This window comes from Hakea prostrata, chromosome 3 (genome assembly GCF_041222555.1).
Source record: "Hakea prostrata isolate BN-2017 chromosome 3, UWA_Hpros_2, whole genome shotgun sequence".
NCBI classification, from domain to species: Eukaryota; Viridiplantae; Streptophyta; class Magnoliopsida; order Proteales; family Proteaceae; genus Hakea; species Hakea prostrata.
In genome coordinates this window covers 19,579,616-19,723,794 of record NC_142602.1, presented here as the reverse complement: position 1 = coordinate 19,723,794, position 144,179 = coordinate 19,579,616, and the positions used below count along the sequence as shown (strand labels likewise).

At 38.3% G+C, this 144,179-nt stretch overlaps 7 protein-coding genes across 11 annotated transcripts in view; 1 reads left to right on the top strand and 6 right to left on the bottom strand.

The window, feature by feature from the left end:
* The window catches only part of PUM23 (pumilio 23), a 28,901-nt gene extending 12,795 nt beyond the window's left edge, over positions 1-16,106 (bottom strand). For both annotated transcript variants that reach the window (XM_089149668.1, XM_089149667.1), the window contains exons 1-6: positions 15,940-16,106; positions 7,776-8,063; positions 7,260-7,623; positions 5,715-6,020; positions 5,097-5,264; positions 593-736 (exon numbers count right to left, since the gene is read on the bottom strand). In XM_089149668.1, coding sequence (XP_089005794.1) covers positions 593-736; positions 5,097-5,264; positions 5,715-6,020; positions 7,260-7,623; positions 7,776-7,963 — 1,170 coding nt within the window. In that variant the 5' untranslated portion in view covers positions 7,964-8,063; positions 15,940-16,106. The remainder of the gene's footprint in view (positions 1-592; positions 737-5,096; positions 5,265-5,714; positions 6,021-7,259; positions 7,624-7,775; positions 8,064-15,939) is intronic.
* LOC149021429 (uncharacterized) lies at positions 10,230-10,838 on the top strand. The gene has a single exon (XM_089147451.1). It carries the CDS (start codon positions 10,230-10,232, stop codon positions 10,836-10,838), a length of 609 nt encoding a protein of 202 aa, XP_089003577.1.
* A 7,488-nt stretch (positions 16,107-23,594) lies between the features above and the next one.
* On the bottom strand, positions 23,595-25,242 carry ATL3 (RING/U-box superfamily protein). Its single transcript, XM_089147118.1, has one exon. It carries the CDS (start codon positions 25,095-25,097, stop codon positions 24,069-24,071), a length of 1,029 nt encoding a protein of 342 aa, XP_089003244.1. The 5' UTR covers positions 25,098-25,242; the 3' UTR covers positions 23,595-24,068.
* A 1,726-nt stretch (positions 25,243-26,968) lies between these two features.
* Positions 26,969-36,453, bottom strand: LOC149021426 (26S proteasome regulatory subunit 7-like). Its single transcript, XM_089149666.1, has 10 exons — positions 36,274-36,453; positions 33,885-33,966; positions 33,248-33,339; positions 33,059-33,136; positions 32,885-32,946; positions 30,310-30,454; positions 29,985-30,203; positions 29,657-29,838; positions 28,102-28,277; positions 26,969-27,626 (listed from the first exon to the last, which is right to left on the bottom strand). The coding sequence occupies exons 1-10, from the start codon at positions 36,355-36,357 to the stop codon at positions 27,469-27,471; spliced, it is 1,278 nt and encodes a 425-aa protein (XP_089005792.1). The 5' UTR covers positions 36,358-36,453; the 3' UTR covers positions 26,969-27,468.
* A 3,646-nt stretch (positions 36,454-40,099) lies between these two features.
* On the bottom strand, positions 40,100-57,447 carry LOC149021425 (protein STRUBBELIG-RECEPTOR FAMILY 6-like). Its single transcript, XM_089149665.1, has 16 exons — positions 57,140-57,447; positions 55,669-55,804; positions 55,496-55,567; positions 55,340-55,405; positions 55,145-55,216; positions 54,989-55,060; positions 52,747-52,818; positions 52,595-52,660; positions 52,413-52,478; positions 52,059-52,336; positions 45,372-45,649; positions 44,904-45,175; positions 43,023-43,155; positions 40,866-41,002; positions 40,592-40,748; positions 40,100-40,481 (listed from the first exon to the last, which is right to left on the bottom strand). The coding sequence occupies exons 1-16, from the start codon at positions 57,336-57,338 to the stop codon at positions 40,338-40,340; spliced, it is 2,220 nt and encodes a 739-aa protein (XP_089005791.1). The 5' UTR covers positions 57,339-57,447; the 3' UTR covers positions 40,100-40,337.
* A 4,472-nt stretch (positions 57,448-61,919) lies between these two features.
* On the bottom strand, positions 61,920-71,802 carry LOC149021424 (Leucine-rich repeat protein kinase family protein). Of its 2 annotated transcripts, XM_089149663.1 has the most exons (20): positions 71,249-71,802; positions 70,133-70,256; positions 69,829-69,903; positions 69,617-69,691; positions 69,451-69,522; positions 69,193-69,354; positions 68,895-68,969; positions 66,852-66,923; positions 66,661-66,732; positions 66,491-66,559; positions 66,301-66,375; positions 66,131-66,202; positions 65,879-66,013; positions 65,294-65,763; positions 65,054-65,206; positions 64,790-64,929; positions 64,491-64,707; positions 64,169-64,404; positions 62,529-63,028; positions 61,920-62,390 (listed from the first exon to the last, which is right to left on the bottom strand). In XM_089149663.1, exons 1-20 carry the CDS (start codon positions 71,346-71,348, stop codon positions 62,369-62,371), a joined length of 2,916 nt encoding a protein of 971 aa, XP_089005789.1. In that variant the 5' UTR covers positions 71,349-71,802; the 3' UTR covers positions 61,920-62,368. The 2 variants fall into 2 exon arrangements, with proteins under 2 accessions (XP_089005789.1, XP_089005790.1); XM_089149664.1 differs by having other exon boundaries at positions 61,921-63,028; positions 71,249-71,801.
* A 5,735-nt stretch (positions 71,803-77,537) lies between these two features.
* Positions 77,538-142,688, bottom strand: TPR9 (Tetratricopeptide repeat (TPR)-like superfamily protein). 3 transcript variants are annotated; one of them, XM_089149659.1, is made up of 15 exons: positions 142,092-142,688; positions 141,858-141,992; positions 132,665-132,751; positions 131,884-131,955; positions 126,944-127,154; positions 115,398-115,516; positions 114,862-115,263; positions 114,627-114,761; positions 103,074-103,199; positions 97,034-97,189; positions 86,987-87,226; positions 82,670-82,836; positions 82,149-82,263; positions 81,734-81,814; positions 77,538-79,161 (listed from the first exon to the last, which is right to left on the bottom strand). In XM_089149659.1, exons 1-15 carry the CDS (start codon positions 142,218-142,220, stop codon positions 78,943-78,945), a joined length of 2,394 nt encoding a protein of 797 aa, XP_089005785.1. In that variant the 5' UTR covers positions 142,221-142,688; the 3' UTR covers positions 77,538-78,942. The 3 variants fall into 3 exon arrangements, with proteins under 3 accessions (XP_089005785.1, XP_089005787.1, XP_089005786.1); XM_089149661.1 differs by lacking the exons at positions 77,538-79,161; positions 81,734-81,814; positions 82,670-82,836 and having other exon boundaries at positions 82,157-82,263; positions 87,025-87,226; positions 142,092-142,686; XM_089149660.1 differs by lacking the exons at positions 77,538-79,161; positions 81,734-81,814; positions 82,149-82,263 and having other exon boundaries at positions 82,719-82,836; positions 87,025-87,226; positions 142,092-142,686.
* Positions 142,689-144,179: the final 1,491 nt, after the last annotated feature.

The window sequence follows — 144,179 nt, the reverse complement described above, 5'->3', positions numbered from 1 at the left end:
TAAGGAAAAACTAACCCAAAAAAATATTTTAAACCAGTCGCACTTGTAAAGAGAAGGCCACAAGAAGCCAATACAACCAAGATTATGGATTTGGAATGTCTCTTTCACTGCAAGATACTAGATACCAATCCGAAATTAATGATAGTTTAAGCAAATTCCAATTTAATTTTTCATTTTCCATTTCACTTTTATTACATCATTGCTTCATTTTATTTTATTTTTATTCTTCTTACTTCTAGTTTCCTTTATGTGGATACTAATTTTCCCTATAGTTTGTTTTGCAAGGATTGATGAAGCCAAATCGACTTGGTTGGGACAAGGCAGCGATGTGTTGTTGGCAGTTGTTATAGTTTGGTAACATCCCACAGGACAATGTATGTATGCAGCATCAAACAATAATGACACAGCTCCATAATAACAGACACTCTCTCCTTTGGCAGAAAATTTCTAGCAAACTAAATAATTTATTTACAAAAGAAACAGTAGAATTCACCACCATACAAATGCTACTTACACATAGGAAGACACAGACATTATACACACAAAAATTACATGGAAGACTTAAAATGCACTAAAATGGCATGGCACCTACTTGATCTGGACATCGAGCAGAAGAAACTAATGCTTGAACAACAAAACTGCCACAATGATCACGTGCGATCTTGAATAGTGAATTTTTAAAAACTTTCATCAAAATTTCATTGTACAAGTTCTCTGGTGCCACTTCCAAAATTACCTGTCAAAGTCATGTAATATTCAATCAATAAGTAGCAAATATTATTCAATACTAGAACTTGTTAGTGCATAATATTATTCAACCCTTGAAATAGAGAACAGTAAGACTTAATTGAAAATTGGAAGCAAAGGGAAAGGGTATTCTGGAATCGGAATAAAGAATGGTAAGATGTAGTCCTCTTTCTTTCTTTTTTTTTTGGGGGGGGGGGGGGTGTCAAAATATAATCTAATCCAACTTAACTGCAGGGGCCATAACTCCGTAAGCGTAACTGCAACATACATACACTTAGACATGTAATTACAATTAACAAATAGAAGTCTACTACTTCCTCACAATGGAAGACTCCAACTTAAAAACAAAGATTGAACTCTTTTCCCTTGAGCCCAATATGTGGAGACTGCACGAATAAAGTCAGTTATCAACAAACTCCTCAATCTCTACCGTGGTAGTTCCATACTTGATAAATTATCCCATAATTACTTTGCTGAAACAGGAGAAGCAGCAGACAAGAAATACATCCAAGTTTGCAAGTTTCCAAGACAGAAGATGATAACTTATGTTTTGCCCTGAGGTCATGAATTAAAATCTCAAATCAATCATTGGAAACCGTGAGTTCAAACACACTCTTCCTAACCCTTCAATGTTGTATTTAACAATGAGGGAAAGCAGAATTCAACAAAGGAGGAAGGGAAAGCAGAATTCAACAAAGGAGGAAATATGGGATAGAAGGTGAGGGAGGACCCAAGAAGGAAGAATAGAAGGAGATCCATGATAAAAGAAGAAAAAGAACTAACAGAACTACCCCAGAAGAAAAGGGAGAGGATCAATCGCTGAGGAAACAGAAATAGGAGGGGAGCAGGATGATAATGCATAGTCAATTCTTGGCAACTACCAGTCAAACTTTCATTCTAGGATGATAATGCATAGTCAATTCTTGGAAACTACCCAATCAAACTTCCATTCTAACATTTATTGCCCCTGGCAATGAGGATAGAACCATAAGCGTAAAAATGATGATTCCTATAAAACAATAACTACACTCAACTAGGAACTAATTTCACAAGGAAACTAAAACACCTAGAGAACGTGCAAGGGGAAACTTTTCCTACATAATCTGCACAAAATAAAACACAATAATGACAATATAATTTGTGAGAGTAATACCCAACAATAAAAAAAAGGTAAATAAGATGTTGGGAGAAATCACTATCAGTCTATGATACATAGAAAACATAGTTTTGAACCTTAAAACACCTAATTATGAACTTTGTATCAGCTTAATGCATGGATTTGTATGTAGGGAGAGAAATCTACAAATTTTTACCACTTCTTTCCCAATTTGCTTGCAATCCATGATTTAAGAATTTTCAGTGCCAAAAACTTGTTGGATGGTGAAGATTACAGTCATTACAAAACCAATAAACTGGAAAAGGATGGATTGATTTGTGAAAGAATTTTTGGGCCCAACAAAAGTGGAAATTATTGAGTAATGGTAGATGAAAAACGAAGACCCGACCTTTTGTAAAGAATGTGGAGTCAAGTTTGTCGATTCTCAGGTACGAGGATATCAAACAGGATACCTCAAACAAACATGTTTAGTAACTCATGTGTATTTATATTGCGAATCTTTTAGATAAACCTCTTAATGAATCAAGAGGCCTAGTATATTGCAATGTGTGATTTGATCGAAATTATGGTTTTACAGGGACAATCTTCCAAATGGATCTTTTCTTGAGCATAGAAAATCTCATACGTGGTTCCATTTGAAAGTTGGCCCAATTCCCGCTGCATAAGCCCCATTTCGCTATCATCCTAGTTTTATAATATTCCTATAATCAGTTACATATTTACTGCTTTCGACTTGACTTTGACCTCTGTCCTAGATGATTTCCTCCAACTCATACCGAAGACAGAAACAATTCCCAAGGCCTTCAGCTGCTATTGGTCTCGATCTCAGTCACAGTTTCTATTATGTGGGTTTAAAGGAGGCATATCAAGTGTATCTTACCTGTAGTCAGTCCCACATTGGCCTTGCATCAGACTGGATTGACCACATGGGGAAAATAAGTACCATACTGATTCATATCAAAACTGATATCTAAAAGTCTGGTCATATGGCACTCTAGATCATAAATCCCATAAAGCATTCATTATGTGAACCATTATGATGCAGATGCCAGGCCGTCAGCAAGAAGTATGAGAGAAGAGCATAGTTTCCATGGCCTCGGCCCTCACCTCACCCAGCCCCTTCTCTCGGTCAAGGCATCCAGGTGTCACCCTGTCAACTTGCTTCGTGTTGCCTTGGTTTGCTTCACCCATCGGACACCTTGGCACTAAGAGACCACAGAATATGCAGAAAAGGAGCCAAAACACAGTGCAAATGAACAGTATTACAGGCTTACAACCCACATTTTGCCTTCAAGGTGCTCCATAGAATACAGATGGAATTTAGTAGACCTTTTGTGAAGACTGAAAACAAATTTTAGAAGTTTCTAATTATGTTATTTCCTTTGTTTTTCTTTTTCTTGTAGGCCTCCTATCCTTCTGAGCAAGCTTTGGCTCTATATATGTAATAGGCTGCACCTAGCTTCCCCATGGCTTTGGAGCTTTGGCAGCTCTCCTATCTCTTGTCCATACTTGACATGAAGTGCTAGAGCCTTGCTGTGAGAGCTAAACGCCTAAGGTTGAGGACCCTTGCTGAATGAGCTGAACTATCTGTATCCGTATTTTCTATTCATTTCCCTGCTTTTCCTCCCTTCTTCAGACCTTACTGGAATTGTGTACATGCTCCTGCTGATGATTGAAGAAGCTCATCAAGTTGAGACATTTCCTTTCCAGATTGGTGCCTAACACTGCTGCTGATCTTAATGGAGTGCAGGCCTAGGATAGGCCTGCTATGAAAGGCTATCAACAGAAGGGGAATTAGAAGAATAGAACGAGGAAGAAGAAATCGCATAATAGCAAAGTGGGGAAGGGGGAAAGGAGTGCTCACACTCACACACCAGGCACATACACTTCCACAAACATAATTCAATCCATTCTATTCAATCTGTCTCTACGATGGGGGATTACAACATGTAAAAAGGATTGTTGAATCCACGTAAAAAGGGTTTGACTGGGTTTTTTCCTGTGCTGGCTGCCAACCTGACGCATCAACCCTCCTCCTTTAACCGGGCTTGAGAGCAGCCGCAAACACTGGCAGAGTTGATGGGGGATTACATCATATATATAGAAAATAACAAGACTTCTAATCTAAGACCAACTTTCTAAGTAACTGACCAATTGAAACTACAAAACTAAAAGTAATTAGAAACTAAATATCCTAAGAACGCAAATTTTAAAATAAATAATATAAACAAAGACATTATTTCCCCAAATGATATATTTCCTAAAATCCTACCAGACCCATGACTCCAACCGAACCTGGTTCATCTAGGTCTAGAAACCCGGTTAGGTTCAGTGAAAGGCTGTGTTTCAACTTCAGGTTCTCTTATTCAAATAGGTATGTGACTAAAAACTTTTCCCGGTTGAACCCTCCCTCTCACCCATCTCACAAACCCTGCTGTGCTTACAAGCCATCCACTGAATCCACTCCATATCACTCCCATTTCATTCATCCATCTTTGATCCCCTTGATCATTAGACTTTTCCACAAACCACTTAGTTTCTCATTTCTGTCCACCTCCATTACTGAAGTTCAAAGCATCAAAATCATCTCAAACCTGCAGCAGCATCTTATCTTTACATGCAGACAACATTCTCTCCATATTTGGCTCATTCTACTGGGTATTTTAGCCTACACCAACCTAGTTATAATTTGGCATTCTGGGCCATAACTCCCAAACCCAACCATTGGAATTGGCTCAAATTATAAGCAGTGCTTTGCCATCATCCTACCATCATTCATTAAAAGTTTGATCAAGTGGTTTCGTTTGAACTTCTTAAGTGCTTTTAGAGAGGGATGCAACCAGCTGACCAACATCGTCTCATGGGTTCACCACACAGACAATCATGTTAAGATGGATGAGCATTTGTCACAATATTCACCAAAGAAGTATTCGTTCATCAGCAGATCTTTCCGCCTGAAATTTTAGTGGAATCACACTGCACACTAAATATATTTTTATCATCTTTTGGCACAACATAAAAATTGTGAATAGAGTTGAAAGGTATAACAAGACCCATTTTTCTGGGATAAGGCTTAGATGAGTTCAGTTGAGTTTAAACTGGGTTCATTTATTATATTAAAACTACACGTAGAAATCTATAGAATGCAAAGATATCCATCAAGACGAGCCAAATTGTCAAATTGAAGACGCATAAACACAATTACAAGTAACACATATGTTGAGTAGCCTACTTCCATTAGATGGCTATATGTTGTGTTGTTGAGCGTTGCTAAAATGTCTTGCACAACATTTGCTTCTACAAATTTTCCTTCAGCAATAGTTTCCTCAGAGCAGCCAAGAAGAATGGGAATCACACGCATCAATTCTTGATCCTCGCCTGACAATAACCTCAAGGTGGTCTGCAGAAAAATATTGTAAAAATATTACTAAATCACCAAAATAAAACATTGGTTCAGACAATCACCATCTCATGTGGATGAACAGATGATTGACAAAACTCATATTTTAGGAATGGTCAAATATTGGAAGTAAAAACCTTAGAGGTTTATTCAGGACTCCGAGAGAGTCCCACTATTGAAGGGAGTTAGCCAGTTAGGGAAGGTGATTTCTGTCAACTCCAGAAATTTTATTTACAATCCTCAAGGAAGTTTAAATCAGCCTAGACCTAGGTCCTCAATGGATGGGAATAATTCTTTAACCCTTCAGAATAATAAATCATCACTCAAACCTCAGGGCGTTGTACTGCATATAAAAGGAATCACACAGAGATACCAACCAAGAAATAATTAAATAAATACAATATAGCTGAGTCTCAACTAATAAAGCTCAAGAAAAGAAATACAGAATACCTGAAAAACATAACTGCTGTACTCATCAACTAGCAGAGTTTCAATGCCGCCTCTAACACATTTCAACAGTTCTGCAATAAGGTGTCTGAGCAAATCAGGGAAACCCTGATGAAGATGTGGTACTGCATTTCTGAATGATTTTGGTGACTTGAAATTCAACCTCTCTGCTAGAATGGAAGCTGATTTTGTAATGTGGAACTTCTCTCCAGAGTCTAATGGTAGTCCTTTACAGAGACAGAGAAGGCTACGAAGAACATGAGATCCATATTGGCTACACATCACACTGACTAGATTTGGCTCTATCTCCTGACAAGAGAAAACAAAGTCTAAATAAATGGAAGGCCAGGGACCAAACCAAGGTAAATACGGAACAGCCAGGGTATCTGTTAGGCATCAATGATGTCTACAATTGTCTAATAGTAGATGAGTGTATATTATGCATATGATGGCTCAAAACCACCAAAAAAACAAAGAATTAAGAACATAGTTGTTAAGGCGTTGCATAGGCACCAGCTAGGCTTCCAGGTGCTGCGATGGTTCTAGGCGTCCTGGTGTCACCTAGATTTCCTTCCCCCCTCAAAACACTTTGTTGCCTAGACAACGTGACAACTCTGATTAGGAGTTCTCCAATATAGAAATTAGAAAAACTGAGTACACAACTTTCACAAAATACAGCTCAGAGGGCTCTAGCCTGGTGCTAGTACTGCTTAGGCAAGGATTGGAGAGAATTGGATGCAATTTACAAATTTACCACTCCCTAGACTCATCCCAGCATCTTTACACCAGTAGCCTGGGATAACTCTTTTCATCCAACACTGTTCACTATCTTTCATTTAGTATCTCTGTGACTTCTGCCAGCTTATAGATACATACTATATCCTGGCCCTCCTTACCTTTCTGTTAATAAATTGACCTTTATTTGCTAGGCTCTGATTAAGGTGATGTCTGGTGCAACTTTTCTTGTAGAGTAGCTTTTTCACACATTTCTGCTTATTTATACACCTTTTTTCAAAAAGAAATGTTTATTATTAATTATTTGGTGAGTATAACAAAGAAATGCTTCGGGATATTTCAGGTATTTTAAAACTTTTTGTACCATAATTGTCCACGCATGCCTAGCAACTACCCAGGCCAAAAAAAAAAAATGAAACAGCTTTTGCATTTGCAACTTATGCTGATTGTTGTTTAAAAGCCATTTTTCCATTTGATTACCAAAAAACTTGTTTTTTAAAAATAATGCATTACATTTATGCAGCCACAAACAAAGACTCAAAAGCTCCTTCCAAGCTGTTAGTTAATTATTTATAAAGACCCAAAAATTATCACACGTGTATGGGTGTGTGTGTTAGAACATCACCTAGAAAGAAGTAAGAACCCATCTCACAGTGTGTGTGTGTGTGTTAGAACATCACCTAGTAAGAAGTAAGAACCCATCTCACAGTGAGCCTTACTTTTAGGCACTAGTTGACCATCCAGTGCAATCAACCAAACAGAAACAATAATCTCATATTCTCATCTAGGTCATAAACACCACATGCTTGTTACCTGGCATATTTTGTTTAAAGTTGATCCAATAACAGAGTCTTCTCCTTCATCCTGAATATGTACAGCTAAAGACCTGAGAGCTGTCTCAACCACGTGAGATCCTGACTTATCCATTGCTATATGAGAAAAATCCTTTGCACAGCTTTGGAGAAAACCACAGAGATGTTCTACATCACAGCCTTCAAGAAGAGTTTGTAAGGTGTGGCTTATAATATAATCAGTAGCAAGCTCTAACTCTTTTCCTCTAGTTTCCTCCAAAGCATTTCCACATATGGCTGACCGTTCATCTAAATCAACTGAAGTTCCCTCAAAAAGATTTGCAATTTCTGAGAAGTATTTTGTAGTTTCAGGATCAACTTGTTTCCTGCATGAGTTAATACAATAATGAACACACATTTTTATACTGATAGCGTTCCACAAAAACTAGAGAAAGCAGAACATAAAATCAATTAGTGTCTAAGCCATGTGGCAGATAAGGTAGTAAGTTGACAATAGAAAAGGTGAGTAAAAGATAACCTGACTATTAATGTATTTTCAGTGTGCTTCGATTTTGATGATTTTTTTGGTTTCCCATTTGTATCATTCCACTTTTCAGATGAAATTTTTGTTGTGTGATCCCCATTAAACTTGACATAATCTTTCTTTTGCCTCCTGTTTTTGCGATTTTTCCTTTCTCCCTGATCGGCAAAATTCTCGTCAGCCATCTGACAGTTTTCCACTAAATCACGACTTTATGTCTTCTCAAATGTAAGGATTTTGAACAAAAAACTGGCCACAGTAACCTTATGATTTCCCTACAAAAAACTGAGTATGCAAAAAGCGAGAGTGGATTAAGTTTAAATTTAAGACCAAAAAAGCATAGAAACAAGTAAGAGTAACTAAAAAAAGCGACATCTAACGGTACCAACCTAATAGTGGGATTAAGCTAAGAAAGCACGCAATACAATCATGTGGCATAGAACATTTTTTAACATAATAGTGGGAAATGGACTTCAACTATCTTTCATTCAAGCGAAATAGAAACTAAGCAGCACAAATGAGGGAAAACTAGATTTGTGACGATAAGCACAAAATAGCTAAAACACATAAGAAATATACAAAATGTGCAACAGAACGGATTACAGTTAATTCAAGAGCCATCAAACTGAAATGAAAGCCTTGAGCAAGGATGCTTCTTTTCTGATTCCACCCACAATTGGTTCAAATAAAAAGAATTCTGTCATTACGGATGACTTCACAAAACCTAGATAAGTTTACAAACAGTAGAGGATTAAAAAATGAGTTATTGTTTCTCGAATGTTACAAAAAAAAAAATTCCACTCCTTTTTATCAAATTAATAATTTTTGGGGATGTGTGGCTGGCATGTATTGTAAATAAGAAGGAATTTTCTTCCTGAATGCTTACAAAAAAAGTTCCACTCCTTAATAATTTGCTTCGTTCCTTCTTATTTACGTCACATATCAGCTAAACATCCCCAAAATTATTAATTTGATAGAAAGGAGTGGAACTTTTTTTGTAAGCATTCAGGAAAAAAATTCCTTCTTGTTTACAATACATGCCAGCCACACATCCCCAAAAATTATTAATTTGATAGAAAGGAGTGGAATTTTTTTTTTTTTTGTAACATTCGAGAAACAATAACTCCCCCTTCCCAACATCCCCCAACCCACCCACCCAAAAAAGGAAGAGAGGGGGGGGGGGTTTGGCAAAGACTTGCCACCAAGTGATTCTTCATAGACTAACTTAGAAACCAGGGGTGTCAATGAAGTATGAAACCCTATCTGAACGAACTGGCCCAAACCCACCCAGAGCCCAATGCCCAACTTTTCAACCCAAAGGGCGAGTTTGGTTACAAATTAACTAACCCTAACAAGGTCAAGTTCAGTTCGACCTTAGCCCTCAGGTCAACCCAACCCGGCCCTAACCAACCCTATGTCAGTTTAATTAAATTAGAATCATATATGAGTTTGAATAACTAAATTACCAAGTATCCCACTCACGGTAACAACCTAAACGTATTCCCTCTTCAATAGCCATATCAATCTCTTTGATTCCATCACTCCAAGACTCCAATTCCCATTGAAGAGAATCCAAGTCTCTCCAAGACTTCAACTGCCATTGAAGATAATTGGGAGATCATAGATCTTCACTTTATGCAAGGTTGTAATATAGTAATGCAATTCAAGTAAAGAAGATCTTAGCCAAGGTTTCTTTTGATGACTCCTCAAGAATTTTATATTTTTATACAAGAGTTTGGAGATTTTAGAAAGAAAAAAAAATGGATTTGAAGGTTGAAACTTAGAGCCAGACTATTCACTGAGTTGTGTAGATGGGAAGCTTAAAATCTATTTCCCATGAGGATCTCTCATTCTTCTCTAAAATTGATGTATCAATAGATAATTTTTCAGTAAACACATTTAGAGTTCTAGAGTATGCTTGCTGTTTTGTTTTCAGTAGAACACATCATGTAGGTTTGTTAGCAAGGATCAGGGCTGGGTTCAAGGTAAATCAAGGCTAGCCCAAACCTACCCAACCGTATCAGGGTAACTCAGGGCAGGTTAAGCTTAAAGGGGTAGAGTTTGTGTTCGGGATTGTTAAGCGCTAATAGGGTTGGATAGGGTACTGTGGAATTCCGTGATTGGTTAGGTATTTTAAGGAAGTTTAAATTGAGTAGGATGAGGGAATATTATTCCTAGAATAAAGGGAGTCGGTTACAGCTAAATTAACTCCTATTTAGGTTTAGTTTCTTTTCTTGAGAGTCCTAAATTATTATAGCCTTGTTTTTAGGGATTCCTAGTTTGTTGGGAAGAACATTTCTCCTTTCCTTGTATATGTAACTGGGACTTCTCTTGACAAAATAAGAGAGATTTTTCTTCCTAATTAACTGCATGGTATCAGAGCAATAGATCTGAACCATCGTCTCTCACTCTCCAAACTCTCAACCATCATCTCTCACTTACCAAAATCTCATGTCTACCGAAGAGAAAACCTGTTTTTCATCAGAAATCACATCGATTTCTAGAAATCATGCTGCCAACAATCATGGCAGCACAGACAGCGTGCAACTTCAAATTACTGGACACAAACTCAATGGCAACAATTACATACAGTGGTCACAATCAGTCATGATGTACATCTGTGGGAGAGGAAAAGATGAATATCTTACAGGAGGAGTCACTCCTCCAAAGGCTGATGATCCAAAATTCAGAAATTGGAAGATGGAAAACAACATGGTCATGTCTTGGCTGATCAACTCAATGACCAATGAAATTGATGAGAATTTCTTACTCTATGGCTCAGCCCATGAGATCTGGGAAGCAGCTAAAGAGTTCTACTCGAGCATGGAGAATACCTCAGAGATTTTCGAGATTGAATCAAAACTCCAAGATCTTCGGGAGGGAGATCTCTCAGTCACTCAATACTACAATACCCTCACTCGATATTGGCAAAGATTGGACGTGTTTGAAGAACATCAATGGTGCTGCTCAGATGATGCAAACAAATTCCGTGAGATTATTGAGAAAAAGCGGATATTCAAGTTTCTAATGGGACTCACTAAGAATCTTGATGAGGTTTGAGGACGAATTCTAGGAATGAAGCCTCTGCCTAACATTAGAGAAGTATTTTCAGAGGTTCGTAGAGAAGAAAGCAAAAAAAAGGTGATGCTTGGAGAATCCACCCTAGTTTCAGCCAATGAAAACTCTGCCCTAGCTGCACGTGGAACACACTCTCATAACAGCAACAATAGACAACGGAAGGGAAGACCATGGTGTGACTACTGCAAGAAACCAGGTCATTCACGTGACAGCTGCTGGAAAATCCATGGCAAACCAGCTGACTGGAAGCCTTCAAGACCTGCCATCGACAAAGAAAGCCGAGGAAACCATGTCTTTATAGATGATCAACCTCCTTCCACCGATGCCAATCCTTTTAGCAAAGACCAACTTGACATGCTGGAAAGGATGATTACTCAACAGAATTTTGCCATCAGAACAGGATCTTTAGCACAAAAAGGTAACTTCTCATGTGCCCTGATTGCAAATTCAGAAAAACAAGACTCCTGGATTGTAGACTCTGAGGCATCGGATCATATGACCGGAGATGCAAACCTCTTCCACGAGTACAGCCCAATAGCCCATGCTATGAGAATCTCATAGTAAAAATAGCAAATGGGTCTCTCTCCAAAGTGGCAAGAATAGGTTCAATCATTATCTCAAAGGAGCTCACTCTAAACTCTGTTCTTCATGTTCCGAAATTGGACTGCAATCTTTTATCAGTTAGTAGACTTACTCGAGATCTTCATTATGTTGCTAAATTCTTCCCTAATACTTGTGAATTTCAGGTTTTGGATACGGGGAGGACGATTGGCAGTGCTAGGATATGCTCAGGTCTTTTCCTTCTACAAGTCAAGGAAACTTCTAGAGGGCAAACTCACAATGCAGTGTGTGTTCAGTCTACAAGCCAGATCAATAAAAATTCTATTTCCCTTTCCAGTTCAAAAAAGGATGGTGATATAATGTTATGGCACTATCGTCTAGGACATCCTAACTTCATGTATCTTCAAAAGATGTTTCCCTCTTTGTTTAGCAATAAAAGTCCTAACTTTTTTCAATGTGAAGTGTGCCAATTCTCAAAACATACTCGTAGTTCCTATCCTAGCATTCCATATAAGGCATCGCATCCTTTTTCTATGATACACAGTGATGTATGGGGACCTTCTAGAGTCAAAAACCTCACTGGTAATAGATGGTTTATATCTTTTGTTGATGACCACACAAGAGTTACGTGGTTGTTTCTAATGAAAGAAAAATCTGAAGTCAGTTATATTTTTAAGCAATTTAACACTATGATTCAGACACAGTTTCAAACCAGAATTCAAGTGTTAAAAACTGACAATGCAAGAGAGTATTTTGACACCGTTTTGGGGGAATACTTTACAAGCCAAGGAATTATTCATATGAATTCTTGTGTTGATACACCCCAACAAAATGGGGTTGCCGAGAGAAAGAACAGACACCTTCTTGAAGTGGCTCAATCCCTAATGTTTACAACAAATGTTCCTAAATTTTTTTTGGGGGACGCCATTTTGACTGCTGCCTATCTCATAAATAGGATGCCTTCTAGAGTTTTGAAATTTCAAACACCGCGCCAAGTTCTTCTTCAATCCCATCCAAACACCCACATTCTCTCTACTCTTCCTACAAGAATATTTGATTGTACCGTATTTGTTCCCATTCATACACAACACAGGAGTAAACTTGATCCAAGAGCAATCAAATGCATTTCTGTTTGGTACTCCTCAAACCATATAAGTGTTATTCCCCAACCACTCGAAAATTTTACAATTCTATGGATGTCTCTTTCTTTGAACAAACACCTTTCTACAAAATTGATATTCGAGGGGAGAACCTTAATCAGGAATATCAGCTTTGGGATATTGAGTCCAGTGAGCCATCGTCCCTAAGAAATACAAGTCCATCTTATATCCATATCCAAACTGAATCTGACTCAAAAAATTCATTTCAACAAAAACCTGATCCACAACTTCATAACCCAAGTGTTCCAATGGTTCAAAGTGAATCTGAAACTGAGTCTAAAACACCCCAACAATCACAACCTGCAGCCATCAATGAGTTTCGTGCCTACTCGAGGAGAGACAAGACCAAAAAAGGGAAAGAGCTGCAGATATCTGATCAAGGTCATGAATCCAATCCGGTTCCAGAACCACAAAGCTCATCAGGTAACAATGGTACAGAATGTGTTCAAATCAATCCTCTTATTGATGATAGGCCTCTTGCTTTGAGAAAAGAAAAACGGTTGTGTACTAATCATCCTGTTCAGAATTTTGTTTCCTATGGAGGTCTGTCACATAGTTTCCATGCCTTTATCAGCAATCTTGACAAAATACAAATTCCAAGTTCTATTCATGAAGCTCTTAAAGTACCAGAATGGAAGGCAGCTATCTGGGAAGAAATTCGTGCATTAGAAAAGAATGGAACTAGGGAGATATCCGATTTACCATCAGGAAAAACCCCTATTGGTTGCAAGTGGATTTTCACAGTCAAACAAAATGCAGATGGGAGTATCAACAGATTTAAAGCGAGATTAGTCGCCAAAGGTTTCACTCAATCCTATGGGATCGACTACCATGAAACTTTCGCCCCTGTAGCCAAACTAAATACTGTCAAAATATCAACTAGATATAAAAAATGCATTTCTTAATGGAGATCTAGAGGAGGAAGTATACATGGAGATACCACCTGGTTTTGAAACTCAAGCAACCACCAACAAAGTCTGCAAACTCAGAAAGTCATTGTATGGGTTAAAGCAGTCACCAAAGGCTTGGTTTGATAGTTTCACAAGAGCAATGAAACAGTTTGGTTATGATCAATGTCAAACAGATCACACTACGTTTGTTAAGCACTCACCAGAGGGGAAAAAGGCAATACTTATTGTGTATGTGGATGATATTATACTAATTGGAGATCATGATAATGAACTACAACAACTCAAAAGTTTTTTGGCAAAAGAGTTTGAAATCAAAGATTTAGGCAATCTCAAGTACTTCCTTGGCATGGAGATAGCACGGTCAAGGAAAGGAATCTCAGTCTCACAATGCAAGTATGTACTAGATCTTTTAAAAGAAACAGGGATGCTTGGATGCAAGCCTGTCGATACTCCTATGGATTCCAATTCAAAACTGGGGAGCAAAGGTGAAAGTGCACTAATTGATAAAGGAAGGTACCAAAGATTGGTTGGAAAACACATTTATCTCACATACCAGGCCAGACATATGTTTCGCTGTAAGCATGGTAAGTCAATTCATGAACCAACCTATTGAGGAGCACATGGAAGCAGTTTACAAGATATTGAAGTACTTAAAGATGACACCTAGTCTTGGATTGTTTTTCAAGAAAACAGAAGACAAAGATGTCAAAATCTTTATTGATGCAGATTGGGCAGGATCTATAACTGATAGACGATCAACCTCAGGATATTGCACATATGTATGGGAAAATCTGATCACTTGGCGCAGCAAGAAGCAATCGGTTGTGTCTCGAAGTAGTGTAGAAGCAGAATTCAGAGCATTGGCTCATGGGATATGTGAAGGAATATGTCTTAAGAGGATATTAACTGAACTAAAAATCCAGATGGCCGAACCAATAAAAATGTTCTGTGACAATCAATCTACAATTAGCATAGCAAAGAATCCAGTGCTTCATGATAGGACAAAATATGTGGAGATCGATCGGCATTTTGTGAAAGAGAAGATAGAGACAGGCATGATATCACTCATATACATTCTAACCTATCAACAAGTTGCAGATATTCTAACTAAGGCTGTTCCCAAGAAGATATTTGGGATACTTAATTGCAAGCTAGGTTTACTTAACATCTACACCTAGCTTGACGGGGAATGTGGAATTCCGTGATTGGTTAGGTATTTTAAGGAAGTTTAAATTGAGTAGGATGAGGGAATATTATTCCTAGAATAAAGGGAGTCGGTTACAGAAAAATTAACTCCTATTTAGGTTTAGTTTCTTTTCTTGAGAGTCCTAAATTATTGTAACCTTGTTTTTAGGGATTCCTAGTTTGTGGGGAGAATATTTCTCCTTTCCTTGTATATGTACCTGGGACTTCTCTTGACAAAATAAGAGAGATTTTTCTTTCTAATTAACTGCAGGTTCAGATGTAGGTTTAGGTCCCTAATGTAAGGTTACAGTTTAGAATAACCCAAACTAACGTGGCTTATTGACACCCCCATTAGAAACCATAGTTGTTAAGGCATCACCTAGGCGTCTGGCCCCCTCAAAGGCCTTAAGCCACACGTCGCCTTATTTGCAGACCATAAGGCAGTCACATGGTTCAGCAGTGTGCATACATCCAAGGGGTAATCACAAAGCATGGGCAAATTTGAACGGCAACTACAGTCAGGGACCATGGACCACCTCCACCTGCTTCTGACGATGTACCCAGTTAGAATAGGGAAACCACCCACACTCTTTCACAACAACAATAACAACGTAAAACAGTAAATCGTTGTCATCTGTTGGGCATCAACTCAACATGGTATAAAAATGACCAAACAAGAATACTCGATCCCACATGGATATTAGCTGCAATAAACTACCGTACTGGCTCTGAATGATGTGAATGGACAGAAACCCCTTGAAACACTTCCAAACACACCAGGAGCCTCTCCCAGGCTCCAAGCACACCAAAGCCACAACATTGTTGGCAACGATGACAACACCATATACTCAACAAGGGGTTTCTTCACAAAAGGTGAGACTTTACATCTAAGCTTTCAGTTTCAGTGGTTAACGGGGAAGCCACTGCCGGGGATGTTTCTCTTTTAGCTCCATGACTTCCTGATTATCTAGCACTATAAAGAAATCACTTATACTAGGCATGGAGAATTGAGTTCCGTCTGATGTTTTACCCTCAAGCAGCTCATCGAAAGTTGCAAAATGACTTGGGTAGGACCATCCCGAAATCGGGTATTACTTATTCACCTAGCATCTCACGCGGATGACCATTCCAGTTTTGAGGAAATCTATGATTTGGGGCAACCTTCAATGGCTTTGGATTATTATCTTGTTCACAATTCTTGAGTCGAGTTCTGGAACAGAGAGAGATAGGGAGGGGGAAGGGACACATAATGGCCATGAAGCGTACCTGTCGATGGAGGAGTCACGTTTCAGTCTGCACCAGAACACAGGAGCTCAAAAATAGATGAAAAGAGTCCTCAAGTGTAAGCGACCGAGAAGAGAGCGCCTCTCTCGTGTTTTAGATTTTAGAAAACCTTTAGGGTTCAGGGTTTGTATTGAGGTTGTCTGCCGCAACTGAGGCGTCGGCTTTAAAAATTTTAAATTTATGACGATTTATATCCCATTTAAATTTATTATTTTTATTTTAATAATAAACGGACATTATTTTAAAGCAAGTTTGGTCACATGAATCTAAATATTTCAAATCTTTGAATTCATGAATGCTAGACTTATACCAATTTGATTGTAAAAATTCATGGATTCATTAAATCTAAAGATTTATCTTTTTATACTAAAAATATGAATTTATAGATTGGGTAATTTTCATCTGGTCCCCCTAAGGTTTGGTCCAGGTCACTTTTAGTCCATTTTAAGTTTCCTTTTGCATATGGCTCCCCTCTAGTTTCAATAAATGATTAAATAAGGACAAGTTTAACAGAAACTGTTAATCTAATAAATTTGGTGACAAAAATACCCTCATTTGAAATTTTTTATTTTTTATTTTTGCTTCGTCCCACAAAGACTTCTTCTTCAGAATCAAATTTTCAAGCGAGAAGGGAAACCCTAACAGCAATAACTTTAGTTCTTATCGTTCTGAATTCAGTTCAAATCACAACCTCTCAAACCCTAAAAAACATCAAAATGGAAGTCATGAGGAACAAATTTCAAACTTCAATTCCATTCAGATCCGAGATGAAAGATTATTCGTGAGATACCATACCAGTTCTCACCACTGGTTCTATGAGAAAAAAATAAAAAACGATGGATCCACAATCCAAAAAAAGGCAAAACAAGAGCACCTGCAAAACGAAAAAAGAAAGTCAAAAGCCAAAAAAACAAAAACTGATTTTTTTCTATCAAGACTGTAGAGTAACGTCAACTATCTATCGAATCCATCTAAAATAGAAGAAAAAAAATTGAAAAACAGAAAGCCCGTAAAGAAGAAAAAAGACCATCAAACAAAGTCAGAAACCTGGGTATATTCATGTATTCAATAATCCCACAGCAAAAGAACCGATTGTCAATGCTTACCTCTGCGATTCTACAGAATGAAGCAAAAGATCCACTTCCAAGAAAAAATAGCAACTAATCCAAGCTTGAAACATGAGAAAAGTAACACTTTTGCAGACGGAGACCAACAGTAGTAGTAGCAGAGAAGAGTAAGTTTTCCTCATTTTCTTTTTTGTGGAGTCGCAGGAGGATCCAAATGTGGCTCACTCTCAGATGTTCTTCGTGGACGACGAATGTATTCCGACTGTTCAAAGGGAATTGATGACTGTTTATTATTTATTTATTTGAGTAGATTAAAATTAAAATATAAAAAAATCCAAATGACACAAGGGTATTTTTGTCACAAAATTTATTAAACTAACAGTTTCTGTTAAGTTGTCCTTAATTAATCATTTCTTGAAACCATGGGGGAGCCATATGCAAAAGGAAACTTAAATTGGACTAAAAATGACCTGGACCAAACCTCAGGGGGTCCAGATGAAAATTACCCTTATAGATTTATAGGGGGATGTGAAATGTGAAATTCGAGTTTTCACCCCTACTATAAAAACACTAAATATTTGCATATTCACAAAAATTACGTTGACAAAACAGTTTTTCATAATAAAATTTATTTTCACAAGTTCAAGTTAACCAAACCGTTAATTATAAATGGAATGAACTTCATTAAAAGAGAAACAATACTTTCATACATAAATGGGAGAGGCTCATCATTATTCTATCATGGGAGAGGCACTGTAATCTCAGATGACAACCATCGATGTACTTCCTCTGCATCTGCTCATCATTATTCTGTCGTGGCAATCAACCACACATGTACTGACCAACAAAAGCTATTGACGACATTGCTCTAAGTGTCAATTATGAACTTTCGATTGTTGGTGATGTCACACCCCACCCAACGATATCGGATCCACCCCGACAACTTGTGGTTGTGATCTATAGTCATAAGATCACAGTTACACTATCAAAAATAAATAACACACACAAACCCATAATCAAAGGCAAAAGAATATTCTATCTCAAATCTCTTAATGAAAAAAAAAAAAAAATCATGAGAGGCCTCTTCGTCTCCTTGTCCAACTGGTGAGTGATCAAGCTCTCTTCCCGACAATTGGTGCCATAAAGAAGTAGATGTCTTGGTATGGGTTACAGGAGAGGATGAGCCTCAGCCTAAGATAAGGACATTGAAGTTCTGGTTGGTGGTTGATGAGCACAAGTGGCACTTATGTACTACGCACAGGTTGGTGGCAGTTGGTGGAGGACTACCACTTACAAACTGGCGATGAAGTCCAAATCTGGTGTTTCAGAAAACCAAAGAATGGGAGGGGATGAGAAGAAGCTTTGTTTTGCAATTGATGTTCATCGTGGTAGGAGAAATAATGGCCCTAGCTGATCTGTGAATTCCATAACTTTTTTTCTCTTTTTCATGTCATTTCCATTTTGGGGCTGTGTATTTGGTAGAGATGAGACCCAGAATTTGGGATCCAATGTTATTTTGTAGTGAACCACTGTGGAAAAAATGCATAGAATAACGTCAGATTTCAGTGGCCATTGTCACTATTTCTTATTTGTTGTTGAGATTCAAACTAGTTAAAGAGTTCTGTTTTTCCAATTTTGAATGGTGGTGCAAACACATTTTTCTTCAGATTTTTTCCATTGTCAACTAATTCTATTGTGGGTTTCACATGTTATTGCTACCTCATTTAACTGCAATTCGATGAAGCAAGAAGCTGACTTTTTTAAGTTGTAGTTGTTGAAAGTTGGAACTTATTCCAGTAAAGGTAGCAATTAAATTATAAAGAATGGCAATAGTTTTTGGATTTCACTGCTGCAGAAACCTCCACTGAGAATAAAAGCATATTGCCATTGGAACCAACTGTAAGTGATCGAATAAAAATTTTGGAAGAAAAGAGAGAAGACATCGTTGCCAGATCTTAAAATCTGTCTGTTATAAGTTTTAGTAAGTGAGATTTCTCTTTAATCTGCTTGTCAGCACAAGGTTTTTGGTGCATGTAAATTTTGTTCTCTAGAGGCTGCTATAAAAAATGGTGAATGGATGAAGAGATCACTATAATTCTTTTTTCCATGCACTAGCCCCTGACATTGCTGGTGAAAGCTTGAAGCCATACATAATCCCCTTCAGAGTGCTGCTTTACAGAGGATTTTTTTCTACACTCCATTGAAGAATGTCATAAATTGCAGCAGTCAGTGGAGAATGCAGCCAGAATGTTGTTTCTGTGTACAAATAAATCACTCCTCAGGCTTCTCATATTAAAATCTGCCTGCTCCTCCTGTCAACTTGACTGTCAAGACAACAACATGCCTATAGCTGGTGGTTGTCTGTTTTCTCTTCACTATTGGCCTTGCAATGGGCAAGGTATCTTGGCAGATGAGTCTTGTTACTCAATCCTTCTGTACCTCGATGATCAGGATCATGAAATTTAACAACAAAGAGTTTCTTTGTTCTTGAGGTCTCAAAATTTTAAAAGCAAATTCACACCCAAAATACTTACCCCCCCTTTTTTTTCCGTTACTGTTGTCCTTCCGTGACTTAACTCTTTTTGTTTTTTATCCAAATGCCCTTCACCGGAAGGTCTTCTTCCTCCTCCGTTTCCTTCCCTCCCCACCTTCGGTTCCGGCATGACTAAATGAATCGGCGGCAGTTGCAAAGCTAGGGTTCATAAAGATCAAATATATTCTCTCTCCTCATTCGGTTCTCCCTCCTTCTCCGCCTTCAATTCCGGCGCCCGCACCCGATTCGCCTCCGGACTAGAAGACCATAGCCTAAAGAGTTCAAAAGGCAAAAATATTAATGGGATTTTCAATCTCACTCGATTTGGTTCGACCCAACAACCTTTCTGCACGAAAGCCACCGATTAAATCTCTCTCATTCCCTCGTGCCCCGATGTCTTGCTGTCAAATATTATGGTCGAAGGTGTTCAAGCTTGGTGGCAAAGATGGCGGAGGACATAGGCAAGGTTGATGTAGCAACATCGAGATGGTCCTGGCCTTCCATTCTTCGCTGGATTCCTACCTCATCAAACCATATTATCGCCGAGCCCTCCTTTAACCCTAACATTCTAACTTACCTTTGGTTCTCTCCATGTTGGAATTCAGATTTCTACGCTTTTGGATGATAAGTCTACCATTGAATTGAATATTGATGTTATGCTTTGAATTCTTCGTTTTGTTTTCTCAGGTATTAGGTGTTACACCTCGCATCCCGATTATTGAAACTCTAGTTTCTTGAATGTTTCCTTCTAGTTTTATGAACCCTTGCAAAATTCTGCTTTCGTAGATGAAAATTCTGCTTTCCCGATTCATCTAATCCGAGGCGGTTCGTGGGCGCGTGGTGAAGGTGGGAGGTGGCGGATACCGAGTGAGGAAGAGAATGATTTGTCTCCTTTTTTTCTCAAGTTTTAATATGGGCATTTTTGGAATTAAAAAAAAAAATAATGAGTTAACGATTTCATTAACGGAATGGACTACCATGTTTAATGCTCGGTGTGTTTTTAAACAAAAAGTGGGGTGTCAGTACTTTAAAGCCTTCATTTTGGGGTGTCTGTGCAATTTGCTCAAATTTTAATGGGTTGACCCTCCAATCTTCTATCTTCATCATGATAATTTTTCTTGGATTTCATTAAGTGGTGAGGTTCAATTAAATGGAGTAAAGTGTATCATCTCGAGCACCTATTCTTTTCCTGCCCTTCCTCTAGCTCTCTATGGAGAAAAGCCCTTGCATCCATTCGGCCTCGCTCCAAGCCTTCCTTTGGTTTTGATCGTGACTGGTCTTGGGTTTTGAGGACTCTTTCAGGTACTTCTATTTGTGACCGCATCGGTAAGCTTGTCTTTAGTGCCATAGTTCATCATCTTTGGTGGGAGCGCAATCTTAGGCGATGGACCTCAAAACCCCGCTCTCTAGACACGATTTGGCATGCCATCCAGTTTGATGTTTCTGCTAAACTGTTCAATATTCCCCACCCCCGGTTGTTGATACCCCAAGGAACAGACTCATTGTTGTATCCTAGGGTCTCAACTCCACTCTCCAGCCCCCTATTTAGTGGCTGATTCCCCCCCCCCTTTTTCCTCTTGTACCATTCTTTATTTCTTCTTCGCTCTTTCTTTTTAATATATTATTTACTCATCCAAAAAAAAAAAAAGAGAGAGAGAGAGAGAAAAGGGGTGGTCCTAGGCTAAGTAGGAACTCTAACCTATGCAAATTTAGGCTGGCTCAACTTGGAATGTATTTAGGTTGCTTAGAAATGTCTCCATATGCATGTGAAAGTCAAATCTGGCAAGTATAACTTTTATCTCCTTATGCATTCTCATCTTCTGTTAATATCTTACAAGCCTTCCTCTACTCCTTCCTTCCTTCTGTGCCCTCCAAGCATGGCTGTCTCAAGTTTCAACCTTAACCTCTCCTTTTCCAGCAGTCACTTAGTTGAACTGCTAGATCTCCCACTCCAACAATCATCTAGTATGTGATCTCCCTCCTTTTTTTGTGTATGTGCATGTGTTGAAATAAACTAGGACATCCCTCAGGAAAAAAAAAATGTAGGACCTTCATATTCAGGGCTCCTTCATCAGAAATCAGATATGCAGCATGCCCCAATTTCCTCATCATACATCACTGGTCAGAAACTGCATAATCTTTCAACTCATATTGCAGAGTACATGCTTCCACCCCTGTTCATATTTGGTCCTTGGTATTCTTTTTGGCTTTTATTCTTTTCGATCATGTGAATGTAACTCTAATTTTGAAGAACATCATGAAGTCTACCATCTGTTCATTGTCTGAATTACTGTTGGCTTAAAGATGGTGCAAGCTGTTGGCTTCATCTCTTTGTATGATATCAATCTTGGAAATTTATTTGAATTTCTTTTGTATAATTGTGTGATGATAGAATTGTGAATCTGATACCATTTAATTACTTTCAAGATAAATTTATCTGTTTTTTTGGCTTTACTTGCTATTGTCCTCCCTGATTCGTACATAGTTCTCTAGATGCTAAAAGTAGAAGCTATCACTCTTGGGAACAATGTTTTTGGTACGACCTATCTCACCAAAGCATCTATTACTCATCCATGGACGTATCTTGAGATAAAAAAGTATTAGTCTAGTCTAATACCCATAACATCCCTTTCAAAATTGGTGGAGAATGGGAAGCTTATTCCAGTCAAAAAGATTGAAGTCAATGATCATAATTTCCGTCCAACATGGAGGCAGTGTCTTGAATTTCATGAAGTAGGGAGCAAGGCATGAGAAGATCTTCAAGAAGCTACGATTTTTCTCTTTTGAGGAATGAACGGAAATCAAGATTTGATTGGATAAAGAGAGCATTCAATTTTCTTGCTGTATTTTCAGAGTCTACAAATTGGGGTTCTAACTATGCAAATGTTGTCTGTTGTTAAGAGTATTCAACATACTAAGTAGATATATTAATCCCTACAGCTGACTAAATACATATCATAGAGTGAAAATGGTCACCATCAAAATTGACTACAAACAATCTCAATCATTATTGGCAGTAATAGTTAAACGTAATAGGTTGGGGCAGAGATAAACTTATAGATTGAAAGGAACAATATTGAGGAAGGGATTGTGGAAACATTATCAAGTGTTCTGTTTTTATTTTTAAGAAAGATTAAGTTGGACAAGTAAGAAAGATCGAAAACTCTTGAGTTAATGTGGTAAATTCGCATGCAAACTTCCTCATTTAGGGAGTCAGAATAGGGGAATAAGCTGGATATATGGATCTATAGATGCTCCGAATGGATAATAAAGGGATATAATATACTTTGGCCTATAATGAGTTTCTGGTGTGATGGGACTTGCAGATACTCTGAAAAGAAAAGCTGATGTTGGTGAAGAAACATGGGCTTTACCTAAAGAGGTATGTTTCCTCTCTGTTTACATCTACAACAGTCAAGAATTCAGCATGAGTGCATGTTGAATCACTGAGTTCTCTTTTCTTGAAGCACTGATTGAGATCTCTCTATCTGGCTCTCGATGAAGCACTGAACCAACTCCTGAACCAACTCCCCATATTTACTATGTTTTCCTTTTTATTTGGTCCCAGATTATGTATTGGATGGAACCAATAATCTATAATGCATCAGGACTTTATTGGATCTGGGCTCTTGAATCCTGTAACTAAAAGAGAACTTTTTAGAGGGTATCAGAAGGTGATAGAACACTCTTGCTGGACCTGCTTGTTTGCAGCTCTGGAGGATTTGTTTCTGCTGTGTCATCTAAATTGACTTTGTAATAGATCTTGGGTTTTGGCTTTCAAAACTTAATATTTCTGGGAACAAAGGCAAGGGTTCTCTGCCTGCAGGGGGAAAGAATTCCATCTCTCACATGATACTTTATTCATTTCTTTTGGTGAAAGTTTTCCACCCCCATGGAAAGAAGGTTTTAGAAGGTTTCCTAAATACTCCCATGTATTTGAAGCATTGCCGTAATTGGATTTCTATTCACCACGGCTCAAGGAAAACAACCCCTAGCTAATTTTTTCTTTCCCAACTTGGTGAACACAATAGTAATACCGCATGACAAGGCATTTGGGAAGGGAAGATGTGCTCTTTCAAATTGTTATGCAAAAAGTTTCCAAAAAAAAATAAAAGAACAATAAAAGAATGAGCATCTACAGAGAATGAAAAATCAACATTTCCAAGTTGAGAAGTTCAGTTTTCTTCGGGCAGTTCCTGGAAGAAGCATTGAACCATTTCCTCATCTGCTGAATATGAGATTCCTGAAACTCTGGGACCTGGGTAGGGTGTTATTGAGGTATTCACATTGGAACTCCAACTGGGATTGTGTACAAGGAAGATCCAATTCTGATCAGAATGAAAGACAACATGAATATCACAGAAGTCCATTTTCCTGAACTGAATTGCCAGAAATCAGAACTGTTCCTCTTCTGATTTAACTGGCCATCAGTTGGTGACGCAAAAATTTGGAATCTTATGCGTGGTTGGCTGTTTGCTGTTGTTTGGAAGCCATTGGCTCATGGAAAACGTTCATGAATCAGAAGCTGATGCTTTCTCAGTCTGACCCTGTTCGACATCAACAATCGATCTAGGACTGCAAGGAAAGACCTTTCTCTCTTTACTCAACATCCTCTTCAGCGATCTTAGCTGCCTTGTCATCGGCGATTTGTAGTCCCCCGTCGAAGGCGAAAGTGACGAGAAACCCTCGTTCAATCGCGGTGGTATATCAATCGCCAGAGTTTCCTTCCCCTGCCTACCAATAGCAGGCGGCGCAGTAGTAGTAGTAGTAGAAGAAGAAGAAGGTCCGTCTTCTGGGCTTGAACCACTGCTGCTTACCTGATTCCGGTTCCCCCAGAACAGGGTGCTAGTGGTGAAAGGAAAGGATTCCGTCGACGAAGAGTGATCACTAGTAGTGGAGATAGGAATTCGAATTTCTTCTCGTGGCAGAGTTGAGATTGGATTGGAAGATTCAGGTACAACTGGGTTTCTACAAAGAGGGCAAGTTGAGTGGGAATGGAACCACATATCAATGCAATCGACATGAAATCCATGGTTGCAGTTGGGAAGCAAGCGAGCCTTCTCGCCATCAGAGAGCTCAGAGAGGCAAACCGCACATTCGAGTCCATCCACGAATTTATCAGAAGTGAAAACAACAAGGGGGAGAGACTGAATCACCGATGGTTTCAGACCCAATTGTTGGTTCCGGCTTCTAACCTCTCTAGGACTGGAAGCAAACACAAAGCGTCGTCGCTGACTCCCAGACTCGATTCTTCTGGCCCAGTAGCTCTTGGCGAGAAAATGAAGCATAAAGACGAACACTACCACTAAGAAGAGGACGAGAATCGATCCAACCATTATCTTCCCGCTTATGGCAACTGCTGCAGAATCGTTGAACTGGAAATTCGGATTTTCATCTGACATGCTTGCTGAATTTTGATCTAATTGCACCACTTGTTCGAACCCAATTTCTATGCTGGGCTTTCTGAAACTTTGGTACATATATAATTCGTAGAAAGTAGTTGGAACTTGGAGGGGAGAGGCTTCGTTAAGCCGTGACATTTGATCATGAAATAACGAAATAAAGAAAAGACGAAAGAGGAGAGCTGGTTACAAACGTCAGCCGCCATAAGAACATAGAACCGAAACGACTTGGAACATCAAAATCTACCAGTTGCATAATAGTCAAATAGTCAAATAGACTCAAATTGCGTTTAGTTAATTCGTGGTTTGTATTCGGAAGTTGTTGGACTTTCAGTTTCGAATCGAATTCCTTCCCCTCTCCCCGTCTTTTACACTTTTGACTGGTATCCTATCGCGACGTCTATGAATAGGGATGGGATGGGGCCATGGAGGAATGCAGACAACGAAGGAACCATCTTGGAAGTTGGAAGGGAACCCGGAGGCTTGAATTCAAACAAAACAGCGGCTGTGTCTTGCACGTCAGGAAATTCATTTGGGGCTCTCGGTCCACCTTGGACTATAAGACCCCAATGGATGGATGAGGACGGGCGGTTAAGAAAAACCAGGTTCAAGGTTTCCAACCCAACCATGCTCCACGTCTTTTAATTTAATTCACAAGTCTGTTTTTTTAAAACATGTTCGGACTCAGGGGTTGCTTCCAGAGTTGGGCCATGGCTGCTCCCTACTCCCTACTCCCAACTCCCCCTCAATATTATATATATATCGGGAGAGTCCTCTCCTCTTCGTGATGGTTCGGTCACCATACCTACTAGTTTCTTTTTTCTCTCTCTTCTTCTTCGGGTTAAAAACTCTTCACCTCTTATTTCTGAGGTTTTAGTCACTTGTCAACCTGACACAATAAGATTCCATGTTTTTTTTCTTTTAAAACCTTAAACCTCATCTGTTTGGAGTTTATTAAGGGATGAGAACCTTTAAAGGAAATTAGACATTTTATAAGGTAGGGGAATCCTCGAGAGGTTGAGGTTGGTTGGTTTAGCAAGTTCGCAATACCCAACCCCACTATACTCTCTCCCACGCAACTTTTAAAGTATCCACAATACAATGCAATACTGGCTGATACATATCTATATTTGATACAACCGATACAATATGTATCTCTAATAAATTACACTAAAATATATTAGTCAGAATAATACAATACCAACGATACGTCTCTTAAAATCACCTAACACCCGATACCGATACTTTAAACCTTGTACTTAAGTATCCCGACCCTAATGTTCAGGCAATTAAAGAATTGGAGCTGGTCACAAAGTGCTTAAATTTATAATCCTGGGAATTTTCCCTGTAGAATTGGTTTCCAATTGAAAACAGGAAGAATTTAATTAACCCCTTGTTTTGGCATTATTGGTTACCCCCGATTTGAAGTTGAATCCCAACGCTATGACCCAAAAGAAACGGGAGAAAAATAAACATCTCCTGCTTAATCTGCTTGGCGAGATCTCCATTGGAAGAGAATGGCCTTTCGATGAATGCCAGTTGCCACAATACTCTTGTCAAATGGTACGATTGTGGATGGGGTTTCTGTACATAGAAAGAAACTAAAGAGTTCAGGTGGGAGTCCAAAAATGCCAGATATTATTCAAAGTTCAGGTCCTTCACATGATATTGTGGTGTGTTGGATAATCAACATGATGTAGGCAAGGGCGAAGATTTCCATTGCTGATATTGTGGTGAGAAATGATGCAAATCTTCTCCCCCCCCCCCCCCCCCCCCCCCGCAAGCCAAAAAAATGAAAACAGCTAGCGTTGCTGAGCTAGAAGCTCTAATGACAAATGGCAACACAAGAAGCGAAGTTCATGCACGTTTTCATCTGAGTTTTTCAGTCCTCGACAAGCTAAGACATTCAACGGTTTTCTCAAATGATGTTTTGTTTTGTATGTTCTTGAAGAACTCTATTTTTTCACCATCTAGAAGAGGGAAGTGTGCCGATAAAATAGCTGATTTATTTGTCCATTAAATCAGAAGAGAATTGCAGGATGAGGAGGATAGGTTCAAGAACAAGACGACACAGGGATTTCACCGTGAGGAATTTCCTCACCACGGCTGTTGGTACTATCAATTGAAAAGGGGAAACAGAGGGTGGTCAGCACCTTCATGGGCATTAAATGAAGGAAAATTTTGGGCAGCTGGAAATGTTCCATCTCATTTCTACTGAAGTAAATCCAGTGTCAAATATTTCCTTTTTGTCAGGGAAAATCAAATATAAGAGCACAAACCACGGAATGATCCAAAACAAAGCACATAAAATCAATTTCTCCGATATTGAAAGAATTTCCAATACCAAAAACTGTGAGACGCACAGGAGAAGAGACTACCCAGGTGGGAACTCTACAGTGTTTGCAACTCCCAACAATTGGCAACAGAATCTGGAACAGCAGTGTTGAGTGAAGCAGATGACTGTCAAGGTTGGTACTATCAATTGAAAATGCACATGTTAACAGCTCCATCAATTGTACACCATATACTTGGGTGTGGCACTGAACTTCTGATAGCCCTTGATCACTTTGTTCACCGCATCTAGAAAGTCTTTCTCGGTAACTGTTTTCCTTCGTGCCCGAATGGCATACATCCCCGCCTCAGTACAGACACTCCTTATGTCAGCACCTGAAAACAAGGTTGTGAACAAATATACTCTTCTGTCAGCAAGCATTAAGGAATGTGCTATGCTAAAATGCCATTTCAACGTTCGGTATGATAAACTTTCTTTTTTTCAGAATAAGGGGAAAATCACAATTCCAAGATGGTATGGCCCTTTCTCTTTAGCTGGCCTCTGGAAGGTGAATCTTTCTAATGGAATCAATTTTTCTCTAATGGTTTAGTCGTTTAGATGACAAAGGGTTGCTTTACATAATATTAAGAGTCTAAGACAGTAGTTTATTACTATGCAAAAAAATTATAATGGTAATTGTGTTGAAACACCAATCCCCCCCCCCCCCCCCCCACAAACCAAAACACAAACACACACAAAAAAAGAAAAGGCTATGGATCAGCAATTCCACAGATTATGTAGTTAATCCGACCACATCAGCAGTATTAACGGAGGTTAAACACGAATAAAGGTCAAGTAGCATTTGCTTACCGGTAGAGTTCGGGCAAAGACGAGCAAGAAGCTCGTACCGAATATCTCTTTCACAATTCATTGTCCGAGTGTGAATCTTGAAAATCTGTGTCCTACTCTCCAAATCAGGTAGCCCAAATTCTACCTTACGATCAAGCCGACCAGGACGTAGAAGTGCTGGATCTAGGGTATCAGGTCTGAAAACATTAAACAAAGATCAACAATAAAACCAATCTGCCAACACAAAAAGGCGAAAGCAAATAAACAAGCCAAAACAAGAACAACAATGCTAACGTCCAAACACCAATCCTCTTATTTTGATAACCTTTCCTTTCCGGAAACCATGCTCAACCTATATTAAGAATCGAAAACAACCCCTTGAATAAGTAGGACTCTAGGAAGGCACACTTAAGAACACCATTACTGATGTTTTATTTTTGGCACCAACCATGTCCACGATACAAGTGCCAGAGATACTGGATCTGACAACTATCTCCCTCGGCAAATACTACGACTGCAATGCTATCAACTTTAGAGCAATTTTCAGGTATCCACAGACGCAGATTGACAATGTAACCAAAATTTTCAAACTACCATATAGAAAGCACACGTGGGCCCATTACAAAGAAAGGTGCAGTCAAAGTTTCAGGGTACAAAACTGTAGATGTACATCAAGGAACTTAATTTTATAGTATACAGTACAAAGTTGACAGTCAAGTTCTTCTAGACTGGCACCTAGTCTTGCCACGTGGAAGGATAAGCAGCGATCTTGACTGTGCAGATATCAAAGAAATAGTCTACACAGCCCATATAAAATTCTAGACTCATTCAATCATAACCCTAGCATTTATTTACGTATATAATATTTATTACTCCACTTCTTCAGCGGATTTCTATATTATTTACCCCTTGGCCAACTCCACTTGGACTGAAATTTAACATGACAGATTGACATATTCAGTTATACTCAATCTGCCACCTGGCAAATATTTGTGACAGCCTAGAGTACCCTAACATGCTTTTCAAACCCCCTTTCCTTTCATTGCAATATCTATGCATTATATCTATGCATTGCCTTCACCATGAAAAGCATCGCGCCCGCCAGTAATGGCCATGTTTAATCCAGAGCTCATGGAGTGAAACCTAGCATACATGTTGACCCCCCCCCCAAGATCCTTTCGCACACCTTTCTAGTTTCAGCCCAATCCAAACCCAAATGGCAAAACATAGTATCAAAAATTACAATGGAACAACACTGAAGAGCACGGACATCATGGGTGAATTTTTTATACATATTAGAGGATACATTGATCTTGGCCTGAAATTTTATGTGGTGAACCCACATCATTCCCAAAACATCCAATTATCAGAATTCTATGTCGCCGTCTTACACATATTAAAAGCATGGCATGATGATCAACTCTAGGAGGGATACATGTGGTGAAACCACATCATTCCCAAAACATCCAATTATCAGAATTCTATGTCACTGTCTCACACATATTAAAAGCATGGCATGATGATCAACTCTAGGAGGGTTATACATGAGGAATAGAAGTATAAATAGACTTAAGACCTGTTTGTCGCCATTAGAACTTTGATGTTCCCTCGAGCATCAAATCCATCAAGCTGATTCACAATTTCAAGCATGGTCCTCTGAACTTCATTGTCTCCACCCACACCATCATCAAAACGTGCACCTCCAATGGCATCAACTTCATCAAAGAAGACGATACATGCCTTCTTTGAACGGGCCATCTATTAAAATGTTTCTTAAATATGTTAGGCAATACTTAAGAACCAATAAGGAATGAAACTGCAGAAATTTCTGTTCAGGAAAGAATAACCACAAAGTAAGAGAGAAATGTGAACTGCAAATAGTGAAATATCCAACAGTTCATCACCTGGAAAAGCTCTCGAACCATGCGAGCCCCCTCACCAACGTATTTCTGGACAAGCTCGCTACCAATTACACGGATGAAGCAAGCATCAGTTCTATTTGCTACAGCTCGAGCCAGAAGTGTTTTACCTGTCCCAGGAGGACCGTAACAAAGAACACCTTTAGGAGGATCAATGCCAAGTTTCACAAATTTCTCTGGATGAAGCATTGGCAGTTCCACAACCTTAAGAAAAAAATTCAGATGAAGCTCAAAATGAGTGTCAGAGTAGAACCCTCAACAGCTATAGGATCTTGGCATACTAGAAATAAAACTTGGAATTATTACATACTTCTCGCATCTTTTCAATCTGCTCCTTGCATCCACCAACATCATTGTATGTAACATCCGGTTTCTCTTCCACTGTCATCATAGTTACACTAGGATCAATCTTTGGAGGCAAGGGAATCTGAATCTGATATTTATTTCGATCAACACTGCAAAAACAGAAAGAGCCAATAAGAAAGCGAAGAAGAGGAAAGAATTTCGGTCCGCCTACAACCACAAAACTCACAAACCTTAATCACTAGATGCAGAGAGCAGTAGCATAAAAAGCCTAACATTATGCATGCAAGAAAACCGGGCCATGAAAAAAAGGGGGAAAAATTGCAAAGCAACTAATTCTTAACAGAAGCACCATATGATAACGATACTTTAGCTGTCAACAGAAAATCTCACTCAATATCAAGTTTTGGAATTAATGACTTTTTATAGTATACCAGATTCAGTTCATTCTATATAAATTATGCTTTACGATGTCTTCATGACACAACAAGAAGAAGAGGCCTTGTCCCAAATAGATAGGGTCAACTACATGGATTATTACCTTCCAAACAGCACTGTTTGCGGCCATACTAGATTGTTGGGGAACGATCTAGCATAGCGTTTATCATATAATGTTGAATCCATGTAAACGGGTTTGATTAAGTCTTTTCCGGTGCTAGCTACGAACCTGACGCACCACCTTCCTCCTTTACCAGACTTGGGATTACAATGTCTGCATGACTAATTCCCTAAAACCTAAAACTTTGCCAAACCCTATGAAAATTCTCTTCTTCCCCCCCCCCCCTCTCTCTCTCTCTCTAGGCAGCTTTGAGGGATTTAAAGGAGAGATGAGAATGCTTTAGATGGAGGACCTCTACCTAAGCAAGGAAACTGGGGAAAAAAACAAAATCTGAAGAGTGAAATCATTCTACTCTTCGTTGCAAGCCCAATCATACAATTTGTACATGTTGAATTATACATGGTCAATTACCATGGACTTAACAATTAGCTCATAACACTGTGTGTGACCATAATATTGAACCTAACAATTAACTCATACCACTGTGTACTGTGTATATTGAACCTAACAATTAACTCATACCACTGTGATCATTATATCGTGAAGGCATCTGCCGGCAACACACCGACTGCATCTTCATCTGGAGTTTCTGCATTAAATTCTGTCTAGAGATGATTACAATCATTTATTGGAATTTCTTCAGAATCTTCAAACATCCATGATGCTTTTCCAACCACAAACCACTCAGTCCCACATAGGCACATCAGCTTTCCTTACATCCACATCTTCTACTCCATGGATCAGTGACTCTAATGCCTCTACCTACATGACTGGTAAGTCAGAATTATTTTTCTCACTACCAAAATATTTTCTTTGCCAACATAACTTTAGGGCCGTCCCCTTCATTCTATCCCGACCTCTGCCCAGGCTGGCTTTTTGGGAAGGCCATCTGATCTGGAACTCAGGAACAAGCCATAAGGGATTTCTAGAGCATTAAACTGCATCTTCAGGTACATATATTGGTGATTCCTATTGCCACTCTTTACCTACCTCAGTACTGCTAATGTGTCATCTACCTATGTCACTGGTTGTGGTACAATTTTCCCTATTACATCTGTCCTCCATGTATCAGTCACTATTAAGCTTGCAGTTACTATTGTCAATTTACAAAATCTCTAAATTATTTTGACACATTTAATCCTTCTTGTTGTGCCTTTCATGACCTTCCAACAAGGATGACAAATTGGTGGTAAGATTGAGGGTAGTCGTCCACTTCTGCTACTAATATCTACTAGTGCACTCTCTCATATCCAATGGCACTTCCGCTTAGGGCATTTATCCCCACCCAAACTTCACCCTGTGGTAGGTTGCAAATCAGTCTCACCTTGAGTGTATAAGCCACCCTTTCCCACTCACAGTTTGTCCAGAAGTCAATCTTCATTTTCCTTGGTTCTCCTAAATCTGGGGCCTCTGTCGTGTCAAAAAAAAGTATTTCTAACTTCTGTCATATTTCTGGTGATAATACCCCTAAACTTCCGTGCATCTGTTGAAAGATCGCTCTATAGAAACTATCTCCTTTAAGCTGCTGCACATTGGATACTTGGGCAGAACAGAAAACTGGCTAGAGCTGTGGACCTAAACATGCATTGCATCCCAAACCCAAACATGAGCCTGCCTAGACGCCAAATCAAGGGTCTGGTACTGCATCAACAGCACATGAATATCCCATCTACAAGCAACCTTAAGGTGCAAACTCCTTCTGGTAGATGTTTTAGCTTGAGATGAGATAGGGAGGGATCACATACATAGGTTCACACACAATTGTGCAATGAGAACAATTTTGTGGATATTCAGCACTAAATTCCATAAACTTATACAGTTATGTTGGCATCTTTGTGAACTGTTTTGTTGCATCCTTGAAGCCCAGGTTGAATGGTTTTGTGGACACTACAGTATGCCCCTATGTATGGATCTTATGGTCAATTAAACAATTAGATTTAATGTACTCATTGAAGGATTTTTTTTTTAATTTATTTCATGAAAGCACAGAGAGGAGAGAGAGAGAGAGAGAGAGAGAGAGTACCCCACACGCATGCCTTCTTCTATGTCAGTGGGAGAAACTTTGTCACCGAGCCCAACAACAAACTGCATTAACAAAAAAATAATAATAATAATTTCATACCCCAGTCCCAAGGGGGACCCACCAGATTTATGACAAAATTTTCAAATATAATAATTTCAACTGACAAACAGTTACCTTGGCAATTTGTTTAACATTTATAACATACTTTGCATCTTCAGAGTTCTGATTAATTATTTTTGTGCACCTTGCAACCTATTTCGGTAAGTCATCGTTTCAGAAGAGAACATAGAAGAAAAAAAATATATGGCCGTTGATTGAAACAACAAATAGACGTCAAAGACAAAAGTACATAAGGACATATACTTGTAGAGGTTGCTCTTCCTGCATCATCTGTTTATCAGAAACAAGATCCCATTGGCTGGGTGCAGCTAGACCAGTATCTGACTCTTTAATACCTGTAATTTTTAACAGATGCAAAACAGCCAAAGTTTCAAAACATAGAAGAGAGATCTATGCGTTCAAAGTCTATAAAAACCAAAGGTATGCCATGACAGAAAGGAAAGAAGAGTAAGAATACAGAATCCATTAGAAACTAATTTAATTATGTAAATAGGAAGTCCACACCACTCTTGCATTCCCCTCAATGGACATTTTTGGCCAACATATCTTGCATATCTAGCATTTTTATCTACTAGGATCTCCTTTTCATGTTAGAGACACTGAAATAGGAATAAAATATGTGCAAACTCTAATTAAACTATGATATTCAGCTTCAATATAGAAAATATAATCTAACACCGAGCAACTATGCATCTAGTCTACTGAGTAAATGTAACTATTTCAGATTTTTGTCAAGGTGCAATAAGCAATGGAATCTAATACCATGCAACTATGCATCTAGTCAACTGAGTAAATGTAACTGTTTCAGATTTTTGTCAAGGTGCAGTAAGCATGACATTGGTTTTTTCCACCCTTCTTGCAGCAGGGACAAGTAACATACCACACAAGTCATTAACCTTCTTAGCCATCTCTTTAATTTCCTTCTCCACCTGTTTTATGCTATTGGAATATGGTCCAAGACCCTGCAATTGAAACATACAACAAATTAAAAGATATGAAGTGGGATTAATAACCAATTCAAACATCAAAACCCTAGCGCCCAAAGCAGAGTTTTTTTTTTCCTGATTATTTATCAATCCATTTGAGCTTTAATCTTATTTTCTGAGAGATGGGGCTATTTAGCCTCAAAATTATGAGTAAAACAGTTTTGGAACTTTGGCTGGCTTTAATTTATTACTAAATTTAGTTAATCAGAGAACAACGGAGCCTGATTCTTTCTTCAAATTTCTTTTTTTTGGATCCATGTTGTATATTTTGATAGGAAACTAGATTTTAATCTTATTCAATTTAGGTACTCAAAAAATCGTGATCAATAAAAGATAGTTAAATTACATCATTGAGGTGAATTATGAGAATATATAAAAGCTCCATGTTTCTGCATCTTTCAGAATTCTCCACTTCCTCCTCCAAAAGCTACCACTAATTTTGTTTTTCTCAGATCCGGTATGTTTATTCAATACACCAGTACACTCCTCCAAGAAAAAAAAATGGAGCAGGAAAATGCATGAAAGGCCTTCTTTGTCCCTCACAGTCCCTGCAAAGCACCTCAAAGTGATTGCCAGATTGAAGTTTTTGTTTAATTGTAAATATTGTGTTGACTACTTTGGTTTGCTCAAGAGACATAATTCTTTTGTGTTGTAGATCAATTCATTAACCAACTTCTGCAACACAAAAGAATTATGTCTCCAATGCCAAGCAAGGAAGTCAACAAAATACTCAAGATTAAACAAAAACTTCAATCTGGCACTCTGCAAGAACTTCGGAAAAAGAAAGCAAATTTGTAGCCAAAGTTTCTGGTTAAACCAATTATTCAGGTGTAAATTCGAACTACTACTGGTTCACTGATTCAGTCCAACATAAGGTTAACTAGAAGTTATAGAAGCAATAGCAAGGCTCAAAAAGCCTCACAATCTAGTTGGAGAAAAATTGTGTTCTGACTTCTACAGATTTGCTATGGTAAAGTTCTGCTGTTGGTTGGGGGTGATTCTCAGGTGATATTTGTTTCCTCTCTTTCTCATTCAATTTTTTTCCCGCCATCAGCTTTTAAGGAGGTAAGAGTGCACCATCATTCATCAATTTCTGGTTGTTTGATTCAAACAAGCATTCAGGGTTTCTGGTCTTGGTTCTTACTTACTGCTTCCAGGCCCCTAGAAAAGCTTATTCACTTTACATCTTCTGACACCATATCTGCCTCTCTTGCTCTATTTTTGATATTCCTACTTACAGTAGGAAGTCCTTGATACCAGAGTATAGCAAAATATTGCCCTGAAATTATGGTACATCTCATATTTGTTCAGCAAATTGACTATTATGATTCTCAGTTGATCCGTTATTGACCATTCTCCAATTCTGGTTCTGCAGCTCTATTTGAGGTAGTCTATTATCAACATGTATCTGTCGAATCCTAACATCCACACAGTGTATTGTCCTAAGTTTTTAAGACCTGGTTCCATTTGATATCACCCTGAACCATGAATTTTATCTAGTAAGGTTGCTGGTTTTTGACACTTAACTTTACATGATTCCAAAGTCCAAACCGCAGTATAAGAGAGAGGGGTGTTGGCACGATGATTTTATCTAACCCTCAGGTTTTAAAAATAAAGGATACAGAAACATATAAAAAGCCCAGAAGATAAATCACTAAAATGCAACTTAAAGATATATAAGAATCATCATTTGCAGGCAGTATCACATATGAATAACTAAGTCAATAAATTGTCCATGCATCCTTTCCCAAAAGGATATCAAACGAAATTTCCATACTTCAGAGGAAGTATCGATCAGAATCACAAATAAACGGAAAAATAGATGCTCTACACAGCAACTTCAAACCTGACATGTCTGTTTCCACAATGAACTGAGCTCTAAACACCTCCTATACTACTGAATCAACTGATTTAAGCATTGTAACACCTACCAAAGGTAACATTCCGTCATAAATTTTACATCGATAACTAAAACGAGCAGCCAATACTAAAAGAAGCCTAGTATAGCAGGGGCAACTTCTGTGCAAAAGAATTTTTGTTGGGTGCTGAACATATCAAGCCCTAAATCGACATATGAGGAGAAAATTATCCATCAACCTAAATTTTAGGGATCCTACAAACTAGTGGATGTTCGAGTACAAGAAACCTCACAAACTCACGTCCAACTACCAAAAAAATCACAAAATCCAATAAATCTGACAAAAAAAAAAAAAAAGAGCAAGTTAAACGTTACAGAGAGTCAACAGATAAAGAGATTTTATGCTTTTCACGGAGAAAACGCACGTAAGTTTTAAGAAGAGCAATATCGTCTTCATCAAGAGGCCGTGGATTCTTCTCATTGATTTCTTCTTCAGGTTCCGGCGCCATTGTCCAGATTCTTCTCCTTCGAAGCTTTCGTTTTTTGGTAGACGAAGATTTCTTTCGCAAAAGAGCGAGATGACCAAGAGGTCCTTTCAGCTTAGATTTATTGTGTGGAATTTTTCATTGCGTGGAGGGTAGGAAAGCTCAAAGCTGTAACTTCCGACGAAAAGACCATACTACCCCGGCTGGTTGATGCCCTTGAACATGCTGCTGCTGTTGGCCCAGTTAGAGTTGGGTCCACTATTCCAACAAGTCGTACTTCAATGTTGTGCAATTAATGGACGCACCGAATAGCATAGGGCGACGGCGATGATCGAAACTAGTGGTTGAGATATATCTTTTTTCGTTACCGTTTTGTTATAGGTCAAAAGGTCAAAAAAAGAAGGAAACCACTGGTCAGGATTCGACTAGACAACTCATTTCATTTCGATCCTCATTGTTGACTACACCTGTGCCACGCATTATTTGCACATTGAAGCAATTCACCTATCTTGATTGTGCTCCCTCACATTCCTCCATCACACATTTAGAATGGAGACCACAAATGTTCAGAAGTAGGCCCTCTAATAAATGTGTAATAATTGATGCCCTTGAACGTTAGCCCAACTATAGTTAGAATCCACAATCCCAATCGTGCTCCCTCACATTCCTCTATCACATTGATAATCGGGACCACAAATTTCCAGAAGTGGACCCCTTCCTAAATGTATAATGAAGCGGTGTGAGAGACACCTAATTGATGGCATACAAATCATGCAGACATATTTACATTACTAGACTGAAAAATAAAGCTTTGAGTAAATGTGAGTCATCCAAGTGAGTGGAAAACTTCTTACCTAGTCAAAAACAAAATCAAACAATCTAGTCATCTAAAGTAAAAATAGAAACATTAAGGACCTATTTGATTATTCACCAATTGTTTTGCTTCGAGAAACATCAAAATCAATTTTGAGTGTTTTTGGAAGTAGAAACACTTTTATAAGCGTTCGATGAAACTTATTTTGGAAGCAAAAACAGTATCTCAGGAGTTCTATTGCAATAGCCAAAGATAAATAAGATGAAGCATAGGGAGCTTTTTTCGCAAAGACAAAGGCTAGGGTTTTGCCTATGATGGAAAAGATGAAATTTGGTCCAGATAAAGAAGAACAACCACATCATTTGGCTTGAAGAACTAATTAATGGAAGGGTTCTATCAAAATATATGAAGGTTTTAGCAAAGTTCTTATATTTAAGATGCCAAATTCCATGATTACCCCTCTATAAAACTGTTTGACTTAAATCCAATCTCCCCTAGTTTTAGCTTCAAAAAACAGACTCAACAACAATTTCCATCAAAAGTGTTTCTTGAAGTAGAAATATTTATGTTGCAAAAATCAAACAAAAAAAAAATCAAATAGTTTTCCGTCAATATTTTTGTTTTTCAAAGCAAGAAATATCAAAAACTAGTTTCATTTAAATATCAAATGGATCCTAAATTGTTCTACATGGGTTAAGTAAAAAGATACATTCATGAATCTCGTGATTTCAGTAGTTTGTGAGAGATGAAACCCTAAATCACTGGCTTTTCGCTTAATAACAACCATGAAACCTCCTCCTTTCTTTCCAAGCATCAAAACGGGATGATGTACTTCTACCCAAAAAAAAAAGGAGGACAATTTGACAATGTATGCAAATGATACAAGAGGAATGCATAATTACTTAATTATTATGACGAAACAAAGGCGAAGGTTCGGCTTGCGTGTGTGCTAAATGATAAGCATGCATTTATCATTATTTATTTGATTTAATTCCCCATACTTATTTAATTAAAGAGAGCTAATTGAGTATTTTTGTGTATTTTTCCAGAATAGGGAGATTTTGGATATTAGAGATAATATGGAGTAAAGTTGGCAAATATATTAGATATTGATGGATTTTAAATCATGACATTCAATCTTGCAGCTCAAGATATCATGAAAAGTGATATCTTAGCTAAATTGGAAATAGGTGGAGGTCTAAGGAACAAAATTGGTAATAAATCTGAAAATCGGGTCCTAGAGGAATTTGTTCTCTTATGAGCTTGGATTTCAATGATTCAAGATGATATGGGACGTTTGAAAATATCTACAACTTTCCAGTTTTGTTTTTTCCAAATTCTGAAAGAATCACTAAATCGACAGTAAAGAGAGGGAATTCATTATGTGCGGGAGACATTAAATACCGAATTTAATGCCCTAACACTAAGAAGAAGACCACATATCTCTCTCTCTCTCTCTATTCGATATCATCTTTATTTTTCTTATGTATTTATGGCCATGAACATGCTTATTCATTAATTTGATTGTTCTATCTCTTCTAGCTAATTGTGACTGAGTTGGCCAAAGATGTTCTAACTCCTTTTTCAAGGAATGCCAAGCAGATTAGTTTGAGTGTCAGAGTTATTGGCTAGTCAAAAGCATTGGGGGATTCCAAAGATAGCACATACATAGGTTAAGTTTTTGCATTAATTAATAGATTTAGTTTAAATTTAGTTTGTTGAATTTAATCTCGAAGAGAACCCCATACGGCTAAGCTGCTAGATTACTAAGATTGGTTAGCGAACACTAAACAACAGTTCATGACCCTAGTTCTATATTGGCACTTCAAATGTGATACATTTCGCTAAGATCCCCGACAAACGTCTAAAACAATGGTTTGATAAACACAGTAAATCGATTTAATGCATACCGTTGATCAAATTAAGATATGATATTTTCTTAACAAAAAATATATGTTGTCAAGTTGTTGGAGAAAGGAACTAGGATGTGGTGAGAGGCTAGCACTGGTTCAAAGGCTAATGGCTTTTGGCTACAAGAGGCTACAAACGCTTGTGCCCTAGTTCATACGATTGCCCATTAGGCAGTCTAAAAAATGGTTTGATAAACAAGTATATTTGATCAAATTAAGATATGATCTTTTCTCAAAAGCGAGTTGCAGAGAAAAACCAGGAGGAGACTAGAGGTAGCTAATGGCTTTGGCTCAAGAGGCTCAGTGCTTGTGCCAAGCATTAGGCATCGACAGCTTTGTCTTGTGCCTGAAATCAGTAATTTTTTTTGTTTGTTCAAAAGCCCAAGCAAGGAAGCAAGGAAGGGAGGATAGCAAATGTCCACCAACCACTCAGTGAAACACGACAAATCTATTGCGCTCGAAAACGATAAGAGCCTTCCGAAGCTAGTAGGTCTACAACAATATTAAACCTTATAAGAACAAGAAGATACTTAGAACTTCCAAAAATCTAGATGCTTTGTCTCTAATATCTTCCACAATGGAGAAAATTTTCCATCGGAATAGGGAGGGTGGTGTCTTCTATAATTTGCACCAGCTACTTGCAGTCGGACTCCATCTCTGCAAAGTCAAATCAAGTCCCAAAGAGCATGTAGCAGACCTGATCCCATTGCTGTCCCTGCCTGGGAGCAGTTCTAGACGTAATAATAGAAGGGTGGAATTTAGGAGCTAGCTTAGACTTTCAGATTCAAGAAATTTGAACAAATCGTAATCATCTTCTTCCTAGCCCTAGGAGACGAACTTGGTCTATCGAGATCGCTAAAAATATGGTATGAGATAGGATTTGAAGTTTCCCTCATGGTTTTTGCAATGAATCACCTAAACTCTTGATGTGCTCGAAATGCATACCCAGGTTGACTTTCTTCCTAACAAGAACAAAGCCCAATTCCCTAACCATTCCAAAGATGGAAGAGAGTACACTCTAAAAATACATATAGTTATCGACTTTTTTCAAAAAAAGCTATTTAATTTTCAAATTTTGTTCATATCATAGGAGCCTTCATCACAAACATTCAAGAGGTAAGTTTTGTTCGGAACTCATCGCAAAAAAAAAATAAAAAAAATACAAAGAATCTATACACATAAGGTACCTGTGTTACTAAAATAGAAACTTAACTTCATCTCCCCATAACGAGTACATCAAATATCAACAGGAACTGACACAACTTAAGCCACTTAAGCATTTACTCGTCCATGGCAGCATCATCTGCTCGCCGGCCTCTTCCTTGCTCATCTACAGTAGTTCTCTTGCTCATGTTTGCTCGCTGCACCAGCCTAACAAGTGCTTCCACCACCTCGGACATAGGTGGTCGGAACTCTGGCTCCCCCTGTCCAAATCAAGATTTATGATATGAGAAAACTCAAGGTGGGTACAACTGGTAGTAGAGGAATAGTAATAAATAGGTGTTCAACACCTTCCTAAATCCTAATATAATACCTGAACACATAGAGCGACCACATCAGCAAAACGTGAGAGAGACTTGACAGGGTATAGGCCTTCTAGAGCTGGATCAACCATCTTAGACAAAGCATCAATGTCATGAAGCTGTGGTGTTGCCCATTGAACCAACGATTGCTCAGACCTTGGCCTGGAGCTGCCAGAACCATATAATATAATATCAAGAAAAAGAAAAGAGAAGAAAGAGAAAGCATAATACAAACTCGGAAGAATATAAGGAGAGACTTATGCTTCTAAGATCAGATGGTTTTACCTGTCAAATGGTTTCCGACCAGTAAGAAGCTCCAACATGATCACTCCAAAGCTGTATATGTCACTTTTTGTGGCATATTGGCCAGATAATGCAACTTCGGGTGCTGTATATCCAGATCGTGTGTTATGATTCAATACCTGGAAAATGAAAATGTGGTGGAAAAGTCAGGGTAGGATGTCACCCCAATTATTGATATGTGGTAGGAAATCAAACGTTGTGATGGCTTCTGCACCAAGATGTCAACCCACTAAACAGGCAGATCATCAGAATCTTTCTACTCTATTTGCTAATAACCAAGACAACTAGTTCCCAAAGAGCCCTACTGCCCCATGAAAGGCAAGGAGCTAGGTTAAGTAGCTAGTACCTTTTTCTTCAGCCATCATTGATTTCTTTGGACCAAGAAACCCATAATAAGTAAAAGAGGCATGATGTCGAGGTATATCCAGAAAGAAAGAGACCGAAATTTGGGGTGAGAGCAAGGTCCGACATTTCGGACCATGTCACTGTGTTTGGCTGGTGACACCACCGACACGGCGACATTCGGCGACTTTTTGCAGCGTGTCGATGAAAATTCAACCCCTGATTTCGGAGGGTGTTTAGGGTAATTTTGGCTTAAATTTTGTTGTGTAACTTAATTTGATGCTAATAAACACACTGGGAACATTATTTTGGCATGAAACATCACTTAATCTAGAGTTTTTGATAGACACATGTCCCGCTATATGCGGGCAAAACTGGAAGTCTGGAAAATTTATATAAACTAATGTAAACATACAAAGAGAACACAAATATACAACTAGTGAATAGATGTACTAAAGTTTACAATCTATTATACAATTATGTTGAGTATGGCTCATGCTTCACATTTTATTGCCGACGGACACGGGGTCCAGCTCACTTTGGCAAAAATCGAACGAAAAATCAGTGAAAAGCTGAATGAATTTTTATTAAATATGGTGAATTTGGTGATATATTGCCGAGAAATCGACTTTTCACGATATATCGCCGATTTATATCATCTACTTTTTGTATAAGTCGTGTCGCCTATCGCCGACACACTGTACCATAGGTGAGAGTCAACTGAACTTTCAGATATTCTTACAGGAAAAACCAAGTTACTATTGACAACCAACTGAAAAGCTCTCTGGCTTTAAGGTAAGAGGACTTTCCTATGTCACAAATCCAGCAGCTGGACATTACCCAACCAATGTGGGACTAAAGCCCATCCCATTACAAGCCACGGAGCACTCACTGCATCAATACCACCCCCCTGACCCACACACACACACACCAAAAAAAAATAATGCTGGTGTCCAACGTCATAAGCACAAAAGTCAAACACTGCCCAACCAATGCAGGACTAAAACCCTTTATTCTTGGTTCTTACATGGAAGTATGGAACCAACTTACTGAACCAATGCTCCCAACAGCTTAAAATGGTGGTGAATAAAAAGTTCCCTTTACCATGGCCAAAGGATAAAAAGTTTCACCTTGCTACTCTTAAGGGTAATTTGGGCATTTAGGATTTCCCTAACCCATGAAGCCATCAGTAAATAGTGGCTGACTAACCGAGAGGGGCTACTTGTAAGAGATCTTAAATGCAAGAGTTTTCAAGACTTCAAGTAATAGTTTCAAAATTGGTCATGAAAAGCAACCAGGGCATAAGAAGAAAGGGAAAATTCCCCTGTGACATTGGCGAAGGATAAAGGGGTTACTTCACTCCATTTAAAAGGTAATTTGGGTATTTCGGAATGTTCTAACTCATTACAGCGTTGCTAAACAGGACAGGGTCTACTTGTTAGAAATCTTAAAATGCAAGGAATGTTCAAGTAATAGTATCATAACTCGTAATGACAAGCAATCAGGGCATAGTGCAGGGTGTATTCAAGTAATTTTCCCTTTGATTAATGGGATTGTGTCCGACCAAACCATCCCCCCCCCCCCGGTGGTTCACAGCATTCATTAAGGCAGAGGTCAGAGCTCTGTACTTTAAGCTAACACTGTAAATCCTTCCTCTGCCCACTCCTCTGGCTTCCTGAGGGAACTACTGATGGAAAAGACTAATGATAAATTCCGACCTAATCATGTAAATTCAGTGAATTTCAGAATTCCTAATGATAAATCAGAATGCAGCTTTGTGAATCTCAGGATTCTAACCTGATCAGCATTCGCTATGAAGTTCGTCAAGCCACAGTCTGAAAGGTGAGGATTCAGCTCCATATCCAGTAAAATGTTGGCAGACTTTAAATTATTATGGACAACAGGTGGTGAGCAAACTTCATGAAGATACCTGAATATATACTTTGTAAGTAAAGGAATGCATACATAAGAATTATTGAGAAAGGTAGCTAATTCTCTGAAGGGAACATAAAAATGTTTAGATTAACAGAGCAATGGATCCATTCATTAGGTGGATGATCACAGAACTACAAGATTTGACACTTTAAGAAGACTTAGCTAGTGAGAGTCCAGTTGATATTGAAAATAATAAAGAAAATAAAAAGAAAGATCACAGGCAGCAGTACAGTTCGTATGTTATGACCTTTTAAGTGTGGGGACTGCCTAGAGTTTTTATGACCATTCGTCACCTTTCTCTGTGGGATGGGAAGATGGTCTGGTCACTGGTGGAGGGAAAGCTTGCAATTTTACTGAGGATGATCTCTTTTGTGATTATGAATAGAAAAAAACAAGTAATTCTGTAACAAAAAACCAGCATGCAGAGCAGCAGGGGGAAGTTATAAAACTTGTTCAAACTGCTGCTTTGTTGTTGTTCCAGATTAGGGGGGCAAATAACTACAGGATACAGGGTGTTTGGGCTGAATTTCTAAATAATACTAGAGGATCTGGATTGTTTGGGCTCTGATTTGATAATATGGGTGGGAATAAGGGGCACTTGGTACCACTTACTTGGAGAAAGAGGTTCCATTTGCTCTAACAAATAAATGGTTACCAGGACTTACTATAGAAGCAATTGATGATTTCAGCACTTCAATCCAGAAAATATTATGTTTCCACAAAAAGGTAGTGGTAGCCTAATGAGTTGGAGGTTGAGGCACTTGTTATATTTGGAGGTCAACACCTGCATCACGTTTTCCATCATTCAACAAAGCCCAAATATTCTTCATTGTTATGTATGCAGAAGAAATAAATAATTTTCAAGGGAAATATTTCCTGTCAAAACAGACAGAGCCTTCTAGAGGTCTTCTTCTTCTTGGGTATTTTTGACTTGGATCATCTTTGGTACAAGGTCCATTCTACAGGGGTGATCCACAAAACCTGGCTCCTTCTCCTCTTTTCTGGAATGGTTCTTCTCAAGGGTCAATTACATTTATTTTTCACTCTAAAATCACTTCCCCCCTTATTTTGTGGGGTGAGATAAAGAAGTGCTTCCTGGATGAACAATTCCAGCAAACCAGGAGTCATATCAAATTTGGCCAAAGTACCATGATCCTAGAGAACCTGACAGAAAAAGATCACACAAGAGCTACTAGCCTACTGCATGCCCGCCAAGTAGGTCCCTTGCAGGTTTCATGTTTTGGAGAACACAAAAATATCAATGTATTAAGGTAATGTGATGTAGACTTCTCAATTGCTTCAGCACCTGTTTCATAGATTGGTTAACCTATAGCATCTACCCCATGAATTTTGAACCCTCCCAATCAAAAGAGGGAAAGAACAAAAATATAAGGGCACAGAAACCCACTTAATGATCTGGAAGCTCTACTAAGTTTTATTCCCCATAGTACCCTCAAGTATTGGTTCCAAGAGAACAAAGTGCAGTGAAATAAATATTAGACAGATAATACTTAAACAATATTATTATAGAGTGCAAGGAGCCCCTGGTGGGTTCAGGACCTTCAGGTTCCAGTGCGAATACCCATATTTTGATTTTAAAGCAACAGTTCTTATATTAGATAAAGGAAACAATAAAAATATCAATATTGATTTGACATTCAGATTGTTTTCTTCCATAGATGTAGTATCATAATTAAAAAAGAAAAAAAAATCTTCTTTGTGCATATACCCTAAATCACTTACTCTAATGCACGTGCCGTCCCCAAAGCAATCTTGACACGGGTGTTCCATGTTAATGGTTTACTGTATTCATCCGAGAGGTGCAGAAAATCATGGAGTGAACCATTCTTATGGAACTCGTAAACTAGAAGGTGCTGCCCATGCTCAGAACAGTACCCAACCAGCTCAGTCACATTCGTGTGATGCAACCGTGCCATGTTGGAAACAACTTCTATGAAATCTTCAGATGCCTGGGAAGACAGAACAGATGAATCTATTTTCTTCACAGCAAGAACCTGCAGAGTCAAGACCACAGATCAGAGGCATTCAACCAAAGAAATCAATGAAAAAGGCCCTAGTCACGGCCTAACCAAAATTTATATCGGAAATACTAAAGAGCATATGTATGATGAAAATCAATACGCAATAAGTCCCAGCAGTTAGATCTACCAGGAATAAACGATCTACAACTCATCAAGAGTAATCTTATACCTTTCCATCATCAAATTGAGCTTGATAAACACGTCCAATAGACCCCTCACCAATAAGGTTTTCCACATTAAAGCTATCAGTAGCCATCTGCAGGTCCGCTATCGAATACATTTTAGCATTTATTGGAGTAGTAGTCGCCTTGTTGACAACAATCGGCTTGATTGTAAGGTCATCTTCATCGAATGATTTAATGGGGGGAGGTCTAAGGTTCAATGCAGAAGTTTCAACTGCCTTTGAGTCAGTTATGGACGATGGTGGAATAGACTTTTCTGTCACTTCTGCAGAGACAATGCTAACAATGAAAATTATGCATTTGAAAATAAATAGACATCTTGAAATATAAAAGTAGATTTCACTTAATTTGAGGGCAGTTATGATTTTCATTTCTCACCTTATTTATTTAGTTATTATTATTACTAATTTATTGTCGTTGTTGGGCAGTTACCAAGTGCTGACAACTCAAGGGTCACTAGCATGTGAAATACAAAAAGCATAAATCGAATCTTTTAGAATAAAATTTTTTGGAAGGACCTCATGAAGAAACAATTGTTGTAACTTAGAGACAGTAATGGAGTAAGTTAAACTGAAGATACGGTTTCATCAAGTTCCTCACTGGATATCCTAGGACCCATTACATGAAAACAGACACTAGGCCAAAGTTAGGTAAAGTTAGGCAATTCCCATTTTGTTAGGCCACGGAATCCTAGACTTGAGAAATTCAACTTCAGTTATTCTCGAGAATGTTAATGTTGGGTTTGGGTGTCTTGTATTCTGTGGTCCATGTAATCATGGTTTTGGTTGTAGTTGTAATTGAAACAGGGTTTGGGTCAATTACTAATACTGGGGTAAAATTCTAATTACATTGGGATTAGGGTTTTAGGTTTCCCTATAAATAGTCTCTGTGGGATAACCTATAGGTATCAATCTCTGTAGGAGATTGGGGAATCAATCCCTGTAGGGGATTGGGGAACCCATCCTGAGGATAAGGATTGGGGGCAAGCAAAAGGTAGCACTTTGTGGGTGTGAGAGTGGTGTGTGGTTTCCTGGAAATAGTGAAACTTCTTTTCTCCCGGTGGACGTAGGCCAGGATTTTGCCGAACCACGTTAAATTTTCCTTGTGTGCTTTGCTTGTGTTCTTTTCTGTTCGTGGTTGTGCATCCATTATCCCTAACACCATTCTACTTGAACCCTTCTCCCTTCATTGTTTGGTGGACGTAGGCAAGGTTTGGGTCAATTACTAATACTAGGGTAAAATTGTAATTATATTGGGATTAGGGTTTTAGGTTTCTCTATAATTAGTCTATGTGGGATAACCTATAGGTATCAATCTCTGTAAGAGATTGGGGAATCAATCTTGTAGGGGATTGAGGAACCCATCCTGAGGATAAGGATTGGGGGCAAGCAAAGGGTAGCACTTTGTGGGTGTGAGAGTGGTGTGTGGTTTCCTGAAAATAGTGGAACTCATTTTCTCTCTGGTGGACGTAAGCAAGGTTTTGCCGAACCACGTTAATTTCCCTTATGTGTTTTGCTTGTATTCTTCTCTGTTCGCGGTTGTGCATCCATTATCCCTAACAAGTGGTATCAGAGCGATGTTCGGTGGATTGTCGCCGGAGGTGTTCAAAGATCCAGAAAGGAGAGGATAGGTGCCAGGAGAACGGAGAAAGCTTCGACGAATTGATCGAAGGTACGATTCTAGACCTAGAATCGTGAAGTTTTTTTTATCTTTTTTATTTCTTAAGATTTGAGCGGATTGGCTAAAAGAGAGGATTGAAAAAAAAAAAGAAAGCGATCTTGTTTAAGATCTTGGTCAATATATATATATATATATATATATATATATATATATATATATATATTAGTACAGTGAGGAAGGTTGTAATTTTTTTTCTTGATGCAATGATTACTTTGCGATGAAAAAAAAAAGTTTGAAAAGTTGAGAAGTGGAATGTGGAGGAAGACCGTCAAGGGAGAAAAAGAAGAAAAAAAAAGATTAAGTGGGAAAAAGACGGAAAAAGGGATTTTTTTTTTTGTATTACCGAATCGATACCGTACAGGTTGTTTCCACAGCATTTTGTGTGAATGTTTTTTGTACGGAGTTAAGTATTCATAAGGTTTTTGGGCGTTCCGAACTCAGTGGAAGTGACGGATCGAGAAAATTTCGCTCCGTCTGTATTGATTTTGTGAGTTCGTACGAAGATCAACGGTGAGGTTCTTAAGTTGATTGATGAGTACAAAAGCCACAAATCAGGTAAATTGTACTAGCTTGCAGGGAGTATTGAAACAGGTGGAGCTCCAGTTGACACTTTGGCAAGGGGTATAGCTAGACAGAATTTGCAGGTTGTTTAGGCGCAAAACAAGGGCAAATCTGGAAAGAAGCGAATGACTTTTGCTTTGGATTTGGTGAGTGGCAGTGATCTCTCAAAGCCGGTTGTGACAAAAGGAGAGATGGAGCCATATCACGTCGTATGGCGGTAACAAAAGCATTCCTGGAGGGGAGGTGGGTCATGCGTGTATAGCAGCAATGAGCTGTACGGGACACCCTAGGTGGGGGTGTGTGCTATGCTGGATTTAGTAATGGCGGTAACAAAAGCATTCCTGGAAGGGATGTGGTTCATGCGTGTATGGCGGCAATGAGCCGTACAGGACACCCTAGGTGGGGGGGGGGTGCGCCATGCTTATTTAGTGATGGCGGTAACAAAAGCATCCCTGGAGGGGATGTGGGCCATGCGGTGAGGTGTGATGGATACACAGAGACTGGTGATTGCAAAGAGACATCATCAACGGTTTTCTTCAAGGTGGTTTGCAGAATTCAAGCCAAGGTGGGGATTGTTGGGTTTGGGTGTCTTGTATTCTGTGGTCCATGTAATTATGGTTTTAGTTGTATTTGTAATTGAAACAGGGTTTGGGTCAATTACTAATACTGGGGTAAAATTGTAATTACATTGGGAATTTGGGATTAGGGTTTTAGGTTTCCCTATAAATAGTCTCTGTGGAATAACCTATAGGTATCAATCTCTGTAGGAGATTGGGGAATCAATCCCTGTAGGGGATTGGGGAACCCATCCTAAGGATAAGGATTGGGGGGAAGCAAAGGGTAGCACTTTGAGGGTGTGAGAGTGGTGTGTGGTTTCCTAGAAATAGTTGAACTCCTTTTCTCTCTGGTGGACATAGGCAGGGTTTTGCCGAACCACGTTAAATTTCCCTTGTGTGCTTTGCTTGTGTTCTTCTCTGTTCGTAGTTGTGCATCCATTATCCCTAACAGTTAAAACTCCACTCTCACTTCATGTAAATATGAGTTTTTTTTGGGACCAGCTTAAAATATTCAAGCTGCTTTCTGCAGCTTCTCAGTTTAGTTCTTAAATTTAATTGTTGATCTTGGCAAAGTCAAGGCCATTATTTGTATTCTGGACAAAATTGCTTCCCATCAATGGTTGCAATTTTTTTTTTTTTGGTGGATGAATAAAGGATTCATTCACCAAAAGGAGAAAAGGGGGAGGGGAGAGGAGAACAGAAATATGGAAATGGGCAGAGCCCTACCAAAGCCATCGAGGCCATAAGCAACAAGCAAAACAAAGAAAAGGAAACTAGACATTAAAGACCAAGACCTAAGAGCCAAGACAAACTCAAGGGTCAAAGCTAGTCTTCCTATTTTTCTTCTTCCTCCTAGAAGACTTGAGCTCAAAAAAGAAGTCTTCATCAAAGTGTTGGCACCCTTTAGTAGATTGGCTGCTTCTCCTACGATCTAGAAGCAAGGGAGATGGGGTCTCAATGTTAAATAAGCCAGCCCGCAGTCAATGCCATCAGGAATTGACAGAGGGGAGGAATCGGGGGAAGGATAGGAAGAGGGCCAAGGCCGGAAGAGGGGAGGTTAGACTTGGGCGGAGCATAAGGGAAGGGCTAGAAGTGGGCCGAGAATGGGGAAGGGGAGGGGGTGGGTTGAGAGGGGGGAGGAATAGGCTGGGGGAAAATGACAGGGCGTGGAATGAGGAGATGGGTTGGGCCAGAAGGGCCCTAGCTGCAGGGGGGAGGAGTGCCAAGCTGGGAAGGATAAAAGGGATTGGGGCCAGAGCATGTCCTAGGAGAGGTTTTTTTTTTTTTTTTTTGGGGGGGGGGGGGGGGGGGGGGGGGGGAAGGGGAATGGGCCAGAGGGTTGAGGGGTAGGCCAAGCGAAGTGGGAGGTAAGACAAAGGAGTTGGATTGGGGCAAGAGGAAAGAGGGGAAAGAAGTGAGGAAGGGGGTGGACCCAGTGGGCCAAACAGGAATGGGAGGAGGGGAGGGGGAAGAGAAAGGGAAAATTGGGGGAACAGAATGGGATGATCCCACAGGAGACCGTGCACAGTATTGTTCCAATGAGGGACTCAATGCAGGGAGGGGGCTACGGCAGAGGCTAGGTGGACAGGTGGAGCTTTCAAGCTGGTGAAGGCATCAAGTGCAAAGTTCAAAGTGCCAGCAACAAATTCCCAAAAGGAGAAAGAAGTAAGAGGCATAGAATCACTAGGAGAGAGAGTCAAATGATCTACAGGTGACGATGATGAGGGGTCAGAGCTTACTAGCAGCAATGCCAACAAGGTGGTTAGAGACAGGGTGCAGTTCTCCCAGGTGAGTTGAAGCTTCCTCTGACATTTCCTGAGGAACAACGGTCTTTTCCCCACCATCTAAGGCCCTCCTTGAATGGCCTCGGAAGTCATCATCATCTGAAAACTTAAAAACCAAAAACCCTTGATCGACCAAAAGAATTCCCATAGTTCTAGAGATCTTCCATTGATTGTCCAAGGAGGATTGTACGATGTGGAAGGGAGGACGAGAAGAGGAGGAGAAAATAGAGAACTAGAAGGTGGGGGCAGATAGGGAGGGCAGAAAGAGGAGGCCCCGGGGAGGGGGAGGGGAAGAGATCTCTAGAGACAGAGGAGGAGGAAGGCGAGGGGGCAGGTCTCATGGATCTCCAATAGGCCATGGTTGAAAATTTATCAGACTTTCTATCCTTAATAATCTTATGTTGTTAAGAAGCCATGGCACGAGCATTCCCATGTATTCTTAAGTTTCAAAATCATTCTGCTTGTTCAAAAGGAAGTTCCAAACAGCCGTAAATGGGCACCAGCGGTACAGAAGAGGCAGGAAGTGTTTAATTCCATGGTGAAAACAACTGGAAGCATTACACAGATGATATTTTGGAGGAACTCAACTCAAACTGTTGAGAGTTTCAATGAGTTGCTTCAGTTGCAAGTGTGGAGTCAGACGTAAATCAAGGGGTCTGGGTTAAAACATAAAGGACAGTTGTCTCCAAGAAGGGGTATATATAAATATGGAGCATGGCATCAGTATCTTTAATTGTAGAAAGCTTGGGGTGAGTCTGGATAATTAACACTAAAGTCAGTAAATGGGAATTGCAACTTCATATCTTCCATGTAACTTTATTTTTAATCATTAACCAACCCATCAATTGGCATGCGGCAAAATCCCACAAATACCAGTGACAAACCTTGCAGTCACTACGTGACTTAAATTACTTCAGAAATCGGAAAACTTTGGTTGGGGTCTCTGCTAAATTTCTTTTAGTTCTTTATTATATAACTCAGTTCTTTGAAAACAAGACAAACAGAAAATCATGGCTACCCAAACTATATCAACAGTCCTTTTCACAGTCCCACATCAAAATTAAATTTGATATCGAAATACATTCAAGTGTCTCAACGCCCACTCCCAACCAAAACAGTATAGTTAAATGACTAATTCTTCAAGAAAAGCAATGAACTTATGTGCATTTCCAGGCTTAAGATGGTTCTATATACATAATCTTACCCAATCTCCCTCTCAAGATTAACATTTTGTTTGAATCTACTAAAATACTTCTCAAAGTACTTTTTCAGATCGTCCATGCAACATAACCTGTCTAGCTGACATTGTCCTGACTTGATGGGCTCTGCCTCTTTCCTCTTACATTTTTATCTTTCATGTTTCATTTTCCCTTTTTTTTTTTTTTTTTTGTTTCTGATCTCTTTTGTTGTTTAGAGCCCCAGTTTTTACTTCGTTATGTTTGCATCCATGCAGGTGGCCCCATTAAGTTGGGATAAGAAGGCTGTGTTTCTTGTTATTGAAAGCATTTTGGTCAACCATAGGCTCAACCAATCAGCTCAGTGATTTATCAGAAAATATAAATACTTCTTAGTTCTTTCAAACTGACTTTATTATAGACGAATCGGTAAATCAATATTTGCCTGGCATTTTACAAAACCAGTTTTTGTTTCAGAACGAGAACCCTTGAATTTTGATATTTGATTTTAACTCCATAAATACCTACTCTGGATTCTAGATGGGGGGAAACCACTTCTAACTACCCTAGTTAGTTCAGTCAGTGCTGTCAAGGTGAAGCTTAGGGAGTTATAGAGGATGAACTAGCAAGGTGAACCCCTATAGGCATCTTCACAATAAAATGCATCTAGATGGTTATCTATGCAACTATCCAGTAAACTAACTTAGGTACTTGTTTTTGTTTGTCTATTTGTTCTCCCCACATAAATGGAGAGATACTCCCTAACTAAACTTAGTGTAGATACTCTCTAACTACTCCTTATTGCAAAACACACAAAACACATCAGCATCAAAACTAGTATTCACTGTTGTGTGTAACAGATATGTTCAAAGACTCAAAGATAAAGACTATGTAGGTGAAGGCATGAAGCTGAAAACCTTTAACATTATCCGAAACAAGAGGGGTGAAAGGCCGATCGTTGTCAAGCTTTTCAACATCTGACACAGTCCTTCGGGATCTCTTTTTCACTAAGAAGAATGCTACTACTGCGCCAACGACCAAAACTGATATTACTATTCCTGCTATACCTCCACCTCCAATACCTGAATTGCCACCATTAGACGGTGGGCTGTTTGTGTTGGAGTGTCGACTTGGTGGAGATGTGTATGGTGGAGGTGGTGGTGCAGGCCCATTGGACCATGGGTTACCCCCATAGCTGGAGCAAAAATCATAAATATCAGAACCAAGGAATAAATCTCTCCACAAAAGGAAATCAGGGTTTTGTTTCTTACTAAAAATTTGGTACATGTTTCAATGAGTTAGGTATCCAGCCACTGAATCCGTTGTTTTGAACATTTCTGGAAACAGAAAACAGTGACAATGACTTAATGACTTTAAATGAAGAAGTCTATTAGCATTGAGCAAAGAAAGGAAAACATGCAAGTTTTTCAATTAATCTGCATAGATCACTCACAAATACTGAAGGGGAAGATTTGCAAGGACATTAATAGGGCCTGTAAATTGGTTGTTTTGTAGATTCCTGCATGATTATAGATAAGAAATTAAGAGAGGAAATCCCAGTTGATAAGTATTACTATCTAATAAGATAACCACTGTTTTACTTACATGGTAGTTACACTTGAAAGGGAACTGAAACTCTGAGGAAGGTTACCTGTAAGTGTATTGTAAGAGAAGTCCCTAGGGCACAGAAGGAAGATCATCATTTTCATTATTATTCAGAAGGTCTGAGATCCACAGGACAGAGGACAAATACCTTTTGCAATAAACAGAAAACACGAGTTCAATGTTCATGTACATATTTGTTTAATTACTTCTGCTATTGCTTTCATTATTTGGTTCTGATATCAATTTCTTTTCCTTAGGCTAATGTAGTTTTGGTATCATCTACAGCTCAGAGTTGGAATGTACAGGATTAAGAAAAGCTTCATCCAGAATACTGCAAAAATATACTTCCAGGAAGTGTAAACTGTAACTGCATAAAATGATTGGGATATTTTAACTCTATAAGATTACTGCAAAAGTTACTTCCGGGAAGTGTAAACTATAACTGCATAAAATAATTAGGATGTTTTAACTCTAAAAGATTACTGTGGTAGTTGGTTAGAAGTGAAGTACTAAAAAGAAACAAATAGATACCCAAAGCAAAGCCTAAGAAGCAAAATTTACATGGATTGCGCAGATAAAGAGAGTGGATAGAGTTTCTACTCCCTCGTAGCTGGAAGGAAGCAGACAGATCAGGGAGGAAGTCAAGCTAATCAGGGGTTATATACTTTATGTTTAGGGTAAAACAATTTTTCTTCATGGTAAGAATCTTATTTGAATATGACTTTTATCTTTTTGTATCACAGGCTAACTGATTATACAGCCTCACTGTTTTATAAAGAAGCTTCTCAGAGCCTAAGACATCCAATTCCATTCTGGATGATTATGCAACTCTGATCCATGATAACTTCACATGGAAGCCGGGTTCCTGGTTTGATACAGTATAACCAAACTCAATGGGTCAACCAGACTTGGAAAAAAATTTGTATGTTCTGTGTCTTGTTGTTTCGGCATCTAAAACAAGTGAGTTTGAGGAGTTTCAAGCTAAGGTTTCTGAGGAGATCTCCTGCTCCCCTTTTGGGTGATATTTAGTGTACTTCTATTCCATAATATAATAAATCATCTTCAGCTTCACCCTGTCAACTACTGCGCCTGATGCATTTTGTGGAGACTGGATAACCAGCTAAGTCTGATTCTAGGGGTCATGTTAACCGGAGAATTGGGTGTTCCTATTGTAATGCAAGACTATTTGTGATGCAGATAAACTAGCTTGCACCAATCCAAACCCAATTGGTTTTCAGATCAAGATGAACTGGGTCCAGTAGAATATTAGGAACTTATTTATTTTTGTGATAATATATTATTCTTTCAATACTAGAAAGTGGGTTACATGCAAGAGCTAAGAGTTAGAGTTAGCGTTGGTTAGAAAATATAGGAGATAATTTCCATGCTAAAGTTTGTTTCTTAGTTTATTAGGTGTCGCTTATCAGTTAGATTTTCTTCTTTTAAACAGCCTGTATTAGGATGCAATTTTACATTGGAAAATACAGATATAGTTTATGGTTTGAGAGCCTGTGTGGTTGTGCACGTGCACTCTTATCTTCCTTCCCCCCATCGCTGACCTTTCTTCTTATTCAATTTCCCTCCCTCTTTCTCCTTCTAAATCACTGGGAAGCCCCCTCTAGCAGTTGACCCCTCTAAGTTGTGCACTAACTTGACAGGGCATTCACTGCAAATATGACCTTAACTCATTATTGCCAAGATAATTGCCTACTTCTTCACATCCATCATGCAATTCATGCAGTTATTGATAGATATAAGAATCATGTTACAACAGTTTGGCAAGAAGAGGGACACCTTTCACTTCTCATACAGGAGGGATCAGCTTATGTGATTAGCAGATATCGATAAAAAGGGTCTAGATTTTGGAAGAAACGCAGCTATCCATCTTGTTGTGTACTCGTGTTATTGGTGCTTGTTTAAAACATTCCATAAAAGGTCAAACTTTGATACTTCTGAACATTAAAATAAGGGAAATGATCTCCACACTGCCAGTATCTTCATGTGCACCTTGACAATCTCTCTCCTCTCTGACATGAAGGCCCACTGTATGCAAGTGGTGGGGCACACCCTCCTATACTCCCATTGAATTGGCATGGGAGATCCACCCCACCCCAGCAATGTGTTGATCCCCTGCCTTAAATAACTTAACCAAAGGATTAAAAAAATGATGCAACATTTCTTCATGATATTATCTAATGTGGAGCAATCATGATAGCTTTTAGAAGTTAGAGAGGTATCTCACAATGTGGTAATGGCAGAAAGCTGTCCGAACATATCATCCAATTGGCCATTGATTTGATTATGACTGATGTTTCTACATTCATCAACAATGCAGTTGTTTAGTCCCAAGTCATCTAAAGCATTTTGCACAGAATATCTGATAAATAATGGTACTCACAGATATTTAAGAGAAGTCATCGAAGAAATTGAATAAGGAAGTCCACCACTGAAGGAGTTCCGAGCAAAATTTCTGTATTCAGACTTCAGAATCAGGTGTTGCTCTTCTTCTGTTCTTTATTTCTTTTTTCTTTTTCTTTTTTGGTTGGGGGGGGGGGGTGGGGCACCAAAAGAATGTAAAGCGATGAAAACTTACAGCTGCTGCACATTTGGAGGGAGTTGATAGGGTAACTGGTTTCCAAGATTATTGTTACTTACATCCCTGGGTATATTTTGCAAGTAAAGCTAATCAATCAATCAAAGCTATGATAAAAATGTGGCACGATTAAAAAATAAATAAAACCACACTTACAGGATTGTTAAAGAACTTAGGCTTGATAGCTGGTACCCTAATGTCCCACTAAGTCCAAGTCCCGATAATTTGCTGATGGAACATGGCGTAACATATAGTTAGGATAAAATAGAAACAGCGGATATAAAAGCATTTGAAATGAAAGGAAAAACAGGGAGAGTAAAGAAAATCACATTTCTGTAACTGCAGAGCCAGAACAGGTTACACCTTTCCAGGACTGACCACATGGATCACCACCATTGTTTGAGCTCCAACCCGTTAGCTGAGATGGAGAATTTAGGCTGCTGTACATGACCCTAAGTGCAGAAGCTGTGGCTCAAAGAAGCCAAATTGATACAATAAATAACAAGTTGGGAGATTCCAAAAGCATATTTGTTTCAGATATTAAAGTTTCTTATCACTTCTGATGCAGGTTATGGCATCTTGAATAGGATATTGACCTCCTAAAATGTTAAAGGAACAACATGACAGTAGATCCAAAAATGTGAATTATGCAGATTTCTTTTCAACACATGGCACTAGCAAACCCAGCAAAATGGCTACATAAAGGGAAACCAAAATTCTCATGCAGACAAAATACTATATCCAAGCTGCTAGAGTAGTTGTTACTAGTGCCACCAGAATGTACAAATGCAAAAAATTAACTCCAAAATTAACTTCCACTGGGAAACCAAAAGCCCAAAGAAAATCAATTCAAGACATCCATAAATTCTAAAGGATATATAGGAGGAATACATGTTGCAAGAACAATAACGTCTGAACCACAAGGTCATAGCAAGGACAAAGATTCGAAGTAGAGATTTAAAAAGATACACATGATGATATAGAGGAGAGTTATTGATTTCTTAGGAGTGTAACTCAGATTGGCAACTTATTTTGTATCAGTATATAAAAAAATAAATAAATAAATAAACAAAACTCAATTTCATACATCTAAATCAGGCTCATCAAAGCCAGATAAAACAGATTTATATATGGCATCCATAGCTTCAGTGAGATATACCTCTAGCTAAAAGAATCACCCTTTTTGAGAAGTTGCAGTTCAAGATAGAAAAGAAAGAAGAAGCCGTCATTAGAAGGAAACCAGCCTAGGACACACTTGAAGGAAGAACACAAATCTATAGTGTTCGATTTGTGTTTGAAATAAGACAACCATCTATCTGGATCTTTTTCCATAAGACAACCATCTATCTGGATCTTTTTCCATTTTCCCTTTCATCCATACTAAAAAAAAAACTTCAAGTAAACATTCAGAAATGGAAATAAGCCTGCAACCATCTCCAAATTCCAACCAAAACAAATTGGATAGACAAAACAGAGCTACTATGAAACCCATCCGTTATAAACGATCCAGTCTCAAATTCTGGGTATTCAATCTAATCGAAATTCAGAAACAGACTTAAAATGTTTGTTTCTGAATTAAAACCCACTACTGAAGAAAAGTTGGAGATCATAATTAAGACCCACCTACTTCGTTTTCTTATGTTCTCAAGATCAATCTACAAGAAGCAAACTTTCATTACTTACATCAGCATTGTCAAGAGGGAGGAAACAACCAGATGAAAAAAATAGAAAACCCAAACGAAAAAAAAAAAAAAAACTCCAAAAACGAGGTTGCAGACCACTTGGATTCGAAATTCTTACAGTCATTCGTATTTGTGTTGCCATTGACAGAATCTGAACTCCAGACCAAAATGCTGAGGACGAGCACCCAGACCCGCCACATCTTGACGAAACCTTCCCTGCAAGAGAAGAGATGGTTCTCCTCCACTCTCAAACCTTGTTTACTTCTTCTCCTTCTTGCTTGTATTTTTTTTTTTTCCTTTTTTTTTTCTTCGATCATTTGTTGTGCTATATTTTATACTTTGCAGGCTAGCATTGAAACAGATGAGCTAGAGCTGTCACCACTACGAGAAGCGAGAAAGAATTGCAAAATGGAAGAGCTCATCATTAACTAATAAAATAAAAATTTTTCCCTATTTTTCTATTTCTACTGTGGTAAGGCACTAAGATACCCCTTCTTCACCTTGAGTCTCCTTTGACTTAATGACTATCAGACTCAAGGGAAATTACTTCACTACCCTCATGTATGAGCCATGGCGTTGGTGAAAGAGCAAAAGGAGGAATCTGCCTAACGGCAGGTTCTTAAACATTATTCACCAATCCACATACAACACTAAGCACACAATAAGAGTGCATCCGGTAATGGACGAGAGCAAGGTTTAAAGTATCGGTATCGAGGTGATTTTAAGAGACGTATCGTCCTATATCGAGTATTGTGTCGCTCTGGCTAATGTATTTTAGTGTAATTCAATAGAGAGACGTATCAAGATATATCGTATCAATTGGGTCAAATATGAATAAGTATTGAAAAGTATCGTATAGTATCGTGAGATACTTTAAACTTTGGACCAGAGAATTGTTTTTCGCATTTTACCATTCTCGGAACTTGGAAAAATTGTCAAAATATATTTGGCAAACCAAGTAAATTTTTCGATCTAGAGAAGACCTTTTGTGAAAGAATTTTGACATGTGTAGTCATTCTCATTGAATTATACTGAACTTAAATTTCTTTCACACATGATTCAATTCTTTTTATTTTCAAAAAAATATATTAAAATTTGTAAACAGGGAATGATTATAATATCCCCCAAGTTATAGCTTAGGTGTTATCTTACCCCCTAAGATTGAACCATCAATGAGATTTATAGTCGCATTACTTATAACTTCCCTGTACTTAAACAAAGCAAACACAAAATTGTCATTCAATCCAAAGCTTAACTTCTATTCGTGTGCTTAATATTCACCCAAAATTTGTTCTTCGAAATGTAGCTATCTTTGTCATCCCACCTTCAAACCAACGAACCTCTTTTCGATCACATCGGCAAAGCAAATCAAAATCACCTCAACAAACATACTGATTTAATAGTCCATAATTTATGTTTTTAAGCACCAAAATTTAAATTTGAGTCTAAATATGTATACTAACTACTTAAGTATCAATCTTAATGTCATTGTTCTACATAAGAATCACACATGCTGATTGAAAACTACAATTGGTTGCTTGCTTGAGCAAGCATCCACCACCGTTGGAGAGTCTATATCACAAGAGCATCTAGGTTGCTCTTTTAGTATTCAAGTTTCATATTTCTTGTTACTTTTGCTTTTATTTATTTATTTTTCAAATATTATAAATCTTTCCTTTAAATGAAGGTAAAAATCTGTCATTGAGAATGACACCACGATATATTGTTTTTTTAATTACTTAAAACATTCTTCTTATTATTTCAAAAAACATATAAAAACAAAAACAAGGGATCTTTATTTTGATGGTTAATTAAGTAATTCATTAATTAGTTTAACGGAAGAGGAGAATTAGTAAATTAAAAATAATTGAATATATCTTAAGAAAGCCAACATGGCTTCAAAATTTCCATCGCTTGCTGGATTCCATTGAACATTAGACAATCATTACCAAAAGTTAAAAAAAGAAAATGAAGAAAATTATTTAGATAATATATAGCTGATTTGCGCCTTCACTGGAGTTATATGGTTGGATCGTGTATGTGTCCCCATACAAATGGACATGACATACATCATTTGAAAATGATATTTTCTACCAAAATAAAATCATTTGAAAATGATATGGGGACTGTTTCGTAATTACGCATAGTGTACGTGATGTGGGCCCTTCACCTGGTGTCAAACAGTGTGGTACGCTACACGTTGTTTCTATCTGCCCTTTTTAAAAGTATAAAAAAATGATAAATTGCGAGCTGTATACACGTTTTTAAGCGGATGAAAGATCTTGACAACTTGACGTTAGTTAGTTAGTATTTCTCGAGGCGACGTTCTAGAGAATTGGCGTTTTGTGTGGGGACCGATCCAAACCGACCACGGAGTGTAGGCCCCACCTCTAGGTTGGGGGAGAGAGCCCATGGACGGTTGGGATTGATCCCATTGCCAAGTGGTTGACAGATTTAGACATTGCTTCATTGCGATGGAAGATGGAAATCGAATCAGCTTGGACAGATTAAGCCCTTGGACTTAGTCAAGGTTCGATAAGTCGCATCATATCACCACGTCGGTGGCGGGTGACACCTTGGATACAACGACATGTCATAACATTTCGGGTGACTTTTGGATACGACGACATTTCGCATCAAGGCGTATTTGGTTCATTTTAACTTGAATTTTGCTGTGTCATATAATTTGAGCCCAATAAATATATCAAAGTGTTATTTTGATTTAAAACATCATTTAAACTAATGTTCTTAATTGATACATGCTTAACTGAATATAGGTGAAATTGAAAGTCAGAAAAATTCTTAGATTTGTGTGAAATCCCGCTTAATCTATAGAAACAATGCAATAGTTGGCAATAACGAAGCAATATGTCCTCTTAGACGTTGAAGATCGGAACAAAATAAGGTTAAAATGCAGAGAAAAAGATTTGGAGAAGAGAGAAAAAATTGCAAAAATTCGTTGAAAAATTCGATAGAAATTTAGCTAAATATCAGGGACATATCGGCGACATTAGCTACATATCAGCGACTTTTAGAATTTCCCATGTCGCACATGGGTTTTGTGTCAAGTTCCATCGACATGGCGGCAATATATCATCGAGTTTGCCGACTTTCTTTTTCTATTTTTTGGTTTGTCAACCCCAGTTTTTTTTTTTTATAAACCGGTGGTTTGACCCGGCAATATATCACCGAGTTTGCCGACTTTCTTTTTCTTTTTTTTGGTTTGCCAACCCCCTTTTTTTTTTTTTTTTTTTTTTTTTTTTTTTTTTATAAACCGGTGGTTTGACCCGTGTCGCACACTGACTGTAGTGGGTGAGTCTCCCAGCGGGGATCTTTTGCATCCACAAGGATTCAATATCAGAACCTTGTTTAAGCGAACCAAACTGTTTACCACTTGGACCAACCCCCGTTGGTTAGTTTGCCAACTTTTTGTACCATGCTTATAGTTTGCAAAATATTTTCTATTAATTATGAATTTTTTTGGGCAAAAAATAGCTTTATTAATTATGGATTTTGCAACTATAAAAACCAAACGAATTGGAATCGTGTTCAATAACTTATATCCAATTGGGTGCTTTTTTTTGCGATCTGAGTTAATCCGGGTTTGGTGCACCTTTACAATTTCTTCAGATAACTTTTTTATATATAATTTAAGCGTTGATCTTTTGCAACTTCAGCTAAACCTTGGGTTCAATTGGGCATGGTTGTGTACGTACTTTTGGTATAACATAACGAGATTGCTACCACTGTGCCAAAAGCATATCCACAATTTAGCGTGATTCAATATAAATTAACTTGATATATAACCAAATTAAGATCATGCCACTTCACACTAACAACCATTTTAATGAAAAGAATAGTCCTTAGTGGCAAATTTTTCACAATTCATATTTAGCAATAACGAGTCTCTCACAAATTTTAAATTTTTTATTTTTTTTATTATGGATGTGAAGTTTATCCAAGATAGTTTACACACATCTCGAAAACAACTTCAGGATAGCTTTTATATATAATTTAATATGCCATCATATAGTTGAACTCATGATTTCTTTACTAAGAGGTGTTGATCATTGCTAATTGAATAATCTTTTAATGGTAGTTTCTTTCAAATTGAAGATCTCCCTTTGCATGACGATTCCATTTGTTCTCCATCTAAGTAGCGATGGGATGTTCATCCAACTTTGATAGTGTTACAGAGAAATATCAAGACAGGTTGCTCGAGCCAAGAGGGCTTATCCGGCCAAATTGCCCGAGCACAACTGTGTGTCCGGCTAGTGGACGACGTTGGGAAGAAGTAGTTATGGAAAGAAGTCCCATTGTAGGTATGTTGTGAGAAATTCAATGGCCTACCCAAGATATGTGGGGCATGTCCCTGGGTAATAGGGATTGGCCTAACCACACAGTCTTTCCACATTTGAGACGGACACTGCTACTAAAGCAAGCGGGGACGCCCTATATCTGATAATCACCAATCAAAGGTCTACATCACATCTAACGGCCTACGTTAAACACACCCAATCTAAATAAACTCTACCATTCACCATGCAAAGGTATTCATAATTTGCCTTAGGGCTCTGAGGCAACCTACATCCAGAGTCTCTTCAAAGTGTTGTGCTTCCACTAACTTGATCGTTGGAGATGTTCCCCCAACCATCAAAAGTCGGGCATTGTTTTGCAAGTCACCTCAGGCGCCAAACTGTAGGCATCAAGTTTTGGACACAACAGATGGATTCAACGCTCAACTTTTAAGAACCAACTGGAGTTTCAATTAGGGCACTCAAGAATAGCCCTAAACCCTATTCTATTACTTAGATTCTTTATTTTTTTTGTCTTTGGGGTAAGATTCTGTTATTTGATTCAAGAACCCTAATACTATGTAAGTATCAACTGTTTATATTGATTCCGGGAAGTTTAAACGGTACCATTTACACTACAATCAGAAAACCCTGCTTGAGTTCACTTTTCAAAGATTCACCACTCCTGGAGTCTCACTTTTGACTGGTTGCTCTGGAAACTGAATTAAACACCGGAGTGTTCTCGACAGGATTCATCTCTGTCCTGGTCACCCTGTAGTGTTTATTCTTCTATGTTTATCAGTTGACCATTCTCCTGGCTTTGGAAATCATCCCCAGGTTTCATTCAATCATTATTGAAGATAATTTTGAAAGAAATCTAATAAAACATGTACAGGGTGGGATAATGAGGACATCTAATGTATTGGTCACCAATGTATCAAGTCGTTCAATGTTTTCTTCATGAATATGGTAAACAAACGTACAATTGAAGATGGCAGCTTTCTGTATTACCCAAATCTTTGAGTCTTGTAGCAAAAATCAACCTCCATCAACTAGGATTGAATCGTTGATCCCCTTCCCTCACAAGAAAATGGGAAAAAGAGGTGGGAGGGGAAGGAAAAACAAAATAGTAGGTGTTAGATAAACAAACATTCTATAAGGATTTATGGGAATTCCAAAAGAAAAAAAAAAATCAAAGAAACAGTAATCTACTTGGGTTGAACTTCGGCAGAGAGCATATATCCACCACTGTAATCAAATGCACCATTGTTGTCTTTCTTTGGCAGAACATCATCATAGGGATGCCGCGGTTTTCCCTTTGTACTTCCAAATTCTGTAGCAGATGAGGATGCTGAGTTTGAATTTGTGAGCTCCCCATCTTGTTGTAACATGCTTTCGATCTCCTTTACAACGTCACTCATTGTTGGACGATTTTCAGCTGATTCTTCAACACATCGGAGGGCTAAATCCACAAATCTCACAAAACCTGTGGGATTTTGCAAGTTCTTAATTCTTGGATCCAATATCTTCTCTAAGCCATAGTATTCTTTATCATTTTTGTCCAACGCTGATTGCACCTGGCGGACAATATACTTCCCCTTCTCTATTGGTTGTTTGGAACTGACCAATTCAAGCATCACTATGCCAAAGCTGTAAACATCACTCTTCTCTGTCAATTGCTGAGTCATGTAATACTCAGGATCTACATAACCCTGTAACAAGATGGCGCAGCTAGATCATCAGATAAAAAATCAATTCTTTAACATAAAAGCCAAATTGAATGTTACATTGACGATTATAACAGTTTAATTACATCAAGGACATAGACAAGTGGTAGTTACATGAGTTGGACACTTGAGCACCTGATTGTCTGGAAAGGAAAAAAATGCCTAGTAAACAACCTGAATTAGACCTACTCATTTTGAGATGATTTTGCTTTTACTTGACAATACCCATCAAATCCTCCCCCACTATTGAAACTTAAAGTCACATTTATATTGTGTCTGGTTGGGCTTTCATTAAATAAATTTAAACAAAAAATACATTAGGTGTCAACTTCATCTAGTACTCAGCTGATGTCTTTGACTCTATTCTAATACCTATACACAAGTACCCGACTGTTAAAGAGCTTTATAGCAACGGTTTTCAAGGGCAAGGGAGAAGAGTGAGACATAAGTTTTTGCTGCTTCAAGACCAAGTAAAAAGTGAAAAAACTAGGGAAGAAATGGTGGAAAAACAGGAAACAGCTTCTCTATGAAGCAAGGATAAGGCTGTGCACATTATGACTCTCCCAGACCCTGCAGGAGGTGAGTGCAATGAATACACCCTTTCTTGAGATATGGTGGAAAACATATGGCTAGATTGGTTAAGAAAACAAACAGGGCTTTTACAGCGAAGTGGATTTGTGAAATAGAACCCATGTAGCTAACCCATTTAGTTAGGAAGAGTCCTCCACCATTAGTATCTTGTCTTCAATGGTATCTTCAAGTATCTATTGTGATATCATTTTTGTTGACATATATTCTACTCAATTTACCTAGCTAATGTGATATTCTAATATAGGTGAAGAAAAAGAAGGAAAAAAAGAAGAAAGGGAACAGACAAAAAATAATTGGATTTAGATGATTCCATGATAATGTTAAGCCCATTAGAAAATATAATTAAGGAGAGCTCAGACAAAAATTAATTGGATTTAGATGATTCCATGAAAATGTTAAGTCCATTAGCAAATATTATTAAGGAGAGCTCTAACTGTAAGCAAATTACAAGAGCAAGCCAACTCTTAGTCATATCAAGTGCATTTGCAGTTTTTGAATCAGAGAATTTTTTATGTGATAGCTAATGATACTTACCAATGTGCCCTTAACTTGAGTGGAAATATGCTCCTTGCCGCTATCTGATACCAATTTTGACAGCCCAAAATCTGCAACTTTTGCAGTTAAATTTTCATCCAATAGAATATTAGTAGATTTGATATCTCTATGAATTATAGGAGGATTAGCCAAGTCATGGAGATAAGCTAATCCTCTAGCTGAGCCAAGGGCAATGCTAAGTCTTCGTTTCCAATCCAAGGGAATGCCTGATTTTCCTACAGTCAAAAGTTTCCACCGTTAAGTATATTAATGCATTCAAAGGATACACATGACAAGAGAAGCTTCGTATGAACTAAATCACCAGACAAGCTGTCTCTAAGTGTCCCATTAGGCATAAATTCATAGACCAGCATTTGTTCTCCTTGCTCAAAACAAAATCCAACAAGTCCCACGAGATTCTTGTGATGAACTCGAGAAAGCAATTCAATTTCAGTCTTGAACTCAAGCCCACCCTGCATTGATCCTTGTTGAGCTCTTTTAATTGCCACAAGTCCACTTGGGAGCACCCCTCTGTAAACCTAATGATAAAAGGAAATAACTCAATGGGGTTACTAAAAAAGGAATCTCAAACATTAAGTTTCAGTTAACGGACAAGATCACCTTGCCATAGCCCCCAAATCCAATTTCATTGCTTTCAGAAAAATTGTCAGTGCATTTTTTGAGTTCATCATAAGAAAACCATCTGGCGCCTTTTAATTGCGGAGGATCACCACTATCTTCACCACTTGGTCCCCAAGATGCTGTAAGGTGGAGAAGACAGTTATAATAAACCCAGATTTCAGCAGCAGTGTCGTATGCCCACATCATTCCCTTATAGAGAGAACAAAAATCAGTAGCTCCATAACAGTTGTTGAAATACATTACCAAAAGGTTTACTCAACTCAACGGCCCTCTCAGCACGCCATTTTTGTTGAATAGCATAGATTCCAACGCCCACAAGTATGAGGATGAGAACACCACAACCAGTTGCTATTCCAACTATTGCACCTAAGCTTAAAGAAGTTCCTCCATGCTCAACTGAAATTCATTTTTTGTTTCACTTCATTCAATCATTTGAAAAAGCATCATCGAAGAACATTCAAAAATAAAATAGGATAGTATTACCTGAGAAAGCATAAGGAGATGCAATGAAATAGTAAGGTCCAAACTCATGAGGAGGCTTATACGTTTGATTGCTCAAGTAAAAACCAATTTTCTGTATTTCTGACCGATTAAAATACATTCCGGTGGATGGAAAAAGTTCTAATTGCACCTGAAGATAGTCATCCATATTAAAGAAGGGGTTCTGAAGAGACACTGAACCAGGGGTGAGGCCAAGCTTGATCCACAGGCTCATTTCCAATTCGTGAAATCTAGTGATATTGGACAAATCTCTGAAGTTAGGACCTCTGAAATACAATGTCCCTTCATATGGATAGGCACACTCACAACTCTGAGGACTTAGGGCCTGGTCAGGGGTACATGATTTGGTGCCACAATTAGCCAGATTGGTTGAATATGGTCTTTTTGTTTTCTGAAGTTGGCAATAGTTTGTATTTGAGAGACCAGAAGTGCAGACTGGGTTACCCATTAACCTGCATTAGATCAACTGAGGAAAATGAGAAGTGCAGAAGGCATAATATATGCACATTAATAAGCATGAACATTAAAGAAAAGTATTATCAATCAATTGTGGATGCATGTTCTCACATTAGAGTATTTTTATATGCAGGTCTAAATGTTAGAGAGGAAATGTCGTTGTTTTGCATATCAACAAGCTGTAGTTCCGGGCTGATGCTCTCTCCCATGTCCAGAGTGTCATTTAATGCATTGTTCCTAAGTTTTCTGCACAAAAATTGCAAGATACAAATTTGATGTCTTTTGCTGTAATGTCAATATTAAAATTTTCTTCTGAAATTTATATTTTTACTTCGACTGCCATTTTCAATCTTTAACACTTACACTTCTTGTAGCTGTGGAAAGCTAAAAAGATTTTTTGGCACTTTTCCTCGCAGTTTTCCAAATTCCATAACACTGTTCATCACCACAAAAGATTCCGTAAAAATAAGAATGTTAGTTCACTGGAGTTTCTTATATAATGTAAGACCAGCAAGCGTTAAGAAAAAACTCACAGAGCGGTGAGAGATTGTATGGTCGAGAACCAAATTGGGACTTCTGATTGGTCAAATAAGTTATTACTCAAGTCTCTAGAGCAGTAAAACCAGTCAACCAGGGTTTCATTAGTTTAGGACCAAAACAGACAAGATATATTTTATGCAACACGGATTATACTGAATATAAAAAACTCTGCTGTCTCCTTACACATAATTCAGGGAGTCCATTCCAGTTAGGTCAGGCACTGGGCCTGTCAGTTGATTATGTGCCAAATTCCTAAGTGCAAATATCAGATAATTAGAGATGGAAGCTGTTTCTGGACACCCCAAACATGCAACAAAATCACTGCAACTGGCAACAATGAAAAGAATACTCACAGTTCATTGACGTTTGTGAGGTTGTTGAGATTGGATGGGACTGGTCCTGTTAGAGAATTCCTATCAAGCCGACTGTCGAAAAATGAAAACATTTTACTTGTAAACCAGTCTAAGAGGGAAATCATAAAGAATAAAAAGCTGCAGTTGGCTACAAAACAAGAGTTTAACAGATATTGCTGGGGGCCACTTACATATTCTCAAGTGTTTGAACAAGTCCTAATGTTGATGGGATCCTCCCACTTAGTTGGTTTCCATCAAATAATCTGTTACCAAGAAAAATAATTGCTGAAAAGATTCATAGAGGAGGAAGATTGAATAGGACCTCTAACTTCTAATCATGGTGAAAGTGATTTTTGAACCACTCTATAGTTGTTACTCCATCTGAAATATTGTCCCAGCTGCCAACCCAAATAACTTACCTCTTCACAGGCTTAAGACCGACAGTGTCATTAAAACAAAAGCAGAAATTATAACTTCAAATAACTGCATGAAGAATACATTTTTGCATCCATTTTGAGCTGATCTTACATTGTATATGTCACAACTGCTAATCCCAAAAGCTCGAGCTGTTGTTAACTAAGTCTACAATAATGCCTACCAACACACAACACCACTCTCACACAAGTGGGTCAACACACTTTAGGCTCTAGAAGTGATGCCACATGTGGCAAAGAGAGGCACAAAGTGTGGGGGTACAACAATGCACAACCCCTTGCACATATCAAGTATCAAACACCTACCTCCTTTTTCTACCATGTTACAACTGCTTACCCTAAAGCTCAAGCTGTCAGACAAGGGCTATGACAATGTATATCAACAAACAACAACAATATGTTGCCCTGTAATCTGATCATTAGCACTGTAGTGGCAAAAACTTAGAATGGCAGCTACCAATCAAGAGAGGCACCAACATATGTTGATGGTTTAGAGAACACCAATAATTGCATATTCCAATTTTTATTTTTATATATATTTTTTTCAGTTATAACTCCAACAGTTTAGGTAGAGGGTATTTTTTACGCGATCAATTTGAGTCAACTTGGTGACAGCGGTAACTCAAATGACAAGAAAAATGATGAAAAACTGAATTCCATCACTCAAATGTAATATTTTTCCTGTTATGTAACCTATGCTCTTTCCTCAAAGAATCAAGAAACAAAGCTGCCTAGGGTAAAAACAGAATGGCTAATGTACGAGATCTGATAGATTTGGATCATAACATCAAATCAGGAATAGTAATTGGGTTGGATTCCTATTAGACATACTAGGATTCCATAAGAATTGGGGTCCTAACTTAAAAAGTTCTCATAACTAGACAATAAGTGCCTATACATCTATAAAAGTAAAATAACGCTAAGTTTAATAGTTAATATACAAATTTAATCCATATTCAACCCACATCTAGGATCCATTAAGGTTTTGGATCGCATTTGGATCTGCCATCATGGTTGGAATTGGATCATTGGCAGTAAAAAATAATTCGAATCTATACAACGTGAATAGATTTCCTGGTTTATGCCCTAGGCACCAACTGAAAAAGCATGGATATTCTAAGCATCAAGAAAGGCTCATTAAAAGGGAAGGGGAAAAAAAGAAACTCAATATAGAAATTGTTGTCACTCCTCACTACCAACCATCCTATATTTCAGTTCAAAAATGCAAAAAGTAATTGAGCATGGTGACAATAGGAATCACAAATTCGATATCATGCTTGTGTGTCGATGAGTCTGCTAGTGCTTTTATGCGTGATTCTGTCTATTATCTTTTTCCATCTATTTTTTCCAGTTATTTTCTTGAGGAAAGGAATTTAAGAGATTGGAAGTCTTTTGAAGTTCCATCTCATCTTCTCTCCCATTCATATCCATAAGTAATTAAAGATTATGGTGTCACCCATAAAAACAAGAACATGATATTCATTTTAGAACTTGAAAATTGGTTATAGGATAATTAGTTTAATGACAACATGCCAGTAACATTTCCCTTTTTCGAGGGGGTATGTGCACTTGTGCATTTGCATGTGCATGAGAGTGATTTGCCTATGCAGATGTGATTTACCCAATAGTATGCAAAAGTTCTCTTCTAATTGTCATCAGTGAGTAGATACTGGGATATAAATCTCGGAAGACATAATTGCAAATTAGTCCTGACAAATCTTATTATATAGTTTTATTCAAAAAAGATAAATTATAATCAAGGTGGTCTAATGGTAAATTCATGCATGGAAGTGAACTTACAAATGAATCAAAACCATCTCTGAACTGAGAAGGTTGGGTGGAATAGGACCAGATAATTTGTTCTTGTTGAAATGGCTGCAAGCAGAATCATTCACTTAAAATAGAGAAATAATTTGTATGATTAGCCAATTGTTAATTGCTGATGATTTGTATCTTTCTGTCTATCTTGAGTCTCTGGTGTCTTCTTTTCTTCTTTCTTTCTTTCTTTCTTTCTTCCTTCCTTCTTTTTCTTCTTCTTTTTTTTTTTTTTTTTTTTGTTTTTGGGGGGGGGGGGGATATAAAGAAAACAAATACTCACAAATGCTTTGCCTTTAGGAGGAGGTCCAACCCTGGGGTAGTAGAGTTTGAAACAGGAATAGGTCCTGTCAATTGATTATCTGCAAGGTCCAGCCAGTAAAGTTTGGAAAGATTGCCTATTGATGGAGGTATACCACCACTAAACTTGTTTGAGTTCAAAGCCCTGGGAGAAAGTGAGGAACATAGTGAATTAGAGTTTGGTTGCATTGACAATTATATAAGGGACAAAGGAAGAAGTATTTCACTTAGTAGGTCTCACAAGAAAGATAATTCTCCTAAATTGCCGAGTTCTTTTGGGATAGTGCCAGTGAAGCTGCAACCAGCTAGGATCCTGAAAGATGAAAAGAGAAGCCATATGGCATTATAATCAGTGAAACCTAGAAGAAACCAATGAAGATAAGCCACAACTTGGCATTTGTTCTTACAGAATGTTTAGCTTTTGGAGATTTCCTATTTGTGGGGAAAGAGTACCCGTGAGGCCTCTGTTGAATGAGAGATCACTGCAGTGCATAAAATTCACTGAATGGCATGAATCTTGAGAATTTAGTAAAATGGTAGCTATGAAACCAGAGCTTTTAGACATGAGGTAAAATTTTCAGCCCCTTCAAAGTTCCGAAAGAAATGAAAACTCACTCACAGGGATATTAATTCAGTTAGCTGCCCAATGTCGCCACTGCTTAGTGTACCTTTGAGACCCATAGTCGATAATCCCCTGAGAAACACCAGATATAAAATGGAAAGTGCTGCAAATTTCAAGTAGATGAAGCCCAGGAACTATGAAATCTAAAACTCTGAAGCTAAAATGGTGCACCAAAACAAAAACAAAAATGGGTTTGCTGGATGATAATCAACTTAATTTGAAAATTTTAGTCATACACCATAAACAATTATAAGGATTGAGATATGACAATGGGTAGAAAGAGACGGGGAAGAATACTTACAAGGCGGTCACCCTAGAACCTGTGCAGGATACTCCTTCCCAGTGTGCGCCACAAGGATCGTCTGACTTCTCCCAACTTGGTGGTGTATTTTGCCATTGTTCCTTTAGAGCTCGTAGTATTGCCGCTGCAAAGCACCGATTTTCAAAGTTCTGTTAGAATTCTGCTGGTTCCCCCTTCACTCACTCACTCACTCTCTCTCTCTCTCTCTCTCTCTGATAGAAAAGGAAAGCTGGTACTATTTTCAGATTTGATTTCGGAGGGGGAGGGATTGAAATTTTGTACTAATCTTTTTGCTTGAAAAAATTTATTTACTAGAAAATTTTTATACACTGCCATGTGTGGTGCATGAGCAGGTTTTCAACTGCTGGATGGAGTTTAGAAGTCATGTATTGTATACAACCATGTTAATCCCATAGTTAAATAGTAACAATCAAGTACATATCCTGCCATGTACAAAAACCTCTGCCTTAGTCTTTAATAAATGAAAAAACTAAACACTAAAACAATACACAAATGGTACACGGATATGTAGAAGATCAAAGCACTTATGGCCTAAAAGAGTGCCAATAGTCATTCACTCTTGGTAATGGTTGGAATATACGGAACTTTATCCACAAATGAGAGGATACACGATTCAATTTACAATTGAAATTGAGTGATGCCAATCCAAATCATGATATAAGATAGATGGTGGTTAAAATGATTAAGAACTCATGTTTAAGAAGATTCAAGAATAATTTTTATTATCATATCGGATTTGCAGGCGATCGATGCTTGATTCCAAGCACTGAAACCATGATTTAAGTCAGTATAAGAGAAAGGTTCCCTACAAAAGACAATCTTTAAATGCACTCACAAGAAAGACAACCGGCAATGGTTTTTGTGGATTAGCAGAATCAAACAGATAGAAAGGCATGAAATAAATAAATAAAAAAAGAAGAAATCACTGTGCTCATGCTATCAGAGGAAAGACAAACGGGTACTGATCCTCTCCAAACGAAGTAAGTGTCCACTGGGAGTTCTATCTCACTGGACTGGAGAGGATGTCGGTGCAAGATAAACAGGGAGTTGGGTCGTGTCTGAATATATATAAATAGAGGACCGGAATCTCTTTACCATCTCGAGAATCGGTAGGAGAGACCGCATGAATTTCCCCAGCAGAGAAGCACAGCAGAAGCAACAGCAGCAATTGGAAATGGTGGATTTCCATTCCCATGGTGAGAAATCTCAACCCTTCTCCCTTCCTTCTTCCCCTTTATCGATGAGCAACTAATTAGACCAAAGATGAAATGGGGAAGTGCGGAAATTTCAAATCACACTCCACTGTTCTTCCCTCTTCATGGCACAGTACTAACAAATATCTGCCCGTAGCTCAGACCCAAGACTTCTTCCGTCTTCCCCTTCTACTTGAACCCTTCTCCCTTCATTGTTTGGTGGGTTCTAACTGGGCAATGTCAGTTGACGTAGACAATAATGAATCTTAAGAGATATTTGGAAGGAGTGTGTGATCATGGCTGCTGCACGAGAAAGAAAGGAACGAGTAACAGAGACTCAGAGAGAGAGAGGGAGACAGAGACAGAATGCTTATCTTAGAAGTCAATCAAGCTTTGCAGCTTAAGTCGCCCCTGAGCAGTGATGATGATGATGATGATGATGATGATGATAAGGTGATTACCCAATTAACCATTCGACCATTTCCTCACATACTCCCACACTCCCACCTTGATAATGACTTCAACTAATTTCCGTAAGATTAAATCATAGTTTAAGATGATGAAACTAAAGAAAGAACATAACCAATAAAGAAGTTGTGTGTGTTTCAAGTTTCACTCTTCCAGTTTAAGGAATTGAAATTTGCAGGCGTGGAAGGCAGTGATTTGGCACTTACTGCATTCGAACTACTAATGATCATCAGCAAGGACATGCTTGGTTTTCAAGTGAAAGTACTTTTTTTTTTCTACTCCTGAGATCAGTTATCTATAAATTTAAAAAACACAATACCCACATTTAATGATGTGTATATTACTAGAATTTGGTTATCAATCCTAGATTAGGTTCATTTTTTCATTTTCGATTTAATGGCTAATAAAAGGGATGGATTTAGATACCTTTGATACTGCATCAATGCGGGTAGGTAGCTTATGTAGTTATAGAACTTGTGATAAGATTTTTGACATTGTTGAAGCTCGTTTGCTTAGAGAGAGGATCAGATGGCTGGACTAACGTGCTTTAAGGAGATGATCGACATGTAAAAATCAACAAGTATTGATTGTCCTTGTCAAACCTTTATACTATTTTAAAGTTTCTACTTTCTTTGGAAGTCGTTGGATAAAATATAGAAGATAGTTGAAAGGATCCTATATGGATTTAGCAAAAACAGTTGGAAGGTCAATTGTTGTTTTCTAGCATTTGGAAAACTTGCTTCTAGCACACTCACGTGTACGAAACTTCAAAAAATATATGAAAAGACTCTGAATCAAAGGGGGAACCAAGGTACGGAATTTCGCCGACACTGGGGTTGTCTGTGGCTGGCAAAACCACCGAAACTCTGATATGTTAGGCGAAATTTCTTTGAAATTTGGGGTGGTTTTGGTTGGGAAACAAGGTATGGTTGAGCCGAGCTAGATGGAAAATGTGTGGGTTGGACTTGGATAATATTAAACTCAAAATATCAATATATCACTAATATTTAGACAATCCTGCTTCGGTGGGGTGTATCGTGTCCATACCTATTGACACAGTGATATATCACGGACATTGCATACTTTGGGTGGAACTATATAGGAGCCGGAGAGGGCCATGGCCCCACTCTCATATTTTGAAAATTTTCTCTTTTTTTTATGTTCATTGATTTTTCCGTTTTTTTTTTCCTCCCATAATTTTTTTAAAAAGTAAAAATAATAAATATAAATGTTATTCTCAATGATTATGTAAAAGCTACTATAAAAACCATATATTTAAGGAAGAAGTAGTTAAATCTCAATTATAAAAGAATTTTCTTCGTATTATTCTCTTCTCTTTCTTTCCCTATTTCTTCTATTCACTTTCTTCACACGTGGTCTAAGGAAAAAAATTTTATTTTGTCAAATTGGCTTAAGGAAATTTTGGAAAAGCTTAGAGTCAATTCCTAAATCTTAAATCTCTCCACAATTAGGTAGTCTCTCTTTCTCAATTTTTTTTTTTCTCTCTCTTGTTATTCTTTTTATTTGTTTTTATATTTTATATTGTTTTTTTTTCTTAGTTTTTTTGTTATTTTTATTTGATTTTATATTGTGAATAGAATATCTATAAAGAGAACTCGTTTAGGTTGCATATAGTCATTTATGTTAAAATCATATATTTTTTTTAAATAAAAAAGTATCCATTAAAACTTAACAGAGTTATTCTATAAGATATATTTTTTCGTGTTAATGACCTTATGATTTAATTAACCTATATTTTGTAAGGGTAAAAATGTCATTACTAATAATCTATTTATATTTTTAATATGTAGGCCGACATCTGAATATGATAACATAATTCAGATGTGGGTTACCAAAAAAAAAAAAAAAATCAGATGTGAGACCTTTACTGGGTCCCACACACTATGCATGGTAAAAAAGCGCCAGTACTCCTCCGACTGGGAGTTGATTCTAACTCCCATTAGTTCGGCTCCCCATATTAGATCCTAGCTCTGCCCTTATTTGAAATAGTCTTTAATATATAATCAAATAGAACCAACTAGACACAAATAGAGACTGTAGTTTTGTTTCTTTTTCTTTACTTGGTCGCATACTCACCAAATATAATTAATGCAAGGATAATGAGAGAACAAATAATTAAACCAACACAAATAATTTATTCAATAAATGATTTGATGATAATTTTGATTACTAGTATTTTATGATTAAAAAAATCCAAGTTGTTGAACCCATTGAAGTGAGAGAAAAGAGTCATAAATACATAAATACAGAGGAGGCAGGGAAATTTTTTTTGTGTGTGTGGTTAAAAGGGTATATATGATAAGATGCTACTAACCCAACTAGACTTGGTCGCATAGTCACCAAAATATAATTAATGTAAGTACAATGACAGTACAAATAAACATATCCACACAAATAATTTCTCAATAAATGATTTGATGATAATTTTGATTACTAGTATTTTATGGTAAGAAAATCCAAGTTGTTAAACCTATTTAAGTGACAGAAAAGACTCATAAATACAGAGCAGTGCAGGGAATTTTTATTTATTTTTGGGTGGGTAAAAAGGGCAATATTTGATAAGATGCTAACCCATCATGGCATGTACCAACTGTCTCATTTATGATTTCCACTGACAGTAGCAATCCTTGAATGAATCCGGATCATCACCCCCGACGGCCTTGACAGGTTTTTCACCACAAAAACTGTGGGCCCCACCACTGAAAATATTAAAATAAAAAAAAAACCCTCCCATCACCACCCCTTGGCCCCCCCTGTTTTTTGTGGTGGTAAGCCGACGGGGTCGCAGATCCAGACTCTCCTTGAATGGGGCCGGCCATATTTGACAAAGTGACTATCTTAGTTAGGCAAGTTTTAATATGAGAGAGAACATCCTTAGATGGAGAAATGTTTTTTTTTAATATTGAAAGATTTTTGTAGATAAATCAATTTATTTCTTCATCTTTTGGAAATTTTAGGGTGCTGCAACATAATTGGAATTTGGAAGTAGAAACTTATTTTTTAGGTATTTGACAAAACTTGCTTCTGAAAATGAAAACATATTAGCAGGGTTATGTAGAGTTTTATGTTTGTAATGTGAAATTTCATAAATACCTCTTTTTAAGTTCTTTCACTTGAACATAGGTTGAACCCAACTTTTGCTTTGAGAAACAAACGCAACAACTTGCATCAAAATTGTTTCTTGAAGTAGAAATTTTAAGAAGTCTCAACTTGTGTTCCAAAAGTACTTGAAACAAAATAGTTTTGTCAAATAGTTTTTTGTTTTTTTTCTTTGAAGCAAGAAACACTAGAAATTGTTATACACTTATACCATAGTTATCAAATGGATCCATTTTGATAGAAAAAAATAAAAAAATAAAATGTATTCCGGATACGTCAAAGCTATGCCAAATTGGCAATGGCTTCTCAAAATGTCTCTTAAATTAACACAATAGTACATTTTGCTACCAAGTTTGTAAATTCATGGCAAGATAGTTGCATAATTCTTAAATTATCCTTAATCTCTTATAAAGTTACAACGTTGCCTTTAGTGAAATATAATTCTAAATTTCATCATCTTTCACCCATGAATTTCTTCTTCTTCCATCCATTCATCTTGTATTATAAGACATAGAATGATACAATTAAGAGTATATTCATCATTTCCTCTAACTAATTAATGATTCACAAAAAGGATTAACTGCCAATTTGACATGATTTTAGGGTATATTTATTTTTCAGTCAATTATCTTAAAGTGTCCTCAAAATTTTCCTTTTTATTTTTCTGTATAAGGAATAATCTCATTTAATTGCAATAAAGATGAGTTGTACTTGTTTGTAATATCTATCTCATGGCATGTCAAGTAAGCTGCAGATTTTTAATAGGTGGATCCCAAATTTTGATAGGTAGGATCTGACTCTGATATATGTTGGTCGCATATTTAAAAAATTTAATAAGTAGGTCATGTAGAAATGATAAGATTTGGCAGTTGTATAATTCGGAAATGGTTTGAACCTCTTAAAAAAAGAGAGCAAATAGTTTTGATCATCAAAATAGAGGTCTTAAAGCATTAACATCCCACTTTTTTTGTGTAAAAAACACAAAAATTAGATTTTCATTAGACACATTAGTCCAATTTGTCATTGAAAACCGTTAAATTACTGTTTATTTTTTTCCTTCATATTTTGATAGGAATATCTTTTGAATTGAAAGAAAATAGATAGTGATTAACCGTTTTCAGTGACACATTGAACTAATTTGTCCAATGAAATTCCAATTTTAACGTATATGCTTTTCATATATAAAGTAAGGTGTCAATGCTTTAAGGCCTCCATTTTAGATACCAGTGCAATTTCTTAAAAACTATTATAATGAAGAAATGACTGAAATTAACTTAACAATGAAAGGCACTTTGAAGGAAATTAGGTATGCTATCTTCTTTCTTCCGGTTTCTTTTTTGTTCAATGCATTTGCCTTTCTACTTTTCTTTCTTCTATGCTTCTCATGCTTCACTATTCTCATTTTTTCCTGATTAAATGAACTGTATATTGTATGTATAAAAGGGATGGAGGTAATTTATATGAAGAGACAAACTTTAGTCCCAAAAAGATTTGAAGTCTTGAATCTTGATAGAATAACCTGTTGGAGTTTTCCATACCTATATCTTTTGCTTGAGATAATTATTGGCGCTCCTTTTTATTATAGTGAAATTATATATTTAATCTTCTACTATTTATTATTGTTGTCTCTTCTACAACAAAAGGTATTGACTGACTATTTGGTGTTAGTGTGCATAGAACACTCTACTCTTTTAGGTTCAACTTACAAAAAAAACTTGAAGTGTTAATGCAAAAGACCATTTCACCCTTCATTAAAATGAGATAGATGTAAAAGTTTTCCCTCATTGCTAAGTCATGAACCAACTAAATTGGAGAAAAATCGCAAGAAGTGTTTACTTTACCCAATATTCATCAAGGTTGAAAAGTAATTTAATTAAATATTAAATCAATACTAAACACCACTAGTGGTTATTTTGAATATTTAAAATGAAAAAATGCCACATCAGGCAAGACGTATTGGCAATGGTTGAACCCACAACCTCTTCACTAAGAGGAGTAAATCTTACTGCCAGAGCAATTCTGCGAATAAAATTATATTTTCATTGCAAGAAATTCTCTCTTTTTCCTTTTAATATTTCTCGTTCTTCTCTCTCTCTCTCTCTTTCTCGTTGTCTCGCACTCACTCTTTCTCTTATAAATATTTTTATCTTAATGGTTTTTTTCTTGGATAAAAGGGTTTTTCATTGAAAAAAGTTCTCTTTCTCCTTTTTATCTTAATGTTTACTTGTTAGGAGACCAAGTAAAGGACAAGACCAATTAAAATAATAAAAGAAGAGATATAAGGTTGTGAACTACTATTTTATTTTTCTTTGCAAATATTCCCTTTCATCTTTTTCTTTTACTTCCACTGTTTCCCGCTCTTCTCTCTCTTGTTGTCTCTCTCTTTTAAATATTTTTACCTTAATGTTTTACTTGTTAGAAGACCAAGGAAAGGTATCAAGAATCAAAATAATGAAAGAAGAGGGATAAGATTGTGACCTAACACTTTCTTTTCTTTTTTGCAAAGATTCCCTTTCATCTTTTCATCTTTTGCAAAGTTCTCATGTTCTTCCCTCTCTCTCTCTCTTCTCTCTTTTTTATTATTTTTTTTTTTTTAATTAACATTAAAAAATTAAAATCCAATATGAGGAAGATGAAGGGGTGCACTCCTTCACCGAATTTCTTATTAGTATTATTCTTTTTTTTGGTAATTAATATTGATGATTATACCGCATTCTAATTCCTAAACTATTTCAAATTAATGTACCAAAACAAATTTCATTTATTGGTCTTAAATTTTATTAACTGATAATTTCATGAATTTAATCCAGAGTGGAGAATGAAACCCTACTAAATCAGCCCCACCATGCGAGGGTTTACCCTTTTTTCAGGGGTGAGTAACATATACTATTAAACCCAAAAGAGGGAAAAAGAAAGAAAGAAAGAGAAGAATATAGAACGAGTTGAACAAAATGGGGTGGGGGAGGAGAGTAGGCTACAGTCTGCCAAGGACACTATAAACCCCAGACAATAACCACATAACCTATTTCATAGAAATATGTAAAACAAAGGGATGAAATATCAAATGTAACCCAGGAGAAACATCAAAGGAGAAGAGTTCCAAAATCAAGTCTAATAATTTAGAGTTGAAGGTAGTTGGAGGTCTACCTCTTGAAGCTGCACTCCCACCATAAGTGAGAGATTACAGCTCCAAACACCAACTTATAATGTTACAAATAGTGATATCAAGGATGTATCTCAATATCCACAACCAGTGTCAACCAAAATCATACTGCTTCCAAGACATACCATAACCAAAACTGACTGCCTAGAGGGAAGCACAGAATCAAGCTATCTTCTTCTATTTCCTGCTCGAACAGAAGAGACTTACCTTACTGACATGAGGGAGGAAAGGCAGGATCGAAAGAGTGCCAAATGGATGGGAGAACTTCCTCCTCGGTGGAACTAGAGAAGGAACAAGTGAAGAAAAAAGTGGTCCACATCTTTAATACCGTTCCCATAGAGGACGTAGTTGGAATTAGTAAGAATATAATGGTGAATGAGTAAGGATTGTGTTAAAGTGGTAGACCTACAATAACCTTAAAAAAAGTGGTGAGAAAAGCTATGCATAGCTTAGACCTTGTATCTAGCATAACTTCAAATAGAGTGGATTGGAAGTCAAGAATCCACGTAACATTGTTGTTATTGTTGTATAATGGTGAATGAGTATGGATTGGGTTAAACTCTGTCAGAAGGTGAAAACATATCTGAAAATGTAACCTTTGAAACAAACCGAAAAGGACTGACAGACAAGTTGACCTAGTATACAATTGCTAAACCTGCCTTGCCCTATGCAATTCTATGCTACTAACAGGTTGTGGACAATATTCCTTTTTACCACCAATGAAGATAAACCTTTGGAACCATCAAATAAAAAGACAAACAGAACAGGGGAGATGATTGGAAAAAAACAAAGGAAGATCTGCATTTGGATGATACAAACAATAACTCGGAGCTGTTGCACCTTACTCAAGAGAGCTTAGTGACTTTGCTACATTCCCTCCTTAGGGTTTGCAGATACGGAAATAATCTGGTAGCATGAGGTCCATAATGCATTGAAAATATTTTATCTAATCGATTTATGCTTTCCACAATAGTAGGATCACCCAAAGATAGTTGAATAGATGCAAGTTTGACCAACTCATTCCCAATGACAATGTGGTTGGTGGAGTAAAGCGTCTCCAAGATCTGGCAACCCAAATATGTAACTCTTGTCAGACTTGGAGTAACTCTTGCATTATATTAAGCTAGCAGGCATAGAATTTAGAAAAACAAAAAACTTCCATACCCAACCATGGATTAAGAAACAATGTTAAAAACAGCCTAAAACACATGGAAAAGGAAAAGTCAACATAAGATAATTCTTCTCTACTTTTACCATGGAAGAGAAAATTGAGGAACAATGCAACAGAAAGCACTGAAACAAGGATGTTGCTAATAAACAGCTGAAGAGATAAGAATGATCCATATAAAAAATACATGCGTATCCAACAAATCCAAATGATGGTACAAACTTCCCCTTGCTTCACAAGCTTATTGTTATTTTATTTGAAATTGATAAATACATTACAAGCAAATAAAAGTCATTCAAGAAATCAGAATGCTTTACCAGTTCAAAAATCAACCTGAGTTATGCATTATCGTTTGTCCATGAAACTCAAGCTTTGGCAATAGGTGATTGCATTTCATTCTACACTGGATTGTAACTATGTCATATTTGAAACACACTAATGGTGAGATTGCCGATAATTTTGTATGGGATGAACACTCCAACTAGGAATCAGCAAAGAACAAGGACACTCAGGTCAACTGAACTCGACTGAACTTGGCTATATCCCAAGAGAATGGGTAGGCTACATGAATTCTTACCATCCAATCAGCTCCATATTCGATTACTAGGCCTAGGCTATTCTCTTTCTTCACCACTTCTCCAAGAGTCATTTTAGTCTACCACAGTCTCTCTAAGCTACTTCAATCTGAATTTAATCACTTCTCCATACTGGAGCATGACCATGACCATGCCTATTTCTTAAAATGATTTTTTTTCACAGCTATCATGCATCGAAACTACTCACAGATCCACTTAGTTTGTTTACTTCTTATTTGATTTCCCAGCTTCAACATACAGCCATCTCAACATCCTCATTTCGGCTACACTGAATTTATCTTTATCAATATTATGATGTTTCTTAACTGCCCAAGATTGTGACAATACATCAAGCCAGTCATACACCAATCTCAACATCCTTAGTCCTTTGCCAAGTCATCAATCAAACTAGCTTTCCTTGAAAGCTACTTGGACCTTGTCGTCTGAATAACAATTCTCTCTAGATGAATGATGTTTTCCTTCAGATCCAAAATGGATGTCTTTACCAAAATAATGCTAGTCAACTTGTTCCACATGGTAGTAGTGTTTCCATCAAAGTCTTGCCTTCCTTGTTTGCAAATTATCAGTAAAATATTGCAAGTGCTTTGCTTTTAAATTCCACCGCCTTATCCAAAGGCAAATAGTCTCTCCTTTCTTACAATGTATAGTTATGAGCAAGGCTCAAGATTTCATTTCATCTCAAGGTTTCAGGCACCTTGAGACGACTGAAATCTCGAGATTTTGCCAAAATCTCGTGGACACCTGGTACAAATTCTGCCAGGTTTTGGTGGGTTTCATGCATTTCCACGAGTCTGTTTCTTTTTGGACAACCTATTTTAAGGCACATAAACAAATATTCAAGGTTAGTTTGGTTAAAAAAGCAATCCACAATGGTCTTTTCGGACTTGGACTCTTGTTTGCGTCTATACGGTCAAATCTGAATGTATTTTCACACATGCAATTCTGCAAGAATAAATTAACATTCACGGAACTCTACATTAGGCTGTATTAACACATTTAAATGATCATATGGCAAAAATAGTTACTCAAATAGGTGTTTTGTATTCAGCCTTAATTGACAGTGTACTGTTGAATCCTCATGTATAATTACATATCTATACATTGGTTAAGTACTCGAGCATAAAGAATAAGCAATTTAAACTCTTACAAAAGTAATGAAGTGAATCACTATTATATTATTAAGACTCATAAAGATTAAGTATATGATTTTCAAGGACATCATCACCATACTCTCCTAACGTTTAAATTCAATTGCTTGGTACTTTGTGGAAGGTTGATGGAACTAATGTGCATTGCTCTTTTGAGTACCTATTATAGGATATAGATTACCAAATTGTGAAGAGACCCCTTGATCCATTGTCATAAATCATATTATGCCGCTAGCAGCATGTACTGCCGCTGGCTAGGGTAGGAGAAGATGATGTCCACAAAAATTGATTTGTCACATCCCTTTGAGTGGGACTCACACTTAATTTCCAAAATTCTTGAGATATCAACCGAAATTTCTGAAACTCGAGATTTCGGACCAAAATACCGGAACTTCGACAAAAATCTAGTCAACCAGTCAATTTCATTTCACAGGCATGCTTCATTTCAGTGACCTTGAAACATCTGAAATCTCATGAAATTTCACCTCAAAGCCGGCCAATGAAGAATAAGAATGCGGGCAGATAATTTGGTCTTTTGCAACTAGACCACTACTAGCACTATCAGAATAATTTCGAGCATGTTAGAAGTTGAAAGTACTAGTAAAGAAGGGTATCACACAATATAGTTCTTGATATGGAGAAGGTACTCTCCTAGCCACAGTCTAATATACACAATGTCAAAATAGAACTAGACATCTACTTAATTCCTAATAAACATTAATACCTCAATTGACGCTTTGCAGTGGACTAGGGCAGCTTGAAGTTCTCCAACCGAACAAAATGCCTCTGCAATAATATCCTCTGCCTGCAATTGCAAACACTATCAGATAAGAGTTGCCATTTTCATTGAACAGCCACCCCCCCCCCTTTTTTTTTTTCTTTTTCTTTCCCTTCTCCCCAATCTAGTAACTCCTGTAAGTTTTCATCAATAAAACCATTGCTGATAGTGGTCATCATTTTTAACTGTTTCGGAATTACCAAATTAACCACTTTGGTTAAGGGATAGCTATAATGGCCAAAAATAATGTTCTATTTTCAAGTCCCAATTTCCACTTTCCAGAACTTCCATTAAATCTAAACTCATATGCAGGGGCTGTTTTCATACAAAATTAGCTAATTATATGTTGGGTCAAACTCACCTCTGCTATCTCCTTGTTGTAAAAATGTATCGTTGATCTCAATAGCTTAAGAGATTCCAATGCATCGGAGAGTACATTTATTGAAACTTGCTTTGAATCTATTGCATCCCGTAATCTGTTGATGGCAGAATTTCCAAGTCTAATATGAGCATTAATATAGTCCAAAAGAATTGCACACCAATATAGAAATCACATCATTACATGAATACATGAATAACTACACAAACGAATATGCATGTATACGACTTGTGAGCACAGTTGACCGATCTTCAACTTAATCCTAAAATCCTAGATATAGGCTACTAAAAATATAGATCAGGAAACTCAACTCAAAATTTAAGTATATACAGGCCAACCAGAGATAGGAAGCTATGGAGCATTACATCACAAAAAGGGTTATTTGTTTATATTAAGCGTCAAATGTAAGAGACCAGAGAGGGTGAAAGGGATATTATATGCGGCAAGGTACACTTAGAATCACTTACCTATTCTTAATGCAATACTAGGGAAAGGCACACTACCTTTTGAAACAATTACGAGCTTGCTTGGCTGTCGCATTTGAAGATTCCAGGTCACGTTGAGAACCACAATTCAAACAGCATCCAGGATGAATTCGAACTGTTCCTTTGGTTGGTTGAAACAATGCATGGGCGACTTTATCAATGTCTGCTACTTTCAGCTTGTCGACCTTTTAGAGCATATAAACATTTCAGCAACTTTGGAAAGAACATTGGATTCTTGTTGTTCACACCAAACTAAAAGTATCCCTATATAAATTATCAGGATGGTTTACAAATGGCTAGAATTTGTATGACGCACAGGAAGGGAGCTAAACCTACTAGGCCACCATTCAATGGATTCTACATAAGATATCTGACCAGATGAGTAAACCCCATTTTAACATGCAAAAGGAAATTTCTTTGAGTTCATAAACAGGAGTTGCAGAACCAATATTTTTTAAGGCAATAAAAAGCAAGACATTTAGGAAAGCCAACCAGATTCTTGTTCCAAGAGAGTTAAGGCTCGGGTCAATGGTTAAAGGCATACATTACATCTCTTCTTCTAAGATCTAAACCTCATCTCATGGTGCCAAGACCATTCTGAGAGTTAAGCCTATATTAGTGAGGGAAATTTTTTTTATGTCAATTAATACTTCTAGAATTAGATAAGGATACATTATATTAGTGCATATAAAGGTCCAATGCATATTCTCAATCCTCTGTTGTCTCCCCACACATGCCCCAAAACAATGTCATTTTGAGTTGTGCAGAAAAGATGGACAATACGGTTTAGTAGGATATCCCTTAGGAGTACCTGTACTTCAACAACATATAATTGATGTATCCCTTCAATGCTAATTCAGTATCAGTTTTCAGAAAACCTTTCTTTAGGTCATTATGGGCCACTAAGTTGATGTGATTCTCAAAAAGAATAATAAGTGCCAACTTTATAATTGCACTCAAGTAGTCTCAATCAAGTTGAGGAACAAGTCAAGACCTTAATGTAAAAACCAGCACTTCTAGGAACTTTGGTTGCCCCGGGATTGATTTCAGGTTATTTTTTTCAGATCTCATACAGAACTGTAACTTTAGTACAGGCGAATGAACTGGGGAGGGGAGTTGATCCAAGTTGGGGTCATTTCTAATGGGTGGTCAAGGAACTCCAACTTTTGTGGCAGTTGAGAAGAGTGAGGATACAAGTGAATGGGGGTTCTAAGGGGCTTCAGGGGCTAGGTTTTGGATCAATGGTAGGTACAGTAGGGAGGGTGATTCCCTTAAAAGCTTATTAAATTTTGATGGACAGAATGGGACAACACCATACTTGCAGGTGTTAGGCAGTTGGAGCTTAGAGTTTAGGACTTTACAAAAGACTAGGACTAGTATGGGGTTCGTATTGGTCTGCTGTGAGGGGGATTGGTTGCTGGGCTTGGGGAAAAATCTAATGGCCAACAAGACTAATAAACTAAGGTTCAAATGGGTAGCTGTAAACAGTAAACCAGAAGGGGAAGAAGGAAGAGGGAAGAGAGAAGGATGGAGTGAGGACTGTCTACGCGATCAAGTTACTCAACCCTGACCCAACTTCAGCATCTTGGATACGACTCACCAAGGAGTGTTACTTGGATATTTTTTTCACCAAGTCAGTCTGGATATTACACAAAACCAGTCCCACAATGGAGAACAAGGCATAAACAGCAGTAGAAGCAGCTCTGGCAAACAGCAATAATTCTAATATTCGTCTGTCCTTTACGGACCATGATAGGGGTTTGAATAGGGCCCTTGAGAGCCAATTACAACTTACAAGAGTCCAGTAAAGAAAATTTTAACTCTTGCCTAGGACTGAGAAGCTAACATTCAGGGAATTAAAACCAACTCAAAACAGAACATAGCTCCAGCTACATGCATGAAGCATGAAGGGTCCTAATACAAACTTAAAAATATTATTAACCAAGTAAGTCTGGACATTACACACCACATCAGTCCCATAATAGAGAAGAAGGCATCAACAACAGCAGCTCTGGCAAACAGCAATAATTCTAATATTTCAAGTCTGTCTTCTATTCTCCCGTGATGGGGGGCTTAAATAAGGTCTTCGAAAGCCAAATTACAAGCAAAACTCCAGTAGTAGGAACTTTTAACTCTTAACAACCTAGGATTGACAACCTAACATTTAGGGAATTAAAACTAATACAAAACATAACTCCAGCTATATGTATAAGCATGAAGGGTCCTAATACACACTAATAGGCATACTGCCCTTGACTTACATTGGACCATCGTATGAACTTTAAGTGGTCACGTGACCCCTCAAACTGAATTAACCAAAATAAAAGAAGTTAAATTCGTGTACCACCTTGATACTTAACTCTTAGGCCCATACAGGAGACCAGTTACCAAGTTAACCCATGGAACAAATGGTGAGGCCATATGACCCAACCATGGGCCTATTTTAGGAGAAATAAACCCATCTTCCTGGTGGATCTCCATCATACACAGTGCAGTTCAAGAACTATTTTGAAGGAATAAAGGACCCTGGAAATGGAATTAAGTTTGTGACTGAGATGCATTTTTTAAAATAAGAGAAGTGGCCATCTGCTTCCTCAAGTTAACTGTCCCTGCAACCAAGGAACAGCAGTGAAACGGAAGCCACATTTGATTTCTGGAAGATACACTATACTAAGGGAAATTCTAGAGCAAGCAATCTGCAGTTTTGACAACCTCTAGGGCAGTGATTCAAAACCCAGAATATCAGTTTGATCCATTGGATCAAGTGGGTTCTAGTGATCGCTTCTCTTCCCAGAGGAAGGGTATATTGCAAGGAACGGGGACTAGCAGTAATAAACGCGGAAGAAACAAAAACTCTTCTAGCATAGATGAAGTTAAGTCTCATCTAAGGCACAATTTCAGATAAAAAAAATTTAGGTGTATTCAAGCATTTTATGGAGATTAAAGCTGTAAGGGGCAGCAAGGGCATTAACTTTTTATCAGAGGAAGTATGTCTTCTCATGGAGACTTGAATTTAGTTTCTAAATATGCAGATACTCTAACAGATCCACATCAGAAATTTGAGACAATAATGGTGAGGTATTAGTATACAAACATCGGTAGAGGAAACTGAGGCTGATTACTGAGCTACTGCTTGGTGGGTGAAGTCTCTTCAACAGGAGTTTGGTTTTCCTATTAACAAGCATGTTCTTTTGTGTAACCAGCCAGCAAGTTCTTTTGAGGCAATTCGGTACTCCATGAGCCAACCCAACAAGTTGAGGTTGATTGGCACTTTGTTAGAGATGTTGCCATGAGCGGTTAATTGTTACACTTTCTGTTAGTACTGATAGCCAGTTGGGTGACTTGATCACCAAGGCACTTGTCTGGCCTACTTTTCTTAAAGGATATTCCTAGTTAGGCAATTGTGATATATAAGCTCTTGTTTGTGGGAAGTGTCGAGATGTGTTATGTGCCACCACAAGGGTATAATACTTGTGGTACTTTGATACCCTGCGGTAGATTTTTGCTTTCCTACAATGATAGGCCCCTGAGGGCATGACACGTGGAGGAGAGAGAGAGAGAGAGTTACCATAACCAACTGCTGTTGGTGAGCTATACAAAGGGGGAAGATGTGAGGAGAGGGGATCGGTGAACTTGTGAGTCATTTTGGGGCAGCCTTTGGCTGAGGGCAGTGTAACCAGATTTTCCCCCCCTTATTTTCATTGTATCTTTCCTATTTTGTTAGCCCAGATAGGATGTTCCTACCATACCACAAGTAGCACAGCTATATGCTTATCCTCACAATATTTTACCCTAGAACAACAGCTAAACAATTTAATTCTATCCGTGCTCTCTTTTCTCTACTGATCTAATTATCTCTTTGGGAATACCTTACTGCCCTTATTTTATCTTTTTTTCTTTATGGCCATCTACTTTATTTATTCTTCCTATAGGATTTGTTCAATGTCCAAAATTGCTAGATAAAGAAAAAGAAATGGGATGACAAGACCCTTGGCATTTGGAAACTCCTTATGAGTTATGACAACACAATTTCAACCTAAAAAGACTCAGGCAACATCCACAATAACACCTTCCCTTTGAACAGCTCACAATATCCTTAAATCTGTCAGAAAAGCAATTGGATGCTTGAGGCCACACCATTTCATTTGACTAAAGGTCCGAATCTCTCATATGGCAAAGATCCATTGCTGATAGACCTTAACCCCCCGCCTCACCATAAAAATTCTTGAAATTTTCTGATAGGAATTGTAAAGACAACATTGTAACATACATCGAAAACTTTCTGTTGCTATGATGAACTTAAAATAAATAAATGAACTGTGGAATGTAGCATACAGGTAAATGACACTCAAAGCTGCAAATTGCAGAAACACCTTGTACGCAGCTAGCTTTCTGTTTTTCGTGCTTTGTCATACAGATATCTAAAACCACACCGGAACAGTTCGGCTCCACACACCGAAAAGAATTAACAGCAAGGTCTGACAGACTAAGTTCTGAACAACCATGGCACTGACATTTAAATGCATATTGATCTTCCAGTGATTGATGGCGGTCCATAAGAGCCATTTGCCCAACCTGCAGGATGGAAAAGTACCAAGTTCCAAATTTTGAGGTGAGACAAATGCATTAAAATCATAACAGTAGAATAAACAAGATTTATACGTAGAGGTACAAATATTAAACAAAGGTAGTGTTTGTAATTATAAGAAGATAAGAAACCAGGTTAGTTAAAGTATTATTAGATGATATGTATGAATATTCTCAATGCTATAAGATAGAGGGTATTCTTGGTATCATAGACAATAAGGATGTTACTGATTTTAGATAAATTAGGTAAGATTATGAAATGGAGATATCCCCATGATTCAACAATTAGCATACTTTGAGAGGAATTTTGCATCTTGAAGTGGAGGAAGAGAGGTCGCATCCAATGTCAAAAGTGACAGGAGGCTAAAATCCTCTGCAAGGTCCTAGCTTTAGCAGTTCACCTTCAAATATTGCAGCCCAACCAAATATGGAAGATGGTCGTTCCAAATATTATGAGCTTGCTGCTAGTGGCACAGTCAGATATTGATACAGATTCATCACCGAGACAGACTTCTCTTACTAGGAATAAGTCTAGGGTATGTTCGATGCATGTAGGGCCTTCGGTCCTACTAATTGGTCACTTTTAAGGGTGTAAATCAGGTAATTAAGTACGAATATTGTTATGTTTTAGAATTGCACGGATTTTGCTGGTTTGAACCAGTAGTTCAATTCAAGTCCTTCAAATATTCCATCTGCTAAGCTAAGGAAATCTTCTTAAATTTTCAGTGGGGCTGAGATTTTTATCCCAGCTTCCTTTTCAGTTTCAGTTACCTAATATGTTTAGGATTGGGTTAGGTCTTTCTTCTTTGTATAGGAGTCTATTTTTGAACCTTTCACATAAAGTTGCAACAAGGGGAAACATTGAACACGAAGGTGATTAATGAATTGCTTTGTTAGCTGCTGCCGCCTTTGTTCACCATTGAAGATTCAGTCTAGAAAATGCTCCAGCCATGGTGAGATTGGTGGGTGAATCCAAGCAGCTCCTTAACTTTGGGAAGCCACGGAGGTTCAGCTTGCGAAATTGGTGTGTATCCAATCAATTTCTTGATTGCACAAAGCCCTTCTGAATCCCAATTCCAAACTTTTACCATTTTCATTTTCATTTTCCAATAACATCACCCAGTCAGACCAGATTCACCAGTAAGACATTCCCAGATCAGGTCCAAAAAACCCTCAATCCTCTAAATGTCTGACCCAAAGTTGGCCCAATTCTGCCCAGAAAAAAAAATCCTAAACTTCCAAATCCAGTTCCATAAACCAAAATTACTTTTAACCCAGCCATCTAATTTACACAATACTTGGATAAAACCTGCATTACAAACCCACTAATACTTGATCCAGAGCCCAACCCCAAATTCCAAGTATAAACCCTAGGTCACTTCAATTTTCATTTTCCAGAACCCGGAACCAAACCTAATTTGCTGAAACTTTAATTCAGTAATCAGACCTCTTCTGTAAAACCCCAAACCTTCATTGTTAGCTTCCCCATCGCTTATTTAGTCATAACCCTACCACCAAACACTAATTTTCACCTAATTCTAGCCTTCGAGTGGACTCCATACCCATTTTGCCCCCATTGGATGTCCATTGAATATCTTAGACGAACTGGTTCCTAGTTGATCTCCCATCATCCAGAGCTACATCAATTCTACCACCAAGGAACATGTTCACCCTGTTGCAGTCTCTGTCTCACTTGAGAAGGAGGTCTTTCCAAAGCAAAAAGGAGATAGAGGAACTAAAAAAAAGGTGATCCACATTCTCCAAAGTGTTCCAAGAGGGACCACAATTGGGAGAGACTGAAATCTGCTTCTTGGATAAGGATTGAGTTGGGAGTAACAGAAAGGGGCATACCAAACCATGAAGCCATGACAAGGAATGTGACTATTGAATTAAACCAACTTACACTCAGGAATAACTTTAGTCTCTAGGCTTGACACGGTCCCAAACCAAGCAGGAAATAAGAGGCCAGAAAAGGGAGTCCAAAGACCAAATCTCCACTGCATTTTCCTACTGATAGATGGAAGAGCCCCCCAAATTCCAGAAGAGTGGAGAAGATGAAGGCAGCAGGCCACCCATGACGAAAGCTGTACCCAATTTCATCATTGATTAGGTGAATAAGAATAGGTTAGGGTGCCAGTGATCAAACCAAGGACAAACAGAAGCAACATCATGATTTAGGGACTTTACAGCCCTACAAACCAAAACTCTGACCTTAAGAATCTTCCTCCAGAACCAGGAAGCATATGGAGTAGGTAGAGTCTAGATCATGTCATCCCGAAGAAGTCCAGAATAAACTCAATCATACCAGGTGCTTTTCTTCTTGGCTTTTCCATATGAACTTGAAAATACCCGAACATTAGCATCTCTAGTTCATCTAAGGCCACGTTCCTCCTTGGGAAGATAAGAAGGCTAACTGAAAGGGAAGGAAGTCACAGAGTCTGAGCCTTTCTCTTTCCAAGGAATGCACACAACAGCGACTCAATCTTCTTGATACAAGACTTGGGCAGCCCAACATGGCTAACCAGTAAATGCCGAATAAACCACTGACCTGATCTGCTCATGTCACCCTATGTAAGAAAGTTCACCCTTCCTAAGCTGGAGCCTCGCTGGATCTAATCCAATAATGAAGTAGCCCGATCTAGCAAAGATATTTTCATTTCCCAGAGTATGTTATGGATCATCTTGATAATACAGGAATACTCAGAAGTAAGCCTGCAGAATCTCCCATTGAGGTCAATCACCAACTCAACAGTTAAGGGAGTAGTTTGGTAGATAAGGATGTGGAAAATCTTAGAATCATATCATAATATTTTATTAGTATCTTTAATCTAAGTAGATCAGATTGTAATATTCTATTACAGGTATTTTTCTTATTGTATTTTTCTATTCTAGGTAGATTACTCATTTATTGCAATCTTCTATTCTAGGTAGATTTCTCATTTATTGTAATCTTCTATTCTAGGTAGATTTATTATTTATTGTAATCTTCTATTCTAGGTAGATTTCTCATTTATTGTAATCTTCTATTCTAGGTAGATTTCTCATTTATTCTAATCTTTTAGGTAGGATATTCTTTCCTATTTCATAGATAGCAGCTGTCTATATATTGATTGTAAAGTTCTGAATAATACACACAAGAATAAAACACTTCAATTCCTATTTCGTCATGGCATCAGAGCCAACCAATCTTGGGATTGCTGTTCAGCTTTCAGGCCTTCATTGCCTTTAATCTCTGGTGTTTCCGCCACACAAAGATTAATCTTCCTTTGGCCTTTATCGCCATTCTTTATTCAGCTTTGTTCTGTTTTTTTTTTTGTTCCTTACCTGAAAAACAGATTTTTTCGTTCTCCGTCTTGTTTGTCTTTCTACTGCATCTTTGGTTACTGTTTCACATACTATTTTTAAGCACCTACAAAGAGTATGTCAGAACCAAGAGAGGTTACTTCCGGGACTGCATTTGATCAGACAATCAAAAATCTGCAGAATGGAGAATTGCAGAATATTCAATCTGCCTACAGGCTCGATGGAAGAAAGTATTTAAATTGGTCTCAACTCATTCGGACCATTCTGAAGGGCAAAGGAAAGATGAGCCACCTGATTGGAGATGGACCGAAACCAGGAGATCCAAAATATGAAGCATGGGATGAAGAAGATTCTATGATTATGGCATGGATGTGGAATTCTATGATTCCAAAAATCAGTGATACTCTTTTGAGCAACCTTAACAAAAAACCAGATACATGTTCTTTGGCAAATTCAGGTGAGTTTCCACTTTCTATTGGATTAAATGTCTTCAGTAATTCTCTTTCAAGCCCCTGGATCATAGATTCAGGTGCAACTGACCACATGACACACTCACCAAATCTTTTCACCACATATTCTCCCTATCCAACTAGTAGGAAGATAGCTATTGCTGATGGCTCATTAAATACTGTGGCTGAAACTGGAAATATTGAGCTCAACTCCTCCCTCACCTTGAAAAATGTCCTACATGTTCCTAGACTATCTACAAATCTCATTTCTGTGAAGAAACTCACGCAAGATTTACATTGTAATGTAGTCTTTCACCATAGTCATTGTGTATTTCAGGACAAGGATTCGGGGAGGACGATTGGACATGCTAGAGAAAGGGATGGACTCTACTACCTTGAGGCACCAAGCCAATCACATGCTACTAATGGTAGTCCTTCTCAAACCAATAAAGAAAAAATCTGGCTTTACCATCATAGACTTGGACATCCTTCCTTTAGGGTAATCAGTCTTTTGTTTCCTTCTTTGTTTCAAGGCATACATGTTGATGAGTTTCATTGTGATGTGTGTGAGCTTGCTAAACACAAGCGTGTACCACTTCCTTTAAGCAAGAAAAGAAGTTCCATCCCCTTTTATCTCATTCATAGTGATATTTGGGGTCCTTCTAGAGTTCCTAATGTGTCTGGGGATAGGTGGTTTGTGTCATTCATTGATGATTGCACTCGTGTCTCATGGATTTTTCTACTCAAAAACAAATCCGACGTTAGTTGTGTTCTTCCCAACTTCCATTCCATGGTTAAAAACCAATTTGGAGTTAGTATAAAAAGATTTAGATCTGATAATGCCAGAGACTATTTCAATCAAATTCTAACTCCATTCTTTCAAAGGGAGGGAATTATACATGAGTCATCGTGCGTTAATACCCCACAACAAAACGGAGTAGCTGAACGGAAAAATGGCCACCTTCTTGATGTAACTAGAGCCTCCCTATTCCAACACAATGTGCCTAAGTCATTTTGGGGGGAAGTAGTCCTCACAGCAACTCATCTCATAAATCGGCTGCCTTCGAGAGTCTTAAGATTCAAGAGTCCAATGGATGTCCTTTCCCAGTTCTACCCAAACCTACAAATGACAAATAACCTTGTTCCTCGAATTTTTGGGTGTGTCTCATTTGTTCATATTCATGGACCACATCGGGGTAAATTAGATCCTAGAGCACTCAAATGTTATTTATAGGATATTCCTCCACTCAAAAGGGCTATAAGTGCTATCACCCTCCTTAAAAAAGGTTCTATGTTTCCATCGATGTCACGTTTCATGAACATAAGTCTTATTTTTCCACATCTCATCTTCAGGGGGAGCATTCAATAATGGAAGATAAGAATGAGAATTCCTTACTTGACTTAGAGTTCACTCCCAAATACTTCACTAGGTCACCTGAGTCAAACTGTGAACAACCTAAACTTGTGTCAGACTCACCTGTGTCAAACTGTGAACAACATGAACATAGGTCAAACTTTGAAATGAAAGAGCCTACTTTTGATATTGAGCATGTGAAATTTGGCAAAGGAAAGGTGTTCTCAAGGAAGAAGAATCTTGTTCCAGAATCAGTGCAAGTTCAAGACTCCAATCCAAATTCTGGAAATGAGGTACAAATGACTAATCCTTCACTACAAACCGAATCTGATGTGCCCACAGATAGTAATGAACTAGACCTTCCTATTGCCATTAGGAAAGGCACTAGAGAATGCACAACGAAACCCATGTATCCTCTTGCCCAATTCTTGTCCTTTAAACATTTTTCCCCATCTCATAGAGCCTTTCTGGTAAGTTTAAACACCATTGCCATTCCTAACAACTTAGCTGAGGCTTTATCCAATAAGGAGTGGAAGCAAGCTATGAATGTGGAGATGGAAGCATTAGAAAGCAATGGAACCTGGGAACTTGTAAGGTTACCAGAAGGGAAGAAACCTGTGGGGTGCAAATGGGTCTATACATTGAAGTATCGAGCAGATGGATCTTTAGAAAGGTACAAAGCAAGGTTGGTAGCCAAGGGCTACACCCAAACTTACGGGATTGACTACCTTGAAACATTTGCTCCAGTTGCAAAAATGAATACTGTCAGAATCTTACTATCCTTGGCGGCAAATTATGGTTGGGACTTGCAACAGTTTGATGTTAAAAATGCATTCTTGCATGGTGAACTAAAGGAAGAAATTTACATGGAGGTTCCACCGGGTTATGAGAATGATTTAGCTGCTAATACTATATGCAAGTTAAAAAAGGACTTATATGGACTCAAACAGTCACCGCGCGCATGGTTTGGCAGATTTACTAAAGTCATGATTAATATGGGTTACAAGCAAAGTCAAGGAGACCATACATTGTTCATCAAGCACTCATCATCAAGGGGAGTCACGGCACTATTTGTGTATGTTGATGACATAATAGTGATAGGAAATGAAGAAAAAGATAAACAAAATTTCACTCAATGCTTGGCTAAGGAATTTGAGATCAAGGCTTTAGGAAGATTAAAATACTTCCTTGGCATTGAAATTGCTCACTCTCAACAAGGCATTTTCATCTCTCAACAATAGTATATCACTGATCTCCTTAAAGAAACAGGAATGGCCGTGTGTAAACCAGCAAGCACTCCAATAGATCCCAACAGTAAACTTGGGAATGCAGAAGAAAATGTTGTTGTGGACCAAGAGATGTATCAAAGACTAGTAGGAAGACTAATCTACTTGTCTCACACAAGGCCCGACATAGCATATGCAGTTAGTGTAATCAGCCAATTCATGCACAGTCCAAAGGAAATTCACTTGCATGCAGCTCACCGTGTGCTACAATATTTAAAAGGGACGCCAGGGAGAGGCCTTTTATTTAGAAGGAATAAAGGAATGATACTAGAAGCATACACTGATGCTGATTATGCAGGGTCAACAATAGATAGAAGGTCAACCACAGGATATTGCACCTTTCTTAATCTTGTGACATGGAGGAGCAAGAAGCAGAATGTTGTGGCCCGGTCAAGTGCAGAAGCCGAATTTCATGCAATGGCTCAAGGAATATGTGAATTACTTTGGTTGAAGATTATCTTAGAAGACCTAAAGGTTGAATGGGGTGGACCAATGAGACTCTACTGTGACAACAAATCAGCAATCAGTATAGCACATAACCCTGTTCAACATGACCGAACCAAGCACATTGAGATTGACAAACACTTCATCAAAGAGAAGCTGGATAGCGGACTGATTTGTACGCCGTATGTGTCTACACATAGTCAACTTGCTAATGTACTTACTAAAGGATTGAGCAGCTCAGCCTTTCAAAAATGCATATCCAAGCTGGGAATGAAGAATGCCTATTCACCAGCTTGATGGGGAGTGTGGAAAATCTTAGAATCATATCATAATATTTTATTAGTATCTTTAATCTAAGTAGATCAGATTGTAGTATTCTATTACAGGTATTTTTCTTATTGTATTTTTCTATTCTAGGTAGATTACTCATTTATTGCAATCTTCTATTCTAGGTAGATTTCTCATTTATTGTAATCTTCTATTCTAGGTAGATTTATCATTTATTGTAATCTTCTATTCTAGGTAGATTTCTCATTTATTGTAATCTTCTATTCTAGGTAGATTTCTCATTTATTCTAATATTCTAGGTAGGATATTCTTTCCCATTTCATAGATAGCAGCTGTGTATATATTGATTGTAAAGTTCTGAATAATACACACAAGAATAAAACACTTCAATTCCTATTTCGTCAAAGGAGATATGAGTGCATCTTGTGGTGAGACAAGTACCTCTGTCATACCCAAGAAAATATTGCTAATGTTGTTGGGGTTCTTAGCCATTTCCTACATGATCCAAAGTCTATTAATCTCAAGACAGTACACTGGATACTAAGGTACATAAAATCAGAGCCAGGAAAAAGGCATTCTATTTTTCAACCGCAATGATTTGGAGTCGGAATCCTTTCCAGATGCTGATTGGGAAGCTACATTGATGACCAGCACTCCACTTATAAGTATGGTACATATCTTGGAGGTGATCTAGAGACAGGACAAAGCAAGAAGTAATCAGTATTATTAAGGTCTATTGCAAAAGCAAAAATCAAGCAATGGTACAGGTAGTATGTGAGCTTATCAGCTCAAAATGCTACTTGGTGATCTAGGAGTGACACCTGAGGGACCAATGAGGCTCTGTTGTGAGAATAAGGGAGTCAAGTAGTATAGTCCAAATTCAGACCAGTATATGACAGGACTACGAACATTTAGATGAACCAACACTTCATTAAAAAGAAGCTTAAATGGGTTTTGATCCGTAATTCATTTGTTGCTACAGAAAACAATTTAAAGATACAACGACAACAATCATTACCTTACCCAACTAAACGGGATTGGCTAAATGGATCCAAGAAGGAAATAGGTAAGGAAGTGAGGAGGAATAAAAGAAAGTCACAAAAAAGGAAAATAATCAAAGCAGCCAAAGAAGCATTTCCAGAACACCCATTACAAGGGGTAAACAGCATGGATCTTTGTCCTCCAGACAACTCTGTCCACTTCATACTAGTATTGAGCCCTAACACATGCATATCCTTTCTTGTTACAACTCTGATAGTAATTTTAGCTTCCTCACGCCCTTCTAATTCTGTAACACATGCATATCCTTTCTAGCTACCTCTCCAATAGTAATTTCAGCTTCGTCTAGCTCTTCCAATTCCATAACACTGAACCCAATCACCTTTCCTTACTGGTGCATCTATAGGTCCCCATTGCACATGCCCATACCACCTCAAGCAGCTCTCATGGAGCATGTCCAAAGTTGGTGCAACTCCTAATACAGTTCTAATATAATTATCCTTTACCATATCTCCCCCAGTTTTCTAACACATCCTCCTCGTCCTTCTCATCTCTACTACATTCATCTTATCTTATTTCTCTTTTTAACTGCCTAGCATTATGCACCAGGTGTCATGGCTGGTCTGATTACAGAAAACAATTAACAGATGTCATAGAGGTGTATTGAAATTCCACAAAGTGATTGTTTTGGGTACCTTGTTCAATCATAAATAAAAAGAGGTGATATAGAGGATGTGTTTCCTAAAGAATTAAAATAGGGTGGATGAAGTGGAAAGGTGCGTCCGGGTTCTTATGTGATCAACGTATTCCTTTAGAGCACAAAGGAAAATTCTATAGGACCGTCGTACGACCAGACAATATGTATGATGCAGAGCACAGTTAAGAAGCATCATACAAGGAATGACCATATTAGGGGTGGTTTTGGAGTTAGCTCCAATAAATGATAAGCTTCGAGAAAGTCGTTTGAGGTGGCACATTCAACAGAGGCCTATAAATGCACCTGTTCAGAGAAGCAATTTAAGCCATGTTGAAGGATTTAGAAGAACTAGGAACAGATCACCTTAAAGGAAGTGGTGGGAAAGGATGTGCATAGCTTGGGCCTTCTTTCTAGTATGGCCTCAAACAGAGCTGATTGAAAGGCAAGAATCCATGTAGCCGACCCCATTTAGTTGGGATAAGGCTTGTTGTTGTTGTTGTTGTTGTTGTTGTTATTGTTGTTGTTGTTATTGTCGTATAGAGGTTTTTTGACTTCAGAGTCATTTCATCATATGTTATTCAAGTTGGGCATGAGGAATATCTTTGCAACAACTTGAGAGGGAGTGTGAAGCATACGGGTTTTGTATCCATCTAGATCTAGTGTATGTAGGTTAAGGACCAACTATGCTGCGACTCAGCCTTAGCCAAGCATATGCTATTTGTAACTATTGTCCACATACTCAATTATGTCCTTCGTCATCTCTAACCCAAAAAAAAAAACCATTCTTTGATTTTTCTCTTCTCAACTTATATGCCTTCTTTGTCGGAGAATATACTAATCAACTCATGCAGGAAGCAGGATAGAAGCTATTAGCCTTGAACAACCAAAAAGATAACAATTATGAAACTACTAGCACCAAACATCTCCAATGCAACAGAGAAAAGGAATAGAAATTGCCAACCATACATCTCATACCTGTGGCCCATATGATAGCTCCAGCGGTTGACCTGCTGCCACAAATTCTGTTGATCGTATAAACAGGCTGCGTGAAAGGAAATAAGCATGAACATTGGGTTGACATGAATGGTTAAACAAGCTACCAGTTGAGTAAATGGCTTGGCCAACTCTGACCTGAAACCACCAAACGATCACAAAAAAAGAGATTACAAAAGAAAATGCAATATATACCAACTGAAGCTGAATAATGAACAAAATTTCACACATTAAAAGCAAAAGTGAGAGAGAGTGTGTCATCAATTTCAGGCAATTCATGGTGATAGAAAATCCCAACATCCACAAGAACTTTACAAGGAAACTAGGTGGTGGTTGTTGAATTGTCTCTCTCAAAGAATGCATAAACCATACAAAGCAACAGCAAGAGAAAAACCAACCTACAAGGTAATACAGGGGTGACTATAACACAGCTCAAGTCAAAGGTGGTACTCAGTTCCCTGGGCTCCTTTAAAATAAGTGACCAATCATTTTAAAAATATATGTTTATTATTGATTATGGGGGCTCCTCATTCTTTGTACCAACTAGCTTCCCTCCCAGCTGAAGGGTGGCAGTGGCTTCCACTAGGGGACGAGGAATAATGGATTCTTTCACAAAGCATTTTAACTGCAGACAGAACAGGTTCCACATCCTAGAGATCAAATATGCACAGGGGCACTCTAGATGACTGGAACAACATGAAGGAGGAGGAGGCTGATAGAGCCCTGAGATCACAATATTATGCTACATTGAGGAGAGTGAGAGAGAGAGAGAGAGAGAGAGAGAGAAATAAGGTTGATTAGGGGTTATATATAGGGGTAAGATGTTAGGAGAAGGGAAGGAATTATGATGGAGTGAGTTAGGGCAGCCATAGGCTGAGGGGCACCATGAGGTGTTAGGGTGACTGGTACCATTAAAACCAGCTTATCCTTGTAAATTTCTACTGTTTTATCATTAAATTCGATAGTGATTAGTAGGTTTCTATCAACTGGTATCAGAGCAGTGTCGATCCCAGGGAGGTGAGATGACATTGTCGCCGTTTTCCGGTGATGGAAGTGCACGGAAATGGTTGATAGAGGTACTGTTCTTCTGTTGGGCAAATCAGATCGGGTACGAGCAACAACTGAGTGTGGCTCTCCAACATTTGGATGGAGAAGCCTTAGAATGGGTTTACCAAAACAATTGGCCAATGTTCGATTGGACACACTTAAAAGCAGCTCTACAACAAGATTTTGGTGAAGGGAAGATGCCAAAATCGAGCTTGGTTGCGAACACCCATCATATGAGTTGATGCTAAAGGACACGATGATGTATCAAAAGGTTATGCTAAGAATTGCAAAGAGATGAAGCTTAGCAGCATAAGAAGGAGACATTCGGCGGTGGCTAAGAATGTTCCTTGCCGAACAGGGGGAAGTAAGCAGAAGGGAGAGTCAACCATTCAAAACGTTTTCCCTGAGTTTCAGTTCGATCCCTACATTGTTTCTGCTAGAGAAGGGGCTTTGGGTACTCAAAACTCAATTCGCTATCAAGACTCTGCTCTTGGGCAAGAGAAGAGGCGTTGTCAATTTAGAGGGGTGATGAGTTGGGTGGTTTGAGCTCCGACGAAACCCCCATGGATGTGGGCGGAAGCAATCGTAGAAGTGGCAGATTCGTTGCAGATCAGAAAATGGTGTAGGCCTTTGGCAACATGGGTGCGATCTCAAGGTAAGATCCTAGTTCAGTTTCCAATGGGGGAAGATCTTCAAGATTCATTTACTCGATTCGAATTAAAGGCAAGATTTGAGGAATATTTTTTGGGATTAAATGCAACTCAGGAGAGAGAGAGGGAGGATCACCATCGGCGGCGGCATTTGGAGGGACACCAAGGGTTTCAATCATGCGTCTCTTTTGGGAAGAGACGGTCCAAGGGGAGGACCTGGTTGAACCAGTGGATCAGGTCCAAGGGTGGTTCAAGTCTATTAGATCCATGGGCCTTTTGGGCTATTTATTTTTGGGTAATAAACCCATGGAATGGGCCTTGAGAACGCAAATAGATCTGACTACCCAAAGGCACAAATCCATGGGCTGTGGACCAAAGGTAAAAAAAGAAGCACTAGGGCCTATTAAGCTGGGCTGAACTGAGCAACGCGCCCAAGATTCAAAATCCGAAGTGTGGGCCTCAAGGAGCCAAATTAATTCAAAAAAACAGTGGCCCACTCACCTATTTTATGGACCCAAGGGTCAAGACACTAGGCAGCAGCCCATCCGGTGTTATATTTTCAGACCCCAGCCCAGCAGTTGCTTTAGTGCCCAAGCAAATAAGGGTCCAAAAACCAAATGACCCATTTGCCAAACATCATAAACAGGGGTATTTTAGGAAATACCCTGTAAAACCTTCTTCTTCTTTCAACCTTGCAACTGATTCAGCGAACCAGCACCACCAACAGTTGCTCACGGCCAAGAGGAAGGTTACGGTGGCTTGTGCAGCAGCAAGGCTGCTTTCTAGGTTCGACGGCAACCTTGAGGAGTGTGTTGGTGCCTTCTATTTCACCAAGGATTCCATTTTTGGTTCCCCCGCCAAACTGCTGGACCAGTACACGGGACTGTGTAGAATGGCCTACTTTTGGTCGCTTCCTATGTACAATTGCAGAAAATAAGTTCATCGTTCTCAATCCTATAGGGGAAAGAGCTGCAAATGACGGTATGGCAGCCAGTGGTCCCCATCCGCTGCAGGTTCTTAACTCATATATTGACACGAAACTCAGGGCAGCAGGAGGACTGTTTTATATGGGTCCATACGTTCTTGCTGTTCAGCTGAATTCAGTTCCAATGGCTATTCCTGGTGTACCCTTTAACTCAGCTGAAGTTTCCAAGGTTTTTCTTCATTTAGGTTGCTTGGAGTTGTGGTTACTGCATCTGTTAGATTCCAAGGAGGTGTATTGTGCAGAAGGTCGAAGTAGCATGGTTGCGTGGCAAACATGTTAAGACCAAGCTTCTAATTTTCCATCACCTTGAGGACAAGGTGAATTTCGAGGGGCCGGTAGTGATAGAGCCCTGGGATCACGGTATTATGCTACATTGAGGGGGGAGAGAGAGAGAGAGAGAATTAGGATTGATTAGGGGTTATAAATAGGGGTGAGATGTTCGGAGAAGGGAAGGAATTATAATGAAGTGAGTTAGGGCAGCCGTAGGGCGTAGGCTGAAGGGCACCGTGAGGTGTTGGGGTGACTGGCACCATTAAAACCAGCTTATCCTTGTAAATTTCTATTGTTTTATCATTAAATTCCATAGTGATTAGTAGGTTCTTATCAGAGGCAATTTGTTTTATGCAAGCCTATTTGGGGTAAATGCAGATGATAGAGGACCACCAAACATTCCCCTAAAGGGAGTGCTTTCTAAGGACCAGCTGGATGGTTAAAACTTAAAAGAGACCAGTTCGAAGGAGGAGACTAGGAAGCTGGTATTTGACATGAAGGATTCAAAGGCTCCTGGTCAAGATGTATCTGAGGCAAGTTTCTTGAAGCACTTTTGAGACTTGGTGGGGAAGGAAATAAAAAAGGCAATAATGTGGTTCTTTTAGTACTCCTATATGCCTCATTCCATCAATGCATTTTTCATTACAATAATTCCTAAGTAAGGGGATGTAGGATCAGGATTCCAGGCCTATTACATTATTGAAGAAGGCTTGTGAATGCCCTGCTACAGTGGACTTTCATGGGAGGGGAATTAGAAAAATAGGAAGAGGAAGAATGAGAAGTGGAGACAGGGAAAGGAAGTCTCACAATCAAATAACACTGGCACTCGGCTTATCTCTCAATACATTCTATTCAATATGAAATTGCATCCTGATAGAAGCTATTTAAAGGAAATATAACACAATTCCTAGTTCAAACTTAAATCAAAATCAAAGTGCAAACCAAAATCTGACTCACCCTACAAAGGAAAACTAAAGCAATGGAAAGACTGAAAATTAAAACTAATCTGAATTAATCAAGTCCAACTCTTTTTGGTCCAAAACCTCATTGAGCCGGTTCCTTTTGGGATCAGAACTGAAACCGATTGAACCAGTCTATTAACACTGCATCAATTATGCAATTTGTTAGATAAGATTATCACAAAGATCTTGACCAACAGGCTACAACAGGTGATAGGAGACCCAGTAAGTGAGAACCAGTCTACTTTCATCAAGAGGAGATTGATTGCAAATAGTATTCCGGTTTGTCATAACAGTGTTTAGGGGCATCCAACTGAAGGCTGCTACTCCGTCTCTAGTTTTTTAAGGGGTTGTAAATTTAAATTGTAATTGAAATTTGACTGCTTCTCAATAATTATTAGATTCATGAAAATACATTATCCTATTTTGTCTGCATGTAGCCAGGCATGTGGAATCAAGAAGACCATTTTGTGTTAGCTTGTTGTCAAAAATAACATTATCATTGTGTTTATTAGCCTCAAATTAGGTTGTACACCAAAAATAGGCCCAAAAACACCTAAAACCACTGAAACATGGTAGAATGGTGTACTCTGTTTCGCCAACTGAAATTTCAGTGTCTTGGTGTCTTGACCAGGTCGACACACTGAGATGAGACGAAACTTCGAACCATGCCATAATAGCATAGTACACTTTTGGAATCAACAAGTTTCCTAAAACCATGTTACCTATTAGGTATCTCAGAGTTCCCATAATTTCAGGTTGACTCTCTATTGTGGAATGCTCATCTATTTTCAAGAAGGTGTGAAGGCCGGAAGGCTGGAAAGCAAGGTTCATATCATATGCTGGATGGCTCCAACTTCTAACATTAGTGCTGCAAGGCTGTTACATCTACTAGTCTAGCATCTTTGGTTTTCCCAAACAATGTAATTATGAAATTGGAGTCCATATTTTCTAACTTCTCACCGACTGGCCCTTCCCTAGAAAGATTTAACGCATTTATTTTCACGGGATGTAATATATACACCTAAGAAAGAAGGTGGGCTAGGAATGCAGCACATCAAAGATATGAATATGGCAACCATTCTAAAACAAATTCGGCAGGTTGCCTCTAAGGACAAATTATCTACTGGGTGTATTTCAGACACTGAAAGCATGACTCTATTTGCACAGTCAAACAGCCTCACAATGGTTCTTGTGTCTAGAAGAAAATCTTGGTTTACAGGAATACGGTGAAGCCAATGATTCAATAATTCATAGGTGACAGGAAGTACACTCATGTGGTTGGACAGCTGGCATCTTAGGGGTATCATTATCAAAAGGTATGGAAATAGCATAAGATATGATGCAGGGTCACAACATGGAGAAGGTGGAGAGGCTCATCTAAGATGGTGACTGGAGGGTGTGTACTGGCCGATCCACATGCCTGAATGAGGTCTTGATGGAGCTTCCAAATGTGGGCAGAATTCCAAAAAATGGGACTTATTGGTGTTGAAAGGGATTGTAACACGACTATTTTCTACTAACTCATCCTGGTATTTCACTAGAAAGAAATTACAAAGGACGGATAGGTGGCAGGTTGATATAAACCAAATCCAGGACCACACAATGAGGCCAAAGGTACCAGTAATTCCGTCCAAGTTAGGGGTATTTTGGAAATTTTGCGTTTTTGGGCTGAGTCCACTTAGGATCTAGTTGGGTCCAGTGTGTTAGTAGGACCCTAGATCTACTTTCACTTTTGCAATTGAGTCATTATTTTGCAAGATATCGAAGAGTCCTTGTCAGCAACCTACATGGCAATTAGGATTTCGAAGAAGCAAAAGATTGATTAGCTCATCCCCCCCCCCCTCCAAACCAAAAAAAAAAAGGGATCAAATTAGCCACCAGTACTAGTATGTCCAGTGGGTCTTTTTTCATTAATGACAAAAAAAATAATATATGTATGTATGTATATATAAACACTATGTATATATAAACACACACACACACATATACATGACTTTGAAGTTTGAAAACAAGAACAAATTCAGGAACATAGGCATAGAATCAATCAAATATACAAGTGCTGGAAAGTAGCCCATGGTGAAAAGGAAACGATTGCCATGAGAACAAACCTGTTCTACATTGGTAACTGTTGACAACTGTGGCCCTGATTGCTGTAATGAACTATATTCCTCTACTGATTTCATATGAACAACAGCCATAGAGTTTACCTTGATTTGAGATACAAGTATAACCACCTGCATCCACAAGGACCACAACAAGTATACAGGAGTTGAAAATCACTGTGACAAACATGATGTGTGCTTCTAACAAGGTGAAATTTAGAACCAGAATCTAGCTCTAGGATTACTTTTAAACTGTAATTCCATAATCATAGTGTGTTCCTCCAGTAAAAAAAAACATCTAAAACATGAATTGCAAATGATAAGAACCACCAGAAAATAAATTATCATCAAAGCTTGCTCGCGTAGGTCATTTTTCAAGAAAACATATGATATATGGTGAAAGAAGCATCATATAGATAAAATAAGAAGTAGCAACAATGAGGATGCTAAGATGAACGAGTGGCAATACTAGGAAGGATAAGGTAAGGAATGATCATATTAGAGCTGGTATTGGAATAGCTCCAATAAATGATAGGCTACAAGAAAGTTGATTGAGGTGGCATGGTCACGTTCAACAAAGGCCTTTAAGTGCCCCATATGGAGAAGTGATTTAATCTTGATCAAAGGAATCAGACAAACTAGGGGCATAAGAAAATGCATAGCCTAGGCCTTGTATCTAGTATGGCCTCAAGTAGAGCTGATTGGAAGGTCAAGAACCATGTAGCCAACCCCATTTAGTAGGGACAGAGCTTCTTGTTATATCTTTTCAAAAAAACACATCATAAGGCTCGTCCCCTTCATTATCATTTTATTCTACGGATAAAACCTTCAAGCCCATGTTCAAGCCATTCAAAGATTTGGATTTATAAGGTTCAGAACACACAGAAGTAATTGCCTCAAATCCAGGTTTCCTAGTTGGAAGCACAAGAACCAAGAGAGTTACAAATGAGAGTATGTCAAGAACATAGAAGCATTCAAGATGGCTACTTTCAGCCAATCGTGCAGTGAGTATGCAGGCCAGTATTTGAGGAATCAAAGTGTGCCCAACTCAAGAATTTATAACCTGATGATGACTCAGTGATGTGAACATAAGGACCCCCCCCCCCCCCCCAAAACCAAAAAACAAAAAAGGGGTCCCAAAATCCAGATCCAAATGGTCAATCAAAGCTGGCCGAAATTCCCCCAAGGGTATTTTAGTCATTTCCCAACCCCTTTTTAGGGCTCAATATTGGTCTGGATAGATTCCTCTCGATCCAAGGGTCATGGATCTAATTTTTTTTTTTTCTTTTCTAGGGTTGTTGAGTTAGTAGTTTGAAAGTTATTTGAGAGTTAAGTTGTGTTGAGTGAGTCAATTGTGTATAAGATAAGATTCCTTATCCTAAGGGTTCTTATCTTTAGAGTTTGTTTTTACTAGGAAGTGTAGTTTGAGTCCCAAGTCAAGTGTCTTAACAAGATTCTAATCCTAGGGTTTTGGTCTTGTAGTAATTTGATTCCGTTTTCAGTGGAACCATATCTCTTAGGGATTCCCAACCCCAATCATAGTCTTTTATTTAAGGCTATAAATATCCTCTTATTGCAATGTAATACTCAGATTTGATGAATTAAAGAAATTGATCGTTAATTGGTAAAGTGTGTGGCAGGGTTCCTTTGAGGGGACCCCTGCGGCTGTCTATTGAGAGCTTCCAAGATGTTTCAAGCAGTCAATAATCAAGTTCAGAAGATCAATTCAGCAAATCCAGCAAAGTTCCTTCAACATCCCAGCCCAATTCATCAATCCCCAAGTAGAAGATCCCAAACCCAGCCCCACCCATCACGATCGTAGCATCTCCAGCCCCCTGCCCTCTTGTTTGAGCCTAGAAAACCCTTCCCCCTCCATTGCAATCAACCCCTGCCCCTTTAGTTCCGTTCAAACCCTAGCCCCTCCCCTAGCCATTGTGACCCACCCCCTTTCCCCCCCCCCTTCCCCTTTAGTTCCATTCAAACCCTAGCCCCTCCCCTAGCCGTCGTGACCCACCCCCTTTTCCCCTCTTCCCCACAGCAGCCGTATCCTACTCCCATTAGGAAACCCTAATTCCCAGCTCTGTTCAAGTCCCTTCTACCTCCATAGAATCGCAGGAAGGCCTAGGTGCAAGCCTAATGCTATTCCTGCAATTCAACCCTACTTCCCAACCTCATAAAAAACCTGCACTTCACCTTCAACCTTGGAATTCTGCCAAAATTTAAATTTCCAGAAATCTGATCAATTGGACCTCAGTCTAATTGGAAGGACAGCAACAAAAGCCACTTCTGAACAACAGAAACAGCAAGGAATAGCCTACTCCTAGCCCCAGCCGAACCCTCTAAAACCCTAAAACCTGAACCTGCAAATACCCTGAAACCTGTCCACACTGTGACCGAACTTGAGAGTGAGAAAATACCCTCTGGAACCTAGAATTTTCATCTGTATTTGCTGAAGGTTTCCTGGGCAACCATAAATCTAAGGAACTTACCTTGTTACCCCTAACCCTAGATCCTGGTTTACATCACTCAGCAAGCAAATTTGGGGATGAAATCTGATTACGTGAAGAAATAGTTGAGAACCTCAAGAGGTTTGGCTCCAAATCTGAGTAAAGATTGTTTACATGGAATTAACACCAGGAATTTGATAAGCAAACATATATGTGATGCAAAGAACAAGCTGTTGAAGGATTTGGCTTGTTTGAAGAGGAAAGACTTTTTGGCTGCCTTAAGGAATACCCTTTGCAGACGACATCCAGGAAGATGAGGCCACGGATAGATTTCTAAGCAAATTCGCTCAATTGGGTTGCTTTAACTGTTTATGAACATCCAAAGCTTTCAGTGTGCAGCTTTAAACAAAGAATTGTTCTCAATTTTAAGTTTGGAAGATGTTAATCTTAAAAGGGCTTGTTTTGAAAGAGCAGACTCTAGTTGAGCAAATTTTCTTAAAATACAAGGAAAAAGTTCCTAATTAGTGCTGGGTATGGAGAAAAGATAAAAAGGGGATGATTTGAATGGATATGTCAGGAAACAACAAAGAGGCTATGAAGGTGTACATGGGGGATATGATTTTGGAAAGAAAAACAATGGGCTCTCGATTTTTAGAGTTTCTACGAGTTTTGGTTTATCTGTTGTAAACACTTACTTTGAAAAGAGAAAGGAGCAATTGGTTACATTAAAAGGTGCAAATCATAGTAACCATATAGATTTCTTCCTAACTCAAAGATCCACAAGACTGTTATGTAAGAACTAAAAGATGATACCTAGAGAGAGCCCAACCACAACATAAACTAGCAGTCATACATGTGTGCCTCACCACACAGACTAGTAAGAAAGGTTATTTTCCCTAGGATAAGCTGCTGGAGCCCAGACACTTTATAATCATTCATGGTCAAACAACGAAGTGGAACTTTGAGGGAGACATTAGTATGATGTGGAATGAAATGGCTACATGTATTAGGAAGATTGCTAAAGACGACTTAGGTGAATTGTAAGGAAAACATCATTCCCCTAGACAGACTTTGGTAGTGGTTTCATGAGGTTCAAACAGCCACTAAGACTAAAGGGCTAGTTTTAGGACATGCTAAAGGATCTACAAAGGTATAAATTTTCCAAAAAATGAAACCAAGAAAAATTGTAGGAAAAGCAATGGTGATGAGATTCATTTGTTTGACATGTTTACCTAGCCACTATGGCACTATTTAATCCTACCTTCAGGAAAAGTTGTTCCAAGATTCCTAGCCAGGCAGGGATGATTTGTATGCTTCGGCTTAGGGAGGAGTGTTGAGTGTATTTGTGTTACCGCAGGGCAGTTTGGGGTGATAGCTAGGTTCTCATTGATCACCCTTACTAGTTTTTTTATCTCTTATGTGGTCATCAATTTAATTTGAAGAGTATGCTAATTTGTAGAAGTACATAATAAGTTTGACAAACCTAATAGACATAGAGGTATATTTAAAATGACTATTCAAGAAGTAGCAAAAAGGGATATGCATGTGGTGGGGCTCAATCCTAGTATGACTGCAGATACAGTTGCATGAAGGTCAAAGATCCATGTTGCTGAGCCCTTTCTAGGGGATGTTCCTAGGATGCTTCTCCATCTACATCATCGACATCTTCCACTTATTGTGCCTTTTACTTTCTCTTACTCTTTTTCACCTCCTGGCTCTTCTCTTATATTTATATCACTGTTTCAGCCTCTTTTGAAACCAGACAGCTGACCCCATTTATTTGCACAAGGTTATGGTGGTTGTTGCAAGTCAAAGCACATAGAGGTTGATGATTTGATCATTCTGAACAAACGGTAAAATGGTAAATGCCAAAGGCTTCTGGACAAGCATGGTACGGGGGGTAATTTTCCTTCCCAACATTAACCCAGCAATTTTTGCTGAGAAGCTGTTTCAATGCCTAGACCCTAGGAAACAATTGTGGTCCACCAACCATTACGCCAAGGCCCACCCTCTCCGAAAGCTTGCAGCTCCCTTTTTCTTCTTTTTGTTGCTTTTGTGTTGCAGTCTTGCAGACACTAATTTCACTTGCTGGATATTGTTTCCTGCACAACATTCAAGATGTCACCCAGAGATGTGATTTCAACCTTTGGAGAAACAAAGACATTTCAACAGATTACACTCAAAATTTCAACCATTGCTCAGGCATGATGCATGGTCCTTAAGCTTCATAACCTTGTACCAAGTGCTACTTCACCAAGGCAGACGCCTCGATGTGAGTTCAGCACAATTAATGTGCCAGCGCACATTCCGCTCTTCTCAAACAAACAAAAATAAGCTCTATTCTTTCACCCACAACAACCATGTATGGTCTTGCTACGTTAAAGAAATATTTATTTTTTCTGTACTTTAGCTTAAGGTGATGCCTTTTGCCTATTCAAATGTTTAGACTGTGTGCGAGGGTGTTGATTGAGTCCTACTAGGAGCCCAACTCTATTAGAGTTTTTGTTCATGTAATTTTCTATTTTCTTGTTACCCAGGTAAGGGTATTTATGTAATAGTATTCTTTCCACTTTATTATAGATAGACGGTTTGAGATCACATTGATCAATTCAAGCCATTCTACCAACATTGTGTTTCTCAACATGGCATCAGAGCCAAAGTTCAAGTAGGGAAGAGAAAGGAAAAAGAAGAAAAAAAAAAAAGATCTCTCTTGAAGACCTACCTCCACCACTGCTGCAACTGCTCCATCGCAAAAACCCATCCCAAACCCAACCACAATCTTCTTCTTCTGATTTTTTTACTGCTCCATCGCAGAAACCCATCACAAACCCAACCAAAATCTTCTTCTGATTTTTTTACTGCTCCATCGCAAACCCATCAACCAACATCTTCTTCTTCTGATTTTTTTTCTTTCTTTCTTCTTCTTCTGAAACCATTGTAGAAACCCAGTTCCCAATCCATTTCTACTCTTCTCTTCCTTCCACCTTCTACTTCTGGTTTTTTTCTCTTTTCTTCTTCTAAAACGAGAGCTCAAAACTTTATAACCCTTGAACCATGCATTGAACCATTGAACTGAAATCATGGACCAAACCAAACCAGGGATCTAATTGTAATTGCACGTATACGAAGGGGTCTCTTTTGAGAATTCAAAGATTTACATGGGTCTACATGGAATTATCAATATTTTCAGGGGGCTATCTATAATTATCCATATATCTAAGGGTCTATCTGCAATTACCATATTTTCCAAGGGCCTATTTGCAATTATCCATATTTTTAGGGGGCTATCTGCAACTATATATATTTGCTGGGGTCCATATGCAATTATACATACCTCCAGGGGTCTAATCACAATTTTGCATATATCTATTTGTGCTTTCTAGGGTCTCCTTGTTCTGCAACATTTCAGTTGTTTGAAAGGGTGAAGACTGAAAACAACAAAACTGCAAACATTTTCTAGGAATGGCAAGCACCGATGGTACTACAGCTTCCACTGGCTTCAAACATTACCCCACTCTTCATTCTCTTTCAGTAAGGTTTGATGGCACAAATTATTTGATCTGGTCTCAATCTGCCTACTTAACTATTGTCGGAAGAGGAATTGTTGGAATCATCACGGGCGGCGGGCGCCACTATCAAACCTACCACCACAAGTGTTTTGCAGGATAAATGGATCTCAAAAGACTCTCTTATTATGCCATTCCTTTTGAATTCCATGAATCCAAATATTGCTCGTGGATACCTATTACTTGATACTATAGCCCAAATCTAAAAGCCTACTATTGAAACATATGGACAATTGGGGAATGATGCAAAGGTTTATGAGCTACGGAAGAAGCTTCATGAGACTACACAAAAGGAATAGATTGTGGCCCAATATTATGTTGATTTATGATCTCTTTGGCAGGAATTAGATCATTATGGGGACTATCACCCCATTAATCTGGATGTTGTGGCTACTTATAGGAAACATGTTGATAAGATTCAGGTATATGACTTCTTGGCAGGTTTGAATGTAGAATATGATCAAATCAGAGTGCAAGTATTGAGTCGTTCTCCCTTTCCTACACTAGAACAGTCTTAGGCCCTTGTTCAGTGTGAGAAAAGTCGTCGATTGGTCATACTTCATGCTCTTATTGTGGAGAAATCAACATTACAGTCTGTTAGCACTAAATCTGATTTAGCTAAGGAAATTGTCAAGTGTGAGCACTATCACAAACCATATCATACCAAGGCCAATTGTTGAAAGCTACATCGGAAACCTGCTGATTTTGAGCAAAAAATGGCACAACAAAAAGGAAAACCAAAGCCTCATCTTTCTGAGATAGTTTCCACAACACCCTCTGCAGACATTGGTTTTTCACAGGAGGAGTTAGCTACTCTATGACGTATTATGCAGTCTTTTACTGCCGGTACAGCCTTTACCACTGCTTCTTCTACTACCCATACCAACTCCTACCTTGCTACTTCAAGTAAAACTTTTACAGGCTTCCATGTTTCTTCATTTTATGCTCCTTGGACCATTGATACAGGAGCCACAGATCATATGACAGGTTTATCCTCCTTTTTTTTACATTATTCTCCAACTTCTAGAAAGGATAAAGTTCAAATTGTTGATGGCTCCTATTCTTCCATTGTTGGAAAATGGACCATTCAGCATTCTCCACCATGTTTCCTCTTTTTCTACTAACTTGCTCTCTATCAGTAGTCTTACACATGACTTGAATTGTAAAGTGACATTTTCCCAATCGTACTGTGTCTTCCAGGATCTAGTCATGGGGAAGGAGATTGGACGTGGTAAACAAGACCATGGATTTTATTTGCTCAAGGATCTACTTCTGCTCTGACTGCATCTTCTAATCAAGTCCATTCGGTAATAGCAAATCTTCATCAGTGACATCGTAGGCTAGGTCACCCCCTCTAGGAACTCTTAAGAAAGTATTTCCTAATTTAGTTTCTTCTTGTAACATGGATGAATTTTTTTGTGAAGCCTGCATTTTTGTGAAGCAGACTCGTTCTACTTATTTACCTTCTTTTCATAATAGAAAATCTATTCCTTTTGTGCTAATTCATACTGATGTGTGGGGGCCCTGTCGGTGTGTGTCTATTGCTGGTCATAGGTACTTACTTAATTTTATTGATTGTCACTTTCGTTCTACATGGATTTATCTTTTAAAACAAAAAAATAAGGTTTTCTGATGTTTTCATGATTTTCATAATATGATTAAAGCTTAGTTCAATGCCACTGTGAAGATCCTTCGCAGTGATAATGGCACAAAGTATATTAATGGTGAATTTCAGAAATATCTCTCTAACTCTAACATAATACACCAGACCAGTTGTGTTGATAGGGCTGCCCAAAATGGAGTTGCCGAAATGAAGAATTAGCATCTTTTAGAGATAGCCCGTTCAATTATGATTGCTATGAATGTCCCTGACAAATACTGAAGTGATGCTATACTCACTGCTTCTTACCTTATAAATAAGATACCCAGTATGATACTTGGTTTTAAATGTCCTAATGAGATTCTCTAGGGAGCCTCCTTTTTTGTTATTACCCCAAAGATTTTTGGATGTGTGTTATGACAGAATCATAGTCCACCAAAGTAAGTTGGCTCCTCGTGGCCTACGTTGCATATTTCTGAGGTATTCAGATACTCAGAAAGGGTACAAATGTTATCATCCTCCTTCCAGGAAAACCATTGTATCCATACATATCATTTTTAATGAGTCTTACCCTTACTATACACCTCTCCAAGGGGAGAGTCCTAGAGGAGAAGTATTCTTTCCAACTCTAAACCTTCCTAGCACACAACTTAAGAGTTCAAGAAGAGTTTCTTGACCAGGGGGAGACTTCGGCCAGTATACTTGAGGACTTTAATTCTCCCCCTTCATTTCATGAACCATGTGAAGAACTTGGTTAGGGGGAGACCACTCATGTGAGGCACACTATTAAGGTCTTGGCAAAACCAGATTGACCAGAATAAGGAGATGTAGACTTATCTAAGGAAGAATTACAACCAGCCAAAGCAAGTGGAGAAAGGTCACACATTACCACTTCAGTCTCTTGCACTAAAATCAGATTCTACTGTTCCCCCTAAGGTATCTTCTTCTGATCTTCCTATTGTTGTTAGAAAAGGAGTCAGATCTTGTACTCAACATCCCATAGCTAAATATGTTTCTTATGACTCTTTGTCTGACTCTTACTGTGCTTTTATATCCTCTCTATCATCTATATTTGTTCCTAAAAATTGGCAGGAAGCCTATGCTGATAAGAGATGAAAGGCAGCTATGGAAGACGAAATGCAGGCAATGAAGAAAAATGATACTTAGGGGCTGGTTACACTTCCTTCAGGAAAAAAAAAACTCGTGGGCTGCAAATGGGTGTTTGTGATTAAACAAAATATGGACGGATCAGTCAACAGGTTGAAGGGTAGACTAGTTGCAAAAAGGTTTCCCAAACCTATGGGATTGATTATCAGGAGACTTTTGCCCCTATTACAAAACTGAACACTGTCAGAGTTCTGTTGTCTGTAGCTGTGAACAAAGACTGGAACTTGCACCAATTAGATGTAAAGAATGCATTTTTACATGAGGAGTTAAAGGAAGAAGTCTATATGAAAATCCCACATGGTTTCTTCGATGATAATACCACAAGGAAAGTTTGTCGGTTGAAAAGATCAATTTATGGGTTAAAACAATCACCTAGATGCAGGTTGGGACGCCACCTGAAGGCAATGACTTCTATTGGGTACAAGCAAAGCAATGCTAATCATACACTGTTAGTCAATAAGTTAAGGACTAATATCACACTTCTCATTGTTTATGTGAACGATATTGTCACCATAGGGAATGATGGTGAGGAAATTCAAAGGTTGAAGAACTTTCTTGACAGAGAGTTTGAGATTAAAGATCTAGGGAAGTTACAGTACTTCTTAGTGATTGAGGTGGCTCGATCAAATAAGGGTATATACCCATCCCAAAGAAGTATGTCCTAGATTTATCATCAAACGTGGGAATGTTGGGGTGTAAAGCAGTTGATCTCCTATTGAAGCTGGAGCTAAACTTAAGGAACAAGAGGGAGAGCCAATGGACAAAGGAAGATACCAAAGGCTGGTAAGGAAGCTTATTTACTTGTCCCACACCAGACCAGACATCACTTATGCCGTGGGGATAGTAAGTCAGTTCATGTAGCATCCATATTTAGCTCATATGAAAGTTGTTACCAGAATATTGCAATATTTGAAGGGAACTCCTGGAAAAGGAATAGTTTTGTCACCCACAAATAATCTAAGAGTAGAAGCATACACTGATGCAAACAGGGCTAAATCTCATGACAGGAAGTCAATTTCAGATTATTATACCTTTGTTGGAGGTAATCTAGTTACTTGGAGAAGTAAAAAACAAAATGTGGTAGCTTTATCCATTACTGAAGCTTATTATAGAGCTATGGTTCGTGGAATTTTGTGAGCTACTATGGTTGAAAGGCTTGCTAAAAGATATTGGAGTCCAAGTTCCAAACCCGATGATGTCATATTGTGACAACAAAGCTACCATCAGTATTGTCAATAATCTTGTACAACATGATCAAACTAAACACATTGAAATTAACAAGTTTTTTGTCAAAGGAAAGCTGGAACAAGTGTTCATCTGCATGCCTTTTGTGAGGTCTGGAGACCAATTGGCAAATATTTTCACTAAGGGTTTGAAGGAAGATTTCCTTCCTATGTAGGCAAATTGGGAATGACTAACATCTCTGCCTCAACTTGAGGGGGGGTGTTGGCTGAGTCATACTAGGAGTCCAACTCTATTAGATTTTTTTTTTCATGTAATTTTCTATTTTTTGTTACCCAAGTAAGGATATTTATGTAATAGTATTCTTTCCACTTTATTATAAATAGAGGGATTGAGATCACATTGATCAATTCAAGCCATTCTACCAACATTATGTTTCTCAACAGAGGGGCAAAAAGAAAAACAAAAGAAAGCCATAATTTAGGATCATAACATAATTTTAAAAAAAATTTGAAAAACCCATCGAATCTCATTGTTTTTCTTCATAATAGTTTCATTATATATTTTATTATTATCTGCCCCCTCCCCCTCCCCAGTGGTCCCTCAATCAAGCTAGTCTAGTTCAAAGAATGCATCCCCATTCACTCTTTCACGGTCTGGAGAGCATTGACTTCCGTCTCCCCATGCACTCCTCATCAATCACAATATCCCAGCCTTCCCCCTCTACACGCCATAATGCTCACCCCAAAACCATTCCCACCTTTCCTTCTCCTGCCCCTATACCAGACCCATTTAGCTCCTCGCCCTGTTCTCCATCTATTAACACCACAGATTAGTGGACTACCTAGTCCTTTCGGCCTTGAATGCGCTTGGATAAAGTCTTTTTTTCAAGGCTCACTGCTCGCTGATACCATTGGCAAGCTTGTCTTTGGTGCCTGCATCTCCCACTGCTGGTTTGAGCTTTAACCTTCGCAGATGGTCCTCCAAATCCCACTCTACAAACATGATTTGGAAGGCCATCGATAAGGATGTCAATTTAGGATAGCTTGCCCCCAAACCCCTTTTAGATTCCCCAAAGAACAGGCTTCTTCTTGTTAGCTGGGGCATAGAATCCTCCCTTTTGTAACTTCCGCACCATTCTTGGTCACAATCTCCCCCGCCCCCTTGTCCCTCATATCTTCCCCTCCCCTTTCTTTTCACCCTTTTCGGGTTTTTTAATATATTTATTATCCATTCATATATGTATAACAACAACTTAGACTCAAAATCCTTCTCCGACAGTTTCAACTTCTGGAGGCTTCAAATTAAGCTTTAGCATGAGAATTAACTCTCAATAATGCCCATTTAAATATATTTCCACATTTTGGCCAAATACCAAGGTGGCCTCATTGTCAGGATTTGGCCCTTACCCTCAATGCACATGCTAAAGAAAAAGAAAATTTAATCTGTTTCTTCAGTACACGTATTCATCCATCTTCAGTTCAAGAAAAAGAAATACCAGATCTGTCAAAAGTATCATAAGATAAAAGAAAATCATGTACTGATCTAATTGCAAGATTTATGGATGTTTAGTAGGTGAAGAGTGCTTTGAGCCTACCTGTGAAACAGAAGCACCTGTTAAAGGAAATACAGAACCATAATCACGCTGAAGGCAGTGAGTCATTACAACTGAATAAATGTGCAACTCCAATTTGCGATCTGGAGTCATTTGAGCATAGTTATGAACAAGGCCCTAGGAGAACAGCAACAATGCCAATAAGGATACTCTTGAATCCTTCCATAGACACCAAGATTGTAAACCAAAATATGAATTATGAAGGTTTAGGGGATACCAACGATTCTATAGGCTTGGAGGTCTTGGAGTACTCCCTTTGCTCAATTGACTTAACTAGAACTCGAGCTGCCAAAACAATTTCAGATGGCAATACTACAGGCCAATGTACACCACCACATTCATGTTTGTGTTCAGTAGTATACTCAACACTTGCATCAGCAACAGTACATCCAGAATTGCTGGCTAAGGTTATTTCTGCCATATATCTTTCAAGATCCTCAGATAAATTCTCAGGGATGGAAGGGTTGTTTGAACAGCTTGCAAATTGTCCCCCAGCTTGTACTTGGCAATGCTGGGAGCAGTACAACGGTATTGAACATGATGAACATGGGACAGTATCAGCGGGTAGCTCATTCAAGCAGAGATGGCAATGCGTTTCTCGACAATGCTTCAATATGATCTGCAGATCAGTGAACCAAGTTAAAACTGTACCTCACCACATTTTAACTTCTGGTGCAAAAAACAAACCCTTGTATGTTACCTTGGTAAAGTACATGATAAATGATAGATACAACAAATAAGAAATCATCATACCGCAGCATAAGGCTTTTCAGTGTGAATTAAGGAAGCTTCAGCTATATCAATTAACGAAGCCATACCCCTTCCTTTAGTTGTTGTGGAGACACACTGCATCACTTTTGGATGTGGCTCATCTGTTGTAAATAAGATAAATTTTTCTCAAAGATTCTCAAAAAAAGAGGAGTATTAACAAGTTACTAAAGGAAATAGAAGCTCAAAAGAACAGACATCCTGACTAGAAATGATATCACATCCTGATCAGAAAGGATATCAGATAAAGCATAGTTTTTCCTATGGTATTCAACAACAGCGACTAAATTTTACAGATTGTGTAAGCAAGAAGGAATAATAAAAAAAAGGTTCGTTAAGGTTTGACTGGAACCCCATGGGGATGGCTTAGTTGGCACAGACAAACTCCTCATGAATCATGATAAATACTAACGAGGCTAAGACTTCAATCTCCTTTGGGGCCTACCTAGATAAAACAATTTTCAACAGAGCATAACTCCTTCAATATGAATCAGATTTAAGTAATATTTGATTTGTTAGAAAAACTCCTTCAATATGAATCAGATTTAAGTAATATTTGATTTGTGAGAAAATGAGTTTTGCGCTCTACCTAATACGAAAAGTCTCAAGTAAAAATAAACTAATTGGACCAGTTAAACTTGTTTGAGAATAGGAAATTTTCATTAAATTGAGAGCAGTATAAACCAAATCTGAGACCCGGTATACCAGGAGAATCATCTCCAAGAACAGTTGATGTAACCAGCCCTAGACAGCCCCCAAAGAAGGCCCAAGCCCATCCAAGAGCAAGAGCCCACCTGGGGGGGGGGGGGGGGAACCAAATCTGTCCAGAGGTAGAATGGTCATTTGCCTGCCCCTGGAACGAGCCATAATTGGTTGACCAAGTCCACTTTAGTTTAGGAAAACCATTTCTGTTTTTATTTTTATTTTTATTTTGGAGTCTTAGTTGTTGAGTTAATTTTGGTATTTGATTGTTAGGAGTTGTTAGTTGGTTAGGATGAGGGCTCCCTAATTTTAGCAACCTTATCTTAAAGTAGTTATGTTTTAATCAAGTCCTATTTTAGTAAGTATTTGGATCCCAATTTGGTAGGGATTCATTAGTTGAGTCTAGAATGGTTTGTGGAGGCTATAAATAGCCTAGTCTTTCATCCAATTTTTCAATTATTTATTATTGATTATAAAGAATTTGAGAACTGGCTTTGATAAAGTCATGGGATCCCTCTTGGGTACCCTGCAGCTGGTTTGAGAGCTTTCACGCTTCAAGTTCAAGACCTCCACTACCTTCTTCAAGCTTCCATCTGCAGAATCTAGCGAGCACCTTCAACCACGCATGAGCAAGAAAAGCCCAACCCCTTCCCCTACAGTCCCAACCCTTCTCTACCCCCTCTCCTACCTTCAAGACCCGCCCCTTTTATCCCTTTTCTCTGCATCACAGCCAGCACCTCTGCCCCATTCGACCTTAATTCTCAGCCCCTCTAGACCCTATCTACCTAACGCTAGCATTGCCCCTAAGCTTAGAACCCATTCCCACCCTGCACTGCCCAATCAGCTCTAGCTATAGAGTTCTGGAAAAATTCAGCAACTCTTCTTCTTCAATAGAAATTGCAGAATTTTCTCAAAACCCTAGTTGCCCTAAATCAGACCTAGAACCCGAATCCCAGCCTTCGTTTGGATCCCAAAACCATGCCAAAACCCTGCGGCTTGATAATATACCCTTGTTGGACTTTCCTAGGCTAACCCTAATTTTGGGGGATTACCTAGAAACCCTAACCCCAGGTCTCGGGTTTTATTAGTGGTATCAGAGTAAAAGTTTCCAGCAGCCCTATACCCGTAATAGATGATACAGTAAGCATGGAAGAATACTAGAGAAGACTACCAGTCTCATCATCATATCTGCAAGGGGACACGGTAGCCACAGAGACCTCCAAAGATGTACGAACTAGAGACATATGATGGCGTGAAAGACCTCCAGGTGTTCTATGAATGGTTGCAAACTTGCATGATGTGCACAAGTACTTTAAGAGATATTATTACTCAAAGAATCATAAGATGAGGTTTGCACAGAGATACTTAGAGGAATACACTCGTGAACGGTAGAGCTACCAAAAGGGAGCAACTGTGGTATACAGGCACTGAACCAAACACTCGGGAAGAGATGTCTAAGGTGTTGAGCCAATTATTCTTCCCACAAGAACACACAGTTAGGCGATACCAACAACATTCCTGGAAGTTCACTGAACTTGACAGAAAAGCACACGACAAGGATTGCTTATCCAATGAGTATTCTCAAAGAAGGGGAGAAACCATCTCCCAACCCCTTATACCCGCGTTTGAAGAAGTCATCTTTTGCCCACCTCTAGAGGCAGCCCGCAATGATGAAGAAGAAGCCTTAAACAAGCTACCACTTTCTGAAGAGGCCCCTTGTTCCCCTCCAGATGCAATACCAGAAGAGATCCAAACAGAGGAGGACCTAGCCTATAATGCCAAGATCATAACAACCAAAGAAGTCGAGGCACCCACTCCACCAAAGGTGACAAGTATCAGGTCCAATCTAGTACCAAACCCTAGCAAAACTAGTGCTCCCTTGAGTCTCCCACTTCTTAGAAAAGATATTGTAAACATTCTTAGGGCGATAGCAACAGTCAAGATAAAGGGGTTCACAGAGAAAGGCTCCAAAGACATGGCTATAGACTCCATCCTTCCTCCTAGGGCTCCTCACACTCAGGCCCCTAGGATTGAAGATTACATTGCCACCAATCCAAGTCCTCTAAGGCTTGTCAAGGAAAGGTGCAAACAACCATGCATCTGCTACTTGCTCCCCACTGCAAGATGAGAGGACGAGTCCACATGCAAACTCTCCAGAGGGTTGACCTTAAAGAACATGACGAACACATTCATCAAGAGATGAATGTTTTCAAGAAGGGGAGAGCTGAAGTAACCAACTTTAAACAGCCCCCAAAGAAGGCCCAAGCCCATCCGAGAGCAAGAGCCCACCCGGGGGAGCCAAATCTGTCCAGGGGTAGAAAGTCATTTTCCTACCCCTAGATCGAGCCATAATTGGTTGACCAAGTCCACTTTAGTTTAGGAAAACTAATTCTGTTATTATTTCTATTTTGGAGTCTTACTTGTTGAGTTAATTTTGATATTTGATTGTTAGTAGGAGTTGTTAGTTGGTTAGGATAAGGGCTCCCTAATTTTAGGAACCTTATCTTAAAGTAGTTCTATCTTTAATCAAGTCCTATTTTAGTAAGCATTTGGATCCCAATATAATAGGGATTCATAAGTTGAGTCTAGGATGGTCTGTGGAGGCTATAAATAGCCTAGTCTTTCATGTAGTTTTTCAATTATTGATTATTGATTATTGATTATAGAGAATTTGAGAACTGGCTTTGGTAAAGCTGTGGGATCCCTCTTGGGTACCCTGCAGCTGGTTTGAGTGCTTTCATACTTCCAGTACAAGACCTCCATTGCCTTCTTAAAGCTTCCATCTGCAGAATCCAGCAAGCACCTTCAACTGAAACCCCAACCCCTTCCCCTATGGTCTCAGCCCATCCCTACCCCCTCTCCTAACTTCATGACCCTCCCCTTTCTTCCTCTTTTCTCTGCATCACAGCCAGCACCCCTTCCCCATTCGACCATAATTCCCAGCCCCTCTGGACCCTCTCTACCCAACTCTAGCATCGCCCTTAAGCCTAGAACCCATTCCCATCCTCCATTGCCCAATCAGCCCAGGCTATAGGGTTCTAGAAAAATTCAGCAACTCTTCTTCTTCAATAGAAATTGCAGAATTTTCTCAAAACCCTAATTGGCTTAAATCAGACCTAGAGCCCCTTTCCTGGCCTAACCCTAATTTAGGGAGATTACCTAGAAACCCTAACCCTAGGTCTCGGGTGTCATCAACAGTATAAACCAACTGCATGTTCTAAATTTCTAATTGATTCAAGTCAGAATAAATTACTTCTTTGGTTCCATTGACTTCTAGTTCTACATTTATTTTTTACTACTTGATGTGGCCTAGCGATCATTTTTTATTACTTGATGTGACTCAATGTTCATTTTTTTATGACTTGTGTAGCTTACTGTTGACTTTTATGGTATACAGTATATATTATCAAATAATGTCAGAAAAAGATGGATATAGAAAATCAAACTTGAGCACCTAGGTGGTCACATTGTCACCTATGTGCCTAGGCACCTGTTCACAACGTTGGGCTCCTTGAGGCTCTTGACAATTATGGGGTGGAATGAGAAACTTATTTAACAATCCGTGGTAGAACTTAGTCTAAGATAGATACAACTGCTGCTGAACTAACAAAGTTTTCATCGAATTCACAATTTCTGCCTACTTTAATGGTGCTAGGTCTAACGTATTTCCTTCTTCTAAGCATGTCATCATAGTTGGCCAGTCATGAAAAGAAGAATGAAAGGCTATCCTCAGGCGTGAAGAGAACTCATGTACACTAAAGACATCCATCTATCACATTAGTGTCTTGAAGAGTTGCAGCATGATATCTTTTCAAAGTCAATTGAAGCAATTCCAACATAACAGTCACAAAAGGAAATGACTAACAGGTCAATTCAAGACGTGGAAAAACAAGAATGGATTCCAAAGGAAAAACCACTTGACTTAGTTTATAAAGAAATTGAGATGGTTGATTGATAAGAACCCGCTGATCGAATACCAGAAATACTAATATTGAATTACTAAGATAATATGCAAGAACAATTAACAAAGACAAACTAGTTACAATGGTGCCAGTCACCCCCACAGCACACTATTGCCCTCTCCCTACGGCTACCCAAATCCACTCTCATAAAATATTTGATAACTTTGCTTCACATCTTACCCCTATTTATAACCCCCTAAACAACCCTAATTCTCTCCCTCCTCCACATGTCACGATCCTGGGGCCCTATCAACTACCGGCCCTTCAAAATTCACCTTGTCCTCAGGGTGAAGGAAAATTAGAAGCTTGATCATTACATGTTTGCCGCATAACCATGTCAATTCGGTGTCTTCAAGAACAAATCCACCTGAAAACCAACTGATTATATTCCCACATAACTCCAAGCAACCCAAATAAAAAAAACCTTAGAAACTTCAGCTGATGGAAAGAACAAACAAGGAATTGCCATTGGAACTGGGTTCAGCCAAAAACTAATAATGACACTATGACAGTTCCCCTATAGAATACAGCACCTGCTGCACTGAATCATGCAACAATATATGTCGGAAGGGCTTTTAGCAGATAGGCACCATGGATTCCCATATGGGCAGTGTCAACCACATCTCTTAAGAAACTGAAAATGCTGCCACTGTCTTCTTCAAATGTGCAGAGGAAGCGATTAAATGCAGGCCATTCTACACATTCTCCTGCATATTGTTCAAACAATGAAGTGGAGAAAAATTCACTCCCAGATTCCAAAGTGGCAAAAGGGTCCAGTAAACTTGGAAAGGGCATGTATCAGTAGCCTTTTGGAGCACGAACAGAAGAACAGAAGCATCTCTGTCAGAACATGCAATAGATATCTCATTCCAGCACTTGCATTCAGCGGTAAGACCTTCATCCTCCGTTTGTTATGTGGCTGAAGAAGGCTTGTGGTTCTTCTCCAACATACCCGCCCACCTGAGTATGCAGTCCCTGGTGAAATAGCAAACGGAAGATCACCCTCCAGAGTAGTCGTAGACAACGGATAGCAGCCTCACTGCCGCCAGAGCCGTTGCAGCCTTCCCCTAGACCACAAACAGCTGCAGGACCCGTTGAGTAGATGGCAGTCTCAAAGGAAGAAGAAGAGTAAACAGTAGAGTTCCCAAAATACCCCTTTTCTTTAGGTTTAGCAACCTGTTTGTTTCTGGGCCCCTGGTAGTGTGGGCTCTAGCCTGAACACTGGGCTGAACCTGGAAATAAAAAACTTGATGGGCTGCTGCCTAGCGTCTTGACCATTGGGTCCATAAAATAAGTGAGCGAGCCATTGTTCTTTTGAATTAATTTGGCTCCTTAAGGTCCACAGTTCGGGTTCAAAATCTTGGGACAGCTGCTTCATTAGGCCCAACTTAATGGGCCTAATTTCAGCCTGTTTGCAGTATCAAGCCTGGTTTGGTTCGCAGCCTCTGGTTCAACCAAAAACCCTTCTTGAACCGTCTCTTCCCTTTCATTTTTCCTTCCTGCGTACAAAAACCTAAATGCCTCCACTATTTTTGCCGCCAATTGTGAAATTTCCTCTCCCCCTTCAGTTGTGTGTAAATCTAAAAGATATTCCCTTAAATTTTGCAGTCAACTCTAATCGGATAAGTAAATCTTAGAGATCCTTCTCAATGGGAAACTGAATTAAGATCTTACCCCGTAATCGCACCCATGTCGCAGGCTGCCACCATTGTCAGATCCACAACCCAAGCACTACTTCTACTGCCACTTCCATCCACATCCAAGATGGCTTCACCGAAGCTCGCTCCACCACGGCGAGCTCTCCCCTGAAATAATGGTGCCTCTCCACTTTTTCTTGAGTTACCAATTTGATATTTCTCACTGCTGCATCCGATATGTTGTCACACTCTGGTTCGAACGCAATATCTTTTGAAATTGTCTCCCCCTTTCCGCCTTGACCAAAAATGGATTCCACACCTATGGGACCTTTTCATAGCCTCCCATTCTTTGCGAGGTCCATGGCAATGGTCGAGTCCTCAGATTTCACCTCACATTCTATAACCAACTCATCTTGTTTGACAACTTCTATTGGTTTTAGAAGTTCATAGCTCTTCTTGACTATCTTCCTCTCACCGAAATCCAATTGCAGCGCCTCCTTGAAGTTGGTCCAATCAAATGCCGACCTCTTTCTTCGATAGTCCCACTCCTATGCATCTCCTTCCAGCCTCCCAGGTGTTGGAGTGCCACTCCTAATCAATGCTCGTATGATCTCATGATCCCAATAGCACAATAGGACCTCCATGAACCATTCCTCCGCGTCACCTTCGCCATAAAATATAGGCAATCTGGTGTTCATCTCTTCCTGCAGATCGGAACTGCTCTGATACCAACTTGATAAGAACCCAATGATCGAATACCAGAAATACTAATATTGAATTACTAAGATAATATGCAAGAACAACAAACAAAGATAAAATGGTTACAATGGTGCCAATCTCCCCCACTATTGCCCTCACCCTCCGGCTGCCCAAAACCACTCTGAAAAAATATTCGATAACTTCACTTCAAATCTTACCCCTATTTATATCCCCTTAAACAACCCTAATTCTCTCTCTCCCTCCACATGTCATGATCCTGCGGCCCTATCATTGATCTTCTTCTTGCTTCACGGGTCCTAAATGTTAGAAAGTGGACTATTGCAAGTTTTTGCGAGAAGTGTTCAAATACCATCAAATCAAAGTAAGTACTTGGGGGGGGGGGGGGGGGGGGGGGGGGGGGGGGGGGGGGGGGGGGGGGGGGGGGGGGGGGGGGGGGGGGGGGGGGGGGGGGGGGGGGGGGGGGGGGGGGGGGGGGGGGGGGGGGGGGGGGGGGGGGGGGGGGGGGGGGGACAATGCCGATTTACAAACGATGATCATTCCATCCAATAAAACGCGAGGATGAGATTTTGAAACAAGAGGGGAATAGATGTAGTTAGTTTTGTCCAACTGGGCCTCAAAACACTTCTCTTTTGGAAAATGGTTGGGTTATTGGGCTTCTCACTTTTGGGTTTGTCAACAAAATCTTTCCTTTTTATAAGCCCATACATGGAGTGATGTGAACCCAATTCTAGGGTTCGGGTTTCTTGGAAAGATTCCCTAGAATTAAGGATTCGCCTAAAATCTTCCAGCAAATAATTCAATACTTGTATTAGAAACCTAAGGGTTGCTCTGAAATAGATGGGAGTTGGACAGAAACACTTGGAAATAATAGATGGGTTCTAATGAGATGATGGAAAGAAAAACCTAGGTAGTTAACAATTTCCCATGGGAATGGTTTTGAGATATCCAGAGTCAATAAGAGATGTAACAAAATAATGGGGAATGGAAAATATTATTCCTAGAATTGGTAGAAAAGACACACATTAAATTTTGGACCCATACTGGTATGGGTTGAAGGGGAAAATTAGGGGAAAACAATTCAAGGAATTGAAGATCTATGGGAACTTCTTTCTTTTCTTTCTTTCTCTTCTTTCTTTTCTTTTCTTTTTTTTCTTTTCTTATCTTTTCTTTCATTTCTTCTTTCTTTCTTTCTTTATTTTATTTTCTTCTCTTCTTTTTTTCTGTTTCTTTCTTTCTGCTTCTTCTTTTTCCAAGGTTGCCGCAAATCAGAAAGGGAGTGGGAGGGGTGCCGTTGGGGTTGAGAGAGGAAGGAAAGGTTCTACAAGGATCGCGGGGGTGGGGTAGGGCTTTTAAGAGAGCCTCAGGTGGTGGGAGACAGGCTGGGATTTTTTTCCCCCTTTTTTTTCTTTTTCTTTTTATTCTTCTTTTTTCTTTTTTCTTTTCTTTTTTTTTTTTTTTTTTTTTTTTTTTTTTTTGGGGGGGAGGGGTTGCTTGCTGCCAAGCTGCAGCAGCAGGGAAAGGGAGTGGGACGGGTTGCGCAGAACTGGGGAGGGCAAAGGAACCATGCATGGACTTGGGGAAAGGTGGGGGGTGCTGTGAATGCAGGGGAAAGGGGGGGAAAGGGCTGCAATGGGGTTGGGGATGTATCCTACGGCTTGTGATGGGTAGGGAAGAGAAGGGAAAAAGCTGGAGTTGATGTCCTTACTTGAATGCTTGAAGAACCTTGCCGGAAATTTGAATGGTGCCGAAAATTGAAGATCTTTTCTAAAATCCACCGAAGCCCCCTCAAATAGGAATCCCTGTCCTCAAACTCAATAAACTTTTCATGCAATAATCAGACTTCAAGAATTACAAAGAAACAATAGGCTATTCATGGCCTCCTAAAAGACTCTTGACACCATGTGGGAACAGACTAGGATCCCACCACATAATCTCAACCCTTGAAAAAGAATCTAAACAACTAAAGGTGCATGCTGAAAATAAAAGACTAAATAACTTAAGTCTCTATATAAGGAAGTTCAATTGAAAAGAACTCCTTTGGTCACTCAACAACCAACTATCAAAAAAAAAACTTCTAATTAAAAGATAAGAACCCTACTGAAAGATAGAAACCCTCCTAAAAGATAGGAGCCTTCTTTGTACAAGAGTCTTATCCTATCCACAACTTAACCAATTCAAACACAACTCAAATTAAGAAGTAAAACCCAAATTAAACTCAAGAAATAATTCTGGAAATAATGCCAGCAATAAAAAAAAGGGCCAAAAATACCCTAAATACCCCTACTAGGGGGTTCGGCGAGCCTATGGGGGCTTCTTGGAGCCATATAGGGGGGCCCACCTACGGTTTTGGCCAGGGGTCAAACTCGTGGTCACATCATTGAGTCTTATTCAGTAACAGGATCAAGTATGTGGATAAGATTGTGTGGATTTCTTATGCTGTCACGTAATTAGCTTAGTCTAGAAAGTCTATTTAGTTTAGTATTTTGTGTCACCGTTACTTGTTAGCCAGTAGCCTATGTAGTTTGGACTTTAGAGACTTTTCAGAAAATATATGATCCATATAAGTCAGTACGGTTAGATAACGGGATAGCTGTATAATTAGTTACAGAGTCCTAATCTCAGTTTATCCAGCTTTACATATAGGGTTGTAGACCTAAACTTGAAATTCAATTTAGTTAGTATTGAGGTTATGCCTGTCTCCATCCCAGCTCACTCCTCCATCTGCCATGACTTCTCCTTTCCCATCATCCTTGTGATCCCCTTCTTCCCCATATTTGCACCTCCACAGAGAGCAATATATTTCCTTCTATCAAAAAAGAAAACTCACCACCAGCAAATCCTCTTATGAACTTCCATTACAACTTCTAACTCTGGGGGGTTTCGGCGGCTTGGTCTGAGTTTTTAGCTCTCTTTTTTTTGGAACCAAGAAATGCTCCAGGTTCCAAATTAACCCTTAAAATTTAGTGGATTATTATTAATAAAAAGAAGTAACAGCTTACATTTAGCGTTTCAAATTTAAGAGGTGTCTACAATGGTTTGGAGGCTCTCCATGGTGAAGTGTTATCATCATTAAAGCATCCTCTCGGTGGACTAGTCACTGACTAGCATAATACAAGCACTACCAGCAAGCAAGTTTGCCTAGTTACAACTGACAACTAGTCAATGATTGGCTAGAGTAGTTAGATATGACCAGTTGACAACTTTCAATTAGGAAGGCTAAATAAATTACTACTCCCCGAAGAATCCACATGGCCGGAACATCATGCACCGGATACTCCTTTTTTAGATAATAATATTTAAACATTTGATTTATGTAGTCTTCAGAGTTTTCAAGTGGAAATAACTTTTATGACTTTCAAAAGAAGAGAGACTACCTGCAGCTGCCATTCCCCCCAAAGACAGAAACCCCATTCCCACCCCCTAAAAATGGTGACACTTGTACCAGGCTATCTTTAAGATCATGAACCATAATTCTAGGGGATATCTGCATCTTTTCCTCAATCCTAACCCCTAACAAAGTTTCTCACCCCTTAATCAAAGGGGAAAGGAAAGAATTCTTCTCAAAACAGAATGCCAATACTCTTTCTTTCGCTTCCCCCCCCCCCCCCTTTTTCTTTTTGTGTCTGTGAGTGTGTGTTGGGAGGGGGTTTGTTTTGGTCGGGGAGGGGGTGGTTTGTGAAACACTCCTATTACCATCTCTCAACAAGAAACATTTAACCAATTTTCAAACATCCCATAGCACAAATTCACCCGTTAATGCAAGCCCGGAATGCTCCGCCATGGTGGCTTTCACAGGAGAATTAGAAGAATAGGAAGAGGAAGAAGGGAAGTAGATACAACGAGAGGAAATCTCACAATCAAGTAACACAACTTATCTCTCACTTCATTCTAATCTCCACTGGGTATTACAAGCATGTACCTAAAGGGATAAAAACACAAATCCTAGTGGAAATATGAAACTCCAAAACAAAGTCCAAACTAAAAAATTAACTCATCCTAAATGGTAAAACTAAAACAATTGACATATTGAAAGTAAAAGACTAATTTAACTAATTCGTTCCCTTGTAAGGCTGGTTCTTTTTGGGGTTGGACTGAAACTCATTGGACCAGCTTATTGATACTGCATCACCCATACAAAACAGTATGTGGGTGGTACTAATGTTCCACATGTATATCTGGTCCGAGACTACTCAAACTTGTGTATAGGTACTCTACAGTAGGGAATAAGAACAAATCATAGTGAACAAATAAGGTTGTCGAGCAAAAAAGTGAACACTCGTAAACACATCAATGCTACAGTTTCACAATCTGTATCAAATATTTTAGTTGTGCATTTCAATAGTGGTGTTTTACTATTACGACATCTATTGGGGGGGGTGCACTCTTCAAAAATGCGACAGTTGTACCTGACGTGGAGATGGTATGAAACATAAACACTATACATTCCCAATCGTCCAAGCAGGAACAAAGACAAAATTCAAAACCTTACCAATAATAGAGTTTGACTTACCACAGGATCCAAAATGCTGCACGCCAGAACTCTCCTGAGAGCTGTTTGTTCCCTTAGCCATCCTGCAGTGGTCGAGAATTCTATCAATCTCACATTTTATCTGGGACTTTCCTTGTAAAGAGAGCTCCATGTTCATAGCAACATTCAGATCACGGACTGCATCTCCATAATTTGCCAAGGAAGCATTCGCCTTACCTCTCCTATACCATGCCTACAATTAAAAAAAAATGAAACTAAATTAGATAATACCAATGGTAAACTAAGAAACAGCTTACACGATCTCCAAAAAGGGACATTAATATTACTTTTTAGTAGGTTCATATATCCTTTTTACCCAACTTTACTTAACAGCTTCAGGGGTATTATTGTCATGTTGATATATTTAACTATTTGTTGTTGTATTAATGCTGACACCAAATTGTCTGTCCAGGGAAGCCAACACAAGCACAAGCTAATGACCATAATCTGTAGAATTACTTTGGCTTTCAAATTTGGCCAAAAATCATGAAATGCCATGGGACTTTCTGCAGGTACAAAGAGCATAATTATCACAGTGCCTAGCCGAACCAAGGCATTGGAGAGGATAAAAAAGTTCAAGTCAATGCCATCAAGGGACAAAACCAACCAAGGCACCTGGACACATAAGCATCACCTAGGCGTCAAAGCTTCCCAGGCTTTACCTGTAGGGCAGATCTTTGTACTTGACTGATTCCACAGTCAAAGATCTGTCTGAACCATCTGCTCTTCTTTCCCCCCTCCCCTTTCTATTTTTGTTTTTGGAAATCCTCATTTGCAAGAATCCACCCCCAGGCCTATTTCACCATTGGAATTCATCCAAAGCCTCCATACTTCACCCCTTTCATTCAATCCTAGCCACTACCCAAGAATTCCATCAACACCTAATATCCACATGTCCGATTTATTCAAGCTGCTCCCTAGACCTAGAAGAATACACACAAGGTGTTATTCACAAAGATTCTGCCCAGCTCAATCTAACACATCTGATCTTCATGCCCTGATAATATCATCCCCATACCATCCTGATAAACCATTCAAATTCAATTGCAATCTGACCCGCTGAAACGCTAGAATTCTAAAGTTTGAATTTTAGCAAGTCCGAACCCTAGTTTTTCAATTTGAATTCGGTTGTTATCGGATCCTGAAAGAACTGACCCCTAGTTGATCTTCTATCAATCATGGAGGACTACATCAGTCTCTAGGTGACCATTCACAAGGAATTTCATCCCACTGGAACCGAGGATAACCAGTGAATTTGTCATATAATGCCAACGGGAAATACCAATAAGAAAAAATAATGAACATCTTGGGTCTAGTAAGTACTAACAAGCTATTGTTGTGAGATCTCCATCGAATAGAATAATCCAAAGACATGCAACAGGGATTTATATGAGTGCATCCAGATAGCATACAAGTTATTGAAGGAAATAAGCAACATCCATGTGAATTAATCCACTAATAGTAAAATAAGTCTACACATATGAGTGCATCCCTTGAGAATTTACAGATACACGAGTGCATCTGGACATAAGTTAAGCTATTAAAGAGGAAAAAAGAGGAGGGCCCTATTATTTGTTAGGATCGATGACATCAAACTTCCACATTACTACTGTATGGCTGCTCATCTAGAAGATCTTTTGTCATTTTCTAGCAAGGACAACACAATAAGAAGGGAGCTACTAACATCTCATGATGTAATCATGAAAGTCGTCCATCCATAAGAGACCAAATGTGTTGGGAGAACTTATACATTCAGGTATTTAAAAATAAAAAATAACAGTTTGTTATTAGAGCCCAAACAATTTTAAGATAAGACAATCCCAGCCATTTATTAACTTGGGAGAACCCTTACGTTTCAGGTAAGATTGTAAAAGATTGCAAATTATAGATCCAATGTAGTACTTCACGAAGAATGACTCTACAGTACGAATGATGATAAGTTGCAGTAGGACACAAAACTGGCAACAAAATCAGCCAGTAGAACTTCACAATTTTGGACTAAACGGAAGTGGTGTCCAATGGACCTTATGCTCTAAAAATCAGCCAATTCTGATGTCTAAATGTTGAGATATGAAGATGGCTTAAAACTAGAAACCAGCCTTCAGAGTAGATGGTCACTGGAAAGATCAATGTGGTTGGTGGATGGGGAGCCAAGCACAACTGCATGGAAGGTAGAAATCTAGAAGGTATCCTTGACATGCCTAAGGTATTACCTCAAAAGGATCAAAGGGCTGCTGAGTTCTGGTGTCTCAAAGTTACAGCAGGCTCTAAGGGAGAAACAAGCCACAGGAGCTGTAAGCCCTTAGTTGGCTGTCTAATCGAGAGCAGCAGTGTTGATTGTTTATCAATGTCACAGACACAAGCAGGCCTCCACAGATGTAGCAGCAGGGCTTGGTTACAGTCATACAACACCAGGAATAGCAGGGAATCAAGCAAGAGGAGGAGAAAACAGATGGGACAGGGGTTCTATTCTCTCACCTCTTCAACCTCCAACCACCACGATGATAACTTTACAAAACAATCTCATTCACCATCATATTTGATGGAAATGTGAACTTAGAAAAGGGGGGGGGGGGAATCTTAAAATAGAAAATTTAGCCTACTTTCTAAACCTGAAATTAGAAACTAGACTGAGCCAAGCTTGCTTAACAGACAACCACAAAATATCTAAGAGAATATTACTAAGACAGAAACAAAAGTAAACTCCTAAAATCCCCCATGCATAGACAAAATTGACTCTTCTAACAAGTAACAACACCTCCACTCAATCTGGTCTTAGCCCATAGGTTTCCCCAGTAATATCCCACCCAGGTCAACTAAGGGGCTATGAAACTGTCAACATGAACAATAACTTTTAACAGTTTTTTGGCCTCTTCTTCTTCATGTATTGATCTACATCACATTAATTTGGATACAGTTGAACAGAGATTTTAGAAAGTATCTGAAATGCTGGAGATTTAGGACAACCGGAGGTGACCACCTCCAAAATGGAGATTGATATAGGGCAAAAGATAGCTTCAAACGATTTTCAGGTTGCAGCATTCCCACATAGCAATGTTCAGAGGATTTCAATGATTTTGCAATGAGATTTGCAAATAATAGCATCAAGGAGTTCAGTGATTCTCATATGAGAGTTGAGTTCACAAAAATTAAGCTATCCTGAGGTGAGGACTGCACACAGTAAAGTGGAACAGTTCAGAGGAATCTAGCAATTATAAATGAGGGCTGGAGATTGTAGTAATGATGACATCACAGAGTCCTGAGGTTAGTAGTGAAGAGGAGTCAGATACTTAGATGAGGGTTGAGAACCTTCACTTCAAGAAGTGAAAGTTGCATTTTGAAATGTTGGAAGTTTCATCTTCTTTCTCTTCCTGATCAAAATTTGTTTCTGTTTTTATTAGTACAACTTTTATGTTTCTCCAAAGGGCATCAAAAGTATTCTTTTAACCTCATTCATCAAAGGAAAAGAATTAGACTGGACGACACAAAGCATCTGTTCCAGTCTGTTGCAAAAACCACCAGAGTTTAAATATTTCCCGAACATTGTCATCTATAGACTTAAGTGCTACAAGAGTGATAACTGTCATGGTGAGCTCAGCAAAGACTAAGATCATGACATGAAGCCAGAGTCATACGCTATCCAGATTCACGGGAAAGAGTCTTAGAGAGACTCAATTTGATCATGCGGCACAAGATGCAGACCCTAGTGCATGACTGCATGTCTTCCCCCACCCACATGTACAGGTTATTACAGTGACCTGTACCACAAGATCTTACCAGATGAGGATACTGACAGCTTTGACTAGGAGATAAATGTTCTTCCTTGTCTAGCGCAGTTGCAAGCCTCAGTGTGCGGGTGGCACTGGATATGTACGCATTAGCAGTTGGGCTATTGGTGTTCCCCATCATTTCCCACAAAGAGATATAGTATCAGGTTATGTGTCAAATGGGTTTGATAAGTGTTGCTCCTAGTCATCCTCATTCCCTGCAACTCATGATGATTGGTCACAAGGTGTGGTGTCTTCTGTGGAAAGCAACTTCTCATTCCCAGGCCCCCACAACTATATTAACACAAACCAAGCAGTTATAGTGGAGGCACATTTGCATCATCTTCCCAGACTGGTGATCTACATCCAAATTCAGGGCACCTTGTCAGGCTGATGTGATGTAATTTGAACATTTCTTCTGATAGAGCATGAAATGACCACCTTTGTGATAGAACCGTACGAGCAGCCACATTCATAGCAGTAATCTTCCTAATCTTTCGAGCACACACAGAACTACAACTATCCACATGAAGTATGAGCGATGACTTTTCAGGGGCTTCTGAGCCCAATTTTGATGTGGTTGACTGAACACTTATGGAGTTAGAATGCTTGTACTATTGAACACGTACTCGGTACATTTTGACATTTAATAATGTTTAGCAGCTTTTCTCTACTTGTAAATTGTAATGCATATTTTCTTTTCAATGAATTTTTTGTGTAACATATCACATGACACATTTCAGAAAAATACATTACCAACCTAGGGTACAGAACCAAATAAACATTTTGAATGTGATTTCTATTTTTCTAACAATCTAGAGGCTCCATTGTATTCACAGTAACTACGGTCTCCATAAAATTTCGTGATCACCAAATGAGAACAGTTTCAACTAAGATTCAGTCAAAATGAGGGAATTTTTGGTTTTTGACCTTGGGCCTTGTCCAAGTGCCTCTATCAGTTAAAACTTATAACAATGTACTGCACTCCATACAAGAAGAAGAAGACCCATATCCTTTGACATATTAATATTAGGATGAAACAGAAGTAATCAATTCAAAATTTTAAAATAATAAAATTAAAAAAATAAAAATAAAAATAAAAAAAAAAGAGAGACAGAGAGACAGCGAGAGGAAAAAGAAGAAACAATGGAATACCTTTGCATAGCTAGGACAAAGTAGGAGAGCCCGAGCACAGTCCCGTATGCACTCCTTCAAAAGGCCCATTTTCTGGCAATTAAGAGAAGGAAAACATACAGAAATGGACTAAGATGATATGTTCAAATAACAGCAATGAGAAACAAAAATCAGCTTTTCTACACTACCATATGGATTCAGAAAAAAACTCAAACCAAATATACTTTTTTAGGATTTAAGGGAGATTTTTTGTGTCCGTGTGTGTTGTTTTTTCTTTTTCTTTTTATTCTTTCTTTCTTTCTTTCTTTCTTTTTTTTTTTTTGGGGGGGGGAGGGGAGAGGTTGGGGGTTCTAAATAATGCTCAAATGGTCCTTAATATGTGAATCTCTATATACCATCCAAATAAAAAAATCCAGATAAGAAGCTTTTGAGCTAACTTGGGTAACACAAATAAATAAAGTTAAATCAGTATCTGTGCTTCAATAGTAGCATCATGCTTAATCTTGAGAGAGTGCTAGGAAGCATAGTAATCTAATCTCCAGTAGCCCCCTATCCACATTTCTACACAACTAATGGAGTAAAAGGAAAGTATACCATTGTGCAACAAGGGGGAAAATAAATAGAAACCTAGTTAGGAAACTGCCTAAAAGGAAAGAATAATATAATACCAAACTTAAAATGACAACTAATCACAATAGGAATAAATCACCTCATCATGAACTCACTAACTAGTGACCAATTGTACATATGACATGGCAAAGTTACTGCCAAAGATACACAAGATTTTAGAGATCAAACTCACATGTAAAGATGAGGCTCGATTTGCATATAGCGTGGTGACCAAGCTTGTGTTCACATCATCAGCATCCATTGGTGCAAAACGTAATCCCTGCTTTTTCAAAATGAAAATGCATTTTTTTAATCATATCAACAATGTTAAATTTTAAATACAGGATACATACGGTTGATATTTTCTCACTGATGCATTCATGGATTACAGAAATCATATCTTAAAGTGAGAAGTAGGAGTTGGAGAAAAATGTTGTATGCGCATTCAAGTTGAAATTTATAACATGTAAAGAATTATGCACTGCAGCATGATATCTCCATACTTCTGAGTCTTTATTTACTTGTGTATGTTCACTTAAGTACATGAATATAAATGTAAAAAATCCCATTGCATGAGGATCGACACAACTACAGGGTCTATGAGGGGGCCTGCAACCTCCCACTCTGAAATTTATTCGTTTATTGTTTTACACTACTTTATTCTCTGATTTTAGTTCATTAACAGAAAAAGGAGGAGACACGAGGTAGAAGCATGTGAACACACTTGACACATACAAACACAATTTTATTGCATCAAATTTTCTACACCAAAACTGTATATTCATGTCCAACAAAAGGAGAATTCCAAACTTTTTAAATCCCTCTTAGCTCACCTCTTTCTCAAAATAAAAAGGTAACTTTTCAAAATGCAACTCCTAGACAACTATTAGAAGATATTTTGAGTGGACTCATCTCAAAGTTTTTCCTAAAAATATAAACTAGACTTGATAAGACATACTAAGGTCCTTATCACTTGAAACATAATTATATCTTTCAGCAACTGAACAGGAAGTGGTTTAGGAAAGGACTTTCGAATCGGATGTGCTCGCCCAGCGAGAAAGGCCCTGTTTTATCCCTCCCAACCCCCACCCCAGTGCCTAGAATTCTGACCTTATCTACCACGGTCCCATGGGCCAGGACAAGTAAGCTCAAAAAAATAATCCCATACATAATGAAATGCAACTGCATCATGGGATCTGCTGGTATCCAAAGTTTATAATCTTTTATAAATTCTTCATATGTCAATATAATGCTTCAGAAAATCCCCAAATAAGTCAAACATGTGTTGGACTGTTTGAAGAACATGGACCATTAGGTCAAAACCATGAGGAAATCCCCACACTTGATGTACAACATCTAGCCAAATCCAAGGCCCTACCCAACACTTACAATCAATTAGAACACTTTGATCATAACTTAATTTTATTGCTTATGTAGTTATGTTCCTAACTAACAGAAACTTGAAGAGACCTTGTTAACCATGCATAATACCTAGGCACTACTTAATGACACAAATAACCGTTGGGTGTACGATGTTATGTATTCCATTGCTTCTTTTTTCCTTTTCTTTTTTCTTTTCTTTTTCTTTCTTTTTTGTTTTTGTGGAGGGGGGGGGTTGGGGGGTAATTTGGGATATATAGGTATTTCGCCAATATGTGGCGTTGAGTATTTTGCCATATATTTGAGCTATATGGTTTTCTCTGTAATCTAAGAAAGGTGAGAAGCCAAGCAGCTGCAACCCATTCTCCATTGATAGTGACGCATATCTCATTTCACCATGAACTCACAGAACATTGTCAACCACAAAAATCCTCCAGAGCATATTGTGGTGGTTGTTTGCAGTTTCCACTCTTTTCTGCAGCCATTTTGGCATTCACTTTCAGCATGTAATAACATTAAAAGCAACCAAGTGAAACTATGGATCAAAATATAAATTGTACTAGTCAGATAAGCAATCCACTATGTTGATGTACTCCTTTGTTTCCCTATCTCTTCCTTCATCTAAAATTATTCCAAGGGGTATAATTAGACTATATTTTCTGATTCCCATACCAGGCACACCACAAAATCAATTCACGCCATTTGTCGCCGCCAAATTTGATGAATTAGTACAGGAATTTGATATTTGTCTTGTCATGATAGACTATTGAGAAGCTGAAAGGCAAATCATCACAATAGTGTTGGTGCAGCTGTAGACACCTCTGACGTAGTAAAACACTATAATGCTCAAGTAAGCAAATAACCGAAAACAGGATAAGCTATAAGCTAAAGGAAGGCAGTTAGGTTTGCTTCAAGAGGCTATAGCATAGCGCAAGCAAGCTTTTTCTCAACCCCACCTCAAAAAAACAAATATATATATTTGGGCCCATATTCATTCAGGATATTTAGTTAGAGTCATTTACCTTACCATTGTGGGAGTAGTTAAGGTTAAGGTTTTATGTTATAAATAACACCTTAGGTCTCCGTAGCCATTACACACAATTTTTGGGCTTGAGTTTGTTCCACACAAATTCAAGCAAAGGATTCCAAAGAGTAAAAGGCTCCGGAAGATTCAAGGAAATGAAAGTGAAGCAAATCTAAAAGAAAGAACATTAAAGGTATTTATTCAGCTACGCTTCCATTATTGATTGTATATATTGCATATGCTTCAATTATTATAGGAATTATATTATTAATTTGATCCAACAATTGGCATCAGAGCTAGCTTCTATAATAATTAACTCTTTTTTTTTTTTTATGATTGATGATTGATCTCTATTACTAAACCTTTTTAAAACCATGTTTCTTTCGATATTAGTTAATGGATCTATTACCGTAATATGCAAGGAAGTTTTCTTCTTCGAATTTCGTGCATGAACAGTCAAATCAATCTCAAATTTTCTTTCTTTTTGAGTTTTTTTATTTATTTTTAATGAAAATTCTTCTTTGAATTTCATGCATGAATAGTCAATCAATCTCAAAATTTCTTTTCTTTTGAATCTTTTTATTTTTATTTTTATTTTTATTTTTATTTTTTAATGGAAGTTCTTCTTCTTTGAACTTCGTGCATGAACAATCAAATCAATCTCAAAATTTCTTTTCTTTTTGAGTTTTTTTAATATTTTCTAATGGAAGATCTTATTCTTAGATTTTCTTGCATAAAACATCAATTCAATCATATTCAAAACGTCAAATCAATTTCAAAAGTTTCTTCTCTTTTAAATTTGTTTTTTACTAGTCAAATCAGAGATATTTCTTTTAGTATTTTAATGCTAGTAACCTCCTTTTCCTTAAAAGACGGAAAGTTTTTTTGTTTTATTATACTTCAAATGTCAAATCGATCATTCTAAAAGGTGAATATAAACTTCCTTTCTAAAGGCATGTTTCCCTTCTAGAATAATAAAAAAAAAGGGAAAATCCATCGGATATTGCTGGAAACCACAGGGCTTTTGCCGAAATCCCATAGGATCATCCACTAAAAATTGTCGGAAAACCGCCGGAGAATCTGCCGGAACTATTGTGACCGACCAAAAAAAAAAGAGTTAAAAAAAAAATTTGTTGAAATTTTCATTTCTGAAATAGAAACACATTTGTTTCACTTTATTTATTATTTATGCTTTTTTAAATTTTTATTTATGAAATAGAAACATGTTTGCTTTGCTTTTTTTATTATTTCTGTTTTATAAAAACAGAATTTTTCTAGAATGAAATTGGTCCAAAAATATTTCCAAAGTTTGTTTTGTGCCACCAAAAATGCTTTTGTAAATTGTTTTTGCTATAGAAATGTTTCTATAATATAAAATCCAGCAAAAACTATTATTGCATACTTATTTTGTCATATAAAAGAATCCCACCATATATTATGATAAAATTATATAAAACCCACTAAAGTGGAATAATATAATTTTTTATCTTGATAATTTATAATCCAAAGTATATAATTATTGCAGCAAATTGATGGTGTTCACCCAAAGGTGTCATCATCAAAATATAATAATGCAAATGATTTAGGGATTATGATGACTTAGAAGTAGCCTTAACCCAAAGGTGATGGCACCTTCAAAGTCAAATATCTTGCAATAATTGCAAATTATAAGGGGACTAGTGCATTCTTAACCCAAATGTTGAAATATAGTAACAGTCGATAACTCTTACTAGTTTGATGGTAATTATTCTTCTTTGGCATTGTATATTTTTGTCATTATTATTCAATGCATGCCTAAGATTGGTGTTTTGATAATATGTATGTGTCATTTACAGTATCATTAATGATGTCTTCTGTCTCTGTTTTCTCCGACATCCCAAAACTCATTGGGATAATTTCAAAGGGTGGGAACAGAATTTGGAAGTCTACTTATGTCTAAGAAAATGGAATATATGCCTTATAGACCCTAAGCCTATTGAAGCTGAAAATCCCACTACATCACAGAAAAATGAACTGAACAATTGGAATAAGGCAAAAGAGAAAGCTTTAAAAGTAATGAAGTCAGTTATCCCTAAAAGTACTAGGAATAGTGTAAGGCAAAAGGATACTGCTAAAGAATATTTAAAGACTATCAAGGCCAAGTTTGACTCTTCCAAGAAGGCACAGTCGGGAGATTTGATATCTACCCTCACCACTACCAAGTTCACTAGGGACGGAAATTTCATAGATCATATTCTAGGTTAGATCTCTCTAGGCAATCAAATCAAATGCCAGGAAATAAATTTCGATGATGAATTTCTGGTGGACATCATCTTGGATTTTCTCCCTCAGCCTAATAATCATCTAAAGTCCACCTATAATGTCTTATCCGATCACAAATGGAGCTTAAATCAAGTGGTTACTATAGTAACTCAAGAGCAGAATAACCTTAATAGGTACAAAGTTGAGACTGTCAATCTTATCTATAAGAAGGTTCTTTCCACTAAGACCAACAAGCAATTTTTCAACCTAAAAGAAAAGGATTTCAAGGGAGCAAACTTACAGAAGAAGGATAATGAGTTCACCTGTCACTAGTGCAAGAAACAGGGTCATTTGAAGAAGGATTGTTTCAAGAAGAAGGCTTATCTAAAGAAGAGAAAATTTGGTATAAAATTTTCACTAGTCTGTTTTGAATCTTGCTTAGGCTTATCTTAAAAAGGGAAAACTATTTTTCACTAGGCTTATCTAAAGAAGGGAAAACTATTAATAGTTTTGATTTTTGAATTCTGCAAAATTTATTTTATTGAAAGATGTAGTTTGCACTCCCACTATGAGAAGGATTCTTATTTTTGTAGCCAAATTGGGTCAAGACGGCTTTTCTATCAATTTAATGGCAATTGATTTTCTATTTTAAAAGATTCAGTAGTTCATGGTTCTGGCTGTAAAATAGGTGATATGTATAGACTTGATTGCGAAGAATCTTTGGTGATGAATGTTGGAATCAAGAGGATGTTAGATACTGGAAATTCAGCAACTCTTTAACATAGAAGGTTAGGTCACATTGCAAAAGAAGATTGATAGACTAGTGAAACAAAGGATACTAGACATTCCTGATACAAATGAATTAGGAGCCTGTATTGACCGCACCAAGGGCAAGATGACCATTAGTAGAAAGAAAGATGTTATTCGTAGTGCAACAGTGTTAGATTTGATTCATACTAATATCTGTGATCCTTTTCCCGTACCCACTCTAAGCAGCATGCACTATTTCTTAACTTTTATAGATGATTGGCTAAGATATGGGTAAATTAACCTTCTTCCTGAAAAGTTAAGTGTTGTGAACTCCTTTAAAATTTTCAAAGCTGAGTAAAACTCTTCCACTCGAGGAAAATTAAAGTTGTCAGATCTGATAGGGGTGGAGAAACTATGGGAGTGGAGAGGTTGAACAACAACTAGGACCCTTTGCCCATTTCTTCAACAACATTGGAATAATTCATCAATATTGTATTATAATTATTCTATGTTAGGGTGTATTATAATTATTCTATGTTAGGGTGTCCTCAACAAAATGGTGTTGCAGAAAGGAGAAACAAAACTATAAAGGACATGGCAAGATCCATGATAAGCAACTTGCTTTACTAGAGTCATTATAGGGTGAGGCACTCAAGACTATTGCTTATGTTTTGAATAGGATCCCAAATAAAGCAGTATGTAAGACCCTATACAAACTCTGGATTGGCAAAAAGCCAAGCCTCTGACACTTGCGAGTTTGGGGTTGTCAAGCAAAAGCCAAAATTTTCAATTCTCATCAAATGGTCTGGGATCCAGGGACTGTGAACTGTCATTTTGTAGGGTACCCTGAAAGATCGAAAGGTTACAGATTCTATTGTCCTGGTTCTGGAAGGATTATTATTGAAACCATCCATGTTAAATTCTTCAAGTCTTGTGGTGATCCTTCCAATCCACGAAATCTTGTTTTGACGAGCTAATCATTGTTCCTACTTCAACCCCTATTGCATCTCTATCACCACCTTTTGAATACATAACTTGTGAATCCCCTCCAACTATGAAGGAGATTTATCTTAAGGCTGAGATAGCTGAAGAAGTGGAGGCAAATGTAGTAGTTCCTGCAGCCAAACCACTTAGAAGGTCCATCAGGCAAGTACCTCATCCTATGCTCCTTAGCCCTATGTTGTCATCTAGTTGTTCTCCTTATGCTTTCTTGCTTATTATTTTTTCAAGGCTCGCAAAACTCTATTATGTTCAAATTATCTAATCTACCTGAATGAACACGAGTATGATATAGGAGGGGAAGAGGACACACTCAATTTCTAACAAGTAATAAATCATTGTAAAGCAAACAAATGGGTGAAAGCAATGAAAGAGAAATTGAAGTCCATTAGTCATAATGGTGTGTGGAAGCTTATAGAATTACCATAGGGTTGTAAACCTATTGCTTGCAAATGGGTATTTAAGACCAAAACTGACTCACAAGGCAGAGTGGAGCAGTACAAGAGGTTGGTAGCAAAGGGATTTACACAGTGAGAAGGAGTTGACTACAATGAAACCTTCTCACCTGTTTCTTTACAAGATTCCTTTAGAGTCATTATAGCCACTATCGCTCATTATAATTTAGAGTTGCACCAAATGGATCTAAAAACAGCCTTTTTGAATGGTGATCTTACAGAACAAGTTTTTATGAAGCAACCAATAGGTTTTAAGGAGAGCGCAAAGAATATTTAGTCTGCAAGTTGAGGAAGTTTATCTATGGCTTAAAACAAGCTTCTAGCAATGGTATCTGAAGTTTGATCAAGTAATTGCATCCTTTCGCTTCACAGAGAATCCATTGATCAATATATCTACCTACATATCAACAGAGGCAATTTCATCATTTTGGTGCTACATGAAGATGATATCCTTTTGGTGCTACATGTAGATAATATCCATTTGGCGCTACATGTAGATAATATCCTTTTGGCAAGTAGTAGCACGAACTTACTTTATGAAACAAAAAAGTTTCTGTCAGAAAATTTTGAAATGAAAGACATGGGTGAAGCAAAGTATGTCCTTAGTATCGAGATCAGTCAAGATAGGGATCGAAAACTTCTTGGATTGTCTCAACGGGCCGATACTAATAAGGCTCTTAAGAGATTTAGTATGTCGAAGTGCTCAGGAGGTGATGCACCCATTAGCAAAGGGGACAAACTAAATAAGGGGAAATGCCCAAAAGAATGACTTGGAAATGACACAAATGAATGATAAGCCCGATCCTTCTACAGTAGGGAGCTTGATGTGTGCACAAGTATGTACTCGTCCAGATATTGTTTTTGTAGTTAGCATACTTGAAAGGTTTCAGTCTAATGTTGGTGTGGCTCACTGGACAACAGCAAAAAAGGTCATGCCATATTTGCAGAGATCAACAAACTTCGAGCTTATTTACAGTGCCAGTGAGAGGCTAGAGGTGATAAGGTATTCTAACTCAAACTTCGGTGGTTGCACTGACGATCTAAAGTCCACTTCAGGATATTTTTTTTATGGGAGGTGGAGTTGTTTCATAGAAGAGTGCAAAACAAACTATACTAATATCTTCCACCATACAAGCAGAATTTGTGGCACTTTATGAGGCAATAAAATAAGTTGTATAGCTCAGAAATTTGATTACCAAGCTCAAGGTAGTTGATTCAGTTTTAAGGCCTTTCAAAATATGGTGTGAAAACAATTATGCTATGTTCTTTTCAAAGAACAATAAGAGATCTGGGAACTCTAAGCATATTGATATCAAGTATCTACTTGTGAAGGAGAAGATCATTGCCGAAGAAATTGATATTCAACATATTTCTATTGATAAGATGTTAGCAAATCCACTTACTAAGGCATTGTCAATAGGAGTTTTTAAGAATCATCTAGTGGGAGTTATTGTTCATTTTGATTCAATTTTTTTAACTTCATTGTGAAATTTATTCATTAATAAGATGGTTCTTTTGTTTTCATCTTGTGTCAATAATTAAAGAAAATAGTTTACATTTACTACAATTATTGTCATATGAAAATAACAGTATTTAGCCAATGTTTTGATTTATAGCAGTATTTAACCTAAATCTTAGTTGGCAGCCAAGTTCAGGTATTAACATTAGATCGACCATGGCAAGTTGCCAAATTATAATTAATATCTATACCTGTGAGGTAATTCAAGGTAGATTGATCATTAATCAAAAAAGGACCCACAAGAGAGAATGTTTTGTGATCACATAAGGTTTGCATTCTTTACCTTTTGTATGTACCTCAAATGTTCATACCAACGAGTTGTTAATATCTGTAATGGCATTGTTTGTTGGTTGAATCATAATTTCTAAGTGACGAAGGATTATGGAAGTTATGGCCAAATACTTAAGTAAAGGTACTCGTGTTAGTGTAACCCAAGTGAGAGATTGTTGGGTTGTCGGTTTAACTAACACTGGTCCATTATTTGAGCTCATATTCATTCAGGATATTTAGTCAAGGGGCATTACTCACCTTACAATTATGGGAATGGTTAAGTTTAGGCTTTTATGATATACATAACATCTTGGGTCCTCGTAGCCGTTACACGCAATATTTGGGTTTGAGTTTGGTCCACACAAATTCAAGCGAAGGATTGCAAAGAGTAAAAACTCACGAAGATTCAAAGAAAGAAAGTGAGACGAATCTATAAGAAATAACATTAAAGGTTTCATTCATCTACGCTTCCATTATTGATTGTATACATTGCATATGCTTTAGTTATTATACGAATAATATTATTTATTTGATCCAACATATATATATTCACAAAAATCTCTAGAGATCATTACAAACAGCTTCAGCAATGGCAATCTTTTGATAACTCTCCCCATGGTTTAGCGGGAAACAGAAATGAAATTGTGAGCATTCCAAAAAATATCTAATGAAAGAAAATGGAAACAGAGGAACCATCGCTGCATATGACTACTACATTGAGGGAGAAAGATGAAAACAGGACCAATACCTGCGTGTAAAAACTCAAAGCTTTGACGTAATCTCCACTAGAAAAACACTCGTTGCCTTTCTGTTTGTAACTTAACGCAGTTTCCGTGTTCTTACGACAGATAGCCATTTCTGGGTCCGTTAGGTCTTGCATGACCTGGGGAAAGTAATAGAAGTTTAATTCGCCAAATTATAAAGGAAACGAAACTTCTGTATATATAAATAAGCAGAGAAGTTACTTGAGAGGAAACCTTACGTTCTGAAACAATGGCAGATGAAGAAAAAAATCCAATAGAGAAGAACATGTTGAGGGAAGATCCTCGGTAGTGCTTTCGAAGATCATTCGCTTGAGGTTCGTAGGAATCACACGTTTCAGCTCTTCCATTTCGTAGCCAGTAGCAGAACCCAACAGCTTCTCGCACTTCGTCAGTGAACAATACAGTCACCTGCCATTTTCGCACCGCCTCCCACCCCGGGTGTTGGGAGTAAACGCCGATTATCAAACAAGGAAGACACGTGTTGCGGTAGTTTAAGTTCCCATCTGGCCCGGATTGCTTGAACCTGCGCTCGAGCTTGGGCAAGTTCGCGGCTCAAGATTTAAACTCTAGGGGTTAAGGGTTTTATTTTTTTTAATCTGAGCTTGAAAGGTTTGTGGTATCGTGAGAAGGGGAGAAAGATCCAAATAAAATGATCCAAGAGTAAGACCTGGAACCATATTAACTATTTTATCTATCTCTTTCTATTTCAAACCCTGCATCGCCTCTACCCGCATGGCCGCATCTCTCACTCTTAACACTGCCGCGGCCACATTCTACCCCACCGGCAACCAGGCATAAAAGGAGTCGAACATTCCATACACGTTTGAAAGCAAGGAAAAGACAGAAAGTTCAAATGGTTTAACCATACCGAGTCTATTATTTAGACCGGGTTAACCATTCGTTGAAAAATAAACAACTAAAAATTCAACGGCTAAAATTTTAACTATTGACATGTGGCGGCCATCAAGAGAGACCGCTGGGTTTTGGGCCGCAGGAAATTAGAACCCTATTCGGGCCCCCTCGATTACATTTTCAAGTTGGAGCTTTGTCGTTCGCAAAGTCGAACTGAGAAGTCTAGATCTTACCAATCTACCAACCTTATGTTAACAATCATAGGGATAAATAGCAATGTTTATTACCAAAAAAAAAAAGATAAATAGCCAATGATATATATTCTTATCAAGATCAATGCCCGCTTGTTAGGATTGTGGTCAAAATATTGGTTTATGGGAGAAGTATATTTTCAAATTCCATCGTCAGCTCATAAAGCTACAACAGGGTCTGGTTATCTTATCACTTTTAGAACCCTTGCCTTACACTAAATGCTCATAGCATAGCTGAAACAGGGTTGAAAGGACAACAGATAAAAAGTATGTAAGATTTTTTTATTTTAACTGGATATTTTGGTTGCTTTATTTATTTCAAGGGTTCACGTAGAATGATCCCAATAGATGGTTAAGAACGGCTTGTGGAATATACACCCCCATAAAAGATCAAACAGCTACCACCAAAGAAATGGCCAGTGTGCGGTGTAAAGAATTAACTGAAACCTATTAGTTATGTCCTTGACTAGAGTTAACCTCAAGTCAAGTTAAACCATCCTCATCCATTAAATGTTTTAATCGATACCCCCTAGTCTGACAATTTTCACTGTTCCCTTTACTCCTTTTTGCTTCTTTTTCTCTTCCTTAATTGCATGATCATCAAGTTTTACAGGGCTACATCCTTCCTGCACATTTTTTCAACTTCTTCTTGCGAATCAGGACTAGGTGTCTAGCTGGTTGCAGGGAACAAGCAGTTGTTCTTCATGTGTCTTATGGTCTCAACAGCATTGTGCTTTCCAGCTTCAATTGGTCTTTGTATTGCTTTCTTGCTCTGGTGTTGGGCTTCCTTGTTGGCTCTCGTTGTGTCTCTCTGTCTTCTCTACTATCTTCTTCTTCTCCGTATCTCTGTCTTTTCTTGTGAAGGTTCATTTTTTCTTGATTCTCTACGGCAGTTCCATCCCATTTCTCTCCTCCTCCTCCTTCTCTTCCTAGTTTGCTTGGTCCAGATCCGTCATAGATCACAAAAAAAATAAAAAATTATCTACCTCTATGTTTCCATTATTAAATCTTATTCTATAAAATACCCCTTGTCAACGCTTCTCATTCCTACATACGTCTCCACATCCAACTACCTCCACAATTCATCTTGCCACCAACTTCAACCCCCACCCTTCCCTTTTTCCTTCATTGCTAGCACCATTTCATATTCCTGCACTAGCATTGTTTATTGGTCCAAAATATCACTTTGACCATTTACCAAAT

What these genes read in the sequence shown, in the direction of transcription:
- LOC149021429 (XM_089147451.1), top strand. Translation starts at nt 10,230, where the DNA reads ATGTCTACCGAAGAGAAAACCTGTTTTTCATCAGAAATCACATCGATT.
- ATL3 (XM_089147118.1), bottom strand. Translation starts at nt 25,097, where the DNA reads ATGTCACGGCTTAACGAAGCCTCTCCCCTCCAAGTTCCAACTACTTTC.
- LOC149021426 (XM_089149666.1), bottom strand. Translation starts at nt 36,357, where the DNA reads ATGGCGCCGGAACCTGAAGAAGAAATCAATGAGAAGAATCCACGGCCT. An exon ending in AGGAAGAGCAACCTCTACAA is followed by an intron (nt 33,137 to 33,247) that starts GTATATGTCCTT and finishes TTACCGAAATAG; the next exon opens with GTTGCAAGGTGCACAAAAAT. An exon ending in TCTTTGCCCGAACTCTACCG is followed by an intron (nt 27,627 to 28,101) that starts GTAAGCAAATGC and finishes CCTTGTTTTCAG; the next exon opens with GTGCTGACATAAGGAGTGTC.
- LOC149021425 (XM_089149665.1), bottom strand. Translation starts at nt 57,338, where the DNA reads ATGATCGAAGAAAAAAAAAAGGAAAAAAAAAAAATACAAGCAAGAAGG. An exon ending in CTAAGTTCTTTAACAATCCT is followed by an intron (nt 55,406 to 55,495) that starts GTAAGTGTGGTT and finishes AAATATACCCAG; the next exon opens with GGATGTAAGTAACAATAATC. An exon ending in TGGTCGCTCTATGTGTTCAG is followed by an intron (nt 40,482 to 40,591) that starts GTATTATATTAG and finishes TGATTTGGACAG; the next exon opens with GGGGAGCCAGAGTTCCGACC.
- LOC149021424 (XM_089149663.1), bottom strand. Translation starts at nt 71,348, where the DNA reads ATGGGAATGGAAATCCACCATTTCCAATTGCTGCTGTTGCTTCTGCTG. An exon ending in ATGGACTCCCTGAATTATGT is followed by an intron (nt 66,376 to 66,490) that starts GTAAGGAGACAG and finishes TTACTGCTCTAG; the next exon opens with AGACTTGAGTAATAACTTAT. An exon ending in ATCTCCTTATGCTTTCTCAG is followed by an intron (nt 65,207 to 65,293) that starts GTAATACTATCC and finishes AATGAATTTCAG; the next exon opens with TTGAGCATGGAGGAACTTCT.
- TPR9 (XM_089149659.1), bottom strand. Translation starts at nt 142,220, where the DNA reads ATGGAAGAGCTGAAACGTGTGATTCCTACGAACCTCAAGCGAATGATC. An exon ending in CTTTGAGTTTTTACACGCAG is followed by an intron (nt 132,752 to 141,857) that starts GTATTGGTCCTG and finishes TTGAAAAAGCAG; the next exon opens with GGATTACGTTTTGCACCAAT. An exon ending in CAGGTGCTTCTGTTTCACAG is followed by an intron (nt 103,200 to 114,626) that starts GTAGGCTCAAAG and finishes TTGTGGATGCAG; the next exon opens with GTGGTTATACTTGTATCTCA.